The 114,617-nt window shown below is 47.0% G+C and overlaps 5 protein-coding genes and 1 pseudogene across 6 annotated transcripts; 3 read left to right on the top strand and 3 right to left on the bottom strand.

Annotated features, from left to right (window-relative positions):
• The first annotated feature begins 15,319 nt into the window (after window positions 1–15,319).
• RSPO1 (R-spondin 1) lies at window positions 15,320–32,455 on the top strand. 2 transcript variants are annotated; one of them, XM_032159059.2, is made up of 5 exons: window positions 15,320–15,413; window positions 28,190–28,381; window positions 30,522–30,671; window positions 30,965–31,153; window positions 31,935–32,455. In XM_032159059.2, exons 1-5 carry the CDS (start codon window positions 15,320–15,322, stop codon window positions 32,099–32,101), a joined length of 792 nt encoding a protein of 263 aa, XP_032014950.1. In that variant the 3' UTR covers window positions 32,102–32,455. The 2 variants fall into 2 exon arrangements, with proteins under 2 accessions (XP_032014950.1, XP_032014951.1); XM_032159060.2 differs by lacking the exon at window positions 30,965–31,153.
• Window positions 32,456–48,841: 16,386 nt separating this feature from the next.
• GNL2 (G protein nucleolar 2) lies at window positions 48,842–78,515 on the top strand. Its single transcript, XM_032160282.2, has 16 exons — window positions 48,842–49,021; window positions 50,925–51,009; window positions 51,964–52,058; window positions 53,911–54,050; window positions 57,275–57,459; window positions 61,436–61,502; window positions 62,433–62,591; window positions 63,033–63,146; window positions 68,809–68,937; window positions 69,665–69,769; window positions 70,541–70,699; window positions 70,899–71,012; window positions 76,037–76,488; window positions 76,983–77,062; window positions 77,569–77,660; window positions 78,328–78,515. The coding sequence occupies exons 1-16, from the start codon at window positions 48,958–48,960 to the stop codon at window positions 78,478–78,480; spliced, it is 2,193 nt and encodes a 730-aa protein (XP_032016173.1). The 5' UTR covers window positions 48,842–48,957; the 3' UTR covers window positions 78,481–78,515.
• Window positions 78,516–80,450: 1,935 nt separating this feature from the next.
• Window positions 80,451–88,734, bottom strand: DNALI1 (dynein axonemal light intermediate chain 1). Its single transcript, XM_032160283.2, has 6 exons — window positions 88,576–88,734; window positions 87,894–88,039; window positions 86,141–86,310; window positions 83,891–84,069; window positions 83,379–83,543; window positions 80,451–80,585 (listed from the first exon to the last, which is right to left on the bottom strand). The coding sequence occupies exons 1-6, from the start codon at window positions 88,720–88,722 to the stop codon at window positions 80,550–80,552; spliced, it is 843 nt and encodes a 280-aa protein (XP_032016174.1). The 5' UTR covers window positions 88,723–88,734; the 3' UTR covers window positions 80,451–80,549.
• On the top strand, window positions 86,607–109,931 carry SNIP1 (Smad nuclear interacting protein 1). Its single transcript, XM_032160279.2, has 5 exons — window positions 86,607–86,743; window positions 91,412–91,636; window positions 93,217–93,319; window positions 105,110–105,708; window positions 107,847–109,931. The coding sequence occupies exons 2-5, from the start codon at window positions 91,413–91,415 to the stop codon at window positions 108,109–108,111; spliced, it is 1,191 nt and encodes a 396-aa protein (XP_032016170.1). The 5' UTR covers window positions 86,607–86,743; window position 91,412; the 3' UTR covers window positions 108,112–109,931.
• Window positions 88,765–89,414, bottom strand: LOC116472961 (small ribosomal subunit protein eS27-like). The gene has a single exon (XM_032160280.2). It carries the CDS (start codon window positions 89,406–89,408, stop codon window positions 89,154–89,156), a length of 255 nt encoding a protein of 84 aa, XP_032016171.1. The 5' UTR covers window positions 89,409–89,414; the 3' UTR covers window positions 88,765–89,153.
• Window positions 100,572–101,310, bottom strand: LOC116473874 (ferritin heavy chain-like; annotated as a pseudogene).
• Window positions 109,932–114,617: the final 4,686 nt, after the last annotated feature.

Raw genomic sequence — 114,617 nt, 5'->3', positions numbered from 1 at the left:
AAGATCACAAAATTAAAAGGAGCAGGGCACAGTGTCTCACAGGCTGTAATCATAGCACTTTGGGAGGCTGAGGAGGGAGGATTGCTTGAGCTCAGGAGTTCGAGATCAGCCTAGGCAATATGAGATCCTGTCTTCACACACACACACACACAAATACAAAAATTAGCCAGATGTGGTGGCATGTGTCGGTAGACCCAGCTCCTTGGGAGGCCAAGGTGGGAGGATCATTTGAGCCCAGAAAATCAAGGCTGCAGTGAGCCATGATGGTGACTCCAAACTCCAGTCTGTGTGACAGAGCGAGACCCAGTCTCAAAACAAACAAAAACAAACAAAAAAACCAAAACAAGATTAAGAGGCAGAGCTGGGATCAAACCCAGGTTTGTCTGACTCCAAAATACCTCAGTTGTCTTGCTCTGCTGTGCCATGTGTTAACATGGAGACCAACAGTGGAGGCAGATGACAGGGAGGCAAAGACCTCTTCCCAAGGCCCTGAGATGGCCAATAGCAGATCCGAGGGCTCAGCGTGGGGCTTCCTGGAAGAGTCAGGTCGTGTCAGAGGCAGGAACTTGACAGAGAGGAGCCAGCTTCTGGAGGAAGAGTAATCCAGCTTTTCCTAGGTTGAATTTGAAGAAATAGCAGGATACACATGTTGGAAATAAGCCGCAGGCAACTTAAAAGTGTTGACTGGTGTGAAGATAAGAACCAAGCTGGAGATGTATTTATTAGGGAGCCAGAGGACTCTGAGCTAGTAGATGAAAAGGTGGTTGGAAAAGACGGAACTCATGTCAGTTGAGAGCTGGAGCGTGTGCTCAGTGCTTTGCGCTACCGCGGGCATGTTTTAGGGTGCCTGCTCAGTCATAGTTCTTTCTTTGAGATCGTGTCCCATCCACAGTCTCTTCTGAGGGCATGTGCCCAGACAGCCACACAGGGCTCATGACCTCGTCATCTTGTCCACAGGTGACGGCACCAGGGGTCGACAAGGTGTTCAATCCAGGGCAACTGGACTCTCTCTCCCTGGAATGGGGTTTAGGACTCTGAGAGATAGTAGCTACGAAGCAGCTACACCATAAGCTCACAGAGATTTGAGGCCATTTGGAGCCATGAGTGACCATGTGGAAGCAGAAGCAGCTAGTCTTCAGAGAGCAAGCCCAGCTGCACAGAGAGAAGTAGTGATAAGGGACCGTGCTGCCCTTGGAAGGAGTGATGCAGGTGATGAGCAGCCTGTCTCTCCCACATTTTACCCTCTCCTTGGATGTTTACCAGATTGTCTGTTATAACCTCCCAATAAACCTCCTTTTCCTTGAGCTGGCTTGAGAGGGTTTCTGTTCCTTGCAACCACATGGCCTTGAACTAAGACATGAGCAACACATCTTAAGCATAAAATTCCTGGTGCAGTGCTTAACTCATCATTGGCAACTAAAAACTGTAGCTATTATTATTTCATTTGCTCCTCAAAGAAACCTGATGAGAAAAAAGGTATTATTATACCCATTGGGAAAGTAAGAAAACTGGGGCTCATCGACATAGCAGCAAATACTGGCTGAGTTCCAGTGCTGGGGATTCAGGAGAGCCAAGGTCCCAGCTTTGAAGATGCCTGCATTCCTATGCAGCAGGCAGACAATAAACAAATTTAGGTTGAGCATCACAAATTCAAAAATCTGAAATCCAAAATGCGGCAAAATTCAAAACTTTTTGAGCACAGACATGGTGTTCAAAGGAAACGCTCAATGGAGCATTTTGGATTTTCAATTTCTGGATTTGGAATTCTGAACCAGCAAAATGCAAATATTCCAAAATCCACACAAATCTGAAATCAGGAACACTTCTAGTCCCAAGCATTCTGGATAAGGGATGCTCAATCTACAGTGAACAAGAAAACGTCAAGCAGAGATAAGGCGCTATGAAGGAAACAATATGAAATGATCTACTAGAGCTACTTTAGACAACAGAAAGCCTCTCTGAGGAGTGACCCTTGACCTGAGACCTAAAGACAAAAAGGAGCAGGCAGGCCACATGCAGATCTGGGAGGGGCACTCAGAGCAGAAGGAAAAGCAAAAGAAAGACTTTTGGGCAGGGTTGGGTTTGGTGCACTCAAGGAACAGCAAGGAGGCCAAGGTGAGCAGAATGGGGTAGCAAGAATAGGTTCCTGAGGGTTTTATAAGCCAGGTGAGATGTCTGGCTTTAATTCTAAGAGCAATGAGGAAACACTGGAAGGATTTAAGAGTGCTGTGGTAGACAGCCCTCCAAAGATGTCTCCATTCTAATCCCCCAAACCTGTGAATATGTTACCTCACATGGCAAAGAGATTTGCAGATGTTATTAAGGCTTGAGATGGGGGGAATATCTTGGCTTATCTGGGTGGGCACTGTAGAAGCACAAGGGTCCTTATAAAAGGGGCACAAGAGGGTCAGAGTCAGAGGAGATGTGATGATAGAAGTGGAGGTCAAAGGAATGCAGGTAAGGGGCTGTGAACCAGGGAATGCAAGTGGCTTCTAGAAGGTGGAAAATGCAAGGAAACATCTTACCAAGGTATCTGGAAGGAATGCAGCCCTAACAACCTATTTTAGGCTTCTGGCCTCTAGAACTGTAAAATAATAAGCCGGTGTTATTCGGAGCCACTAAGTTATAATTTGTTACAGCAGCAAAAGGAAACCAGTACAAGTGCTATGATCTGATCTATATTTCTAAAAATTCACCCTGGCTGCTGTGGATGATTGTGGGGGCAAAAGGGAAGCTGGGAGATAAGCAATGAGTCTGAGGCATCACCCAGGCAGGCGACAGTGGTGCTTGGACCAGGTGATGGAGTCTGACACATGGATCCACTCTGGAGATGGAAGTGAAACAATTTGCTGATGATCAGGCATGGCGAATAAAGGAAAGATAGCAATCTAGAAGAATTACTTCTTGGGGTTTTAATCTGATTATCTGGATGGCTGGAGGTGCTGTTTATGGAGATGGGAAAGACTGAGGGAGAAGCAGGTTTACAGATGTCGGGGGAGTTGGATAAGATCATCCAGCCAGCACGTGGCAGACCTGGAACTAGAACTTGGGTGTCCTGACTCTCAGACCCAACATATTTGGATCTGTGAGAAAGATTTCACTAAGGAAAGAGTTTGGGATTTTTTAAGTTAAGATTTATTTAGCACCTACTCTATTAGTCAGGGTTCTCCAGAGAAACAGAGCCAATGAGAAAGAGAGACTGAATGTTAAGGAATTGGCTCGCATGAGCGTAAAGGCTGGCCAGTCCAAAATCTGCAAGGATAGGCTGGCAGGTTGGAGACCCAAGGAAGAGCTGGTGTTGCAGTTCAAGTCCAAAGGCAGAATTTCTTCTTGCTCAAAGGAGTTCAGTCTTTTCCTCTTATGGCCTTCATCTGATTGGCTAAGGCCCACCCACATTATGGAAGGTAATCTGCTTTACTCAAAGTCTACTGATTTCAGTATTAATCCCATTGAAAAAATACTTGCAGAGAAACAAAAAGCATAATGTTTTTCCCATGGCCTAGCCAACTTGACACTTACTTTTCTTACTATTGGGCATTGTGCTTTTTCGCTATATTAGTTCATGGTTGACAAGAAAGGCAGATGGCCGGGAATCACCCTGGGTTTGTCCACAGTTAAGGGCTAGGAGGGGAGGTGGACAGATATATAGGGAAACAGGAACCAGGACAGTGGAGAGAAGCATTCCAAGAAGGTGGAGGTGTCAAGAATTGCAGAGGGATAGAGAAGGAGGAAGACAAAGGAACCACAGAATGCGGTGATAAGGAGGTTTTTGGTGACCTTAGCTGTGGATCATGCAGGGAGAGTGAGAACTGTGGAAAGGAAGGAGGCTCTTTCACATGGAAGGATTGGGAACTGGAGTCTAGTACATGAGAGTGCAAGTAAATGGCTACAAAATGCAAAATAGGGCTAGGCATGGCAGCTCATGCCTGTAATCCCAGTGCCAAGGTGGGATTGGTCTTGAGGCCAGGAGTACAAGACCAGCCTAAGCAACATAGTGAGACACCATCTTTACAAAAAAAAAAAATGTAAAAAATTAGCTGGGCATTGTGACACGCACCTGTAGTCCCAGCTACTTGGGAGGCTGAGGTGGAAGAATAAGCTATGATTGTGCCACTGCACTCCAGCCTCAGTAACAGAGTGAGACCCTGTCTCTAAAACCAAAATAAAACCAACAAACAAATACAACATACACGACAACGGAAAAGAAGTTGTGATATGAAATAATGGGGGAACTACTCAGATGAAGCGGTCAGGGAAGGCCCTTCTAACAAAATAATTTTTAAGTGGAGATTGGAAGGAAGAAAAGAGGCTGGGCACAGTGGCTCACACCTGTAATCCCTGCACTTTGGGAGGCCAAGGTGAGAGGATTGCTTGAGCCCAGGGGTTCGAGATCAGCCTGGGCAATATAGTGAGACCCCACCTCTATTAAAAAATTATTTTTAATCGGAAAAAAAGGAAGAAAAGAAATGGCCCATATGAAGAGCTATGGGAAGGGCAAGATGGCAGAGAACCTGTGCAAAGGCCCTGAGATGAGAAGGAGTCTGGAATTACCAAAGAACTGAAAGAAGCCCGGTAGGGCTGAAGCCGAGAGACAGGCGATGTATAAAGCTGGAGGGATGTAGCCTTATAAGGGATGGTGTTTGAACTTGGTTCTAAGTGTGATGGAAAATCACTGGAAGGTTTAAGCAGGGGAGTAAATGATGGGATCTGCTTTATAATTGTTAATTTATTCTGGCTACTGTGTGAAGCCCGTGTTGGTGGGGGATACAGTGGGAGTGGGGCAACCTGGAAGGGACACTAACAATTGTCCAGGTAAGCAGCAAAATTGGCTTAAAGCAGGAAAGGTTCTAGGGGCAGATCCAACAGAATTTGCCAGTAGGGTGGATGTGGGAGGTGAGAGAGAGAAGAATGCAAAACAACTCCCAATGTCTTGCTTTATCGGCTTCATCGCTGTTTCCAAGGAGAAAAACTGGGGAGAAAGAGGTTCTGTGCAGGGCTCAAGAGTTTAGTTTTAGTGGCAGGGAGTTGAAGGGGTCACTCTTGGCCATCTTAGCTGCTTGATGATGGGGGCTGGGAGGGAGTGAGAGGCTGGGAGAGGCTGGAAGGGGAAGTCTACACGGTCATCTGTGGGCTTGCTGAAGCCCCAGTGGAGGCTGGCTGTGGATTTACAGTGGCACTGTCCCAGGTAGCTGGGGGACTGTTCAGAGGAGCTCAGCAGGAACTGGCAGGGGATTTGTGGGGCAGTTGAGATGTTGAGGCAAGGCCGGTGCAGAAATAGTTATCGGGCAGGTGAAACGCCAAGAATCTGAATTAGAAGGAAGGGCATGAGAGATTGGGAGCAGAAGGTTAGAGTAGGGGGTCTGAGGGTCTTGAAGCCTATGATTTCAGGGATGGAGTAGTTTGGGTGAGGTCAAGAGGGGGTGGCCATGTGAATGGGAGGCCAAAGTGGAGTGGACAAGAGTATCGACCTGGTCCAGGAGGTCCCAGAGGTGTTGGGAGTAGCACTGACATGGAGAATGAGGTCCCCAGTGATGATTGAGTCTGCCACAGAGAAGAGGACCTCGAGACAGATGCCAGGGTCCTGTGTGAGCAAAGAAAGCACAGCAGGGCATGGGGGAAATAACCCAGGTGAGGAGAGCAGGGAGGTTGAACAGGAGGAACAGTTACAAAAGGGAGGGCAGGGGGGTGGTGTGGAATGAGGCAGATGCCACACCCTCGTGCGGGAGCATGAGTGGTTTTGCCAGACTTTGCTGGGCAAAGGGGATGGCGTGCGTGGTGTGTGTTAAAGGAGCCTGAACTCACTCACAACAAGGTGGAGAATCTGAGAAGTGTGTTTCTGTTGGTATGGGGCTTCCAGCGGACACAGCAGGCCCCCTGGGAGGAAGGTGGAGAGAAAGGAACAAGGAGGAGCTGGGCAGTGTTCTTGGGAATGATCTACTTTATTACTGCTCACTGGGGCTCCTCACTCCCTTCAGTCTCGCCTCTTCAAATTCAGCCTTCACCAGAGCTGCAAGACACTCCTAAAGCACGACTCTGGTCCTGCCTTTCTGCCTCATCAACACTCAGGGGCTGCCCTTGCCCTCAAGGTAAAGTTCCTGCTCTTTGGACTGGTACCATAAGGTCCTTTTGGAAGGACCCCATCTGCTGCCCTCTTCCCCACCTCACCTCTCTCATCCGAAATCCCCACGAAGCAGAACTACTTATAGCACTAAGGGCACCATGGTGCAGCAGGCCTCCGGGCCTTTGCACCTGCCATTCCCTCTGCCTGGAATGCCTTTTGATCACATGTGCCTAGAAAATGCCAATAAATCTTTCAAGCATTTCTTCCCTGGAGAAGCCTTCTCAGATTCCCTCAAGGAGTTGCGGTCACCCCTTATTTTGTCCCACCACTCTACCTCATTTACCCTTTCACCAGGCTCTTGAGTCTGCCTTCCTCACTAAAACAGGAGTTCCTTAGGAAAACAGACAGTGTGATACTCATTTCTCTATCCTCCATTTCCAGCCCTGTGCCTGGGATACAATAGTGCTCAGTTGATATCTAATAAAGGCACTGACCAAATTATAGCTAATAAGAAGAGCCAGCATGTCATAAGTACTTACTATAATTCCTAACATTGTGCTAAGCTCTTTAAATGCGTTATCTTATGTCATCCCTATAAGAACTGTGGTGGGTTAATACTGTTACTATACGTATTTAACAGATGAGGAAACTGGGGGTTAGGGAGGTGAAGTGACTTGCCCAAGGACACTAAGCTAGTCAGTGGTAGAGATGGGCTTCAAACTCGGCCGATTCTAGTGTCCATGCACTTAGCTGTTATGCTGTATTGCCTCCATGAAAGAAAGGATGACAAGATCTAGCCAGGGCAGTGGCTTGCGCCTGTAATCCTAACACTTTGGGAGGCTGAGGCGGGCAGATCATTTGAGGTCAGGAGTTCGAGACTAGCCTGACCAACATGGTGAAACCCAGTCTCTACTAAAAATACAAAAAAAAATTAGCTGGGCATGGTGGCGTGCCTGTAATCTCAGCTACTTGGGAGGCCGAGGCAGGAGAATCGCTTGAACCTGGGAGGCTGAGGTTGCAGTGAGCCGAGATCGCATCACTGCACTCCAGCCTGGGTGACCGAGCAAGACTTCTTCTAAAAAAAAGAAAGAAGGAAAGAAAGAATGAATAAATGAAAGACTTCAGAGAACAGCAGGGTTATGAAGACCAGAGTTTTCAGGGGAGCCTGTAAATTGACAATAACAAAGTCAGCTTTTTCTAGAGTAACAGTAATGATCACAGATGCCAGTGGTTTCCAATCCAAAAGCCCTTCTTCCGGCCGGGCGCGGTGGCTCAAGCCTGTAATCCCAGCACTTTGGGAGGCCGAGGCGGGCGGATCACCAGGTCAGGAGATCGAGACCATCCTTGCTAACACGGTGAAACCCCGTCTCTACTAAAAATACAAAAACTTAGCCGGGCGTGTTGGCGGGCGCCTGTAGTCCCAGCTACTGGGGAGGCTGAGGCAGGAGAATGGCGTGAACCTGGGAGGCGGAGCTTGCAGTGAGCCGAGATCGCGCCACTGCACTCCAGCCTGGGGGACAGAGCGAGACTCCGTCTCAAAAAAAAAAAAAACAAAAAAAACAAAAAAACAAAAGCCCTTCTTCCGTGCTGACAGAGTTCTGCTTTTGTCTGTGAACATCCTCCCAGTTCCTTAGGAACTCACTGCAGTGGAAGAGACCATCATTGGCCAATGATGAGTGGTGTACAGGTCTACACAAGGTTTGGAGGCTGACTTTCAAGGTGGTCAGGCGAAACTTCGTACAGGCCCTTTGAAGGATGACACAAGAAGGATTAGAGAAAAAGACATTTCTTTTTTTGAGACAGAGTCTCGCTCTGTCGCCCAGGCTAGAGTGCAGTGGCGCGATCTTGGCTCACTGCAAGCTCTGCCTCCTGGGTTCATGCCATTCTCTTGCCTCAGCCTCCCAAGTAGCTGGGACTACAGGCGCCCACCACCACACCCAGCTAATTTTTTGTAATTTTAGTAGAGACGGGGTTTCACCGTGTTAGCCAGGTTGGTTTCGATCTCCTGACCTTGTGATCCGCCTGCCTCGGCCTCCCAAAGTGCTGGGATTACAAGCATGAGCCACCGCGCCTGGCCGAGAAAAAGACATTTCTAAGCAGAATGAACAGCATATGCAAATTTAGAGCAACACAGCTTTCCCAGGGAAACAACTCATTTGGCATAACCCTGAACTGGGCTGGCCACTTGCAGGTTGTGTGTCTCTGAGCAATTGACTTGGTGTCTCTGAGGCTCAGAATTTACATTTATGAGAAAACTAGGGAGAAAAAAGAAAAAAAGAAAGGAACTACAATGGTTGTGAAATTAGGTAACAGAATATATATGCAAAACACAGTGCTTGGCATACATTAGGTGCACAAGAAACATTCTTTCTTATTCACCCATTATTGTCACATGGTTCTAATTCGTTATCTTCTGTGACCCAGGTGGCTTTCTTCCCTTTCTCACTCATTCCTGAGCCTAGTAGCAAGGCCCCCCAACTTCCACAGACTTTTCCTCAGGCAGGAAACCCGAGCCCACTGCCTGGCCTAGGACAGCTTCTACGGCTGTGTGGTTTGTGTTATTTCTTCTCTTTTCTCTCTCTCTCCCTCTTTTTTTTTCCTAAATGCAACAAAATAAAACCAAACAAAAAGCCCAATGCCTGGCGTGGCTTGTCAGAGAGTTATGCAAGTGTGTAAAAAAATAAAATAAAATAAACATTGAGTTTTCGGCATTTGGGGCTGTTTGATTAGACACGGAGCAGAGCCAAGGGCCGGTTAGACGCAGGGAAGGCTCAGGGCAGACGGGAGAGAGGAGGGACTTGAGCGGGGGTTGGAGGTTGGAGGGGGCCCCTGGACCAACTTGGAAATGACTGTTTGCCTCCTGCAAACTTGGCAATGCTCTGGCTGAATGAACCCAGACACTGGGCATTTTGGACCCAACTGCTCCACTTTCTCTGGCTACCCACCATCCCTGTTCCCTGGCCATCGGGACACTCTAGGGGTCATTACATCCATTCTCCTGTCATTGTAAACGACCCTGTGCCCTTAACTCAATAGTCAGGGCTCCCCGCTTCTCTCCTAAGAGGGAGATTCCACAGCCTGTCTTGATTACTCACCCCCCCTACACACACACACAATCAGTACATCTTTTCTGCTCTAGCTTAACTCCCACTAACTACAGTTTTAGCCCATTTTCCTTTCCCAATCTGAAGTGAAGCTGGAGAACAGCTGTTTGCCACTCTAAGAAGTGAGTCTCCTTGCCTGGGAAGGGTCTTCAGGCTTGACTTCAACATCATCTGGGTCACTGTAGGTGTCTGTAGCGCTGTTCAAGACTCATTCCACAAACATTTATGGGGTTCCCACCATTAACCAGGAGTTTGTAGCCTTCGTTTCATTGAACCCTCAGAACAGATGAAACCTTGCGATTCAGAGAGGTTCAGTAACCTAGGCATGACCACACAGCTGGTAAGTGATAGAGCCAGACGTGAATCTAAGTGTTATTCTATGATCTCCCTCACTCTCACCTACCAGCTGCCTCTGCAGGTGTCCTCACCTCGGTGCCCAGGATCTGATAGCCTTGGTATTTCTTCCGAACTGGGAAGATGCACAGAAGATTTGACCCTGAAGGGGGAGAGGGTGTGGTCAGGACCACCAGGCTCTGTTGAGCCTGTTCCTTGTCACTTTCCAGGTTCCTGATGGGGAAACTGAGGTTTTCATGAGGGTCTCCGGCCCTGTTCTGACCCCAAGATGAGCGGAGTTGTTGCGGGTTCTCTGGCTGCGTGGAATGCCCGGGGCGCGGGGCGGGGCAGGGGACAAAAGCAGAAGGTCTGCCCCAGGGTCCCGGGGACTTGTCCCTCCGCCAGCCCCGCGCTCGGAGCGCAGGGCGCCAGTTTCGGGCAAGGACGTGTGGACTCCCGGGCCGGCGCTCCAGTCCATTTTTTCTTGCGGATCCCTGGAAGGGGGGCCGGCTCGCGGGTGGGACTGCGAAGGGGGGGATTCCCTCCCTCGTGCTCGCAGAGGACTGGCCCCTCTCCGGGCTGGGAGCTCCGGCCTAGCGGAGGCGCGACGGAGAGCACCAGCGCAGGGCAGAGAGCCCGGAGCGACCGGCCAGAGTAGGGCATTCGCTCGGGTGCTGCAGAGAACGAGGGCAGCTCCGAGCCGCCCCGGAGGACCGATGCGCCGGGTGGGGCGCTGGCCCCGAGGGCGTGAGCCGTCCGCAGATTGAGCAACTTGGGAACGGGCGGGCGGAGCGCAGGCGAGCCGGGCGCCCAGGACAGTCCCGCAGCAGGCGGGTGAGCGGGCCGCGCCCTCGCCCCTCCCGGGCCTGCCCCCGTCGCGACTGGCAGCACGAAGGTGAGTCCCCTCGTAGCTGCCCCGTCCTCCTCCCCAGCGCCCCCTTCCCCGGGAGCTGGGGCGCAGCGGGCCCTCCCGTCGGGGCTGGTTCGAGCTGGGTACGGGGGGAGACAGAGAAAGGAAGGGGAGTCTGATCGCTCTCCGGTCGGCGATCGGGAGAGGGCACCTCCTGCACCCCTTCCTGCAAGTCTGCCGCCCCCGTCGGCCCTCAATCCAGCAGGCAGCCTCCTCCCCTCGAACTCCCCTCCATCCCGCAGCCCCGGATGATCGTCCTCACTCGCAGTCCTGAATTCCCCAATTCCACCAGCCCTGTTTATACCCCGCCTCCAATCCAGGAGTTCTTGATCCTGGGGCTCATTGGCTCGGATTCCCCCAAGTCCCACGGTCTCTGGTGACCCCCACCCCAGTCCACAGCCTGGGCCTGGGTTCGACGTGGCAGGCGGCATGCGCTGTGGCCCCCGGTGCGCAGCGAAGTGGCGCAGCTCCCTGGCCCTCGGGGTCTGGCGCTCAGGAACCGATGGTATCGCTTAGTTGGGGAGAGGTGGGGGCTATGTTCGCCCGGGACTCCCAGGAGGGCCGGGACAGACTTGGGGTGAGGGTGCTTGGGGGCAGGAGCTTTCTTGTGAAACTGGCCTCTCAGACGTGGACAGCTCTCTTGGCTCTTGAGGGTCAGCCAGGGGAACCTCAGGTCCGCGTCTCCCTCGGCACCTGTTGGGGCCTCTGCGGGATGGTGGGGGAGGGAAGAAGAATGTGCGCGCTTGCGGGGGTGATGGAGGAGTGAAGAAGCCATCCTCCGCTGCCCTTGCTTTTGGGGGCGGGGGCACGGCCCCAGCACCTGGCTTGGCTCCGACCGACAGGCTAATCCCGACAGGTCGGACAGGCACATACTTGGTCCTGCCCCCCGCCCGCAATTCTTCTGCCCCCGCCTGCCAGCCTGCTGGGCGGCCAAAACTCTCCAGCCCGTAGCCGGGCCCGGGGAGGGCTAATGCGAAATTATCTGGATAGTTTACATTTTTGGGTCTGTATCGGGCCCCTGATGGAGTACCACTTTATTCTGACGGTGCTGCAGGCAAGAAGGTGAAATTGATTCCAGCCCCCTCTCGGGGCTGAGTTTCTGCCCTCAGCTCCACCTCCAGCTGTGTCCCCGTCCCCAACCTGTGTCCTCTCCTCCGAGGCCCGTGTGGCCTCTCGCTTTGGTCTCCTTTCTCAGCTCTGCCTCTGCCCCCAGCACCGTCCCCACTTTGCAGGTCCACTCCCCAAGCTGGGTTGTGCCCCACACTGGGCAGCTCCCAGGGGGTTGCCCCGCCCTCCCCACACCCAGTCCTGGGTAGCAAACCCGAGGGCTGGTCCCTAACTGGGTCTGTAACCCCTGGGACCCTTAACCACTCAGGGCCAGGTCTCTCCCCCTGTAAAATGGAAATAATTCTACCTTCCTCCTTCCATTGTGAGGAGTAAACGAAGACCTGGCACATGGCAGGTGGAGGGAGGCATCTAACAAGTGTGAATCCCTCACCCCCACAGTGGCAGAGAGAAATGCCCTTTCTTACCCCCACCAATAACCTGAGGCACTGCCAGCAGTCCCCATTCTATCTGTGTAGAGCGAGCCTCAAAAACATAAACTGCCAGTGCCATTATAGCCCATGACTCAAAGGAAATCAGACAGAGGACTCTAAGAGAAATGAGGCAGCCTGCTTAAAAGGGAGTCGTCAGCTCCTATCTCCTCTCTCAGCCCTAGTCCATGCTGTTGGCGTCTGCAAGAGTGCGGGCCTGTGTGTGAGCATATGGGGTCAGGGACTAGATGCAGGAATGTGGAGCCACTGGGGCAGGGACCTGTGGCCCTCTGGGGCTTGGTGCTGCAGGGTTCTTAGTCCAAGACCTGTCCAGCATTTCAAATCAGATTTCATGTAAGATCCTGGATTTTCCACTCCGCTTTTAGAAAATCAGAAGATCTTTCAACAATCAGTCAGAGCTGAACGGCATATGCTCCCTTTAGATGGGGCATTTACCCTCCAGTTTACCCCCTCCACATCCAGCTTCAATCATATATATCATTTGTACCCCCGGTATAGAGGAACTCTTAGACCCTTTACAGGGTTGATTCTATATGTACCTTTTCAAAAAGTGCTTGCAACTCTTCCCATCCCAGAGCTGAGGGAGGCCAGTGTCACTTGCTTCAGTGAAATTTACATCTGGATCCTCCTTACGATTTTCCAGCTGAGATTGTGGTTTCCTGGTGATTCAGGTGTGAGTGGGCCAGAAGATCACCGCTGGCAAGGACTGGGTGAGTGTGGCAGGGGTCAAGCTGAAAACTAGGACCTGGGAAGATTGAGAAGGAATTTAGAGGGAGAGGAGAGGGAGGAAAAAGAGGGGAGCTAACATTTGCTGAGCACTCACCATCAACTGCCAGGCACCATGGCAGGTAGGCACAAGGAATGCAGAGATGCATACAGGAACTTTTGTGCCTCCAAAAACCCCAGGGATATTGATCACGCAGTGAGTCCAAAGTCTTTCAGATCCAGGGTTAACACCAAGTTTGTCTAATGCAGTGTTTGTCAACTATAAGGACTCATGGAACAGATCTACCAGGGATTCTCAGACCTTAGTTTGAGAAATGCTGCAATTAAAGGCAAATCCTATCACTTTGGGTGATCGCTTTGGTGTCGAGGCAATCAACCATAAAGATAAATGCAAATATGGAAATTGCATAACAGTACTCAGTATTAAGGTTAGTATCCAGATGATACAGAACATGTTCATATTGCCTTTTGAATGATCATTAGAATGTAGACACAAAGTGAAGCTTTGGTCATAACAAATGCAGCAAATATTGAGTCATCACTATGTGCCCAGCACCATTCTAAGCAGTTTTATGTATTAACTCATTTAAGTTATAAACAATAATAACCTTCTTGCAGATAAGAAAACAGGCTCAGACCAGCTAAGCAAGGTAACACAGCTAATAAGTAGCAGAACCAATATTCAAAGCCAGGCAGTCTGACTCTGAGGTTTATGCCCGTGACTATCATGCTGTACAGCCAGCCTCTGAGACTACATACTTGGGCCAGAAGACCCCAGTTTGATAAACTCAACTGGACATCTATCATTTGTGGGTGATAGAAGTGTGTAGTGGGGGTGGGGAGGATAGAAAGACTTTGGTAAATCAGGCAGGGAGTAGTGGAGGGGCGTGCAGGGGTTGGCAGCTGACGGGCATTTGGGGGTGGCTGGGGGCATCTCCGCTGGCTCCAGCCACAGCACCAGGTGGGATCCATCAGCCTCATGTAAACACTTCTCACAGGCAGCTTAACCACTTGAGTGTGTCTGGCCTTCAAAGCCAGTGGGAGAGGCCAAGGAGGGAGGTACTGAACTCCCTTAGGGGATAATGATTTATCTCCCGTGCAGGTGGGCTCTGCTGGGGCCTCCCTGAGAGGTGAGGGGGTGGACTGGCACTGAAGAGCCTAGAAGGGAAAGGATTAGGACAGGGGGTGGGAGGGGCACCTCCACTCCAGCACCTCAGATTTCTCATTCCTGAGCCTGAACTCTCTGACTCTCAGCTAGCCTGTGACAGTCATGCTTGTCCCCATTTTATAGATGTGAAACTGAGGTTCAGTGAGGCTACATGACTTGTTCAAAGGCATCTAGCCACTGGAGGGGAAAGGTGATGGCTCCCTGGCATCTACAGGGCCTCTGTGCTATTGACCTGCACGCTCTGTTGTGGTGCGGGTGTGTGTGGTGGAGTGTGGGGTGTGCGTGGTGGAGTGTGGGGTGTGTGTGGGCAGGCCGCTGCTGTGAAAGAACCTTGCGAGCATCAGAGCATGTGTGTGTGTGATCCCGTGACGGGGAAGCAGGGTTTTCACTCTCACTCCCAGGTTGGGCTCAGATGTCCAACTTCCCAGACACATCTGATCAGGGGAGGGACCGGCTCCCCTGCCCCCATCACCCCAGCCGGCCAGCGGGTCCAGAGACCTGGCTCTCGCTGGGCCGGGGGATTATCCCCATTCTCTGTGTCTCTGGCCAGGGCAGGCATTGCTGCCTCTTTTATCCTCTCACAAAGGCCAGGCCCGCCGGGCCTGCTGTGTCAGAGTTTCTGTGGCCGGGGGAAGCCTTACTTCCTTTTCTCCCGCCAAGCCCAGAGGGCCACGCAGAGTCTGCCAGCTTGCCGGGGGCCACTGCTCTAGCTCCAGGACAGGTGAAAGGCACATGGGTGACTCAGCCCCGGGAAGAAAAGGCTGAAGGGGTCACTCATGCAAGGACAGAGAGAGACAGCTCCTTTTCAAGAGACAGGATACTACTGCAGCATGAGGTCTGTAGGGTAGACTTAAGGAAGGACTTCCAGTTAGAGCTGGACAACAGGAAGCCGAGTGGGACCAGCTGGCTCCCATTATTGAGAAATCATCAGTGATCCACAAGTTTGGTTTGAATGTCCGCCATGTTCTGGCTACACAGGTTGCCCGCTCCCATCCCAGGTCAGGGAGTTCTGTGAGACAGGAAAAGGAGCATATTTCTTGTAGAAAGGTGCTAGGTAGGTAACTTGTAACATCCAAACATTTTAAGCTCCCAGTCTTCCGGATAGGGCAGGAGGCATAGGTGGGAGAGTTCCTGGTACTACAGAATTAACCCTTCTTTCTCCTCCCCTGACAGGTTGGTTTTTGGAGTAGTCCCTGCTGACGTGACAAAAAGATCTCTCATGTGATATTCCGAGGTACCTTTGAGGAAGTCTCTCTTTGAGGACCTCCCTTTGAGCTGATGGAGAACTGGGCTCCCCACACCCTCTCTGTCCCCAGCTGAGATTATGGTGGATTTGGGCTACGGCCCAGGCCTGGGCCTCCTGCTGCTGACCCAGCCCCAGAGGTGTTAGCAAGAGCCGTGTGCTATCCACCCTCCCCGAGACCACCCCTCCGACTAGGGGCCTGGAGCTGGCGCGTGACTATGCGGCTTGGGCTGTGTGTGGTGGCCCTGGTTCTGAGCTGGACGCACCTCACCATCAGCAGCCGGGGGATCAAGGGGAAAAGGCAGAGGCGGAGTGAGTAATGGAGCATGGTGGGCCACAGCTGGCCTTGGGAATGGGAGGGGGCCACCCGGGAACTAAGGGTCTTCAGGAGTTTTATTCCATGATGACCCTTGCAGATTTCCACTCTGTCTATTACAGCTTTGTAGATTACTCAGTAGATGATCCTGTTTGTGGATTATTCAGTTGGTGGATTAATTTGCTGAGATTACCCACTCTGTAGATGACTCACTTTGTCTGTTTTCCCCTTTGTAGACTCTGCTTTCTAGATTAACCCCTCTCTTGTGAGGATCCAGTTTGTGGATTACGCCTTTGTGGATTATGTGCTTTGACATAACACCAGCTTTGTGTGGTATCCATGGAGATGCTTCCCCAAACCCCCTGCCCTGGGGCTCCTTTTTTGGCTAAAGTGCAGCCATCAACCCTTTTGGGTTAGGAGCTCTGCACAGCTTAGCACTGGGTAACAGGGCTTCCCCTGCCCAGATCATAGGGCAGGAACAGTGGAGTAGGGAGGGTCAGGAGACTGTCCACTGCTGTGGCTTTTAAACCATGCCCAGTGGGATTCAGGGAGCTACAGTGGCATCAAAGGGGAGACAAGCAGGCAGGGGTCTGGCCCGACCACCCTTCACACCAGAGCAGTCTCACTTTTCCCTGCTTTTGGTAATGAGCGTCCACATAAGATGTCATTGGAAGAGAGGGTTCTCATAGCTTAAAAAGAAAACCAAAATCCTATCATTGTACAGATGCTAAGAAAGGGGAAGAAACAGGTCTAAGGTGATACAGTTGATGTTGGAACCCAGGTCTCCTAATGCCTGTGGGCCCAGTCTTCTTGAGAGCCGAATTTGATGGAGGTCAAGGGTAATCTGTCCCTAGCCCCTTGATAGGCACTCCTCAACCTCTGCTTAAAGTCTCCAGTGATGGGGCCCCAGTGCTGTAGGGGTGGCCACTGTGTGTGAGGGGCCTACACGAGGGAGAGGGTGGGGGACTCCAGAGTCCCAAGTCCTCATCTGTCTTTTGACATCTGGCATGAGAAGATGCCACGCCCACAGGCAGGAGGTCTTCCTGAAGTCTAGCCCAGCTCCCTCTTGCTTCATGTTTCCCTGCAGACGGAGGCCCCCCAGTGAAGGCTGAAAAGCAGTGGGGTTTTGCTGGGGCTCCACGGGAACAGCCAAGGCCAGGACTCAGCCCAGGGAGAGAAGCTCAGAGAATTGGTGAAGCTGAAAATCCCTGGCTTAACAAACAATTAGAGACGGTTAGGTTTAATCAGCAGCAAGGCCTTGATTTTCCTCCCTTCTCATCTGTTGTGGCCAGTATTTTGGACTCCATGGGCCAGATGCGGTTTAGCGGTTTATAATCAGTCTCCTCTATTTCCGAAATGAGAGAGAGAGAGAGACAGAGAGAGAGAGAGAGAGAGAATGGGAGGAACCATTCACATTCACGCAATGTGCACATGTGCTTAACGCTGACCCTCACCCATGCAGAGCCTCATGCACGGCTAAACCAGAGGTCACGGGACCTGAGTTCAAGTCTGTTGTATTAAAAAGGAAAGGAAGTACTAGACTTGGCATCAGAAAGGGCCTGGTCCTAGTGATGGTGAATCTCCTGCAGCAATTTTGACATGCTCGCTCGCTTTTCATATGGCCACATCTAACAGCCGTGGCAGCACATGAGCCAGTTTTTATTACCAAGTGATGTAACAGACATCCTTGATGGTAAGAGGCAAGGGTGGGGAGAGGTGTGGAGACAGGCTCAGGGGTGCAGGGAGGGATGAAAGTTGTGCTGTTTGTCAATACTTGTTACGTAATAGCCATAGTCATCGCAATCAGGAATCTGAAATGTAATGTATAGGAGGATAGTAAGGCTTACATGAGATAATAGGTATATCTATCTATCTATATATATATATAGTTTTGTTTTGAGATGGAGTCTCGCTCTGTCACCCAGGCTGGGGTGCCGTGGCACGATCTTGGCTCACTGCAACCTCCGCCTCCCGGGTTCAAGCCATTCTCCTGCCTCAGCCTCCTAAGTAGCTGGGATTACAGGCATGTGTCACCATGCCTGGCTAATTTTTGTATTTTTAGTAGAGACAAAGTTTTGTCATATTGGCCAGGCTGGTCTCGAACTCTTGACCTCAGGCGATCCACCCACCTCAATAGGTATATATTTTTAACACCTTTGTAAAACATCAAGTTCTGTGTAGACTCTGGGTGCAAATCATTGTTATATAAACAATGTGCAGACCATTTTGCCTTAGGGATTCTGGGGGAGTAGGGAAGGGAAGAAGGAAGACCGAGACACCTGTGTGTGCCTGGCCTCTCGACAAGACAAGCGTGGAAGGGCAAGGGGTGGACCTCGGGGCAGGGATAGGTGTGCTGTGTATGAGCCTCAGGATTGTTGACTGTGGCTGACAGTCCTCGGCTGCAGGGTAGGAGGGCCACCAGAAGCCACTCAATCTAAATCTCATTCTGAGCCATTATACACCAGTTTTGAAGCCATGTCTGATTTCGGAGTCTGAGTGATGGTCTGCCTGCACGGAGTGAGAAAAGTTGAGCAAAGAACTTCTCTTTAGCTGTGAGTGGTGAAGTCCCCTTGAAGTTCCCCTCCTCCATTCATTGAGGACCCTGCCCCTCCCTGAACTCCTGTTCACTAAGCCCCTTGTCTTCTTGCTAGCCCTCACCCCTGATCTGGGGTCCCTGCACCTTCCTGAGCCCTCATTCCCACTCATCCCTCGCAACGAGTAACGCTCCTTCCTGAGCCCCTTCTCCTGTCTGATTCTTGGGCGCCCTCTCTCAGTCCTGCCTCCCAGGAAGCCTTCGTTCCTTCATTGAGCCCTGACTTCTCCAGAAGCCAGCAGCCCCCTTTGTGCCTCTTCTCACTGCCCCATCCTCCATCCGGAGCCTCTACCCCTGCTGTACTGACAGCCTTACAGTCCCTCATCCCTCACTGAATCCCCGTTCCTTCCTTGGGTCATTCTGCAAATGTTCATTGAGATCCTGCAAGCCGGCCCTGATGGCAGAGATGAATCTCAAGGAGCCCGCAAGCGAGTGGGGGAAGACAGAATGTCAATCCAGTTCGGGAATGCTGCACAGGAGAAAACCCGAAGGCATGGAGAGCCCGGGGCGTTGGGAAGAGGCATAGAGTGTTCCTTTAAGAAGTGGGGTGCAGCTAGGAGTAGCTGGGGAAATGAATTATCAAGGGGGTTCTGGGGAGCCCTAGGATTTCCACTGGAGAAGCTGTGCTCATATCTTTTCTGTTGGAAAGAAGTGTTCTGCCGCTAAACAAGCCATCCAGAACCTACTGGGATACAGCAAGGAAGCTGTCTGGGGCTGAGGGGAGGGTCTGGGGAGAAGACGCTGCAGGGTAGAGGTCGGGTTATTAAGCTCTTCTCACCTGCCAGGCTGAGGAGTTTGGACTTGGCCTGACTCCAGCTACAGTGGGTGAGGAGCCACTGAGGCTTTCATCAAGGACCCCAGAGCCCAGCTGCATAGAGGGTGGAGGAGGTGGCTTGAGGCGGGAAGCAAACAGCCCAGGTAAGAAAAAGTGAGGATCTAAACTAAGCTCATAGTTGAGCTAAAGAATCCTGGGTCTGGCTGGGCATGATGGCTCATGCCTGTAATCCCAGCACTTTGGGAGGCTGAGGCGGGCCGATCACCTGAGGTCAGGAGTTCAAGACCAGCCTGCCCAACATGGCGAACGCTTATCACTACTAAAAATACAAAAATTAGCCAGGAATGGTGATGTGCATCTGTAGTCCTGGCTACTCGGGAGGCTGAGGCAGGAGAATCGCTTGAACCTGGGAGGCGGAGGTTGCAGCGAACTGAGATTGTGCCACTACACTCCAGCCTGGGTGACAGAGAGAGACTCTGTTTCCAAAAAAAAAAAAAAAAAGAATCCTGGGCCTACCAGCGGGACATGCCCAGGGCTTGCTGAACGTGCAGGTCCCAGGAAGCCACAGGGATAGATCCACCTCCTGGGACAGTGTGTGGCCGGAGAGGGGCCCTGGCCTACTCACTTCCTCAGTCTCCTGGCTGAGGCCCCACTACCTATCCTCCTACCCTCGCCAACTGAACTCAGGTCTCTCTTACCAAACCCATTTCCTCCAAGACTAGATTCCACCCCAAAACCAAGATGATCACTCTCTGGGTCATGGTGAGTTCTCTCCACCCCCCACTGTCCCTAACCCATCCCACCTGAGTCCCTCATCCATGTTCCATCCTGGTCCCTCCACTGTAGTGAATCTTCATTAAGATCCATCCATACACCACCCCTCATCTCAAGCCTCTGTCTCATTTGCCATTTCCTCAACCTTATACCCTTGTGCAGCCTTATCCTTTACTGAGCTCCCATTCAGAAATGACGGGCTCTGCCTGCCAAAGCTCTTTCTAGTGAGAGAAAAAGACATGTTAACAGAGAATAACAATATAAGGTGACGTTCACCATGACAGATTCAAGTACTAGGGGTGTGGGAACACAGAGAAATACTCCATTGAGACTTTGCAAGGAGGTGAGATCAGGAAGACTTCCTGGGGGAGGTGACTTTAGTTCTGAGGCTTGAGGGAGTTGGTCAGGCTCAAGAGGAGGTGGAGAGTGTTCTGGGCAGAAGGACCAACTTGAACAAAAGCACACAGGTGTGAGATAGTGCGACGTGTCCAGAGAAACAAAAATGGTTTGATATTGCTTAGGAGTGATGCTGAGGGGTAAGGTGGATGGGATGGGCCCACAAAAGCTTTTAAGATCAGGCAAGGAGCTGGGTCTTAATTCTGTAGGTGATAGGGAGTTATTGATAGATAATAGGATGGGGTGTAAAACCATCAGATCTTTAGTTTAAGAAAGATTCCTGGGGATGAAGAAATTGGGAACTGGAAGAAGTGAAGCCCCTAGGGAGGAGGGGCAGTGATCCAGAACCATTCTTCAAGGGGTGTGGGGCTGAGCTGCCCTGGAGCAGTGCCTCATCATAGCCGCAGCAACTTAAAAGGGCTTTGCGTCGGATGAAGACTAGGAGAGGGGGAATTGAGGGCACCGCCTTGCTCTGCTAGCTCAGCGAAGTGGGCTGGAGAGCAGGCTGCTTGGGAGCTGAGGGAGGTGGGGTTGGGGGGGATGGTGGTTGGTGGGGAGGGCAGAGCTAGGGGTGCTGAAGAAGCCAGGAAGGAGGATCCCTCCCCCGCAAGCAACCCTCGCCCTCGCTGAGTCCACCCAGCCTCCTCAGCCAGGCTTACAGCCCTGCAAGGCCGCTTGCCCCGCACACCCCCCAAAACAGGCAGCAGCAGGAGGGAAATTCCTTGCTTTTGTTCCTTCTTTTATTTTAGAGAGACGGTCTTGATCTCACTATGTTGCCCAGGCTGGTCTCAAACTCCTGGGCTCAAGGTATCCTCCTGCCTCAGCCTCCTGAGTAGTTGGGACTACAGCATGTACCACTGTGCCCAGCTAGAGGGGAGCTTTCTAAACTGCCAACCCGACAATGCCCTTCCATTGGTCACTTTCTTCACCAAGAGAATATTTAAAGCTCAGACAGATGTGGTGGCTCACACCTGTAATTCCAGCACTTTGGGAGGCCGAGACAGGCAGATCATGAGGTCAGGAGTTTGAGACCAGCCTGGCCAACATGGCGAAACCCCGTCTCTACTAAAGATACAAAAAATCAGCTGGGTGTGGTGGTGCATGCCTGTAATCCCAGCTACTCGGGAGGCTGAGGCAGGAGAATCGCTTGAACCCAGGAGGTGGAGGTTGCAGTGAGCCAAGATAGCGCCATTGCACTCCAGCCTGGCCAACAGGGTGAGACTCCATTTCAAAAAAAAAGAGAGAGAGAGAGAGAGAGAGAATATATAAAGCTCTATGTTCTTTTTTTTTCCTTTTGAGGTGGGGTCTTGCTATGTTGCCCAGGCTGGTCTGCAATTCCTAGGCTCAAGTGATCCTGCCTCAGCCTCCCAAGAAGCTGGAATTATGGGCACGTGCTATATAAAGCCCTGTTTTCCATGCCATGGTCGATCCAGGATATTCAGTGCCTCGGAGGCTTTGCACTGGCTGTTCCTCCTGTGTGGAACGCTCTCCTCCCCTAGGCTTCTGGGTCAGGGAGTGCTCTCTGCCTCTCTACATCCAGATGTGTAACCAGCCCTCCCTCCCTCGTCCCGGGTGGGCCTTTGTGGCTATACCTCCATGTTCCGGCTCCTAATAGCCCTAAGCACCTGTGAGGTGTGCAGTAAACATCTGTGAAATAAATGAGCCTTGGTTTTCCTGCTCTGAATCATTATGCATTTCCCCCAAATATGAACCGTCTTCCTTGGACCCTTCCTTCAAGGGCACATTCTCATTGTCGAGCCCCCTCTCCCGTCCCCCCATCCTGTGCTTCCTGTCTCCCTTGATAAACATCCCTTTCCTTATTGAACTGACCCCGCCTGTCACTGAGCCCCCATTCCTCTTCTGAGCCCCCAAACCCTCATGGAGCTCAGCTCCCTGACCCCCTGGTCCCTCCTCCTAACCCAGGCCAGCCTCAGCATCTGAGTCCTGTGTCTTGATGCTCCCATTTCCTTGTGTCCTTGGGTCTCTACTCCATCAATGCCCCCTGCCTCTGAGTCTTGTAATCACATTCCCCACCCCCAGCCGTGCTCTCCCCTTCTCTGTCTGTGATCTCTGATTTTCTGTCACCCTCCAGGCTTTATCTCCACTCCTTCCCTTCCACTCATTCCGAAGCCCACTGTGGTTTGGCTGTCATCTCCACCTCTCCACCAAAACTGCCCTTCTCAAGATCACCTAATCAATGATCACTGAGAGTCCAGTCTTATAGATTTGCTTCAGAGCTCACTGGCCTTGCTTCCTCCCAGCCTTGATCCCTGGAGATCTCTCCCTTTTCAACCTGATTCCTGGCACCTCTGTCTCTCAGTCTCCTCCCAGCTCTCCAAGGATCCTTCTCCACTTCTTTCCCGAGCCCCCCTTCCTCTTGCCTAGCTGTTGAATGCAGGTGTTGCCTGAGGCACCATCCAGGCTCTTCTGTTCCCACAGATCTAACTATCAGCTTCTTTTTTTTTTTTTTTTTTGAGTCAGGGTCTTGCCCTGTCATCCAGGCTGGAGTGCAGTGGCTCAATCATAGCTCACTGCAGCCTCGAAATCCTGGACTCAGTCAATCCTCCAGCTTCAGCTGGATTACAGGCCTGAGCCCCCAGGCCAGCCAACAACCAACTTCTTGAAAGAGGGGGCGTTATTTCCTCTCTCTACTTCCTGACCTTCCTTTCACTGCTGACCCACTGCCTCCTGCTGCCCACCCCACCACCCCACTGAAACTGCACTTACCAGGTCACCACCACCCAGTTGGGCTCACATGACATCTCAGAAGCAACTGTCGTGTTGATGCCTCCCTCTTCTGAGTGTACTCTTCTCTCGGCTCCCATGATGCTGTATACTTCTCAGTGTCCGCTGCCTGTCTGCTGGCTCCTCCTCTGCCTCTGAGTGGACTAAAGACTTTTCCATCCTTCTCTTCAACGTCCAGTTCCTCTTCTCACTCTCCAGACCCACTCTTCTTGCCATCTCATGGACTGGCATGCCTTTGATGACTGTTGGATATTAAGAACTCCACCTCTTCTTAGCCAAGCATGGTGGCATGTGACTGCAGTCATAGCTACTCAGGAGGCTGAAGCAGGAGGATCACTTGAGCCCAGGAGTTTGAGGCTTCAATGAGCTACGTTTGTGACACGGCAATCCAGCCTGGGCAACACAGTGAGATCTCATCTCTTAAAAAAAAAAAAAAAAAAGGAAAGAAAAAAAGAACTCAGCGTCTCAATCTCCAGCCAAAATAGTTCTCTTGAGTTCCAGACCCACGTGTTCAATTGCCTAATAGGCATCATTCCCTGGATGTTCCACAGGAACCGCAAACTCAACATGTCTAATACTGAGCTACTCATTACTTTCCCACCCAAACCCCCTCCTCCTCCTGTGGTCCCTCTCCTGGGGAAGGGCTGTTACACAAGCCCAGCATCTGGAGGTCACCTTGCCCCTGCCCCTCACCCCCTCTTGTTGAATGCATCGCCCTGTCTTGTTGATCCTGCCGCCTGACCATCTCACGTGTGTCTACTCCCTCCCCTCTCCTTGGCTCAGCCCAGCTCTCCTGGACTGGAGTTCTAGCCTGGGAGTCTTCCTGTCTCCACTCTTGACCTCGGAAAATCCATTCTCCACTCTACGGAGTGATCTTTCTAAAATAGAATCCTGACTGTGTCTTCTGTTGTAAGACTCCCACTGATTCCTTCTGACCTTCAGGATAGGGTGTGAACTCCTTCATCCAGGCTTAAGACCCTTCCTCATCCAGCCCCTGCTTCCCTCTCCAGCTTCCCGCCTCATCACTCGCTCCAAGCTCCTGCCATGCTGACCTGATTCCAGATTCCCTTCCCCGGATGTGCCACACTTTCTCTGCAGTGCCATTGATGGCGCTGAAGAAAAATGCACACAGGGACTTGTTGCTAGTGGAATGGAAGGTGGGCAGCAGATCTGAAAGGGCGTCTTTCGCAAACCTGTTCTTAACACAGGTGATAATGAAGGAATAAATGGGTATGGCAGCATTGCTTGAGAGGGCTGCAAATGGGATGCCGGGATCACTGCCTTTACTGAAACTAAGGCAGAAACCTAGAGGGCGCATTCATGTCAACAATGAATTAAATCAAAACAGTGAGTCATAGACAATTTAATATCTTTGAAGTGGAAGTGGTGCCTAAAATCTATAATGACTCGTGAATTTGTAACACAGCTGAATAAAGACCCAGAATAGAAAAATAATCCGAAGGACTCCCTCATAACTTCAATGCCGCATTTGGAGTATTTTTGCTTATACAATGATTATACCAACAAGAACGATCGTGATTTTTATTTTTATCTTATATTATTATTATTATTATTTTGAGGCAGAGTCTCGCTCATCACCTAGACTGGAGTGCAGAGGCGATCTTGGTTCACTGCAGCCTCTGCCTCCCGGGTTCAAGCTATTCTTATGCCTCAGCCTCCTGAGTAGCTGGTATTACAGGTGCATGCCACCACGGCCAGCTAATTTTTGTATTTTTAGTAGAGATGGGGTTTCACCGTATTGGCCAGGCTGGTCTCGAACTCCTGGCCTCAGCTTCCCAGAGTTCTGGGATTACAAGTGTGAGCCACCTTGGCCAGTCTATTATTATTTTTTGTAATAGAGACAGGGTCTCCCTATGTTGCCCAGGCTGGTCTTGAACTCCTGGGCTGCAGCGATCTGCCCACCTCAGCCTCCCGAAGTGCTGGGATTACAGGCATGAGCCACCACACTCAGCCCATGAATTCCATTTTCCAAAAATATATAGTCTAACCACACTTTTAGTTTCCATGCCACCTCATATTGTCCTACCCTGGGCTCCCTATCCTTTGTCTGCTCTGCCTGAAACACATACTGGCTGAGAAATTTTCTTCAAGTAATTTACCTTTCCATTCCCTCATCTATAAAAATGTGCATAATAGGCCAAGAGGGGTGGCTCACGCCTGTAATCTCAGCACTTTGGGAGGCCCAGGCAGGTGGATCACCTGAGGTCGAGAGTTCGAGACCAGCCTGACCAACATGGTGAAACCCCATCTCTACTGAAAATACAAAAAATTAGCCGGGCGTGGTGGCAGGTGCCTGTAATCCCAGCTACTCAGGAGGCTAAGGCAGGAGAATCGCTTGAACCTGGGAGGCGGAGATTGCAGTGAGCCGAGATTGCGCCACTGCACTCCAGCCTGGGTGACTGAGTGGAACTGTCTCAAAAGAAAAAAAAGGATAATATATTTTTAAACAATAAGAATAGTACCTACCTCATGGATTGTTGTAAGGATTAAATGAGTTAATACTTGTCAAGCACTGAGAACATTGCCTGCCACAGAGTAAGTGCTCAACATTCAGTAACACACCGCCGCCATTGTGGTTATTACTGTGTTGTTGCGATGGTTTGGTGTTTGTTATCATCTTCCTTCGGTTGCTCTCCTTCCTAACTCCTCCATGTTCTCCTGTTCTGAAACCAGGAATGATTCCTGCAGCATAGACTCACTCCAGCAGTTGTCCAGAGTGGACATCCTCATCTCCCCTTTTCAGGGAAGCACACGACATCCAGGATTTTGCCCAGCTTCCCAGACTGGGAATCTGGCTCCGGGTCCTTCTGACTCTGAAGCCTGAGCTCTGGGTCCACTACCCTGCACTCCCTCCCACCATCTCTATTCTGATTTTCCCAGCTCTCTGCCTTCTGCCTGTATCTGCAGCTCCTCTCTGCCTGGCTCTTTTTGTTTGTTTGTTTTGTTTTGTTTTTTGAGATAGTCTTGCTCTGTCACCCAGGCTGGAGTGCAGTGGCACGATCTCAGCTCACGGCAGCCTCTGCCTCCCAGGTTCAAGTGATTCTCCTTCCTCAGCCTCCTGAGTAGCTGGGATTACAGGTGCCCACCACCACATCCAGCTAATGTTGTGTATCTTTAGTAGAGATGGGGTTTTGCCATGTCGGCCAGGCTGGTCTTGAACTCCTGACCTCAGGTGATCCACCCAACTCAGCCTCCCAAAGTGCTGGGATTCTAGGCGTGAGCTACTGCACCCGGCCGCTGCCTGGCTCTTGTTGCCCTTCTTGATCAAGTTCAAGTTCCTTAGCATGATACAAAGACAGGATACCTTACCTTTCACCATTCCACTTCCATTCCCATCTCCACCCCATGTAACTACTTACCTTCCTCTCCTTCCCTCTCAACTCGCTTCTCTTTCCATGGGCGTCTTTTCCTGTCTGGCCCCACAGCTCACCCACGCCCCAGGCCAAACATCTGGGAATCACCCCAGGCTCCTCCCCACGCCTCTTTCCTCTCTGCCTGTTAGCCACGATGGCCTACTGGTTGCATTTCCTAAGCATCTCTCAAATCTGTCTTTTTTCCCTCTATCCCTGTGGAACATAATTTTAAGACTTTCTCACCTGGATGACCTAGTCAGCTTCCTCCCAAACAGTTCTTCCATCTCTGGTCTCCATCCTGGCTAACAGAGAAAATTTCCCAACATGTAAATTGGGCCAGGTCTCATCCCTGCTTAATATGTTCTAATGGCTCTCTGATGTCTAAACAGTCTGAGAAGGTCCCGAAACAAGTGTTCTGTAGCCAAAATGCTTGGGAAAGGCAGTTCACTCTGTTCCCCCTCAGAGAGTCACTGTGCACAGGACAGTAATAAAGCTTCCATTAGGCCTGCAGTAAAGAAATCCGTTTAGATTTGTTTGACCCACTGTTTCCTGGTCTTACATGACACAGTAGCCTTTCTCCACATTCTCCTATTCACACTTGGGGAAAGCAAGTTGTAAGGAATACTTTTGGGAAATGCCATCTGGCAGGATCAAGTTCAAGTTCCTTAGCATGATATAAAGATAGAAAACCCTATCTTTCACCACTCCCCTCCCATTCCCATCTCCACCCCAAGTTATCTGCTATTTCGCCTTTCCCTAGTTTTACACCTCTGTGGTCCTGCTCGGAGTGCCCTTAATTCTACTTCCTAAAGGACAAATCTGTACAAATTATCTAAGACTTGGCCCCAGTGACACCTCCTTTGTGGCTTGTTTCCCTCCTTCTTTTGGGTCCACTATTGCTTGGCCTTGTGGCTGTCAGCATTCACCTATTTGTGGGTCTGTCTGCTCCACTGAAAGATCAGTTCCTCTACAGAGTGGCTTATATGCCTCTGTCCCCAGGGCTCACACTGCACAAGGTCCATGGAAGAGCCTCCATGAGGATTAAACAAGTAAGTGAGATCAAAGATCTTGAGACACAATGCTGGGATGGAAAACCATGAAGACTCAAAAGATGGTTCTCTTTTTTTTTTTTTTGAGATGGAGTCTTGCTCTGTCATCCAGGCTGGAGTGCAATGCCACAATCTCAGCTCACTGCAACCTTCACCCCCGGTTCAAACAATTCTCCTGCCTCAGCCTCTCAAGTAGCTGGGATTACAGGCCTGCACCACCATGCCTGGCTAATTTTTGTAATTTTAGTAGAGACGGGGTTTCACCATGTTGGCCAGGCTGGTCTCGAACTCCTGAGCTCAGGTGATCCACCCGCCTTGGCCTCCGAAAGTGCTGGGATTACAGGCATGAGTCACTGCACCTGGCTTCAAAGGATGGTTCCGAGCCAGGGTTTCTCAACCTCAGTGCCATTAACATTTTGGACCAAATGATTCTTTACTGTGCCCGATGCATTGTAGGATGATTAGCAGCATCCCTGGTCTCTACCCACTTGACTCCAGTAACAACCCCTTTCCCCAGGTGTGATAATCAAAAAGGTTTCTAGGCATTGTCAAATGTCCCCTGGGGAGCAAAATCATCCCCGGTTGAGACCCCTGTTCTAGGCATAGATTATTCCAGTTGTCTTTGTGTTTCTGAGTAGGTGGTCCTTTTCTGTTTCACTGTTTATCCCTCTTGTCCTTAAAACTTTCTCAGAAATTTAAGAAACCCTCCTTCTATACCTAAGGCTGACTGTTTTGTGCTCTGGGGAGAGTGGATAAATTCCAGGAAGGCTGCAGCTTGGGTTGCTTCTCTGGGGATGGTGGAGCCAGCCTAGAGAGTGAACTCATGTCATGCCTGGAGCTAGGGAGGCACATGGGTCAGCATCTGTGCTAGCTCTCTGGAGAAAAGCTACTGGGAAGGTGTATAAAGCAGCCTTGCAGAGAGCTGCCAGCCTGGCCTGTGCTTTCTGAGAAGCATATTCCTTCTGTGGAAGGAAACGCCGATCTATTTACTTCCCATCCTTGTCAGAATCTGGATAGGTGAGGTTCTCTCCGCAGCCGCCTTCTCATGCCTGCTCCACCTTTGCAGTCAGTGCCGAGGGGAGCCAGGCCTGTGCCAAAGGCTGTGAGCTCTGCTCTGAAGTCAACGGCTGCCTCAAGTGCTCACCCAAGCTGTTCATCCTGCTGGAGAGGAACGACATCCGCCAGGTGGGCGTCTGCTTGCCGTCCTGCCCACCTGGATACTTCGACGCCCGCAACCCCGACATGAACAAGTGCATCAGTGAGTGTGGGCAGGGCTGTTGGGGGCAGGGGGCACTAGAAGCTCTGGACTGGGGGAGAGTGCTTTGAACCATTGGTGGCGGGCAAGAGGAGCAGAGGGGGCTCTGAGGAGAGGAGATGAGGCTCCGATTCAAGTATCCCGCCGCACACTTCCACCTTGGTGTGTAAATATCAGAACCCCGTCTCCTCCCTTTGCACCTGCCCCTACCTGTATTCCCAGAGGTCACCCTCCATGTCCCAACCTGTCACCCAAGCCACAGCCCTGTGTGCCAACCTCTCCCACCCCATCCATCCAATCACCAGAGCCTGCATGTCATGTCCTGTCTGTCCTCACTGCCACTGTCCTCCCTAGGTTCCCAGCACCTTGCTCCCGGATCATTGCAATAGGCTGTTCATCTGTCCTCCAGCCTTCATCTGGTTCCCTGAAACCCACCTTCTGCACTGCAGCCAGAAAGACGCTTCTGAGACACACACCCTACCCCATCACACTTCTGAGACACACAACCTATCTCATCACACTCCTGAGACACACAACCTATCCCTATCCCATCACATTTCTGAGACATACAACCTATCCCATCAGACTTCTGCTTAAAAACCACTGTTAGCTCCACATGGGCTGCAGGGGAATCCAAGCCCAGGCAGCCTGCTCTTCTACTCTCTTCTCTTCCTGGTCTTCTGGCTCCTCATTTCCACACCAGCTACAGCTCCACGTGCTCCAAGGCACATGCTGCCGTATCTCCATCCCTTCTCTGTAGATGCAGCTGTGATGTGCTGGGGGACACGTGTGAACACACTTGGGGGACAATGCCAGTGCCCCCACCCCCTGTTCAGTGCCTTGCCATTTAGAATGCATTGGCAGGTCTCATTTCAGTTGAGCCTCACAACAACACTGGGAGGGAGACAGGACACAATCAATGGTGCCATTTTCAGGGCTGACAACATTGAAGCCCGGAGGGTAAATGACTGGTCCAAGACTAGACTGGTTCTGAGCCCAACTCTGCTACTTCTTCATTGTGTGACCTTGAGCACATCTCAACCCCTCAATGCCTCATCTTTAAGAGTTTTTACCCCCTAGGGTTGTTGTGAGACATGCATTTAAAGCCCTTAGTGTCTGGCACTCAATGAATGGTAGCTGCTATTGTTCTTATTTTTGTTCTTATTTGACTGGCAACCAAACCCAGGAATCAGAGCACCAGGGAGGGAAGGAAGGAGGGAAGGAGAGAGGTGAGGCTGAGATAAGCCTGGAGGATGGCGGGAGTTTGTGAGGACAGAGGTGGGACCCTGGGAGCTACCCTCTTGGTCCTCATGGTCCTCATGGTCCTTATAGTCGGGAGCTCCTGGCTACGCCAGCTCCTAAAAAACTGGCAGCATGGGCTTCAGGTGGCAGAGCCTGGGAGGAAGTCAGCCCCGCCTGCACTCTGGGAAGGAGAGATTGTGAAAGACCCCGCCTGCTTCCAGCCAAGCCCTGGAAGACCCACCCTGCCCCCATTCCCCCAGAGGAGAGAACTGGCAGCAGGGAATCAGGGAGGGACCCAAGAGTCCTACCAAGGTGGTTCCTGGAACTCAGCCTTGCAGAGGCAGAGGAATTTGCCCTAGGATGGCTCCCCCTCCTCCGTGCTGATTCTTTCTGCCAGGCAGGAGGAGAACCACAGTTTGGGACATCGTAGATGCCCAGCAATGAGGGAAGAAGAGATCACGCAGCCACTCTCTGGGGGGCCATTCTGTCCCTCAGTTCAACTCTGTTTAGGGTGGCCCTCTGGATGCTGTGAGATGCTGAAACACTCCTGTCCCACCCCCACCAAGCCCAGAGGGCCCCACCCTCCTCCTCTGAAACTGCTCTCTTGAGCCTCACCTTGGGCTCCAGGGACTGAGACTGGGCTCACGTTCGAGTTGGCTGACGGTGGCAAGAGTCCCAGCCAGCCTTCAGGAGCAACCGCTTCAGCTTCTTCTTCCCTGGCCTGCCACTGCCCTTCCTTTCCCTTTCCTCCTGAGATTCCTCTGCAGTAACTGCAGCTCTAGGCCAGGGTCCTGCCCTCCATGTAGGTGGGTGTGGATGGAAGGGAGGGTATTGGGGCTGGGGGTGAGGGGAACATTCCCTCCAGTCTGGGCCAGAAGCCCCCAATCTGTCCTCTCCTCAGAATGCAAGATCGAGCACTGTGAGGCCTGCTTCAGCCATAACTTCTGCACCAAGTGTAAGGAGGGCTTGTACCTGCACAAGGGCCGCTGCTATCCAGCCTGTCCCGAGGGCTCCTCAGCTGCCAATGGCACCATGGAGTGCAGTAGTCCTGGTAAGCCGTGGCAGGCACTGTGGGCAGAGGGTCCAGGACCCCAGGAGGAGGGGCCGGGTAACGGTCTGGCCAGAGAGCGGATGGGCTGGGGCACTGTGCAGGGAGAGCTTACCCTACCACTCCTTTCTGGGTCTCCAAGGACTTTTCTGCCCTCTGGACTAAAGATACCTGCAGCCTCAGGTCCAGGCAGAGGGCAGGTGGGAGATGCTCCCCTTTGCTATTCTGGACCAGGGAAGGAGACATGATCCCCTCCTCCTTGTCCTTCTCTCTCTCTTCCCTTCTCTTCCTGCCAGCGCAATGTGAAATGAGCGAGTGGTCTCCGTGGGGGCCCTGCTCCAAGAAGAAGAAGCTCTGTGGTTTCCGGAGGGGCTCCGAGGAGCGGACACGCAGGGTGCTCCATGCCCCTGGGGGGGACCATGCTGCCTGCTCTGACACCAAGGAGACCCGGAGGTGCACAGTGAGGAGGGTGCCGTGTCCTGACGGTGAGCTGCAGCCTCTGCCTCCTTGGGGTCAGGGCTCAGGCACCAGCCATGGCAGGTCCAACCACTTCTGCTTCCTGCCCACGGCTCAGGAAGAAGCTTCAGGGCAAGTCCAGATGGGGCAGCTGCAACTCAAGACCTCATGCTGTCCAATCCAGATGCCATGTCCTGGCAGAGAACAGGGCCTCAGAATTCTGCATGGTGGAAGCTGGAAGCTTCTGTGGTCAACATCCTTCCAGTTTCCCCATTTCTTCTGAGCTAGTGGATGTTCACACTAGAAGGCCCCTCGGAGGCCTGATGGGTGGGTGAAAAGGGGCACTAAGACCCAGAGAGGTGTAGTGAATCCACCAAAGTCATACAGCCTGCAGTTGGCAAGGGGGTGGCTGCTGCTCTTGCCTGGCCCCAGAGGTGGCTGGTGGCGGGTAGGGGATGGGGGCAGTCCTGCCTGTTCTGAGGGTTGCACTGAATACCTGGGAAGTGCTCTTGGTCCATTGGGATCCAAGGTCTGAGGAGCCTATTAGGAAAAGGATGATGTCTTTGTGCCTTGAGGGTTGGGGAGTGAAAGGGCTCTTGGGCTGCCTTCCAGTACTCATGCCTCAGGGTCCTCTCAAGTGGCTGCTGTCAGAGCAGGTCACGATGACCCAACTACCTAGAGGCAGCATCTCCAGCCTCCTCCCTGCCTCCCCTTCCGGCTTCCTCACACTCCCCTCCTAGGGCCTGTGGCCATGCCCAGGGCCTCCCTGCACATCCTTTGTTGATTCTTCCTGCTGTTTGGTTGTTTCAGGGCAGAAGAGGAGGAAGGGAGGCCAGGGCCGGCGGGAGAATGCCAACAGGAACCTGGCCAGGAAGGACAGCAAGGAGGCAGGTGCTGGCTCTCGAAGACGCAAGGGGCAGCAACAGCAGCAGCAGCAAGGGACGGTGGGGCCGCTCACATCTGCAGGGCCCGCCTAGGGACACTGTCCAGCCTCCAGGCCCATGCAGAAAGAGTTCAGTGCTGCTCTGTGTGATTGAAGCTTTCTTGAACTGGAACGTCGGGGGCAAAGCATACACACACACTCCAATCCATCCATGCATACATAGACACAAGACACACACACTCAAACCCCTGTCCACATATACAACCATACATAACTTGCACACGTGTGTGTGCATGTACGCACACAGACACAGACACCACACACACACACACACACACACACACCTGAGGCCGCCAGAAGACACTTCCCTCCCTCGGGCCCAGCCAGTACACACTTGGTTTCCGGAGCTCCCAGTGGACATGTCAGAGACAACACTTCCCAGCATCTGAGACCGAACTGCAGAGGGGAGCCTTCTGGAGAAGCTGCTGGGATTGGACCAGCCACTGTGGCAGATGGGAGCCAAGCTTGAGGACTGCTGGTGACTCCCAGCTGTGTGACTTTATCGTTGGAGAGTATTGTTACCCTTCCATGATACATATCAGGGCTAACCTGACTTTGAAAACTGCTTAAAGGTTTATTACAAATTAAAACAAAAAAATCAACGACAGCAGTAGACACAGGCACCACATTCGTTTGCAGGGTGTGAGGGTTTGGCAAGGTATGCGTGGGAGCAAGAAGGGACAGGGAATTTCAAGAGACCCCAGACAGCCTGCTCAGTAGAGGGTCATGCAGAGAAGGAAGAAAACTTGGGGGCTGCTCTGAGGGTGGTAAACAGGCTGTCTATATCCTTGTTACTCACAGCGTGGCCCGGCAGCAGTGTTGTCACAGGGCAGCTTGTTAGGAATGAGAATCTCAGGTCTCATTCCAGACCTGGTGAGCCAGAGTCTGAATTTTAAGATTCCTGATGATTGGCATGTTATCCAAATGTGAGAAGTGCTGCTGTAATTCCCCTTAAAGGATGGGAGGAAGGGCCCCGGCCATCTTGCAGCAGGAGGGATTCTGGTCAGCTATAAAGGAGGACATTCCATCTGGGAGAGGCAGAATCTATATACTGAAGGGCTAGTGGCACTGCCGGGGAAAAGGAGTGCATAGGCTTCCAGTGATGGTTGGGGACAATCCCGCCCAAAGGCAGGGCAGTGGATGGAATAACTCCTTGTGGCATTCGGAAGTGTGTGCCAGGCTCTGGACTAGGTGCTAGGTTTCCAGGGAGGAGCCAAACACGGGCCTTGCTCTTGTGGAGCTTAGAGGTTGGTGGGGAAGAAGATAGGCATGCACCGGGGAATCGTACAAACACATATGTAAGTACAAAAGGATGGTGCCAAGGGCAGGCGACCACTGGCATCTATGCATAGCTATGAAAGTGAATAAAACAGAATAAAAATAAAATACTTTCTCTCAGGGAGGTGTCTCAGAGGATGTGATATTTGAGCCTAACTCTGAAGGATGGGTAGAAGAATTTAAGACAGACTGCTGCTGTTCAGTAGAAATACGTGAGCCACATATTTAATTTAACGTTTTTGGGCCGGGCGCGATGGCTCATGCCTGTAACCCTAGCACTTTGGGAGGCTGAGGTGGGCAGATCACGCGGTCAGGAGTTCAAGACCAGCCTGACCAACATGGTGAAACCCTGTCTCTACTAAAAATTCAAAAATTAGCCAGGTGTGGTGGTGTGCACCTGTAATCCCAGCTACTCAGAGGCTGAGGCAGGAGAGTCACTTGAACCCGGGAGGTGGAGGTTGCAATGAGCCGAGATCATGCCACTGCACTCCAGCCTGGGCAAAAGAGCGAGACTGTCTCAAAAAAAAAAAAAAAAAAAAAGCCAGGCAGGGTGGCTCACGCCTGTAATCCCAACACTTTGGGAGGCAAAGACAGGAGGATCACTTGAGCCCAGGAGTTTGAGACCAGCCTGGTGTGCAAAAAAAAAAATTAAGTAATAAAAAAAGGAAATGTTTTTCCAGTAGCCACAGTATAAAAAGGAAAAAGAGGTTAAATTAATTTTAATTACAACTGTTATTTAACTATATATATGCAAAGTATTATCTTTTTTTTTTTCCTCATAGAGACGAGGTCTCACTATGTTGCCCAGTCTGGTCTTGAACTCCTGGGCTGAAGCAATCCTCTTGCCTCGGCTTCCCAAAGTGCTGGGATTATAGGCATGAGCCACTGCACCTGGCCCCAAAGTATTATCTTTTTAACATGTGATCAAGGTAAAAAAAAATATTAGTAAGATCTTTTACATTTTTAAAACTAAGCGTTCAATGTTCCATGTATATTTTTACACTCACAGCATATCTTAATTTGGATGCTAAATTTTCACCAGAAATACCTGATCTGTAATTACATTGCATAAAAACTAAAGTTGAAAAAGAAGATACACATACCCAAGTTGTTTTAAGAATACTTAACAGTTTTTCTGTAACTGAATGATGTATGTTTTTAAATTTTAAATTTAGCCAATTAAAATTAAATAACATTAGCAATTCAGTTCTTCAGTTGCACTAGCCATATTTCAAGCGCCCAATAACCACATGTGGCCAGTGGCTACCATGGTGGACAGCACAGTTCTACAGACACACATAAGCAATTGTCCTGTGACAGAAAATACTTTGGCCAAGGAACTGAAAGAAAGCCAGTATAGCTGGAAGGTCTTGAGGGCAAATGAGTTCAGATGATTCTAGAAAGATTGCCTGGAGTCGGCCCTTTATTCTCAGAGCCAAAGGAGGCTGCTGAAGGGTTTTAAGCAGCAGGCCAAAACAAGCAGATTTACATTGTGCAAAGACCACTTCGTCTGTAGCTTGAAAGACAGATTAATGAGAGGCTGCTTAGGAGGCTGTTGCTGTCACCTAGGTGAGAGATGTTAGAGATTTGAACTAGGGTGGTGGCAGTGGAAGTGGAGAGAAGTGAGCAAAATCAAAAGGTATTTGGGGCGTAAAGTTGACAGAGTTTGGTGATGCATTGGATGTGGAAGAGGGGAGAGACGGGGAGGAGTTATCAAGGACGAAATCTCTGTTTCTGACTCAAACACCCAGACAGATGACAGTGCTGTGTTCTGAGATGGGAAACCTGTGAGGAAGACCAGTTTGGGAGAAGAAGGAAGAACATAAATCTGATTTCGACCACGTTGAGTTTGTAGTACCTCTGAGACATCCTGGTAAAGATGGTGAGCAGACATTGCTTAGACATAAACACAAGTTTAGTTGTACAGGCGGAGTTCGGGATGGAATGTAAACTGGTGTACAGAAGGCAATCGAGGCTGTGGGTTTGGAAGAGCTCAACTGAAAAGACAGCACTGGTTGAAGAGAGGATTCTGGGCCCAGGTCTAATATAAAGGCCCCCTAAGTATAAAGATCAGATCACAAAGGGTGAATTAAAGAAGGAGCAGGCAAGAGGAAACCCAGGGGAATATCAGGTCCCAGAAGCTAGCAAGAAGGAGGGAGAGATCAAGCAAAAGAGGCCTGGAAAGTGACCATTGGACTCAGCAACGTGTGCCAACAGAAGCTTAGCAGCAGTGTTTGGGGAGGGTGACGGAAGCAGACAATTCCTTAGCTGTGAAAATGGGGAAGAGAAATAGGACAGGAGCTAGAAAGAAATATGAGTCAAGAGAGACCTTTTTTCTTTAGATGGGAAAGACTTGATGGTGTTTAAAACCTTCCGGGAGGGGTGCACTTAAGAGAAAGCAGTTGAGTACACAGGCAAGAGAAGGGGAAATCAGTAGTAGAAGATTCCATGGGGAGGGATGGCTCTGCAGGAGCAAGGACAGAGAGATGCAGGTATGGGAAGGCTGGGAGGTGAGGAAGGTGGGGGATTTCATGTCTGTGCACCTGCAGGTCTTGTCCCGTCTACACCTGTGATCTTCACTGCCAGTCACAGACTGCCCATAGCCAGCCCCAGCCCCTCTTCCCTCACTCTTTGCCTTGTCTCCTCTCCTTGACCCTGGCTGTGTCTTTGCAAGTCTCTCTGTGCCATCCATCTTCCATCTCTGTGTTCCCTCTGCCTTTGCCCCTCTCTGCATCTCTAACTCTGTCTTCTCAGTCCCTCTTTTTGTCACCCTGACCTTCTCTGTTCCCACTTCAGCCTCTGACTCTGTTTTTGTGCACCATTGATTCTCTTTGTCCTTCTGTTTCTCACTTCAGGGCATCAATCCTCAGTCCCAGTATGTCTTGGCTGTCTTTGGCTCTGATTTGTCCCTGACCCTTATGCTCTTGCTCCTCAAAGTGTGGCCATGGACCAGCGACCTTGGCCTCATCTGGAAGCTGCTAAAAATACAGAATCTCAGGCCTTACCCAGACCTAAAGAATCTGAATCTGCCTTGTAAGACGATGCCTTAGGAAATTTGTGCAGATATTTAACAATTTGAGAAGCACTGTCATAAGCTTTCCTCTACACCAGCATCAAAGCAGAAATCCAGAATCTAAGCAACATCAAAGAATGAGCTGGATCCTCCTGTATCTCCTGCCATCAACTCTGTGATGCTCTGAGCCATCCCGCTTCTCTACATCACATCTTTGAGCCACCTAAAGCTGCTCTTGAGGCCCTAGGCAGCTAAGATAAGGAACATAGCATGGGTTTCAGGAAGTCCTGAATCCACTGATGTACACCCCACACTTGAGCTTCTACATCTGCAGAATTACTGGCAAGATCATCTGATACTGATACACTGGGTGCTTTCAGATGCGATCCCCGTACATTCTTAAAAAACAATCAGCCCCACCTGGACCTACTCCTATCTGTCTCACTCTGTCCTGTCTTTAGCTGGAGAGGGGTGTGTGTTTCAAAACCTGCTCGCAACCCTAGAAGCAGCCCACCTGAGGCAGAGACGGTAAGGGCTGAGAGCAGCCCAGAGTTGGTCCAGACATCACACCTTGTGCTTTTTAGGACAAGTGAGTACTGGAGAGAGGGAATCTATGTCAAGATGTGGAGCTGCCTAACCCTATTCCCAGGTTTAGGCAACAACAGCACATGATTGTATGTGGTTGTTACGTGCCCACATTGTTATTTGGAAAATGTTAGCTTTTTCCTCTACAGGCCCACAGATTCGCCCAGACTAACACATTTCTGGCCACCGTATGCAGTTCCAGCTCTGGTATGTTTCAGATCAAATCTCCAGAGTGTAGATTTGTTTTCCATTTCAATATTTTGGGTGATGGGGTTGTGTTTTCTGGATTTGTTTACTTAAGTGGGGATTTTTTTCTTTCTGGTTTGTTTGGTTTGGTGTAGGAGGACTGAGAGGGAATTTAGGAAAAGGGTCAGCTTCTTGGGCTCTATTACAAGTCCCTGATGCAGGGCCAGCAACCCAGGTGCTGGCTTTTTGCGTCTCACTTCTCCAGCTGTGGTCCAGACCAGATTTAAATAGGCAACAGGTGGAAACCCAAGTGAACAGTGATAAGGTAGGAGGAAAACAATCAGAGAGAACAGGTTTCATTTTTAAGGACTAAATGGATTCATTGCAAAAGGGCTGGAATACTGTCTAGTACTGCCAGTAAAAGTGAGCCAGAACAAAAGCCTAGTTATAGGAGAGTAGAGAAGATCTGAAGATTAGGTGCCTCAGGGGTTGCTGAGATGTGAGCATACCAGGGTTGGGTGCACCTGCTTTGGTGTGGCGCACCTTCTGGCTCTCCCAAGAGAAAGCCAACACACGGGGAACAATAAACCGGTTTTGGCTGGAGGCTTGGTTGAAGCTCCTTTAGCATCAAGAATGTGAGGCTGGGCATGGTGGCTTATGCCTCTAATCTCAGCACTTTGGGAGGCTGAGGCAGGAGAACAGCTTGAGGCCAGGGGTCAAGACCAGTCTGGGCAACATACTGAGACCTTGTCTCTACAAAAAGGGAGAGAGAGAGTGACCTGCACTAAATAGACCCTTGGGTGAGCTGGCATGGATGGGGACAGTGGGAGAGTTAGTAAATTTGGGCCCCTTCCTTTCTCCGTCACCGCTAGCCTACCAGGTTCTTGGTGACGAGAGACCCAGGCCAGTGGCTAGAGAAGGTGGCTTGGGTTCTGCCCTAGAGCCTTCCAGAACTTAAGTAGGAAATTGCGAAACAGGGCTACATTTTGAAAGAGAAAGTATGTGAAAAATGGTTCCTCCCTCGCTCGTTCGCTCTCCCGGAGCTTGGTGCAGGGAGGTGGGTGAGATGGATTCCTGGCTGGACTCAGTCTGGTGTGGGAAAGAGGCAGAACCGAGTCCTCAGGGGGCCCCTCAGGCCAGGTCTCTGCAGCTGTCAGTCTTCGGTTATTGATCCTTGTTATTGGGTTGCACTTTTTCCATCTGTTGAGCATCAGCCTGGTCCATGGAGAAGGCCAGCTCCTTCCTCTGGCTGAGTTTTGTCTCCTAAAAGGCCAGCTTCTGAGGGCTCCCTCTGCAACCCAATATGTACCATGGACTGTTGATTAAATACTTGGAATGTCTTCAGGGTGAGCCAGGCCTGTCCATAAAATGGGAGGCATTTTGGCAGTTCCAAGGCCCCTGGCACCCAGTCTTGGCCCTGGCCTGGCTGTCTTCTTCAAGGAGCTGCGGTGGGCCTCCCGCCAGATTGCTTCCCTGGGAAACATCGAAGTGAGTTAAAGTCAACAATGAGTTCATCTCCAAAAGGAATAAACTGGCAGCCTTCAGGGCAGGGGAACAGAAGCGAGGGGTGGGGAAGGGACAGGGACTGGGGGGCAGAGGAGGGGGATAGGTGATGCTGCAACAGCCAGGTCAGATCCAAGCCTGTCAAACGAGCTGGCAGCGCAAGGAACAAAGAGAGGTGCTTTCCTGGGCCAGTCCTGGAAGGCTCGCTTGGCAAAGGTGTGATGATGAGGGTGTCACAATCCCAGGGACCATGGAAAGTATTCTCCTAAGGATCTGGAGCTGGAGCAGGACACTGAGATGGAAAGAGGCTGTTGTGGTTGGGTGGGTGGGGCAGTGAGCTGTGGCCCCGCTGACCCAAGCCTGCCCCGTGGGGATGTGAGGATGGCCATTCAGGCAGTTGAACTCCACTGTCTCATCTTGGAGGACTTGAAGAGGGAGGACTCGGTGCTGAGGCCAAGTGACTAGCAGGCTCACGATGACAGAACTCAACATTTTAATCTGGTCACCGTTCCCATCAGATTTGTCTCTGAGGGCTTTACATGTGGATAATGGTTCCCAATTTGAGCCAGTGTCTCGTTGCTACACTCTTCGCTGCCTGGGGCATGAGGAAACCACACCCTAAAGGGTACTGGACTGCCCTTGGCGCACCTTGGGCCTCAGGAGCCAATGGCGTGGCAAGCCCAAAGTCAGCACTGCCCTGGGATGGGCCTGAAGCTGGAGCCACCTCTTTGTGGGCCCCAGAGTAGAATCCCAGCCTGCCCAGCTACCTCCAGGGCTGGGCTCAGCGTGGAGGAGGGCAGCAGCACCTCCCTACTTTGGACAGAAAAGTCTGATAAAAAGCTGCCTGTTCCAGGTTGAGATACACATAACCAATCTGGCTCAGACTTTGGATATGCCCCAGGGGCTTGCAGACTCTGGCAACAATTGCCTCGAATATATACTTGGCCTTTCTCCCAAGGGCAGGACCATTGCTGATAGACTGTGCTTGATTTCTCTCATGCCCGCACATTCATTCGCACAAGGTATTTTATTGTACGAGGTATTTGCCTACCACGCATAGTTACAATTCTTTTCCCACCACCAAACCAACAAAACGTCCACAGACATTGCATCTCAATTTTTCACAAACACATTTTCATCGCATTCCCATGGTTTACCCTTCTGTTTCCCCCTTTTCTTTCCTCCCACTTTTTTCAAACCTGTTTCACCCTTCTGATCCTCCTGATCCCTCTCCATGCTGGCTGACTGGCTTCTCTGCTCTCCCAGACGGCCTGTGGCACCCCATCCATCGCTCTCCTTTGTCTTCCTTTTTTTGCTTTCCTTTGGCTGTAAAGCCACAGGTTCTTCACAGCCCTGGCTTGCCTAGTCCATATTTCTCTTGTATATTTGACCAATTGCATTTGTCTTTTGGTATCACAAGCTAGATGTTTGTTGAGTGAATGAATGAACTGGTCCCTCTTGGATGGGTATGTTCTTATATTATCCCTGGAGATGATAATTATTGATGGTGCTTACTCGTTTTTCCTTCTAGGAGGCAAAATGAAGCCAGCATCAAAGTTCAGTGGGGCACCAGGCCAAAAGCAATGCAATCTCGATCTTTCTGTCATTTGGCCACAACTGTTGATGACAACCCAGATTTCCAGGCCCATCTCCTGTCACTCCCATCCCCTGCCCCATCTACTCCTCTACTCAGAATTACTCACTGTGCCCAATACAAATACACTTTCAAGTTCCCATGCCTTCGTCTATGCTGTTCCCTCCCCCTAAAATGTGTTTCTCCCTGCTTTCATCTGTAGACCTTCTACTCATATTTCATACCTAGATGGAATTACCCTTCCTCTGTGAAGGAGGCCCTCCCCAGTAGCTGCTCCTCCTATATGTTTCTATGGACTATTTCACCTTTATGACATCCACGTCTGTGTCCCATAGCCTAAGGTCAGCTCCTGAGAGCAGAGACTGTGGGATGTATTATTGCATTCCTGTTCTTTCCCAAGTCTCTTGAGGCTGTGGGTATAGTTGGAAATACTCTCATAGCGCTTACACTGTGTGCATACACATAACGCTTACAGTACTACACATTGACACAGTGCTTACACTATTCTAAGCCTTTTACTTGCATTGCTTCATTTAACCCTCAACAGAGCCCTGTGAGGTGGATACCATTATTAGGCCCATTTTACAGATGAGGAAACTGAGACACAAAGAGGTAAAAGGATGTGACCAAGGACACACAGCTAATAAATAGCGAGGTCAGAATTGGACCCCAGGTAGTCTGGCTCAGCTACCACTTAGCTATTTGAAAACTTGCATTTTCCATGTGCTTTTCCATACCTTAGTACCGTGATATGCAGCCTGGTGAGTGTCTCATTTATTGGCAGGAGGGGATTCTGAGGGTTGGATCATATGTGCTCACAAATAATGCTATAGGGCCTGCAAGGACATCCATCCACCCCTGCCTTGCCTCTCGAGCCCCTCATCAGCATGCATTGCTCACAAAGCTACTCAAGACCACCTGCCAGTGTGTGCCCCCATGCCCCACTGCAGGGGCTGCCTCCAATGCACCTGAAGCTGCCCACCCTGGGCAGCTAAAGACAACGGTGCATCAGAACCATGCCGGGCAAGTGGACCGTCTCCTCTACTTTCTGTTGTGCTTTGCTTCAAGGTCACCAAAGTTGCTTTCACAAAGACTGTGGGCAAAAGAGCCCTTTGGATTTCTGCCTGAAGCTCCCTTCTCCTTTGGCCTCAGGAAAAAAAAAATAGTCCTGGGGGCTCAGCTAGGGGACTGACAGGTCAGTGCTGCTACCCTGAGACGTGCTTTTGTCCTCTAGCACCGGCTGTCTCCGTGAATTTTAAACCTCTGCAGAGAGCCCCCTGCTGGTCTATGAAAGCATCAGCTACATCAGGTGAGGAGTGGACCCTTCATTTGAATCCCCAGGGCAGAAAAAATGAAATATACCTCTATAGTGGGATGGACAATGTTCACTCTCAGAGAGCAACGGCAAATAGATAGTCACTGAATGGCCAATTCCCTGTCTCTTCGATGATCAGAACACACACCAGTGCCCTAGCACAGGGGGTTGTAGGCAAGTGTTTTCTGTAAAGGGCCAGGTAGTAAATATTTTAGGCTTCACAGGCCATATGTGGTCTGTCGTGGCTACTCATCTCTGCCTTTGAAGTGCAGCGGCAGCCATAGACCATATGTAAACAAATGGTGTGGCTGTGAACCAATAAAACTTTATTTATGAACCCAGAAGTTTGAATTTCATGTAATTTTCACATGTTACAAAATATTATTCTTATTTTGAATTTGGTCAGTCATTTAAAAACATAAAGACCATTCTTAGCTTGTGGGCCACATAAAAACAGCAACTGGTGGGATTTGGCCTGTGGGCTGTAATTTGCCTACCCCTGCACTCAGAGATAAGCTACTTGGTTTGGTTCATGCCTTTCCTTGATACAGGAGAGTGGGGAGGACACAGCAAAACCTGAGTCCCCAGGTTCTGGGCACGGTGACTGGGCATCTTGGGGATTTCCCTAGCTCTAGCTAGAAGCAAAACTGACAACTTTAAAGTCTCTCAGATAGACTTTTAAAGCATCTAGAAGGGGCTGGGTGCAGTGGTTCACGCCTGTAATCCCAGCACTTTGGGAAGCCGAGGTAAGTGGATCATTTGAGGTCAGGAGTTTGAGACCAGCCTGGCCAACATGGCGAAATCCTGTCACTACTGCAAATACAAAAATCAGCTGGGCATGGTGACAGGCACCTGTAATCCCAGCTACTCAGGAGGCTGAGGCAGGAGAATCGCTTGAACCTGGGAGGCAGAGGTTGCAGTGAGCCGAGATCGCACTACTGTGCTCCAGCCTGGATGACAGAGTGAGACTCCATCTCAAAACAAACAAACAAACAAACGAACAACAACAACAAAAAACCATCTGGCAGGGCGCGGTGGCTAACGCCTGTAATCCCAGCACTTTGGGAGGCCGAGGTGGGCAGATCACGAGATCAGGAGATCGAGACCATCCTGGCTAACACGGTGAAACCCCGTCTCTACTAAAAATACAAAAAATTAGCCGGGCGTGGTGGCGGGCGCCTGTAGTCCCAGCTACTCGGAGAGGCTAAGGCAGGAGAATGGCGTGAACCCGGGAGGCGGAGGTTGCAGTGAGCCGAGATTGTGCCATTGCACTCCAGCCTGGGCGACAGAGCCAGACTCCGTCTCAAAACAAAACAAAACAAAACAAAATCTAAAAGATTCCTCCAACCTGGGTTGCACAGTGAGTAGGAAGGATTGCTTTTCCCAAAGATGACGGAGTGATAGACTTAGCTTTTTCTAACTGGGGCTCTAAAAAAGGAAACATAGCTAAAGGTTTTGACTAGTTCTTCCTCTGCTGCTTGAGAAGATACTCAACCTGACTTTCTTCCATATCTTTGCCTGAATCTCTATTTTAGAAATAAGATTTTGTTCCTAGTCTAGACAGAAGAGCAAGAGGGATGCAGGAGGTCAAGGAAAATCTCAGTGTCTTGCTGGGCAGAGGATGCCCTTAAGGCAGGACTGACCATCTGACAGACAGAGCTCCACTGATCTGTTGGTTTTAGATGGGAAGTTAACTTTTCAGATTCTTTAACGTGACATTATTCTACTGGAAACAAACCAAGGGACCTGGATACAATTTTTTAAAAGTGTTAAAGAAAAAAGAGGGAGGTAGGCAGGAGACAAGGGAGTAAAGAATTACGCAAAGATTTGGTCTAACGGCTTCAAAATCAAAAGGATCCCTGGACAGATAGATATCGAGTGTAATAGAAAACACACTGATCCTGGGGAGATGACTTAATATAGGCCCTCCAGCCTCCTCAGAGCTTAAACAATTACCTACAATTTGGAATTACACTTTAAATTCCCACATCATTGTGTGTTCTGGATCCACTTCTCAGGACACGGCCCGCAGTCTTGAGTTATCTAAACCAAGCTGAAAATTAGAGGCCATTAATAGTATTTCATAAAAGTGCTTCTCAGATTTTCTTGAGCAGAATATGCCGAAGACCACAAGGGATTTGGTGATAGGAAAGAGCGAAATGCTTCTAGTTATTTTTCCAAAGCTTAATCTGGGGATCTTTTTGAAGAGCTCCTACCCAGCAGTGAGATGCATGCCAAGACTAATACAGACTGTTTTTCCCACTTAGAAGTGGTGACCATAACGAAAAGTTTCTTGGGGTTCCCAGAGGTGAGTCTCCTAGCCATTTTTACAGCTAGCAAGCCCAACAGTTTGCTATATCCTTGTCCAAGAATTTCCCAGACATCCTAGACTGAAAACTGAGGGTGACTTGGCCTATGAAGCTCTAAGTTAATACACTTTTCTTTTCTTTTCCTTTTTTTTTTTTTTTTTTTTTTCAGGGTCTCACTGTGTTGCCCAGGCTGGAGTGCACTGGTGTAAATCTTGGCTCACTGCAACCTCTGCCTCTCTGGCTCAAGCAATTCTTGTGCCTCACCCTCCCTAGTGGCTGGGTTTACAGGCGTGCGCCACCACGCCCGGTTAATTTTTGTATTTTTAGTAGAGATGGGGTTTCACCATGCTGGCCAGGCCAATCTCGAACTCCTGACCTCAGATGATCTGCCTGCCTTGGCCTCCCAAAGTGCTGAGATTACAGGCATGAGCCACCATGCCCAGCCGAACTTTACTTTTCTTATACTTGAATTTGCTCGTAAAGCTGTTGAGGTTGTATAACCAAGGACTCACTTTTTTTGTTTTCTGTCAATGAAACAAAACAACAAAACCCTGAAGATGTATATTCTGAGCCTTTCTCTGTTCTTCCAGAGTCCCAGAACCTAGCATTTGGGGACTAGGACTGTTTCATACTGGGCAGCAGCCATTCCAGGGGCCCAACTCTTGGCCTCAGCAGGCAGAGGTCAATGCATCATGGGCTTGCCAGAGGAGAGACACAAGAGGCCTACAAAGAGCAGCTTCTGCTAGCAGTTCAACTGGGAAGTACAACTCAACAAGCTGGCACTAATTAAGAGCTAATGGCCTTACAAAGGGGCGTTGCCAAAGGATAACGACCCTCCAGCTGCAGCATAAATATCAAGGCATTTGGGGCAGAGCCAAGATATATATTTTCAGAGTGCATTAGACACTGCAGCAGCCTTCCTCACCCTGGCTCTGCTAAGAAGAACAAGATGATTTAAGATAGGTAGGAAAGAAGCTGGATCTTCCAGGGCTGCCTTCTGGTCAGCAGGTCAGAAAGCCTCTGAGTGACTCTTGGAAAAGACTTCACTTTTGTATATACAAGAATCACCTGAGGAGCTTGCTAAACTGTAGATTCTCTTGGCCCCACCCCCAAGATGGTCTGATTTTGGAAGCTCTGGGATACAACCCAGGAATCTGCATTTTTATTTCATTTCATTTCATTTCATTTCATTTTTGAGACAGGATCTCACTCTGTCGCTCAGGCTGGAGTGCAGTGGCACGACCTCACTGCAGCCTCCACTTCCCAGGCTCAAGCGATTCTCCAGCTTCAGCCTCCCAAGTACCTGGGACTACAGGTTTGAGCCACCACACCTGGCTAATTTTTGTATGTTTTGTAGAAACAAGGTTTTGCCATGTCACCCAGGCTGATCTTGAACTCCTGAGCTCAAGCGATCCACCTGCCTCTGCTTCCCAAAGTGCTGGGATTCCAGGCATGAGCCACCACGCCCAGCATTTTTAAACAGATCCCCCAAGTGATTCTGATGCTTGTGGTTCTCAGACCACACTTTGAAAAATGCTGCTTTAGAAGCTGCTGCTATTTGCCCATTAGACCCCAGTGACAAACTTTTTACAGAATGAAGATAAAAGTGAGGTCAGGGCTGGGCGCATTATAGCCATCATGCCTATAATCCCAGCACTTTGGGAGACTGAGGCAAGTGGATCACTTGAGGTCATGAGTTCAAGACCAGCCTGGCCAACATGGTGAAACCCCGTCTCTACTAAAAATACAACAATTAGCCGGGTGTCCTGGCGGGCGCCTGCAATCCCAGCTACTCGGGAGGCTGAGGCAGGAGAATTGCTTGAACCGACGAGGCATAAGTTGCAGTGAGCTGAGATCGCACCATTGCACTCCAGCCTGGGTGACAGAGCAAGACTCTGTCTGAAAAAAATAAAAAAATAAGGTCAGGATTGTCTGCTTCCTGTGAAGACACCAGTCCAGAACATGGCATTTCCAGCCAGTCTCCATTAAGGTCTTCTCATTCACACAAACCTGAGGTTACTAGGAGTAACATTTGAGGGGATGAGTAGCTAATCTTGGATTTTGAGAAAAACAGAAAGCATCCCTGGCCGGTGCAGTGGCTCACGCCTGTAATCCCAGCACTTTGGGAGACCGAGGAGGGAAGACCTCGAGGTCAGGAAATCGAGACCAGCCTGGCCAACATGGTGAAACCCCGTCTCTACTAAAAATACAAAACTTAGCTGGGCATGGTGGCGTGTGCCTGTAATCCCAGTTACTCGGGAGGCTGAGGCATGAGAATAGCTTGAACCTGGGAGGCCGAGTTTACAGTGAGCTGAGATCATGCCACTGCACTCCAGCCTGGTGACAGAGCAAGACTCTATCACAAAAAAAAAAAAAAAGAAGAAGAAAAATAGAAAGCATCCCATTTGCATGATGTCTACCATGTCTGCGATGCTTTCATATACTGTAACTCATATGATGTTATTGCAGTCTTTCAGGGTCGTTAAGTTATTGCTTCTGTTTTAAAGCTGAGAAACTGTAGACCTAGAGGTGTATCTTGCCTCTGCTAGTCGGCATGACATCAGAAAAGAGAGTGAAAAATAGTCACTGCATTACAATGCAGCAAGCAGGGCAGGCAAATCAAACCAGTAACTTAAGCTTGACCTACCTTGATCAGCATTTTATCTGCTGGTAGAATTGAAGTTGGTTGTCGAGATCGGCAAATGTTGTTGTAAAAGGATTGATGGGTCAGATTATAAAAATAGATGGAAAGTTTGTAAGATAAATGCAAGCAGAGTATGAGAACAGGAGAGAAACAACCCACCATATCATCTGGGAAAATGAAACTTCTTGGCAAGACTTCACAACAGCCTGATTCAAAATTTCATAATGAAATTATGTCTCTGATCAAAGCCTGAATGAGCTCATAGGCTGATTTTTGCCATCCGTGTTTATTCTGGTTTGCACCAACTTGAGGCATCAGAAACACATTAACTGAATCTTCTCTCTGGGAGGAGACTATGGTATCCTTGTTTTGGGGATCAGAGGGACAGTGTGGGGTGGAAGGGGGCATCTTCACTGATCATTAAGTTTTTTCCAAATAGCTCTCAGAGCTTCCCTAACACAGGTCACAGTCAGGGCCTTCCCAGCAGAGTTGCATTTAATCTCATGATACTTGCCCTTGGGGCAATAAAAGCGAAACTTGAGGGAGAGAAGGTATTTCCAGCTCCAGCCTATGACATGGCCTGCTTTTGCTCTAAAGAGAATGTTTTGGGGTTTGTTTCAAACTCAGAGAAATAAAGACTCAATCATCCCCTGCTCAATTAGAATACCTCACTTTATAACAAATTGTTTGTTTTTATGAAATGAGCTACACTGCATGAATCCACCCTTCCTCTTGCCTAACCATCTCTTCTTTGGCCTATCCAGAGGGTACAAAGATGGCCATTTCCTGACAATTTGAGGTACCAAAAAAGAGAGAGGGACCAGGCGAGGTGGCTCACACTTGTAATACCAGCACTTTGGGAGGCTGAGGCGGGTAGATCACCTGAGGTCAGGAGTTTGAGACCAGCCTGGCCAATGTGGTGAAACCATGTCTCTACTAAAAATACAAAAATTAGCTGGGCATAATACTGTGCGCCTGTAATCCCAGCTACTTGGGAGGCTGAGGCAGGAGAATTGCTTGAACCCGGGAGGCCGAGGTTGCAGTGAGCCGAGACCGTGCCACTGCACTCCAGCCTGGGCAACAAGAGCAAGACTCCGTCTCAAAAAACAAACAAAAAAATAAATTGTAAAAAGAGAGAGGGCTTCTTGGTTCAAACACTGGCATCTAGAGACTTTATTTTGGCTAGTAGAAACAGAAATCACTGGGTCTTAATGCCTTCCTTCACCCTCAAGGCAAGAGACATTCCCATCTACTCATTCTTTCATTTAATGAATATTTTTTGAGTCCTTTGTTTCGGGTGCTGTTCAAGTCTTAAAGACACAGCAGTGAACAAATTTACAAGGTCCCTGCTTTTAAGAATCTTACATTCTAGTTTGGGGGAAGCAGCCAATAAACTTGTAAAAAAAAATTCAACTAGTGATAAATGCCCTGAAATAAATAAAACAGAATACTGTAACAGAATAACTGTGAAAGGGTGAAAGGTGGCTGATTTAGACAAATTAGACAGGAATGAGTTCTCACAGTAGGAAGCATCACCAGATAAAATACAGAACGTACAATTACATTTGAATTTCAGGCAAACGATGAATACTTTTTTAGTCTAAGTATTTTCCAGGCACTATTGGAGGCGTACTAAAGAAAAGTATTCATTTTTTGTCTCTGAAATTCTAATTTAATTTGGTGTCCTGTATTTCTATTTGCTAATTCTTGCAGGCCTACCAATAGGTGATATTTGAGCTGAGGATTGAATGACCAGCTATGCAAAGATTCTGGGAAAGAGTGATTCAGGCACAGAGAATATCCAATGTAAATGTCAGAATGACCAGAGGGAGGGAGGTACACATGAGATTAGATAAATAGGCAGGGGCCAGATCACAGAATCCTGTAGGGATGGCAAAAAGTTTGAATCAATCTCTGTCTCTGTGTTTCTCCCTTCTCCCTTCCCCTACCTCATTCTAAGAGTGATGATAAGCCACTGGAGTTGTAAGGAAGAGGATGACACCTTCTAATGGATATTTGGCTGCTGTGTGGTCGGCAATTTTTGGAAGGACTTAGAAGACAAATTCAAAAGACAAACTTAATCTTGTGCCACTGGCCTGGGAAGAAGCTTCTTTATTTGGAGGTGAACCCAACTGGGAGCTCTGGGCCGTGCGTTCAGGGTAACTAGGCGGTTGCTATGAAGGGGCAGCTTGGCGGTTGCTAGGGCTGGAGCGGGCTGGGGCTCCACGCAGGGCGACGCCTAGGCGGCTGGGGCGGGGGCGGAGACACGAGCGTGATGGCGCGCCGCGCGTTCACAGGAAGTCGCTCTGGGGCAGGGAGGGTCGCGAGCGGAAGTGACGTAGGTTGTGCACACGTGGTGCGGCGTGGTTCACGCGGGTCACTTCGGCTAGGCTTGGGAACTTAATAAGTTTGTTTCCCCACGTAAGCCGGGCGTCGCACTCCGGTCCCGGTCTCGTCGCCAAGATGGTGAAGCCCAAGTACAAAGGACGGAGCACCATCAACCCGTCCAAGGCCAGCACAAACCCGGGTACGGGCGGCAGGGCTGATCGAGGGTGGAGCTTGGAGGAAGTATAGGGAAGGGCTCCGAGGAGCACTGGAGGGGAAGGAGGGTTACTCGGGTGGCATTGCTTAGAATGACTACGAGCAGGGTGGCTGTTGGGGATGAAAAGGGAAAAAGGAAAGCAATATTTGTGGTGGTTTCTTCTCAGGGGGGAACTGAGGAGGGCTCAGTGCACGCCTGGGAGGCCAAAGTGTAGTCAACTGGTCTGAATTCAAGGAAAGTGAACGAACACTCAGGCCGACAGCCTTGGGTCCTCTCCAGTTGAGAGATGCAGAGAAAGTCAGATTAAAAATGGTGTAGTTTGACCCATCGGGCACTTTACACGTGATCATAATTGCCTGCCACCTTAGCTTTGACCTTTAAAATGAGAAAGGGATTGTAGTTTTGGCCCTTGGAATTATTCTGTCCGGTAAAGTGCTTAGAGAACCCTACAAAGAAGTCAGTATGATCATTGCAGTAAGGCTGTTTAGGAGATGGGTGTAAGTTTTGGCGAGGTTCCACCTGTAGGATTAACAAGACATCCTATGGGAGAGTTCCTTCCATTCAGATTTAATTAATAAAACTTTGTTTTAAAATATGGTTTAGAATTTTTGACAATTTTAATGCATGTTGAATGTTTATTCCGATTGATAATAAATTATTCGCTTTGCACAGACTGGAATCTCAGAATGTTAGACCCCAAAAGGCCCTTAGAGATTATGATTTTACAGGTGAAGAGACTGAATCAAAATACAGGAAGTGGCTTGTCATAATTGGAACAGTTAGTGAGTAGTAGTAGAGCCGCCAGTTTATACTGTTAGAGACTGTTAGGAGAGCCAATGGGCTGTGATTTCAGTCTGTCTTCTACTGCATCACTTCAGGACCAGACAGGTGATTTAAAGGGCTCCTGGCCAGGCGTGGTGGCTCACACCTGTAATCCCAGCACTTTGGGAGGCCGAGGCGGGCTGGCCACCTGAGGTCAGGAGTTCAAGACTAGCCTGACCAACATGGTGAAACCCCCTCTCTACAAAAATACAAAAATTAGCCGGGCATGATGGCGGATGCCCGTAATCCCAGCTACTCCGGAGGCTGAGGCGGAAGAATTGCATGAACCGGGGAGGTGGAGGTTGTAGTGGGCTGAGATCGCGACACTGCACTCCAGCCTGGATGACAGAGCAAGACTCCGTCTCAAAAAAAGTATAATAATAATAAATAAATAAACAAATAAAAGGCTCCCAAAATGAGAAGCTAGGCTAGTATTACCCTGTTCATTTGTCCTTCTCTTTCTCTTTGAGATGTAAGGCAAGAATCGCTGTGTTGATTAAACAAAAATCAAACATTAAGAAAGTAAGAACACATATATCAAAATTATAGTCTCCATGGTGCCTTGCACGGAGCAGGCACTCAATATTTGTTAAACTGAGACACAGAGGTAGGTGTCTTCGTGGTTAAGACCATAGATGGTGATCAGATGCTCGTGTCCAAATTCTGGCTCTGCCATTTAGTAACAGTTTGACCTTGGGCAAGGTGTCTGACCACTGTACCTCAGTTTCTCCGCAGCATGGGGATAATATATCTATAGGATTATCGTATGGATTAAATGAGATGATGCCTATAATTTGGATAACACGGTGCCATCATAAGTGCTCAAAAATATTAGCTATTCTTCTCAAATACAATCCTATCGAAGATCAAAGATTGGGTCAGCTTTGTCATACCATGTAGCTTCAAGTAATAATTATTGGAGCAACATATGGAGAAAGTAGAGATTTTTGTGGTTGGTGGCTTCTTACCTAATTTGGGTGAACTACTTGTTGCATTTTAAGCAATGACTTGTTGGTTATACTGGTTGGTTATCAAATAGTGTGCTGTGTACTTCTGCCTTTTGTAGATCGAGTGCAGGGAGCAGGAGGCCAAAACATGAGGGACCGGGCCACCATCCGGCGCCTGAATATGTATAGGCAAAAGGAGCGCAGGTGAGCACTGGGTGCTGTCATCCTTTCTCTTTTCCTTCATGCCCTTGACCGCTAGCTGAGACTGATGAGGCCTTTGCTGTTCTCACCCCCACTTCCTCCAAATAGGAGTTATATATTCTCAAATATAATTGTATATGAGTGTCTTTAGGATAAAGTGTTAATTTTGGGGTAAGGGCATGGGTAGCTGGTGGTGAAATAGTGACGGTTTCACAATACTCAAAAGTAGAGGTCTTGTTTCTCACAGCCCTGACCTCCACAAATGGCGCATTAAATCTCAGAGTTAAATATGGCCAGATATAACAAAACCTACAGGACTGTAGTTAGGAAAGCCACCAGAAAATGTGTTTTTTAATGCCAAAATGTGGATCACGACATTGTGGCACTTGGACACTCATCAAAACTCCGAGTTCTGCTGAGGTAGCCTCTACCACAGGGATTTGCTGAGTGTGGCATTCCGCTAGCTGGTCTTAATTTGTTTGGTAATTAGATTCTCCATCTCCGTCTGTCCTAAAAGATGTGACTAAAATACAAATATCAAAGAACTTAATATGCATTAGTCATCTACTTTGCAGTTTGTTTTAGAATTTGGAATTCCAGCGTAAATCACCCTCTACTAGAAAAATTCATTTAAACCAGCCTTTGAATAATTACCCAAAAAATTCAAGTATGTGGTTTTTTTTTTTTAAGTAAACAGTAAACAGATTTTTTAAAACGTCACCATTAGTTGTTATTCATCTAGCAGAAATCATTACGTGCTCTGTTGCAAGAGGTTAAATGGCTTTTGGGCAATCTGTTTCAAATGTAGAAGTACTTTGTATTTACTGGATTTGGTATTTCATGATCATTTAAAACCAAAGTAAGAAGTCCTTTTGATGGAAAATATATTCTGTAAATCAAACTTTGTTGTTGCCATTCTTCTGTTGTCAACCAATATCTGTTCTTTCCTCAATTTAGGAACAGTCGTGGTAAAATAATTAAACCCCTGCAATATCAATCAACGGTGGCTTCTGGCACAGTGGCAAGAGTAGAGCCAAATATTAAATGGTTTGGTGAGTATTATCCCCTGTTACTTTGCTCCACAAAATGTATGCTGAGTGGAAACGGCTAGGATGTTTAAATGTCTAAACAGCAGGAGTTTTTGGTGAGTGAAACTGTCAAGGATTATCTGAGAAAAGGATAAGAAAAATTACTGGGAAAAGTAGTGGTGGTCGATGTAATAAATAACTTCTTTTTGAAGAGCGCTCACCATTAGTAATTGTAATTGAACCCTCTTAAGCAGATAAGACCATCCTTAATGACTAGCATTCACACACCTTAGAATGCTCATCTTGATCTCTTCTGCTTTCCTGGAGAGACACTGTTTGAGAGGTGGCCTTGTATGTGTTTGTGCATGTATCCTGCAGGGTAAGCGCATTAGCCCGAAGTTCTTCTGAAACACTTGTTAATGGGGTTTTTATCTGAACTTGGGTGACAATGAAAGGGTCTCACTGTTGAACCTTCCAACAGTGAATAGAGTATCTTCAGTCTCAGGGTGATCACAGCTTCTTCCTTGGGAAACTCCCTGTCCCATTTCAGTCTGGGCTTTTAACTTTGCCCTTAGCCACTGGTAAATGTATGGGCACTTTAGATGATCAGACCCCAGTGTTTGCTTGGTGTTTGACCTCTGTCCTTGGGGGCAGATGGCAGCTACCTTTGAGTCTCTTATACTTTCGGTGGGATACTTCCTAAGAACTGCAACACAGAAAGGTGTCAAAGAAAACTGCAGAGAGGCATTTAGCATGGCTGCTGGGTACTGTGACTCCAGATTAGACTGCCTGGGTTTGAATTCTAGTTCTGTCATTTATGTGCCAGTGGGCAAGTTATTAAGTCTGTCTGTTCATCAGTTTTGTCATCCCTAACATGAGAATAAGACGAAACCTATCTCATAAAACTGTCATGGTAATCAAATGAGTAAATACAGGCAGGGCACAGTGGCTCACGCCTGTAATCCCAACACTTTGGGAGGCCAAGGCTGGTGGATCACTTGAGGTCAGGCATTCGAGACCAGCCTGGCCAACACGGTGAAACCCCCATCTCTACTAAATATACAAAAATTAGCCAGGCGTTGTGGTGGGCTACTTGCGAGGCTGGGGCAGGAGAATCCCTTGAGCCCGGGAGGCAGAGGTTGCAGTGAGCTGAGATTGTGCCACTGCACTCCAGCCTGGGTGACAGAATGAGACTCCATCTCAAAAAAAAAAAAAAAAAAAGGTAAATACATAAAGTGCTTAGAATAGTGCCTAGCAAATAGTAAGTATAATATACGCATTACTTGCTACCATCATTACCACCTTGCAGTTTTGCATTTATGCTGCAGCATGCTGTTTAATTGAATGCTTTTCAGGGTCTCCCTCACAAGATGTTTTCCAGGTGGTGGTGCAGGGCTCTATCTTGTTCCCTTGCATGGACTCATTGGTTAATAGTCCCTTTGAATCCTCATAACCCTAAAAGTGGTAACTATGACTCAAGTTTCAGTGTTTCAAGATTCTCTGTCTATACTGACTGATCAGCTGTGATTGGCTCCAAGTTTCTCTGCCAGATCTAGCAGGTAGTAGGACATTTGACAGATCTCAGTTCCATTCCACGCTATTTATTTCTCAGTTTCATTTAGTCAGGAAACTGGGCTTGGAAAACTATTGAAATCCTTTGTGGGTCTGGGTTTGTGGAATAGTTCATAGTGCGCAAGTGCAGGAGAGGCAGTTTTTTGGTTTTTTCCTCTTTTAAGTTTGAAAACAGCTCCAAGGGATGGATGGATCAGGTGCTTGGGTAAGTGAGGGTAATTTAAAATCTTGCCTTTCACCGTGTCAGTGGAAGGTGGATGCACAAATATTTATTAAGTGGCAACATTCTTTATTTGTAAAACAGGAAACACACGTGTGATTAAGCAGTCATCATTACAAAAATTTCAAGAGGAAATGGATACAGTTATGAAGGATCCATACAAAGTTGTCATGAAGCAAAGCAAGTTACCAATGTCTCTTCTCCATGATCGAATCCGGCCTCATGTAAGATGTAGGATATCCCTGGTGATGGAATTTCTTGGGCAAACTCCATGCAGATCCCTCTCTAACATATTTGTCTTTTGTTTTTCCTTAGAAAATAGTGACTTTAATGTAGCAATGATGAACTTTCTAAGACCTCTCTTTTCACCTTTTCATGTTTAGTATGAGGTGCAGTAGTGTAGTGGATCAAAGCACAGGTTTTGGAGTTGAGACCTGAATTTTAATCCTTGCTCTGTCCCTTCCTGTGCCTTTAGTTGGGTTTCTCCATGAACTTTAACTTCTTTGCCTTGAATGAATAGATAGGCTGGACACAGTGGCTCACGCCTGTAATCCCAGCACTTGGGAGGCCCAGGCGGGTGGATCACCTGAGGTCAGGAGTTTGAGACCAGCCTGACCAACAAGAAGAAACCCTGTCTCTACTAAAAATACAAAATTAGCCAGGTGTGGTGGTGCATACCTGTAATCTCAGCTACTCAGGAGAGGCTGAGGCAGGAGAATCGCTTGAACCCAGGAGGCAGAGATTGCGGTGAGCCAAGATCGTGCCATTGCACTCCACCCTGGGCAACAGGAGCGAAACTCCATCTAAAAAAAAAGAAAGTGTAGGTAACCCACCTCCTTGGGTTATTGGCTATAGATGAAGCATCTGTAAAGCACTTGACCCATAGTGAGCACATAGCACACCTTCTAATAAGAGCTAAATTGATAACAGCTATTAGTAATATTTATTATTTATTTTGGTAGGCAAACTTGTTTTAAGTGGTAATTTCATCAAACTTTGGGACAGTGTAGAATTACGATTGAGTTGGTAGAACTTTGGTGTTGCGTACGTTCAGCTTTTGTGAGATCCTTGAGATTTTTTCTCAGCTGAAGGAAGGGGTGCTGGTCACATTGGTTGTCAATTGCTAAAATTTGAAGTACAGTAAGGATTCAATCTGGATTGAGTGGAATGAGTTTCACACAGAACAAAGAAAGAATCTGATGTTTGTCTGCTCATTTTTACTTGCATTGAATAATAATTCCCAGAAATGTAGCCAGTACGTAAGCTTCAGTTCCAATATGAGGAGGGGAGAAAAACATTGACATGCATATGTGGGTTAAGTAGTTCAGGCCAGGCGCCGTGGCTCACGCCTGTAATCCCAGCACTTTGGGAAGCCAAGGCGGGCAGATCACGAGATCAGGAGATCGAGACCATCCTGGCTAACACGTGAAACCCCGTCTCTACTAAAAATACAAAAAAAATTAGCCGGGCGTGGTGGCGGGCACCTGTAGTCCCACCTACTCGGGAGGCTGAGGCAGGAGAATGGCGTGAACCCGGGAGGTGGAGCTTGCAGTGAGCCGAGATTGCGCCACTGCACTCCAGCCTGGGCGACAGAGCAAGACTCTGTCTCAAAAAAATAAATAAATAAATAAAAAATAAAAATAAAATAGTTCAAAGAAAAGTGTTTATTTGCAGAACAAAACAAAAACTAAGGCCTGGTTATTGCCTCAGGTTTTGTCAGTTATGTTTTGTTTTATGATGCACTAGAAGAATGGCACCTATTAGTGGAATGACTGTTTTCTTTCAGGGGAACACATGAGTGTAATTCGTGAACCACAGACAAGTTGCTCATTTCCCTTGTTCTCTTTGTCTGTTCTCCCTAAAGCCATCTTTTCAGCAACTGTTGAATCCTGTTTATGAGAAGAACAGAGAGGTTCTATGATGGATTTATTGCTTTGTTGCCTGTTCTTGTTGTCAGTGCTTCTAAAATTCAGTGTTTAAATATCTGGTATGTAGAATGAAGGGTCTGCAGTTGCACCAGTCAGCTTCTTTGTTGATGCAGAAAGCTGCTCAGAGTAATTGATGAGTTTGCTGCTTTGGCCTTGAAAAACCTTACCTATTTTATTTTAGTGTGATATCTATTACTTATAAAATCTAATTCTGAGATTATTTTGCACAGTGGAGTTAGATCAGATATGCATATTCATCTATATATGTTTTAGAACTGTTATTTCTGTAGCAATACAGTAAGAGTACTGTAACTTTGCATATGTGCTTTATTATATACTGTATATTACTGTGTTATACTTACTAATGTGTAGATTTATAGACATAAAGCCTTGTGTACTGTAACTTATAGGTTAAGAGATTTTGAAGGATAATTTTGGTCACAGTTGATTTTACCCAGTGACATTAGAACCTATTTCCCATGTAAAATGAGCTGCTTCTGTTTGGGGATGCTCCTGAGTGGAACGTAGTGACTAAAACTAAACTGAGTTGTGGGTTAGGGCATCTGAGAAAATGATAGTAGTTTAAGGATCTTTAGAAGTTGGAAGAGGGGATCTGTTAAAGTTCAGAAACCATGGGGGCTGCTGCATCATCCTCACAGCTTTCGGTAGTGGTGCTTACGGAGGAGCTTGTACTAGGGGGAAAAGGGTGATTTTTTTTTTTTTTTTATGTTATCTGCCGGCTGTTAACATTCTGTTATGTGATAGATCCTAACTCAAACTTTGACATTTATCTTGCTTCAGAAATTCCTATGCCTGTAACTCCTTTACAGGCACATCAAGTTCTAGTTAGTATCAGGTTCCTTTTATCACATCTAAACTATTATTTTGGACTTTTGCTAGATGTTTTTCATCTGAAGACTTGCCATGTGCATTTAATAAAAACGTTACCTAAATTAGGGAAAATGTTATCTGAAACTAAAATGCGTCTTACAAAACAAGCAATTCCTTTTAGCCGTGAAAGAAATTAACTTCCAAGAAAAAGTTGGCATTTACAGTTGGTTTAAAAAAAACCCACAAATTTGAGTATGATTGTCCTTGACAAAATCTATGAATTTGGCAAATTTTATGCACTTGTTTGAAAGCTATAAAAAATGGTGGAAAAGATTAATTTTCACCACTGTAGCCTTAATTACATTTGACTGAAGTTTATGATAAATGAAATAAAGCAGAGTTTTTGGCAAGTTTTTGTACAACTATTCATATTTACTTTGATTATTTGTATTACTTTTGTATTTCTCCAAGGAAGCTTATAGAACTTTAGAATAAGGGAACCAGTGTTTGTGCCATTTCAACAAGTATTTCTGATTTGAAACCAGACTGAAACCATGTTCTTACAGATTTGGGTATGGGTTGAACCTTGGAAAAATAAAATCAGAAAGTCTTTCCTAGGTGGGTGTTTAGCTTTTTGCTTTTCCTCAGTGCTTTTCTTAGTTTTACCTGTTATTCTCCTTTCTCTTCAGAACTTGAAGGTGCACATTCTTGATACTGAAAGTTTTGAAACTACATTTGGCCCTAAGTCACAAAGGAAGAGACCAAACTTATTTGCAAGTGATATGCAGTCTCTTATCGAAAATGCTGAAATGTCCACTGAGAGCTATGACCAGGGCAAGGATCGTGATTTGGTAACTGAAGACACTGGTGTGAGGTACAGTTTTTTTTGTTTGTTTCTTTGTTTGTTTTTGTTTTTGTTTTTGTTTTTTTGAGATGGAGTCTTGCTTTGTCACCCAGGCTGGAATGCAGTGGTGCGATCTCGGCCCACTGCAACCTCTGCTTCCCAGGTTCAAGCAATTCTCCTGCCTCAGCCTTTCGAGTAGCTGGGACTACGGGTGGGTGCCTCCATGCCTGGCTAATTTTTTGTATTTTAGTAGAGACAAGGTTTCACCATCTTGCCCAGCCTAGTCTTGAACTCGTGAGCTCAGGCAATCCACACTCCTTGGCCTCCCAAAGTGCTAGAATTACAGGTGTGAGCCACTGCGCCCGGCCGAGGTACAGTTTTGAAGTTCGTGCAAGTCTCGTCATTTGCTCTTCTGCAACAAAACCTTTTCTTTCAACTTATTTTGCCTGTGTGAAGCTCAGTGCTTTAACTCATATATGGAGTTATCTTCTTCCCTCAGACTGGAGACACTGGTGAAATTGGGGCTAGACTGAAGATGTCTAAGGTGGTTTGATTGACAAAGGTCTCTCCTCATCCCCAAAATAAATAACATTTTTTCATTTATAATAGTAATTCACCAGTCATAGACAAATTAGGAAATATAGTTACATTGGAAAATGCAACAAAAAGAACATAACTCATTGTCCCATTGCAGATATTAAGCATTGTTAATGCCTCTGTGAATATCAGGGCTTCCTTAACTGGAGGTCTCTGAGTTCATGGATGGCCTGTAAGGTTTCTTTGACTCTTTGAAGAAAATTTGGAAAATTTGTGAGCATACATAAAGGCAGTAGGGTTTTGTGTTTTTTGTTTTTGTTTTGGGGAGGAGGAGGAGGAGAGGAAGTATCTATAACTTTAATCATATTCTCGTAGGGATCCATACTCAAAAGGAGAATCAGTCACTGGCTGGCTGCAGTGGCTCACCTGTAATACTAGTTTTTTGGGAGGCTGAGGCAGGAAGATCGCTTGAGCACAGGAGTTTGAGACCAGCCTGGGCAACGTAGCAAGACCTTGTCTCTACAAGAAATAAAAAATTGGCTGGGCATAGTGATGTGCACCTGTAGTCCCAGCTACTCAGAAGGCTGAGGTGGGAGAATCACTGGAGCCCAGGAGTTTGAGGCTGCAGTAAGCTGTGATTATCAGGAATATATTTCTATCTCAGTACATAATCAACAATAATACTTATTGTCAGAGTAGTATTTTGTTTGTTATGGCCAGTCTCATTGTTGGACATTTATACTGTGTGTAGTGTTTCCTTATGGTGAACAACGCAAGGATGAAGCATCAATGTGACCGCATCTTTTTCATCCTTAATTATTCCCCAAAGATAAATTCTTACGGAGCAAAGCATGATATCAAAAGGTATGCATGCTTTTGGTAGGCAGCTGCCACATTGCTCTTGAGAAAGGGTTTAATTTCATTTCCCTTGGGCAGTGCTAGAAGGCTCTCATTCTCCGTCCATCTCATGTCTCTTAAATGAAGTGGAGGTTTTGCTGTCTTAGTGAAGAGGCATTGTCCTTTGACTGCATCAGTGTTATTACCTCATTGCTATTGTCAGCCCATCTTCAAGCACTGGGCCACCTAGAGATAAAATGTCAAGCCATTTGAGGCCAAGCAAAAAGAGGCAGTGAGTTCATTTATTTATTCTTAGAATTATTTGAACTTTCGTTGGCTTTGTATTCTAATGATTTGAATTTTTCCTCCCGCAACGGGCATAGTAGGTAATGCAGTAAAGACAAAACTAGTTTTGTTTACCTTGGGTAAATGTCCTTGAGACTAGTAAATAAACAGATTCTAAACCTTATCAGAAAAATACTGCTTTATATGGGAGCTATGGACTATAGGTTGTGATTCAGGTCCTGCCAATTCCATTTTATAATTCTCTGTGACATATTGCCTAATTCAGTCATGCTTTTTTTTTAGTTTAATGTTTTATTGTGGTAAAATATATGTAACAAAAAATGTGGCCAGACGCAGTGACTCACGCCTGTAATGCTAGCACTTCGGGAGGCTGAGGCGGGCGCATCACCTGAGGTCAGTAGTTCGAGACCAGCCTGACCAACAATGGTGAAACCCAGTCCCTACTAAAAATACAAAAATTAGCTGGACATGGAGGCGCACACCTGTAGTACCAGCTACTTGGGAGGCTGAGGCTGGAGAATCGCTTGAACCCGGGAGGTGGAGGTTGCAGTGAGCCGAGATTGCACCACTGCATTCCAGCCTGGGCAACAGAGCGAGACTCCGTCTCAAAAAAAAAAAAAAAAAAAAAAAAAGTACTTTTCTAACCATTTGATGTGATCTCGGCTCACTGCAATCTCTGCCTCTTGGGTTCAAGCGATTCTCCAGCCTCAGCCTCCTGAGTAGCTGGGATTACAGGTGCTCGCCACCAAGTCCGGCTAATTTTTTTGTATTTTTAGTAGAGACAGGGTTTCACCATGTTGGTCAGGCTGGTCTCAAACTCCTGGCCTTGTGATCCACTGCCTCAGCCTCCCAAAGTGCTGAGATTACAAGTGTGAGCCACTGCGCCCAGCTCTTCGAACCATTTTCAAGTGTACAGTTTAGTGGCACTAAGTTCATTTACATTGTTGTGCAATCATCGCAGCTATCCATCTCCAGAACTTTTTCATCATCCCAAACTGAAACCCTGTACCCATTTAACACTAACGGTCCGTTTCCCCTCTCCCCCCAGCCCCTGATAACAACATTCTACTTTCTGTCTCTCATGAATTTGACTGGTTTAGGTTCCTAATATAAGTGGAATTATACAGTGTTTGTCCTTTTGTGTCTAGCTTATTTCACTTAGCATAATGTCTTTAAGGTTCATTCGTGGCCGGGCACGGTGGCTCATGCTTGTAATCCCAGCACTTTGGGAGGCCAAGGCGGGCGAATCACGAGGTCAGGAGATCGAGACCATGGTGAAACCCCGTCTCTACTAAAAATACAAAAAAATTAGCCGGGCGTGGTGGCGGGCGCCTGTAGTCCCGCTACTCGGGGAGGCTGAGGCAGGAGAATGGCGTGAACCCGGGAGGCGGAGCTTACGGTGAGCCGAGATTGCGCCACTGCACTCCAGCCTGGGCGACAGAGCGAGACTCTGTCTCAAAAAAAAAAAGGTTCATTTGTGTTGTAGCATGTGTCCGAATTTTCTTCTTTTTTTTTTTTTTAATTAATTATTTTTTGAGACAGGGTCTTGCTCTGTCACCCAGGCTGGAGCAGTAGCCTGCTCACGGCTCACTACAGCCTCAACCTCCTGGGCTCAAGTTCTCCCATCCCAGCCTCCCCAGTAGCTGGGACTACAGGCATGCACCTCTGTGCCCAGCTAATTTTTGTATTTTTTGTGGAGATGGGGTTTTGCCATGTTGCCCAGGCTGGTCTCGAACTCCTGGGCTCAAGCAGTCTGTCCTGCTTGGCCTCCCAAAGTGCTGGAATTACAGGTGTGAGCCACTGAGCCAGCTGGAATTTCCTTCTTTTTTAAAGTTGAATGCCATCTTGTGTATGTATGTGCCACATTGTGTTTATCCATTTATTTGTTGACAGACATTTGGGCACACTTTTTATTTATTTATTTATTTTTGAGACGGAGTCTCGCTCTGTCGCCCAGGCTGGAGTGCAGTGGCGCAATCTCAGCTCACTGCAAGCTCCACCTCCCGGGTTCACGCCATTCTCCTGCCTCAGCCTCTCCGAGTAGCTGGGACTACAGGCGCCCGCCACCACGCCCGGCTAATTTTTTGTATTTTTAGTAGAGACGGGGTTTCACCGTGGTCTCGATCTCCTGACCTCGTGATCCGCCCGCCTCGGCCTCCCAAAGTGCTGGGACTACAAGCGTGAGCCACCGCGCCCGGCCTGGGCACACTTTTTAAATTCAGTTTGTTTCTGGTCCATCTCCAACTGGGTTTGATATTGTACCCTAAAGCATCCTTTTAGTCTTGATGGTGCTTCAGTTGTTCATTTGGGGTGCTTTCTTATTCAGAAATGAAGCTCAAGAGGAGATCTATAAAAAGGGACAGTCCAAAAGAATATGGGGTGAGCTCTACAAGGTAAGACTCCTAAATTCTCTCCCATTGAGTGGTTCCTTGGGCTTTCATGATTTTGTAGAAGAAAACTAATTTTGATATATTGAAGCTCTGTTGCCCAGAGTACAGGCACCACTGCCTGTTCCATCCTCTTCCTCCTACAAAGAAACTCGAAAGACGTACTACCATTGATCTAGGTAACTGCATTTTTTAAAGTACTTGTATCAGAATAACAGCTATCTTTTATTATACACTCATGTATTTATTACCTGTCAGTATTTTTCAAGATTTCCTGCCAAATTTATCATTCCTAGTTAAAGTCACGTGCAACTTTTTAAGTTATTTAGTCCACCCCTCCCCTTTTATCGATGAGGACTCCTGTCTAGAAAGGTTTAATGCTGTACCTAGCTCGACTAGCTTGTTAGTGAAGGAGGCTTTGTATATCTTGATTTCTGATCCAGTGATCTTTAACTGGCAGAGGTTTATGTCCATGCACTAATAATAACCTTCAGAAGAAAAATTTTCAAGTATAATCACGTAATTAAATAGTAACATGATAGGAAACTAGTACCGTGAAGGCAAGCTAAACTTTGTAGTTTTTTGTGAAATACACAAAACCTATAGTATTACAAACTTACAGATAATATTACAAACTTAAAGAAGTCTAAGAAGTAAATGATTTACTTCAATAATCCATAGTAGTTAGGAAATAAGTTGAGTTTCATCTAAGCTAGTTTTCCTGTTTTAAATACAGCAGGTTTCAAAAGCCACAAGATGAAAAACCTTTTGAATTCTGATCACTGGGCCTTGAGATTAGCTACAACCAACTCTGCCCAGAGACTGTTTTGAAGTTGTCTCTAAATATTATTATTTTATTTTTCCTAGACTCCGTTAAATGTCATCCCTCTTTTATTTGTACTGTAGCAAACCATTTTTGCCTCTGTGAATTTTCAGGTGATAGATTCATCAGATGTTGTAGTTCAAGTTCTTGATGCTAGAGATCCAATGGGTACTCGTTCCCCTCACATTGAAACTTACCTGAAGAAGGAAAAACCTTGGAAACACCTCATTTTTGTACTTAACAAATGTGACCTTGTTCCAACCTGGGCAACAGTAAGTACAACTACTAAACCAGAATAGACTATTAAGACATCTGTTAATAAGTCAGTTGTAGGGCTTTTAGGCTAAAGTGTTGTCCTGTTGAGATGGTAGTAATGGGAGTGCTCTCGTTGGAAACACGAAAGTGTGCTCATTGATGGTGGGCGGAGGCACCAGGAGACGGCTGCTGAGGCCACTGCCTGCTTCACATTATGCTCCATTAATTGCATTTGGTAACAATGGAGACATTTTTTGGAATATTGTTTTGTATTTATAAGACAGAAGAGCAAAGCATTAACCATTATACTTGGAAAAAACATTTCAAAGAATTATAGCTAACATTTTCCTTAGACAACAGTATATTTGAAACAATTCTGTAATTCAAGCTCTGATTCTTCCACATAATGTAAATAAATGAACTGCAGTTTACCAAAATGTTTTCATCTCTCCCTCTAGAAACGGTGGGTTGCTGCCCTCTCCCAGGATTATCCAACACTTGCTTTCCATGCCAGCCTTACTAACCCATTTGGCAAGGGAGCATTCATTCAGCTTCTGCGGCAGTTTGGAAAGGTATTGAGCCCTGATCTGTTTCTCCTGGAGTTGTGTAGCTGTGGGTTGGTGTAAGAACCTCTTGCCATGGCATAGCAGAAAGTTACCAACTTCTTAGCTGGACTGTAGTCCTAGCTACTCAGGACGCCGAGGCAGGAGGATTGCTGGAGCCCAGGAGATCAAGGCTACAGTGAGCTGTGATGGCACCACTGCACTCCAGCCTGGGTGACAGAGCAAAACCCTGCCTCTAAAAAAAAAGAAGATGTGGCCGGACATGGTGGCTCACACCTGTAATCCCAGCACTTTGGGAGGCCAAGGCAGGCAGATCACAAGGTCAGGAGTTTGAGACCAGCCTGGCCAATATGGTGAAACCCCGTCTCTGCTAAAAATACAAAAATTGGCCAGGCACGGTGGCACGCACCTGTAATCCCAGCTACTCGGGAGGCTGAGGCAGGAGAATCGCTTGAACCTGGGAGGCGGAGCTTGCAGTGAGCCGAGATTGCGCCACCGCACCCCAGCCTGGGCAACAGAGCGAGACTCCATCTCAAAAAAAAAAAAAGAAGAAGAAGATGTAAAAACTCCAGAGATGTAAAAACTCACAGAGCATCAGGATTATAAGAGATTGTGTAGTGTTTTCTTGCTCAGCCTTTGCCCCTATTCCTGACCAGTGTTGCTTCCATTTCTGCCACAGCCCTGGCACCTGACGTTCCACGCTCTGCTAGCCTTTGCAGGCCTGCTGTGCCTCCTCTGCCCATGGAGCCCGTGCAGCTTCTATCTCCTCTGGTTGGAGAGGGCCCTGCCAAAATTCAAGCTTCAGATCCCTGGTCAGACGTCAGCTCCTGAGGGAAGCCCTGGAACCAGCCTACCCTATCAAATGTTCTTAAAGCTTCATGCTCTGTACCTGTCATTTTGAATTTGTATATTTAGTTAATTCTACCTGGCTTCTAACAAAAGACACATGTCTGCTGTCCCACCCTTCCCCACTTTACAGAAGCAAATGCTTCCAATAGCCATTAGTTCTGTTATTTTCCTCCATATTTTTACTACATGCTTATGATTTTATTTTCTTGATCTGTGCCCACCCCTCACCCCCAGTTTAAGATGCTTATTAATTTCTTACTATGGAAAATGAGGATTTGCTATCTTATAGCCATCCTCTCTCCATATATACTTCCCCCTGTATTGTTAGATGCCAATGTTGGGTTACAGTATTATTCATTCAGTGTTGGTTGGTTGGTGGTGGTGTTTTAATTTGGAAAGGAGAGCTTTATTTCTCATAAAGGGTTGCAGCCTGCAGGGTGGCCACTCTAACAGGCTGGGAAGAGTAGCCTTGGCCATTCAGTCTTTACATTGTCATGACTGTAAAATATTAGTCACAGCTGATCCACATGGTGTGCTGAGTATAATTCCTTTCTGATCGAAGCTTTTATTTTCGCTAGTGTTACTTTGCTATGTTCTATTTGTATCTGTCACTATCATACTACCAAATTCTCTGATACAGTGGGAACTGTCAGAGCTTCCAGGCAACACAGGTAGTTCCCTTCAGTGGCCAGCACTTCGTCCTCCGCAGGGCTGGCCACTCTCCAGGCTGCTGCAGCGTCGTCTTTCTGGGATTTCCTTTCACTGTCATCCAGAGAATTCCCATGGCTGTTTTCCTGTATGGGACCTCTTATTTATAGGACCTCTTTTCGTCTTTTCTGGTTTACTCCTTTCTTTCGATGGGACATATTTTCCAAAAGTTTCCTGAGAAGGAATACTTGGAAAGAACATTTTTTTGAGATATGCCTTGCATTCTGAAAACATCTTTATTAACATCTTTATTCTACCCTTTATACTGTTTTTCCTCAGAATACTGAAGTTACCACTGCACTGTCTTCTGACTTCTGAGGAATCTGAGGCCATTCTGACCTCTCATACTTTGTGTGGCTGTGATTTCTTATTTTGAGACAGGGTCTTGCTTCATCACCCAGGCTGGAGTGCGGTGGCACAACCATAGCTCACTGTAACCTCAAACTCCTAGGCCCAAGCAATCCTCCGGCCTCGTTTTGGCCTCCTGAAGTGCTGGGATTACAGGTGTGTGCCACCACGCCCAGCGGATCTTTTCTTATTTTAAAATTTAAAATTTCTCTTGTTCTAAAATTTCACAGTGATGTGTCTTGAAAAGTGGGCCTTTTATTGCTCAGTGAGCTTGGCATTTGATGAGACTTCAGTCTGATATTGTCTTACATTATTTCTTTGAAATTTTCTTTCCTCCCTAAGTTGTCTGTATTCTTGTTCAGAAATTTGCTTTTACCTCCTGGTTTAATTCTTGATTTATATTTTCTTTTCTTTTTTTTTTTTTTTTTTTGAGACAGAGTCTCACTCCGTCACCAGGCTAGAGTGCAGTGGTGTGATCTCGGCTCACTGCAACCTCCGCCTCCCGGGTTTAAGCGATTCTTCTGCCTCAGCCTCCCGAGTAGCTGGGAATACAGGCACACGCCATGACGCCCAGCTAATTTTTGCATTTTTAGTAGAGACAGGCTTTCACCATGTTAGCCAGGATGGTCTTGATCTCTTGACCTCGTGATCCGCCCGCTTCAGCCCCTCAAAGTGTTGAGATTACAGGCGTGAGCCACCGCACCTGGCCTATATTTTTTTTCTTTTGGCACATATATGACATTTTCCTCTATTTTCTGGGTACTATTTTTTTTTTTGAGACAGAGTTTTGCTCTTGTTGCCCAGGCTAGAGTGCAATGGCGCGATCTCGGCTCACTGCAACCTCCTCCTCCCAGGTTCAAGCAGTTCTCCTGCCTCAACCTCCTGAGTAGCTGGGATTACAGGCATGTGCCACCACACTTGGCTAATTTTGTATCTTTAGTAGAGACGGGGCTTCTCTGTGTTGGTCAAGCTGGTCTCAAACTCCCAACCTCAGGTGATCCACCTGCCTCGGCCTCCCATAGTGCTGGGATTACAGACGTGAGCCACCGCTCCCGGCCACTTGCCTTGTTTTGATCATCCAGCAGCCCAGTCACAAAATTTATTTTGCCAATTGCTTTTAATTTTTAATTTCTGAGAGCTCTTGTTGAATTTTGATTTGCTCTGCCTCCTTTTACATCTTATTTCACAGTCACAGTATCTTCTCCCTCTCTAAGAACATTAATGACGTGTTGAAATTTTCCTATCTACATTGATTCTGTTACCTCCAAATTTTTGTGTGTGTGGTTTTTTTTTTTGGTCTTTTCTGCTAGAGTCACGCTTAAAATTTTTTCTTTTACTTTAAATATTTTTTTGAGACAGGGTCTTGTTCTGTCTTAACCCAGGCTGAAGTGCAGTGGTGCGATCATGGCTCACTGCAGCCTCGACCCCTAAGTAGAGTCAACTTAAATGTTTATTCTTGGTTCTCTATTTATATTTAAGAGTAAGGCATTAGGCCAGGTAGAGTGGCTCATGCCTGTAATCCCACCACTTTGGGAGGATGAGGCAGGCAGATCGCTTGAGCTCAGGAGTTCTAGACCAGCCTGGGCAATATGGCAAAACTCTATCTCTACAAAAAATATAAAAAAATTAGCAAGGCATAGTGGTGCACACTTATGGTTCCAGCTACCCAGGAGGCTGAGGCAGGAGGATTGCTTGAGCCCAGGAGACAGGCTGCAGAGAGCTGTGATTGTGTCACTATACTTCAGCCTGGGTGACAAGGGAAGACCCTGTTTCAAAAAAAAAAAAAAGGCATTAAAAAGCTGATAGGTTCTTTTTTTTTCTCCATAGAGTGGCCTTGTTGACTGATAGACTTCATTGTAGGGTGATTAAATAGGGACTCTAATTTAATTTAATTTTTTTTTTTTTTTTGAGACGGAGTCTTGCTCTATTGCCCAGGTTGGAGTGGAGTGGCCTGATTTCGGCTCACTGCAACCTCCGCCTCCTGGGTTCAAGCAATTCTCCTGCTTCAGCCTCCCAAGTAGCTGGGACTACAGGCAAGCACCACCAGACCTGGTTAATTTTTGTATTTTGAGTAGAGTCAGGGTTTCACCATGTTGGCCAGGCTGGTCTCAAACTCCTGACCTCAAGTGATCTGCCCACCTCAGCCTCCCAAAGTTCTGGGATTATAGGCATGAGCCACTGTGCCTGACTGGGACCCACATTTTTTGTTGGGAGGACATCCTGTAGATACCAGTGTCTGTAGGTCTTTTTTCTTGGGCTTGTGAGTTTCCCCAGAAGAGAATCTTTCAATCTCTGGCTCTAGGGGTGTAGAATCCTGGCTGCTAGAGTTCTGGGAATTCAGTGGGAATAGTAGACTGAGCATCTCACTATTTAATACGTAGATTTTCAATTAATCATTCTGGGAATACTGTTGTTATCTCTAAATCCAGGATCCCTTTCAAGTCTGAAGATTACAGATACTTTCAAACGTGACATTTCAAAAAATCCAAAAGCCAATTTCATAGGCCCTGGATTTCTTTGAGAGTAGAGAAGTTGTGTGCCCACCCTGAATGAGGGAGGGCATGGAGAAGTGTGGCTGCTTTGACAGACTATCTGCCGGTCCTTGTTTTCAGCCCTATCTTAAGAGGGACCCACCACCAATTCCCAGTGATTCCTAATGAATCTCTGTGATTCATTGTCATTATTATTGCTGGATCTTTAGTTTTTCTATCTTTACAACCACTTAGCTTTTATATTTTGTAATGGGCCAAGTTTGATACTACTTTTAAGCATCTAGTATTTTGTTTAACATCACTTTAGTTTTTGTTGTCTCGTCTCCATCTTATTCTCTGGTTCAGTATGTTTGGTTCTATTGGTTTAAAAGTGTTAATCATTCTAGTGGAGTTGGTGAGGGAACGGGGTTAGCATGTATGTTCAGTCCACCATCTTTAATCCGAAGCCTCCATTCGTTTGTAGGCCCTCTTGATAGCAAGCTCTGCCTTCTTGAGACTTTCACCCAGTGGTCGTAACTTTCAAGGTTGCTTTTTTTTCTTTTGTTATTTTTGGCAGTGGAAATGCAGATGTATCATGCAAAGAAAAGGAGGGGTGAGTTGTGGGATTGTCCAGTTGATGAATCTGTTCATATTCTTTTTCCCGAAGATATTTTATCAGTAGATGGCATTTATCTAAATCAGTGACTAACAAGCTGTTTTTCTTTTGTTTCTTTTTTTTTTTTTGAGACTGGAGTCTCTGTCACCCAGGCTATAGTGCAGTGTGTGATCTTGGCTCCCTGCAACTTCGGCCTCCCAGGTTCAAGCAATTCTCCTGCCTCAGCCTCCCAAGTAGCTGGGATTACAGGCATGCGCCACCATGCCTGGCTAATTTTTGTATTTTTAGTAGAGGCAGGGTTTCATCATGTTGGCCAGGCTGGTCTCGAACCCCTGACGTCAGGTGATCCACCCTCCTTGGCCTTCCAAAGTGCTGGGATTACAGGCATGAGCCACCGTGCCGAGCCTTCTTTTGTTTCTTGACCTACATACTTTTAACCTTAACACATACAAGGATAATTTCACTTGCATAACTGAGGAAATGACTCACCTCTGATTTATTAATAAGCATATGTATCCAACTCACTCAGATTATGTAGGTGGTGTGTATCTAGGCTTCAGATCAAGTTGTATCAACAGTTTTGCACTGTATTCTTGATATTAACAAAGTAATACAACCTACTTGTCCAAAGGGATATATATGACTGCATGTATGTTCTGTGTATTCTCTCTTTGAACAGTTGCACACTGACAAGAAACAGATCAGTGTTGGGTTCATTGGCTATCCAAATGTTGGCAAGAGCTCTGTGATAAATACATTGCGTTCTAAGAAAGTTTGCAACGTGGCTCCCATTGCAGGTGAAACAAAGGTACATTGGGCACAGGGTGACCTTCTGCATATTTTCTTTTCATAGAGGGTGATTGTTTAGGACTTGTTGATTTCTCTCTGCTTCTCTTGAATGCAGACCACCATTAGGAGTTTAGCTCACCATATAATAGTTTGGAACGTATCAGAGTTGTTTCTGCCCACTTTGATAAGACTGAGAATACTTTATATGCCACCGTGTGGCTTTGGCGTGTGTTAGTTAATGTGTTTCATATTTAGATCTGTTTTAAATTGTCACTCCAGCCTTTTATTTTGATAAACAAAACTAACCCAAGAATATTTGATGCCTGGGTTAAGAAGCCTCAACCTTAAGGTAGGTTCTGAAAGTTGGGGGTCATATCCTAGAACACATAGTGGGGAACAGCATGGTTTTGCTTAAAGGCAGTGAGGTCAAGCAGTACTAAGCTCTCAAGAGTACTTCTAAAACTCAGGAAAGGTTCACCGGGTATAATTACATAATACTAGATGGAAATTCTGTCTCTGTGTTGTTTTTAGACTCTTAGCTGATGGAAACTATAGTTTACACTTAGCGGAAGTATCTTGTGCATGGCACAGATGAGAGAGTTAGTAGCTTAATTACTTATCGTGTTGCTTTCGTTTGACTCACCCCTTCCTCCTTTCCAGCTTCATACATGAGCATCAGGGGTTTGTGAAATTTAAGACTCTTAGTGTTTGATATAGGACATCTCTGACTTTTTTTCTGACTTCAGGTCTGGCAGTATATTACTTTGATGCGTCGGATATTCCTGATTGACTGTCCAGGTGTGGTTTACCCCTCTGAGGACTCCGAGACAGACATTGTGCTAAAAGGAGTTGTGAGTATTTGGCCCCGATAGGCTGTTTGTGTTTGCGGGGGAGTGTTCTGTAGGGAACCCTGGATACCTTTCCTTTTTATTCATTAAGAAGGCAGTTTGGGGTCAGCCTGTCTGACCAAACTTTAGGAACATGATGTTGAACAGGGCAGCCTCTCAGCATAAGCTGTTTGAGGAATCAGTGGAACCATGGGCATATCTGGTCAATATCATCCCACAAAAGAGTTTGTAGTTTACACACAGGATCCAAAGGGAAGCAGGGCCTGTTTATGCTTAGCGATAATTCGTCTTCGTGGGTTTATGGGTTGAGTCATTTGGAACCCAGTCATTTCCTCACTTGTTTCTGAATACGACTGAAAAACTGTAAATGGTTCCACTTAACCTTGACCATGCTTCTGGCTATACATCCTGTGCACATTCCTCCTCTCCTTTCTTAAACTATTCCATTATTTTTGTGTCCTGGGATGGGCAGGCTTTTAACCATTTCTGCAGGTGAGTAACATGAGGCATTCCAAGTTTAAACTGTGGCAGCCACACAGTAAGTTTGTGGTGAGTGGGGATTAAAGCTGAGTTCTGGGCTCCGTGGCTATGGTCAGCTTTCAGCAGTGCTCCTTGCAGCCGACCATGTCTAGCCACCTCAGAGACAGGCTCCTGTCAGTCTCCACTAGCTTGTGATGTTGAAGTCTATTTTCAAATAGTGCTGCAAAGGACACTGGGAACTTCACTGCTTCCACAACAAAGTTTGTAAGTGGGAGATTTCCTATTAACATTTAGGTTCAAGTGGAAAAAATTAAGAGTCCTGAAGACCACATTGGTGCTGTACTTGAACGAGCAAAGCCAGAATATATCAGCAAAACATACAAGATTGATTCTTGGGAGAATGCTGAGGACTTTCTTGAGAAGCTCGCTTTACGGACTGGGAAGTTACTAAAGGTGAGCCGGCGTTTGTGAGAATTTAGACTGATACTTGTCACAGGCATGTATGTATATGATATGGGCCTTTTTTTGGTATGCATGTATGAGCAGTGTGAAACTTGTCACTTAAGTGATGATGAACCCCTGAAATACCCCCAAAGTGGTAGGTGGTTTTGGTCCTTTGAATTTAATTGGGAATCTCTTCGTGACCTTTCAGGGTGGAGAGCCCGACTTGCAGACTGTGGGTAAGATGGTCCTCAATGACTGGCAGAGGGGCCGGATTCCTTTCTTTGTCAAGCCACCCAATGCAGAGCCACTTGTGGCCCCCCAGGTAAGAGCAGGGTGGGCCCACCTCTGGGTAGCATGGGTCCTGACCTAGATTTGGTGTCACTTGTGATTGCCTCTCTTCATAGAGCATGTTTTCATTCAGCTGCAGTGTCTCTCATTTTATTATTTTTTAAAATATATAAAAATGTTTTGGGGGCCAGGCACGGGTGGCTCACGCCTGTAATCCCAGCGCTTTGGGAGGCCGAGGTAGGTGGATCACAAGGTCGGGAGTTCAAGACCAGCCTGACCAATATGGAGAAACCCCATCTCTACTAAAAATACAAAAATTAACCTAGCATGATGGTGCGCACCTGTAGTCCCAGCTACTTGGGAGGCTGAGGCAGGAGAATTGCTTGAACCCAGGAGACAGAAGTTGCAGTGAGCCGAGATCGTGCCACTGCACTCTAGCCTGGGCAACAGAGGGAGACTCCATCTCAAAAAGATAAAAAAACTTTTTTTTGAAGGTGAAGCACTGTTGGGAGCCACTGCTGACCCATGGCGATCACTCCACCCTCTCTCATTCTAGAGTGCCAGTACCATGGCCTTGCTAGGGGGTGCATTTGGAGACTAATGTAGATGTATGAGAGAAGACCAAGCTTAGATACTAGCCTTTAGGGCCTTGGAAAAAGAGGGCTCATTAAATATAAGTGATCTTCTGGTACCTGTATCTTTTCTTATGCTTAAGAAACAGAATCATTGCTAAGATAACATTTGTTTAACAAACATTTATTAGCATCGACTATGTGCCAGGCACAGGGAATATAGGAATGAAAAACAGCCCTGGCCCTCAAAAAACCTGTGATCCGGTGGGAAAGGAGAGTCGTACTACTGATAGTCGGAGAAAGAAGACTGAAGGCTGGGGCCAGAAGCTCTCCTACTATCCCCATGTCCCTCACCCTGGCAGTGGACCGCCACAAGGCTCAACATTAACATTTTGCCTTTCTGGTTCTAGGACCTTTTTCAGAACCCAGCCAAGTCTCTTGAAATGGTGGCTTCAAATTTTGCATCTGTGCTTGCTAGTGTCGTTGGGTCCGTACAGTTCTGGTTTCCTCTCACCTGACCCCATTCCAAGTTGCAGTTGCAGCTAGGTATTTTCAGTTGAATGTATTCTGCAGCATTTGAAAGTTAGCCTGAAACTGATGTTAATTGACTTCTCCCTTCTCCCTGCCCAAACCATCAAACGACCAAACAAAAATTTCTCTCCCTCTTCATGTGTATTGCGTCATTCATTCATTAATTCACTGATACATTCACTCAGCAATCCCATGTTGAGTGTCTCCTATTGGCCACAGACTCTTCTGGGTACTGGTGGTGCTGTGGTGAGAAACTGACAAGCTGCTGCTCTCCTGCATGGATATTCCAGCAGGGGAGTGTGTGGTTTCTTCTGACACCAAATACATATTTTTTTTCCATATCAGTTCTGCAGTTCTCAGATACCAGCTGAGTGTCCCAACAATCTAATTCAGTTGTGACACTAACTCCCGGAGTTAGCACAGACCCCACAAGTTAAGGACTAGGTCCCCTGCTTCAGATGGCAGCTGCAGGCTATCCACACTTATGCCTGGTTACCTACAAATTCAGGGGTTCTGGGGTTTGATAATTTGCCAGAAGGACTCCCAGATCCCAGGAAAGTGCTGTGTTTACAATTAATGGTTTATGATAAAGGACGAAACTCAGTCACAGCCAATGGAAGAGGTGCACAGGGTAAGGCATGGGGAAGAGGCACAGAGCTTCCGTGCCCTCCCCACACATTGATGTGTTCAGCAACCCAGAGCTTTCCAAACCCCATCATGTAGGGGTTTTTATGGAGGTTTCATTACATAGAAATGACTGATTAAATCTGTGGCAGTTGGTGATAGCTCAATTTCCGGTCTCCCTTCTCTCCTCTGAGTGGCTGAAAGCACCAACCATGTGGTCAAGTGCTTTGTCTTTCTGGTGACCAGCGCATCCACCATCCTGAAGCTATCTAGGGGTCTATCGTGAGTCACCACATTAGCATAAACTCAGGTGTGGTGGAAAGGGACTTGTAACCAAGAACAAAAGATACCCATCGCTTGGGAAATTCCAAGGGTTTTAGGAGCTCTGTGCCAGGAAGTGTGATATTTATATCACAGGGAGACAGTAAGCAGATAAATATATAATGTCAGGAAGTCTTGCATGCTGTGAGGAAAACTAAACCAGGCTAAGGGGTTTGGGGGAGACGAGGAGTACTTTGTGTGGGGTGGTCGGGGAAGGCCTCTGAGGCAGTGGCACTTCAGCAGATCCCTTAATATGAGACAGGAGCCATGCTAGTATCTAGGGAGAATGTTCCAGGCAAGGGGAACAGCACATCCAGAGCAGCTGGGACAGGAGTGTGCTCTTTGTGTCCTGATGCTGAAAGGAGGTCACTGTGGCTGGAATGTCGTGGGCCGGGGGAGGGTGTCATGGTGGGAAGCCATTGGAGGGTTTTGAGTTAGCAGCTGGATTCTAGGGTCATTCTGGATGTCCGTATCACTGCTCTCTTGGGACCCTGTGTGGAAACACTGGCATTGTCTTCAGCCCTTCCTCCGTATGTAGTCAGTAAGTGTAGATAAGTAGTTCAGATAATTCTTAAGAACTATTGTAACCGTAATAGACTTGTTGCCCAATGCACACAGCAAGTCAATATGCTGAGACACCACCAGGTTGCAGCAGAGAAAGAGGTTTAATCGTAGGGTCACCAAAGGAGGAGATGGGAGGAATCCTGAAATCATCTCCACGAGGAGTTTGGGTTAGGGTTTTAAGGGTTTTGGAGTGGGCTGGAGTGAGGGTCATTGGTTGGATGAAGAGTGCAGGGTGAAGTCACGGGACAGGGAGATGAAGAAGCTGTGTTCTCATGCAGATCCCGTTTCTCTGGGGATCTTCAAACTGGTTGCTGGAATTAGGGATCTGAAAAAACATTTTAAGCAATCCTTAAACAAAAACCTTATGATTCTAATGTCAGAGATCTTGCCTATAGGAACAATGGGGGTGCACATCAATTCTTACATAGTCTTATGACCCAAATGTCAGAAATCCTATCTATAGGGACAGTGGGGATGCAAATGGTCAGTACCTAGTGTTCAGGGACTTTTAGCAACAAGGATATGGGCCAAAGTGCCCCCTAATTAGTGCTTAATTATAATTGTATTTCTGTCCAGAACTTGGCAAGGACTTGTCAACCCCTTGGAGGCAGTTTCACTATCATGTGCCTTACTCTGTGATTCTGTTTTTCTTTTTTGGTTGAGGGCAGAAACCCCTTCAGAAACTGAAAGCCAAAAATTGCCCTTCCTAGAAAAATGTATGTATAAATTTTGTGTGTGGTTTCCTGAATTTTATAGTTTCATACTTATTTAGTGATTTGTCTGGCCACTCTTGACTTTAGAACATCACTTTGAAGTTCTCTGAGTTTTTGTTGCAAGGATAAAATGATATTATACATGTGAGACACCAGTAGAAAGCTCGGCATATACTTATCTTTGCAGTTACCTAAAACAGGCCAGTCATTTCAGGGTCCCCAGACTTAGTGCTCTAATGAAGTCTCTTCACTCACAGAATTCCCCCTCCTTACCTTATACTCTTGCTTCAAGATGCCTCCTATATTAGTCTGTTTTGTGATGCTGTAACAGAATACTACAGACTGGGTAATTATAATGAACAGAAATTGTTTCGGCTCATGGTTCTGGAGGCTGGGAAGTCCAGTATCAAGGCACCAGCATCTGACAAGTGTCATCCCATCGTGGAAAGTGGGAGGACAAGAGCAAGCAAGAGAGGGTCAAACTTGCTTTTATAACAAACTTACTCTTTTTTTTTTTTTTTTTCGAGGTGGAGTCTTGCTTTGTTGCCAGGCTGGAGTGCAGTGGCACAATCTTGGCTCACTGCAACCTCTGCCTCCTGGGTTCAAGCGATTCTCCTGCCTCAGCCTCCTGAGTTGCTGGGACTACAGGCGTATGCCACCATGCCCAGCTAATTTTTGTATTTTTAGTAGAGATGGGGTTTCACCATGTTGGCCAAGCTGGTCTTGAACTCCTGACCTTGTGATCCGCCCACCTTGGCCTCCCAGGGTGCTGGGATTACAGGCGTGAGCCACCACATCCCACCAACAGACTCACTCTTAAAATAGCGAACCGATCCCCGAGATCACATTAGTCCATTCATGGGGATGGAGCCCTCATGATCTAATTACTTCTTATTAGGCCTCACCTCCCAACACTTGCTGCATTGGGGATTAAGTCTCTGTATCAGTCCATTTTCATTCTGCTATGAAGAAATACATGAGTTTATAAAGAAAAAGAGGTTTAATGGACTCACAGTTCCACATGGCTGGGGAGGCTTCACAATCATGGCGGAAGGTGAAGGAGGAACAAAGGCATGTCTTACATGGCATCAGGCAAGAGTGTGTGTGCAGGGAAACTGCCCTTTGTAAAACCATCAGCTCTTGTGACACTTAATTCATCACAGGAGCGGCATGGGAAAGACCTGCCCCATAATTCAATTACCTCCCACCTGGTCCTTCCCACAACCCATGGGGATTATGAGAGCTACAAATCAAGATGAGATTTGGACACAGCCAAACCATACCAGTTTCCAACATATGAATTTTGGGGGACACATTTAAATCAGAGGACCTCCTCAAATGTCTCTCTCAGTACTGTTCTAATCTGTAACATCCAACCTGGCCTTCATTTTTATGTAGTTGTGTGTGCTGATTTTGCATGTGCTTATATCAACAGCCCCCTACGGAAGGTCTAGGGAGCCTTGCTTGTCTATGATAAATCATTGGTTGGTTTTAATGGTTTAAATAGTCTTAGTTGGTTCATCCTATGGAACTACGCATGTATTCCTTTGATCCTAGTACTGGTCTCTGGGCTTAATGTACATTGGTTTAAAAATGGATTAATGAAATGACTCAAATTTGAGTGTTTTCAATAGTCCTGGGAAGGGGACTGTTTAAAAGCAAGGTATGAGTTCAGAAATTCCATTTTTCATTTTCTGATTCTATTTATCTCCCCCATTTCCACCTCTTAATAGCTTCCACCCTCCTCATCTTTGGAAGTTGTCCCAGAAGCAGCCCAGAACAATCCAGGGGAGGAAGTCACAGAAACTGCAGGTGAAGGGTCAGAATCCGTCATTAAGGAAGAAACAGAAGAGAACAGTCACTGTGATGCTAACACAGAGATGCAGCAGATTCTCACACGAGTTCGGCAGAACTTTGGTAAAATCAACGTGGTGCCTCAGTTTTCTGGGGATGACCTGGTTCCTGTGGAGGTGTCAGATCTTGAGGAAGAGCTTGAGAGCTTTTCTGATGAAGAGGAGGAGGAACAGGAGCAACAAAGAGGTGATGCGGAAGAGTCTTCCTCGGAGCCTGAGGAGGCACATGTGGGAAACGACACCAAAGCCGTTATTAAAGTACTGGATGAGAAGATTGCCAAATATCAGAAGTTTCTAGACAAAGCCAAAGCCAAAAAGTTTTCAGCAGTCAGGTAATATTTTCATCTTCTCATAAATTGCAGATTGTTCATTCCTTTCCCAAAAATTTGCCATGAGTACCGGAGCCATATTTTTACATGGGGTTATTGCCATTTGTTTGTTTGGTTGGGTTTTTTGTTTGCTTGTTTTTTGAGACGGGGTCTCGCTATGTTGCCTAGACTGGCCTCACTCTCCTGGGTTCAAGCAGTGCTCTCATCTCAGCCTCTTAAGTATCTGTGACTACAGGTGTGCACCACCACACTTGGCTGTTATTGCCATTTTTAAAAAGTGAGCTGTAAATTTTGTAAAATTCAGCTGCCTGCAGTATGAGAAGCTTTAGAAATACCCAGGGAGGTACAAACATGTTGGATATTGACTTCTTCCACTGGTGATAACTACATGGGTGGGAGTGGGGTTTCTTCAGTCTGTGAGTTTGTCGCAGGTCTCCAGGTCAGCATGTGATTCAGGCGAGTGAGAGGAAGAATATTACTTTGCTTTTCTGTTTCAGAATATCCAAGGGACTGAGTGAAAAGATATTTGCAAAACCTGAAGAACAAAGAAAAACACTGGAAGATGTAGATGACAGAGGTGAAGATAAATTATTTCAATCATTTAGATGTAATTTGCATATTTAGAGTTTTGAGAAACCTAAGTTCAGTCTCCAAATTATCTCAGTCATCCACATAAATGTCATATCTGGCAGATTACTTTAAATTTACATACTGTTATGCAAATTGAATTATCTGCTTTTCATTCTGCACATTTTTTAGGATTAAACTGGCAATTCAGGAAACTTCCTAGAAAGGGTTCATTATTAACCTTAGAATCCAAGGGTGGGTCCACAGACAAAGAGGGGGGGCGTGTTTCCTGCATTTATCCATTCCTCCATTTGACCATCAGCTTTCACATTGAGAGCATGGCTCAGGGCATCCTTACCTGGCGGCCTCCCCTTGGCCTGCTTTACTCATCACTCTGCCCACCCGCTCTGTCCACACTGGGTGTCCTCTTCCTGATACATCAAGCTTGTTCCCACCGTTGGGTTTATAGACAAATTTTCAATAGAAGATTCCTGTTTGTGTATTGTTTGTATCCAGCACCTTCCAAAAAGGGAAAGAAGCGGAAAGCACAAAGGGAAGAGGAACAGGAACATTCAAATAAAGCTCCCAGGGCGCTTACATCAAAAGAAGTAAGTGTCAAGGTCTTAAGTATGGCCCAAGTAGAGTAACTAGAACTCCAGTTGTCAAGACCCACTGAAACAAATGGTCCCGAGCTGAATCCCAAGAACCCCAGTCCTCGTTGACCTAGTTGAGGTCAGATAAATAGGGTCGGGGCTGGCCCACTGGATGAAGGTCCTTGAGACCATGTCATATGTTTTAGGAGTTTCTAATCAACATCTCCACACCGGTGGACTGTCCTCTAGAGGAGTCAGTTTCTGGTCCCAAGGGAAATGACCCGATGAGCAGATCTGCTTTGGGCAGATCACTGACCTCTGTGAAGGGCAGCTTTGGAGCTGAGCTGTTCAGAGCTAGAGTGGGCCCTCTGGGGAGGGGAGTGGTTAGCAGCACTCAGCCTTGCTGCAGGGGACTTGTCAGGAGTGATGCAGAACAGATTCTTGCATTGGATAAGGGTTGGATCACATGTGGATTTGTAACTTGGAGTGTCATAAGTCACAATGGAAGAGTAACCTTAGGTCTGCGGGGGAGCCCCCCCCCCCCCCCATTAGCACTGCTTCCAGTAGCTGTGGAAGCAGCACGGGAAATAGAACACAGAGATGAGAAGTAGAGACTCCTGTTCTGTGAATGACTTTCAGGGTTTTGTTTTTTTCTTCATCTTTTCTTGCCATTTTTTTACAGCGGAGGCGAGCAGTACGGCAGCAACGGCCGAAAAAAGTTGGTGTGCGCTACTATGAGACACACAACGTGAAAAATAGGAACAGGAACAAAAAGAAGACCACTGACTCAGAGGGACAGAAACACAAACACAAAAAATTCAGACAAAAGCAGTAATGTTTAAAAGGTTTTTATTAAATTATACAAAAACATGCAGTTAGAAATTGTGTTTTCTTCCTGCCCCGCTGGCATTTCTAAGGCCATAATGCATTTGTTCTGAGGTTTGGCAGTTGAAGGCCTTCACCAGTGCTAGGGAAATAAAGCGTCCTCAACCTTAAGGATTTCAGTGATAAGAGTCTGAAAGTCTAGCACCTCAGGTAGACTGTGGATGAACTAAGAAGTTCTGTCTGACAGAAATAGGGGATGAGGTCTATAAAATGGAAAGGGTGGTATTTTTATTGGGTAATGAATGATTTGGAATAGAAGCATACAGAACTGCAAATTTCTTTTTTTTTTTTTTTTTTTGAGACGGAGTCTCGCTCTGTCACCCAGGCGGGAGTGCAGTGGCGCGATCTCGGCTCACTGCAAACTCCACCTCCCGGGTTCACGCCATTCTCCTGCCTCAGCCTCTCCGAGTAGCTGGGACTACAGGCGCCTGCCACCACGCCCGGCTAATTTTTTTGTATTTTTAGTAGAGACGGGGTTTCACCGTGGTCTCGATCTCCTGACCTCGTGATCCGCCCGCCTCGGCCTCCCAAAGTGCTGGGATTACAAGCGTGAGCCACCGCACCCGGCCCAGAACTGCAAATTTCAAGGACGTTAGTGTACATGGCCTGGGCTTTGAAATACAAGGAGAAGGTTGGGCGTGGAAGAAATAGAAAACTACAGTAATTTCTGCCTCATTGAGTCTGAAGTGGACCCGCTTATGGCATATACCTTCCTGTCTTAGAGGCCTGGAATTAGCAGATCTCGTGGAAAGAGTTCTTTCCCATGGAAGTGACAACACAGGCAGGTCATTTGAGTGGAGCCTTAAAATTCCTCAGGATACTGGATCAGGGTAAAAGCTGCCCCTTAGATTCCAGATGAGAATGTGTATGGTGTGTTCAGCATAGGGAACACAGCTTTTCTGGGGGAACGTCAGTGCTTCCATTGTGAGCCTTGAAGCTCACTGAACCCGACAGATGGCAGGCGGAAGCTCTGCTAAGGAGAGTCCCTTCTCACGCCTCTTTCTGGGGAACCTGAGCATGTTAGTGCCTTTTAGGTAATATTACTTGTGCAGCCTGACTGAAGGATGGAAGTCCTCCAGCTTACCACCCCAGCCCACCCTGGCTTGCCCCAAACTAAAGATTTATGTCACTCATTCAATCTTCTGGGTCTACAAAACCAGGAGAGTGGAAGAGGAATACTAAAATGCAGTTGTCTAGCAGCCGTACTCCAATCATTAGTCATTAGACCTGCATGTGAGATTTGGTTACATCTTCAGTTGTTAATTAGCATCACTACTTAGGGGAGGGCAGAGTCAGGGCTTGATTTTCTGCAGGATAAGGGGAACAGATCTGTGCTGCGGGAAGAGCTGAATTGCAGACAACTCACAAAGGCCACTGTGACTAGTCTTCCTTTCTGGCAAACATTTACTTTCTCCAAAGCCATGGGTTTGACTCTGCCATTGTTTCCTAACGTAGGCAGTCTGAAACCGAGGAGGAAGGGGTCCAGTTGACTGGCAAGTGGGGATAATACATTAGAAAACCAAAGCTCCAAAGTGAGTTAGAAATGCATTAGAGTAGGGAAAAGAAGACATTAAGTAAGGAAGGCCAGAGACCCAAGAAGCCCAAGTTAAGGTAGAAGATGAATTGTGAACTAAAGGTTTGAGGGGCAGAGAAGCAGATTCATTTGGCCAGAAATAAGTATTGGTATAGAGTGATGATGAGAAAGCAGTGGCTTTCTTAGAATTTGAGCTGGCAGTTCCCAAGGCTGGCTAGTAAGCCACATACTGAGACTAACAGGGCCACACCATCTTCCATTGCCCAGCCAGGAGCCTGGCTGGCAGACCTTAGGTGTTTGAGGACATTGGAGTAACAGTGTGACTTCTGACAAATACCTAGGTGGTGTTTAGGGGAGGGTATGGCTTGTTCACTCAGGAAACCAGCTTTTTATTACAAAGGGCTTATGATGATTTTATTGGCTGCCAGAGGAACACAGTAAATAACTCCCAAGTGTCTTGCTGGAAATTAATCATGTGGAAATTATCACTTCCTTGGTGCAATAATGCCTTCCAGTTGGGCCTGAAAAACAAAAACAAACTCCATTAATACTTGAAACTTGCAGCCTGATACAAATAGCTGAGAGGTGATCAAAGTCTCTGGGAAGAAGAATCCAAATGCTGTCACTCCAAGGGTTCTTTTTCCCCTTGATCCCTAAATCCATATTTTCTAGATTAGCTAGTTTCTGGCTTGGCATACACTCTTAGTATATGGGGAGAAGCCAGAGCTGTCCTGGTTTCCACACAATAATGGCTCCGGGTATGATATAAAGCATTGAAAAGGATATTGAATGCATTGTTGTAAGGGCTTTTCATGGCTCAGATTTCAGGCCAGAATATGTCTGCTAAGTTAAACATTTGGCTCTCTGGCCGGGCGCAGTGGCTCATGCCTGTAATCCCAGCACTTTGGGAGGCTGAGGCGGGCGGATCGCAAGGTCAGGAGATCGAGACCATCCTGGATAACAAGGTGAAACCCCAACTCTACTAAAAATACAAAAATTAGTTGGGCGTAGTGGCAGGCGTCTGTAGTCCCAGCTACTCCAGAGGCTGAGGCAGGAGAATAGCATGAACCTGGGAGGCGGGGCTTGCAGTGAGCCAAGATCGTGCCACTGCACTCCAGCCTGGGTGGCAGAGGGAGACTCCGTCTCAAAAAAAAAAAAAAAAAAAAATCTGGCTCTCTGGTTTAGGATCCTGGGAGTTCTGCTGGGACCAGAGGTTTGGGAAACAGCAAATTTTCAGCCACTGAGACAACTTGGCACCCAATTAGAGAAATGCTGCCAGTGAATACAGAGCTGTCCCTCTTTTTTGGGGGGTGGGGGTGGGGAACGGAGTTTTGCTTTTGTCACCCAGGCTGGAGTGTGATGGTGTGATATCAGTTCACTGCAACCTCTGCCTCCCGGGTTCAAGTGATTCTCCTGCCTCAGCCTCCTGAGAGCTTGGATTACAGGTGCGCGTCACCACGCCCAGCTACTTTTTGTATTTTTAGTAGAAATGGGTTTCACCGTGTTGGCCAGGCTGGTCTGAAACTCCTGACCTCAGGTGATCCACCTGCCTCGGCCTCCCAAAGTGCTGGGATTACAGGTGTGAGCTACTGCACCCAGCGGAGAGCTGTGCCTCTATGTAAAGCTTAAGACACTTGGGAGTTATTTACTATGTTCCTCTAGTAGCCAATAAAATAATACTGGACAGATCTTTAGGTAGGTCTATCCTGGGGACAGCAAAGCTGCTTTATTTGCAATGCAGTTTTGAGCCGATAAAAATAGCTCACTTCCTGTATTACAAGCCTGTAATTCCAGCACTTTGGGAGGTCAAGGTGGGCAGATCATGTGAGGTCAGGAGTTCATGACCAGCCTGGCCAACATGGTGAAACCCCATCTCTATTCAAAATACAGAAATTTGCCGGGTGTGCTGGCACATGCCTGTAATCCCAGCTACTCAGGAGGCTGAGGCAGGAGAATCGCTTCAACCTGGGAGGTAGCGGTTGCAATGAGTCGAGATGGTGCCATTGCACTCCAGCCTGGGCAACAAGAGCAAAACTCCGTCTCAAAAGAAAAAAAATTTTAAAATGCCAACTTCTAAAGAATCTTTCACCCTGGAGATTACAAGATTGCTTTTAAATGTTAGAAACATGCTAAGGTGTTTGGTTTGCTCTTGTTGCTAATCCAGGAAGAACTGAGGAACTCAGGCTTATGAAAAAGGAATATGGCAGTTAAGGAAAGCAGCCTCAGAGGCTGCTAAGGAAACAGATTCATCTCTGGCTGTGAAAGTTCCTTGCTTTTCTTTGTGCAACAAGAAAAGTTCCAGTGGTGGTTAACAGAAAGCCTTCTTTATCGCAAATGGCCAGTCCTGCTGGTGTGTAGACCTAAACAAGCCTGCAATGTCAAGACTGTAAGGTTTCTATCTGAGCCTAGGGAGGAGAGGGAGATCCATCCAGGGTCCTTTGGCCAGGCCCATGGGAGAAAGCCACTGAATGTCAGTAGGCCATCTTTCCAGAACAGTGATGCTCAAACTTCTGCGAACATTAGAATCACCTGAGACCTTGTTAAAGCACATTGCTGGACCCCAACCCCAAATTTTCTGATTTGGTAGATCTGGGGTGGGCGCAATAATTTGTCTTGCTTTGCCAGGTGAGGACGATGCTGGTCTGGGGCCTACCTTTTGAGAACCTTTGGACCAAACAGCTGGGAGTTGCAGTGCCTGTAGCATGGCCTCCTGCCCAGCTTTGTCCACCAGCCCCCTCCCTCCTATCACCTCAGCTGGATAAAAGACCACTGCTGGCATCGGACTTCGAGGAAGAGCACCTGTGCCTGTGTTCCCCGACCACGTTCCTGGGGAAGGTTTCTGATTTGAAATGGTTCTTCCTTTCAAAGGGCCCTTGCTGCCCACTGGTTCTGACTTCTTCCCTGGTTATGCCCTGAAACAGTGCCTCAGAGGAGACAGCCATGGGATAGCACGACCACGCAAGCCACCTGGAGCCCAGCCCCCTCCAGGAAGGCTCCAACATACCAGCTTCCAGGGGAATGGAGTTCCACTTTCTGCCATATCCACCTCTTCCTTGAGGATGGGCAACTTTTTTCCAGGGAGAAGAATCCTCCACTGGCGAGCCAGGCTGAGGCGCCTCAGAGATTTGGAGTTGAGAGTAGAGACCCCCTCTGGAGTCCTCCCCTTCTCCCACCACCAAAGTCAGCTTCCTTTATCCTTTGGCAGTGCATGTGGACAAACATTTAAAAGCCATGGAAAAGGAACCGAATGCCTGGCCTGTGGGGCTAGGTCTCGGGGCAGGGGAAACCTCCACCCCAGCCTGCGCGTTGATTACCTTCAGCTGCTGATTTGTTCGCTTTAGGAACTGAATCTCCTCATTGTGCTTCTTCTCCTCCACCTGCCGCCTCTCGCTCTCCCGCTTCTCAGTGGCTTCACATTTTGCCTTCTGCTCGTTCACTTGCCTCTCCAGGTCTCTCTTTTCCGTCTCCAATTCTGCAATCTGAGGAGAGAATGCCCAGTCATCCTGGGATGTCGCCAGGTGAATGGAATGGTGTGAGCCTGGGTGGAAGGGACATGGGACATGACATTGCCAGGGTATATACTGCCACCCAGTGGGAGGTCAGTGCCTGGCATGGAGCGTTCACAGCGGAGACAACTCTGCCAAGACCACCAGGCTGGTCATCATACTCAACCAGGGGTCCCTCACTGAGGTGATGCAGGTCCAGGTGTCGTGACTGTCAGGAGAGCACCTTAGGAGGTCAGAATGTAGTGCTGGAATGACAAGCACGTGGCCCTGAGGTTTACAGAAGACAAAGGGGGCCAAGGGTCACGGTAAACCCCACTCACTTTCCTCTCCATGTCTGACTTCCCCTGCTCAGCCTGCAGTGCCTTCCTCATGCCAAACGCCACGCTGCTCTCGTACAGGGTCTGGTAGGCAGCGATGGTCATGCGGATCTCGTCCCGGACTCGCAGCAGCAGCAGCCCCCTCTCCGCACAGTTGATGGTGACCTCCCGGATCAACTCATCTTCCAATGCACACACACCATGAGATCAGACAGGGCATGGGGAGGGGACTTGCAGTATGTCTACTGCAAACACCCTTCCTCTTGGGAAGGACATTAGGGTGTTCTCGCTTGGAGACAAAGTACAAGGCCTCAGAGAAGGGCCTTGGGGAAGGTGCCTTCAGTGGCCCAAAGAGCCTTGCCATGCAGTCGCTCCTCTGAACTTGGCACTTGTGAGTAGCACAGAGTCAGCAAGACTGGGTCGGCCAGAGCAAAGGAGACAAGAGGCTCTGGTTTGTTTACAGCACTGGGTCCCCTCCCTTCTGGCCTTAGGTAAAAATGGTTACTACTCGAAAAAACCTGACTTTTTCTGTTTAAAGATGGCAGCTGTTTTAAAGCAGCTGGGACATCCTGTGTGCCCCCTTGGCTGCACTGGTTTGAGGGAAACGGCAGGGTCTAGAGCTTGCCCATTTATCTCCCCATAAATGCTGACCTGGAGGGCAAACCATAATAACACACGGATAGGGAAGCCTGCTAGACCCTGCAGCTGCCTGAGGGTTTGGAGGTGGTTTGCGGATCGGCGTCCATAACAGCCAATGAAACTGGGCTGGGGGACAGCCATTTGACACCAGCACTCAAGGAGGTGCATCTTAAATCTCTCGTGTCTGTCGGTTAACAACAAATCACAATATTTTTCTGGACCAAGGGCCAAATATTGATGGATGGATGGATGTAAATACTGAACATTAATCTTTCTGACTAAAAAATTAGCAGATGCTTATTATAGAAAATCTTTGAAAAAAATAGATGGAAGTTCTCGTTTTACTCCAAACATCTGCTAAGGGGTGAGGAAGTCAAGTTGCCAAGAATACAGTGGCTGGCAGCTGGAGGACTTGTAGAAGAGGTGGGGCTGGTGTAGGGAAAAGAAAGAGAGATCAGACTGTTACTGTGTCTACGTAGAAAAGAAAGACACAAGAAACTCCATTTTGACCTGTACCCTGAACAATTGCTTTGCCCTAAGATGCTGTTAATCTGTAACTTTGCCCCAACCTTGGGCTCACAGAAACATGTGATGTATGGAATCAAGGTTTAAGGGATCTAGGGTTGTGCAAGATGTGCCTTGTTAACAAAATATTTACAGGCAGTATGCTTGGTAAAAGTCATCGCCCTTCTCCATTCTCGATAAACCAGGGGCACAATGCACTGCGGAAAGCCGCAGGGATCTCTGCCCTGGAAAGCCGGGTATTGTCCAAGGTTTCTCCCCACGTGATAGCCTGAAATATGGCCTCGTGGGATGGGAAAGACCTGACCGTCCCTCAGCCCGACAACCATGAAGGGTCTGTGCTGAGGAGGATTAGTAAAAGAGAAAGGTCCCTTGCCGTTGAGATAAGAGAAAGGCCTCTGTCTCCTGCCTGCCCCTGGGAACTGAATGTCTCAGTATAAAACCCGATTGTACATTTGTTCTATTCTGAGATAGGAGAAAAAACGCCCTGTGGCGGGAGGTGAAACATGTTGGCAGGAATGCTGCTCTGTTACTCTTCACTCTACTGAGATGTTTGGGTGGAGAGAAGCATAAATCTGGCCCACGTGCACATCCAGGCATAGTACCTCCCCTTGAACTTATTCGTGACACAGATTCCTTTGCTCACGTTTTCTTGCTGACCTTCTCCCCACTATCACCCTGCTCTCCTGCTGCGTTCCTTTTGCTGATAGTGAAAATAGTAATCAATAAATACTGAGGAAACTCAGAGACCGGTGCCGGTGCCGGTGCGGGTCCTCCGTATGCTGAGCGCCGGTCCCCTGGGCCCACTTTTCTTTCTCTATACTTTGTCTGTGTCTTATTTCTTTTCTTAGTCTCTCGTCCTGCCTGAGGAGAAATACCCACAGGTGTGGAGGGACTGGCCCCCTTCAGCTGGTAAAGGGAAGGGGAAGGGGGCAGTTAGCTGTTGCCGGGTGGGTCAGGCAGGGGGAGAAGAGGGGATTCCAGCAGGAGATGGGCTCCAGCTCCAAGGTGCTCAGGCTTGGATCTGTGCTGAAGGTGAAGGGAAGGGAGCAGTAGGGTGTGTAGTGCCCACCCCTCACCTGGCTCACTCACCAAAACACTGTGAGTAGAGTTCCCTGCGGACAGGGCAGATGCCTGTTTCCCTGGCCTGCCGCTGCTGCAGCTTTAAGTCTAACTGCTCCTGGAGGTGCACCACGTCCATCCTGGTGCTAGGGGTGCTGGACACCTGCTGGATCCATAGCTGCGTGTCTTCCACCCACTCCCTGTGGCAGACACAGCGAGGCTGAGCAAAACCCATTGACTTGAGGGTCCCTAGCACATGAGCAGAGAGGGCCCTTTAAGCCCTCTGCCTGAGTGAGTAGTGGTGGGGGCAGCTTTGCCACCAACCCACCAGAATCCTCCATCCCTTGGGGTGTGAGGCTCCAAAGCCATACCCACTATGCTGCCTCCACAGGGATCTTGGGAAAGGGTAGGTGGTAGACAATTTCCTCCACGGCAATGGGCCTCTGTGAAATCATTCCCCACTGTTCCAGATCTTACCCTCCTAACATGTTGAAGACAGATTTATGGTTGTTGCTTGATGTGAACAGTAGGAACTACCCACCAACTTATCGGGTGGGAAACACAGGACATCATGAACCTTGTGCGAGCCAGAAAGAGACAGATGTGTGTATCGGGGTGGAGAGGTTCATGAAGGTGTGTGCCTGTGTAGGCCCCCATTTTGCTTCTCCTCATAGCCTTACAAACTGTGCTGTCAACTTATTACATAAAAATAGATGAAAAGGCATGTCCATTATCGATGTGGCTGCAGAAGAAAAAAGCAAGAAAAGGAGATCATGTTGGGCAGGGGTGCTCTGCTATAGCGAATTCTCAAGGAAGGCCTGGAAGAAATGAAAGGAACCAGGAAAATATCAAGGGAAGAACATCTTTGGCAGTGAAAACATCAGCTGTCAGGGCCCTGTGGTAGGAGAGTGAATGAGGCATTTCAGAAATAGCAAGTGAGGCCCCTGTGGATTCAGCACAGTGAACAAGAAACAGAATAATAGGAGATAAGGTCAGGGATACATCATAGGCCAGATCATGCCACATCTTCCAGGCCATTGTAAGGACTTTTGATTTTAGTCTGAGATGGGAAGCCACGAAAGAGTTTCTGGCAGAGACTGGCATGATCTGACTTATGACTTAGGGGCTGTATGGAGGATAGATTCTAGGAGCAGAGTGGAAGCAGTGTTTTCAGATAGGAGGCCACTGCAGCAGTGCGAGTGGCCACCAGTGACTAGGAGCAAGATGGTGGAAGCAGAGGTGGTGAAAAGTGGTTGATTTGGGAAAGAATTTGAAGGTGGAGCCAAAAGAATGTGACGAAGGATAGGACACATGCTGTGAGAGTGATCAAAAGGAATGAAAGGTGGTTTGAGTCCCTAGTAAAAAGGAGAATGAGGAGGGGATGAGCAGATTGGGGAAGGAAGAAATTGCGATTTAGTTTGAATATATTGAGTTTGAGACATCTATTAGATATCTTCATGAAGATAATGAGGAAGTAGAAGACTACATGGTCCTGGAGTTTAGTGGAGAAGACAGGGCTGGAAATACACATCTGGGAGCCATCAGCACATAGGTGGTATCTAAAGCCATGAGATTGGGTGACAGCATGCAGGAAATGAGGGTAGAGTGAGAAGAGGTCTCCCACCACCCTGCCAGGATCCAGCCATATGTAAGTTCTAGGAGCTCTGTGATACTGGGAGGAAATCCCAGCCAGGAACAGAGGCACAGTGCCTCCTCCCACACTCCCAAAATCCACGATGCAAAAGCTTAGGCTTTCTCCCAGCCACTGCTCCTACTTTCTTACCTTGGGGGTAGTATGGCATTCAAGATTTCTTCTGCCTGCTTTGTAGGATCTGGGACACAGGGATTTGACGGGAGCTTGGTCTTGGGTAGCTGTGGGGCTGAACCTGAAGGTCCAGGCTGCTGGGGGCTGACTTTCAGTAGCCGAGCCTGAGATGAAGGCACAGATGAGGGCAGGAAATGGTTCGGGAGCTCAGCTCCACACATCCCCAACCTGTAGATTGCTCCAGGTCTTCTGCACAGCCCTCCCCTCTTCCTAGCCTACTTTGGGTCGGTCTTCTCAGAAGAAATTATGTCACAGAGCTGAAGGAGGCCATGAAATCTGACCCCAACTCAATGCTTGAACAGGTGTTTCTGGCACACGTGATCAGGCATGTGCTTTCACACCTCTGGTGATGGGGAAATCACTACCTCATCTATTCTTGGACCCACGTACCATGAAGAAGAGTGAGCCCCATCCATCTCCCTGTGACCTCCTTCCCCATCCTAAATCTGCCCTCTGGGGTCACACCCAACATCTGGGCTTCCTATACAATCCTCTCACCCTCCTTCTCCGACTTCCCAATTCCCTTTACTCCCAGTCGCTGCAATTCCTGTCCCTTGAGATTCCTGACCCTCAGTGCGGGAATGTGTCTTTCCCTATCGGAGTTTCGAGGCTCCTTTGTCCCCCGAGCCCCCGTCCTTACCTTGGGGCTCCGTTTCTCCGTGTTCCGGCTCACCAGCACCGGGGTGTCGTACTTGAGCAAAGAGTCTGCGGGGGGAATCATGGCGGCGGCGAGAGTAGCAGCCCAGCTGCGGCCCTGTCCAGTGTGGGCCTTGTTTGCCGTCACCATGGAAACCGCCCCTCACTGCCGCCCCCGCGCTTCTTGGCCTGGGCGGAGCTTCGAAGTGGGGCGGGGCCAACAGGCGGCGAGTTTCATTCTGTGCCTCCTGGGCAGAAACCTCTTGTACCTGGCTTCTTAGGCCTTCTGCTCGTCGGTTCGCCCCTGCACTCTTGGAAGCGAGGAAAACAACGATTCGAGTCCCTATGCTCCGTCTAGCTCGCGATTTGAATGAAGTGGGCAGATCACCTTTGCCGTGCTCCAATTTTGTCACCTGAAAAACAGGAGTCATCTCCTGACTCCTCATGAAGGGTTAAGGGACAATTCCCAAATGAAGTCATCTGGAGTTCCTACGTTTTTTTTGAAGGTTTTGTTGTTGTTGTAGTTGTTCCCAAAATGTGTTTATTGAGATTGTTTCCCACTCATCTTGATTCAGAGTGCTTTTAGTGCTGTTTCCTCCTGAAGGAACATCCTTCTATAAGCCTTACTTTTCCTCCTGTAGGCTGGCAGAGAACAGTGGAGCAGCCAACACACAAAACTGCCGTTTGTGCATGGCTAAAGACTGTGGTGATTTTATAGCATCCTGGGCATTTCACATCCATGAAGTAGGAATTGGGGCTCTGCACCAGGCATTTCTTCTTGTGTTGCCTCTTCTCCTCTTCTAGGGAGGGATGAAGGAGATCCTTTGCGAGAGGCATGTTCTCGTGGGTAAGTCGTCACTGCCAGAAAGGGCTTGTTTTGTTTTTTTAAATTGAGACGGAGTCTCGCTCTGTTGCCCAGGCTGAAGTGCAGTGGCGTGATCCCGGCTCACTGCAACATCCGCCTCCCGGGTTTTCCTGCTTCAGCCTTCCTAGTAGCTGGGACTACAGGCGCGTGCCCCCATGCCCGGCTAAGTTTTCTATTTTTAGTAGAGACGGGGTTTCACCAGGTTGGCCAGGCTAGTCTTGAACTCCTGACCTTGTGGTCCGCCTGCCTCGGTCTCCCAAAATGCTGGGATTACAGGCGTGAGCCACCGCGCCCAGCCTGAAGTATTTTTGTAATTAAATGGAGAAATGACAATGTAGGAACCGATGGGAAACTTCCCCTTTGCCCCCTGAAGATTTGCTCAAAAATCAGTTCACAAAAGGCAGACTAATTGGAGAAAAGGCATACAAATGTATTTAAAATGTATACACGGGGAGAATCACAGTGTGATTACCCACCCCGAAAAGGGTTCAGAAGCTTATCTACCTTCCTGGTAAAACAGGTTTATGAGGGTGGGAGAAGAAGGAATTCTGTTCAGGGATTACTAGGCAGAATGAATGAATAAGGGAACAGATAAATTTGTAAACAGTTTTTTGTTGTTTTTTTGTTTTGGTTTGGTTTTTTTGAAGACAGGGTCTCACTCTGTAGCCCTGGCTGGAGTGCAGTGGTGCCATCACGGCTCACTGCAGCCTCCAACTCCTGGGCTCAAGCGATCCTCCTGTCTCTGCTGGGAACACAGGCATGAGCCACCAGCCTGTGCCAAATTTAATTTTTTTTAAGAGACAGAGTCTTGCTATGTTGGGCAGGTTGGTCTCGAACTCCTGGCTTCAAGCGATTTTCCTGCCTTGGCCTCCCAAAGCGCTGGAATTACAGGCTGCAGCCACCGTGCTCGGTTGTAAATAGCTACTTCTGCAGTATAGGGTCTCTGGTCAGGTGTGATTACATTTTTGGGAGGAGAAGAAAGAAACAATTATTCCTTTTGGTAGTCTGGATCTTAGGCAGATAAAGGCCTGTGCTTTGGGAGAGATGGTGGGCACTGGAAAGGAACATTGAGGCTTCTTCAGTTCAGCATGTCAGTGCACCATATTTTGGAGTTTCGGTTTCTGAGCCCCAACAGCATTGCAGAAAGTTCAGGAAATAGAAGAGGAAAAGCTAATGATTTGCCCATGGGTTATCATCTCTGATTGCATTTCCATTTCTTCCTCCCTTCTGTTTCCAAATGTAAATATAATTATAGTTTGCGCACACTTTTGTATCCTGCTTTATCGTTAGCAAGTCAGGGTTTTTAAAGTTTGTAAATGGTTTACTAATGGCCACATAACACCCATTAATTTGACTAACTTCCCTACTGCTGGGTATTTACATTGTTTCCACGTTTTGTAATTACTAATAATGTGGCAACGAACAGCCTTGAGAGGTTTGCTTTTTCCCAGTTTTTTTGTTGTTGTTTGTTTGTTTGTTTTTGAGACATCTCACCGCTCTGTCGCCCAGGCTGGAGTGCAGTGGTGTGATCCCTGCTCACTGCAACCTGCACCTCCCGGTTCACGTGATTCACTTGCCTCAGCCTCCCGAGTAGTTGGCATTACAGGTGTGCGCCACCAAGCCCAGCTAATTTTTGTATTTTTAGTAGAGACAGGGTTGTGCCATGTTGGCCAGGCTGTTCTCTAACTCCTGACCTTAGATGATCCGCCAGCCTCGGCCTCCCAAAGTTCTGGGATTACAGGCGCCAGCCACCACGCCCAGCCAGCATTTTGTTTTTGAAACTTGAAACTCCCGCCATCCAAGCCGGTCACTGTGGCCACGCCCACTAGGGAGTAGTCACGTGTTTAATCTCTGCCGCGAGGATTTCTGGGAGCCTGGGCACCCCGGAAGCGGAAGTCCAGGAGTCAAACTCGTCATTTCCTTCAGCTAGAGGAGCTCAAACAATCTGTTTTCTTTCGCTCAAACAAAATCACAGAATGAAGGCGGTGAAGAGCGAACGGGAGCGAGGGAGCCGGCGAAGACACCGGGACGGGGACGTGGTGCTGCCGGCGGGGGTGGTGGTGAAGCAGGAGCGTCTCAGCCCAGAAGTCGCACCTCCCGCCCACCGCCGTCCGGACCACTCCGGCGGTAGCCCGTCTCCGCCGGACAGCGAGCCGGCCCGCCAGGGCCACCGCGGGAACCGAGCTCGAGGAGTTAGCCGGTAAGTGGGGGAGCAGCCCAGGATGGACGTTGGGTTGGGCTCATTCAGAAAGACGGGCAGAGCTAGCGTCCGAAACAGGTTTTGAATGCTGGGCGCAGCAGCCTGGACTTAATCCTGAGGGGCTGTTGAGAGTGATCCAGTCGTGCTTGTGTTATGCTTGCTCTGTCACTTGCATTATAGCTCGGTGTTCAGTGCCTAATGACTAACCGGCAGGATCCCAGTCCTTCATTCTTGTGTCCCTAGCACTTCAGAGAGTGTGGCCCAACAGATAGCACGGATAATCTGTTAAATTGGATTGAGATTTTCCCCATCCCGCCCACAAATGGAGTGTGGGCGTTGTCTTTCCAGTTACCTGCCAGAAAGGTTTTCACATCGAGGTCTAGGCGAGCTACCTAACATAAACTGGAAAAAAAAAAAAAAAAAAAAAAAAAAGGTTGCTTCTTGCTAGACTCATTTATTTATGCATTCATTCACCATAGTTTTACTGAGTGCCTATTAAGTGTTAAAGACTGCCCTAGGTATTGGGGCTGCAAGGGTGATTCAGTCAGATGATCTTCGCCGGTGCCATATTGGCCATGCTCTAACCCTGAGACATGATAAAAAAAATAAAATAGTTTCAGTTAGAAACCAGTATTATTGATAGATTAAAACAGTAATGTGATAGTGAGAGATTGGAGAGAAGAGGGAGGAGGCCTCTCTAAAGAGGTGCCATTTGAGCCCAGACCTGACTGATAAGAATGATCCAACCTTTTAAAGATCCAGGCAGAGGAAACAACATCTGCAAAGAACTTGAAGTAGAATGAATTATGCTTGAAATGGGAAAAAGCCAGTGTCGGTGGATTATAGTGGTCAAGAAGGTGGGTGGTAGGAATGAGATGGCACAGGGAGGAAGTAGAACCACAGGATGGATTGTTACTGATGGTAGGGGTGTTGGTAGTGAGGGATAAAGAGTCAAGGGTGACTTCCGGATGGTGGTGCCAATTAGCGAGATGGCAAGGAGTAGGAGAGGAAAGGTTTTTGAAGGGTTGGGAATTAAGAGTTACGTTACCGGCCGGGCGCGGTGGCTCACGCCTGTAAAATCTCAGCACTTTGGGAGGCCGAGGAGGGCGGATCACAAGGTCAGGAGATCAAGACCATCCTGGCTAACACGGTGAAACCCCGTCTCTACTAAAAATAGAAAAAATTAGCCGGGCGTGCTGGTGGGCATCTGTAGTCTCAGCTACACAGGAGGCTGAGGCAGGAGAATGGCGTGAGCCCGAGAGTCGGAGCTTGCAGTGAGCCGAGATCACACCACTGTACTCCAGCCTGGGCGACAGAGCGAGACTCCGTCTCAAAAAAAAAAAAAAAAAAGAGTTAATGTTACCTAAGTGAGAAGGTTCAGTAGACAGTTGTCTATGTGAGTATGGAATGCAAGGGCGATGTTAGGGCTAGGAAAGTGAACCTCGTGACTCCTTTAATGTGACCGGCAGAGACCTTCACAAATGCGGTGTTTGTGTTAGTAGGTAAGCCTGATACTGGAAGCTAATTTTTATGGGGGAAGGGAAATTGTGATAAAATCCTGTGTACCATGCTCTGTATAGGTCCCCACCCAAAAAGAAAAACAAGTCCTCAGGGAGAAGAAGCAAGTCTCCTCGGAGTAAGAGAAACCGAAGTCCTCACCACTCAACAGTCAAAGTGAAGCAGGTAAGTGGATTGGGGTGTTTTGATGTTGGGTCCAAATTGGGAGCCTTTTCCTATCACGGCTAAAGAGGACTGTGTGTGTGTGTGTTGTGTGTGTGTGCACGTGTGCACGCACACTCGCCTACATCTCTACCTGTACCTTCAGTGGGCTTTTCTGAAAACTGGGTGTATTTCTTTTTTCTGCTTGTTTGCTTAAATTGAACTTTTTATTTTGAGATCATTATTGGTTTACATGCAGTTGTCAGAAATAATTCAGGGAGATATACTCTCCCTGGTTTCTCGCAGTGGTAACATCTATTTATAACAGAACTGGTACAATATCATCAGAATATTGACATCGATACAGTCAAGATAACATTTCCTTCACCACAAGGAATACCTCGTGTTGTCCTTTTGTAGCCAAACCCACTTATCTCCCACTTTTATCCTTCCTTAACTTCTGTCAGCTTCTAATCTGTTCTTCATTTCTGTAATTTTGTCGTTTCGAGAATGTTATGTAAATAGAATCGTACAGTATGTAACCTTTAGGATTGTCTTTTCTTACTCAGCAGAATCCTTTGGAGATTGATTCAGGTTGCATCTCTCAGTAGTTGGTTCCATTTCATTGCTGAGTGGTATCCAAATGGCATGGATTTAGCCACTTACTCGTTAAAGAACATCCGGGTTGTTTCCATTTTTTTGGCTATTACACATAAAGCAGCTATATAGACATTTGTGTACAGGTTTTTATGTGAACATAAGAGTTCATTTCTCTGGGATAAATGCTCAGGAGTACAATTGCTGGATTGTACAGTAGTTGCAGGTTTAATTCTTTTAAGAAATTGCCAGACTGTTTTCCAGAGTGGCCGTATTGGTTTACTAGGGCCACCATAATGAAATACCATAGAGTAGGTGGCTTAAATAACAGAAATTCATTTTCTTGTAGTTCTGGGGCTAAAAGTCAAAAATTAGGGTGTTAGCAGGTTTGGAATCTCCTGAAAAAAATCCTCTGTCCTTGGATTGCAGATGGCTACCTCTTTGCTATATCCTCAAATGATCTTTCTTCTATCCTGGTATCTTTTCTCAGCCATATTGGATTAGGGCCCTACCCTCATTTTAACTTAATCAGCTCTTTAAAGATCTCATCTCCAAAAAGTTATTAATACATTCTGAGGTACTTGGGTTTGGTACTTCAACATGCTAATTTTGGAGGGTACAATTTAGTCCGTAATAGTGGCTGTACCATTTTATATTCCCACCAGCAATGTATGAATGATCCGGTTTCCCTGTATCTTTATCAGCATTTCAAGTTATCACTTTATTTTAGCCATTCTGATAGGTGCGTAGTGGTATTTCATTGTGATTTTAATTTGCGTTTTCCTTTTTTTTTTTTTTTTTTTTTTTTTTGAGACAGAGTCTGGCGCTGTCGCCCAGGCTGGAGTGCAGTGGCACGATCTCGGCTCACTGCAACCTCCACCTTCTGAGTTCAAATGATTCTCCTGCCTCAGCTTCCCGTAATTTGCATTTTCCTAATGGCTTATGTTATTGGACATCTTTTCTTTGTGTGTGTGTGTGTATGAGTGTGTGAGTGTGTGTCACCCGGACTGGAGTGCAACGGCGTGATCTTGGCTCACTGCAATCTCCCCTTCCCAGGTTCAAGTGATTCTCCTGCCTCAGCCTCCCGAGTAGCTGGGATTACAGATGCCCACCACCACACCCAGCTAATTTTTTGTATTTTTAGTACAGATGGGGTTTCACTATGTTGGCCAGGCTGGTCTCGAACTTCTGACCTCGTGATCTGCCTGCCTCAGCCTCCTGAAGTGCTGGGATTACAAGCGTGAGCCAACTGCACCCAGCCTTGGACGTCTTTTCATGTGCTTATTTGCAATCTGTATGTATCTTCTCAGGTGCAATGTCTCATGTCTTTTGCCTGTTTTCTTTTTTCTTTTTTTTCTTTCTTATTTTTTGAGATGGAGTTTCACTCTTGTTGCCCTGGCTGGAGTGTAATGGCGCGATCTCAGCTCATTGCAACCTCAGTCTCCCAGGTTCAAGGGATTCTTCTGCCTCAGCCTCCCAAGTAGCTGAGATTACAGGCTCGTGCCACCATGCCCAGCTAATTTTTGTATTTTTAGTAGAGATGGAGTTTCATCATGTTGACCAGGCTGGTCTTGAACTCCTGACCTCAGGTGATCCACCCGCCTCAGCCTCCCAAAGTGCTGGGATTACAGCAAAGTGAGCCACTGTGCCCGGCTGTCTTTTGCCTGTTTTCTAATACTGTTATTTGCTTTTTTACTGTTTAGTTTTTAAGAATTCTTTTTATATATACTAGTCCTTTTGGGATATATGGTTTACAAATATTTTTTCCCAGTCTGTAGCTGTCTTCATTTTCTTAACAGGGTTTATCTCAGAGCAAAAGTTTTTAATTTCAATGAAGTCCAGCCTATCTGTTTTTCCTTTTATGGACTGTGCTTTTGATGTCATGGCTAAGAGCTTTTTGCCTAGCCCTAGATCTCCGAAATTTTCTCCTAAATTTTTTTTCTTAAAAGTCCATGATCTGCTTTCAGTTTCTTTTCAGGGTTTTTTTTTTTTTTTTTTTTGCTTGTGAATGTCCACTTGTATCAACACCATTTGTTGAAAAGACCATCTTTCCTCCACTGAATTACTTTTGCTCTTTTGTCAAAAATCAGTTGGGCATATTTGTGTGGGTCTATTTCTGGGATCTCGGTTCTGTTCCATTTGTCAGTGTCTGTCATTTTGCCAATACCACACAGTCTTGATTACTATAGCTATATAATAAGTCTTGAAATTGTATGGACTGATTTCTCCCATTGTATTCTTCTTTATAAAAATTGCTTTAGCGATTCAACTTCTTTTGTCATCCATGTAAGTTTTAGAACAATCTTGTCTGTATTTTTAAAAAGTCTGGGTCGGTGACAGTGACTCATGCCTGTAATCCCAACACTTTGGGAGGCTGAGGTGGGCAGATCACTTGAGCTCAGGAGCTCCAGACCAGCCTGGCCAACATGGTGAAACCTTGTCTCTACTAAAAATACAAAAATGAGTTGGGTGTAGTGGCATTGCCTGTGGTCCCAGCTACTGAGGAGGCTGAGGTTGGAGATTACTTGAGCCTAGGAGGTTGAGGCTGCAGTGAACAGTGATCACACCACTGCACTCCAGCCTGGGCGACAGAGTGAGATCCAAAAGAAAAGTCTTGGTAGGATTTTGATAGGATTTGTGTTAAACTGGTGTTTGGGGGCAATAATTGACTTTTTACTATGTTAAATCTTCTAATCCATGAACATTGTGTATCTCCCCTTTTATTTAGGTCATCTTTGATATCTTTTATCAGTGGTTGTAGTTTTCAGCATATAAATCCTATATATATTTCTTTGTGGAATGATTATAAAGGGTATTTTAAATGGGTGTCCACATGTTCATTGTTACTATATAGAAATATAATTCATTTTTGTGTGTTTATCTGAATCCTATATCCTTGCTGAACTAATGTATTCTAGCTTTTTTTTTTTTTTGATTACTTGGGATTTTCTACATAGACAATCGTATCTACAAATAGGGACAGTTTTACGTCTTCCTTTACAATCTGTATGCATTTTATTTCCTTTTGTTGTTGGCATTAGTCCGTTTGCATGCTGTTGATAAAGACATACCCAAGACCCGGCAATTTACAAAAGAAAGAGGTTTAATGGACTTACAGTTGCATGTGGCTGGAGAGGCCTCACAATCATGGTGGGAAGCAAGGAGGAGCAAATCACACAGGGATGGCATCAGGCAAAGAGAGATAAAAGAGTAATGAGAGCAGACACTCTAGACACTCTTGCCTTATTTTCAATTTTGAGGGATGAGAATTCAGTCGTGTTTTTTTTTTTTTTTTTTTTGAGACGGAGTCTCGGTTCTGTTGCCCAGGCTGGAGTGGTGCAATCTCTGCTCACTGCAGCCTCTGCCTCTTGGGTTCAAGGGATTCTCCTGCCTCAGCCTCCCAAGTAACTGGGATTAGAGTATGGGCTGATCACAGTGGCTCATGCCTGTAATCCCAGCACTTTGGGACGCTGAGGTGGGTGGATCACCTGAGCTCAGGAGACCAGCCTGGCCAACATGGTGAAACCTTGTCTCTACTAAAAATACAAAAATTAGCTGGGTGTGATGGTGGGTGCCTGTAATCCCAGCTACTTGGGAGGCTGAGGCAGGAGAATCACTTGAACCTGGGAGGCGAGGATTACAGTGAGCCAAGATTGCACCACTGCACTCCAGCCTGGGTGACAGAGCAAGACTCTGTTTTTTAAAAAAGCAAATTTTAAAAGACAAATAAAAAACAGTATAACAACTATTTATATAGCATTTACATTGTATTAGGTATTATAAATAACCTAGTGATGATTTAAAATACACAGGAGGATATTCACAGATTTTTATATAAGGAACTTGAGCATCCTGAGATATCTTTTTTTTTTTTTTTTTTTGATATGGAGTCTTGCTGTGTTGCCCAGGCTGGAGTGCAGTGGTGCGATCTCGGCTCACTGCAAGCTCCACCTCCCGGGGTTCATGCCATTCTCAGCCTCCTGAGTAGCTGGGACTACAGGCGCCTGCCACCATGCCCAGCTAATTTTTTTGGTTTTTTTTTTTAGTAGAGACAGGGTTTCACTATGTTAGCCAGGATGGTCTCCATCTCCTGACCTCATAATCCACCCGCCTCGGCCTCCCAAAGTGCTAGGATTACAGGCATGAGTCACTGCACCTAGCCCTGAGATAATCTTTTTTTATCCACTGGGGATCCTGGAACCAATCTCCTGAGGATACCAAATGATTATTCTTTTCTCAACCTCTGAACCACCATTTTGTGTTTTGTTGTTTGTTTGTTTGTTTGGTGAAGTGTTGCTCTGTTGCCCAGGCTGGAGTGCAGTAGTGTGATCTTGGCTCACTGCAATCTCTGCCTCCTGGGTTCAAGTGATTCTCGTGCCTCAACCTCCCCAGTAGCTAGGATTACAGGCACGTGCCACCATGCTTGGCTAATTTTTGTATTTTTAGTAGAGACAGGGTTTCACTGTGTTGGCCAGGCTGGTCTCAAACTCCGACCTCAAGTGATCCACCCGCCTCAGCCTCCCAAAGTGCTGGGATTACAGATATGAACCACCGTGCCCAACTGAACCACCAATTTTGAAACAAATGTAGTGATTACATGCTCATTGTAATAATACAGAGGTATGTAAAATATAAAATGAGAGTATGGTTTACTTCTCTCATCCCCAAAATTGCACCACCTCCTCAACCAAAAAACCTCTACCTCACTTGCCAGAGGTAATCGCTACGATATAGACTCTGTCCATCATCACATGGCCTTCTCCCATGAATCTCTCTGTCTCTTCTCTTCCAAGGTCACCAGTCACATGGGATTACTCCAGTATGACCTTAATTTATTACATCTGCAGTGACCCTCTTTCTAAATAAGGGGGAGATAAACATTTGAGAGTCATCTGCATATAGGTATGTGTAATGTATTAGGATTAGATGAAATTACTAAGGAAATGACTGTAGATAGAAGAACAACCAACAAAGGACTGAATCCAGGGGTGATCCAGTGTGAAGAAATTGCAGTGACATCAGCAAAGAAGACTGGAAAGAAAGAGAAGCAAGAGAATCTGGTAACTTGAAGCCATTAGAAGGAAGTGTGTTGAGGATAGAGTGATTAACTCTGTTAGATGCTGCTGATAGTTAAGTGAAATGAAAACTGAGAATTGGCCACTGGATTTAGCAACGTTGAGGTCATTGGTGATCTTGACCAGCAATTTTAGTGGAGTAATAATGGTGAGACCTGATTGGAGGGGTTCAAGGGAAGACAGAGGAGAGGAATTGGGAACTGAATTTTTAAAAACAGTACTTTTTCTTTCTTTCTTTCTCTCTCTCTTTTTTTTTTGAGACAGTCTCACTCCGTCACCCAGGCTGGAATGCAGTGGTGCAATCTTGGCTCACTGCAACCTCCACCTCTGGGGTTCAAGTGATTCTGTTGCCTCAGCCTCCCGAGTAGCTGGGACTATAGGCACTTGCCACCACATCCAGCTAATTTTTGTATTTTTAGTAGAGATGGGATTTCACCATGTTGGCCAGGCTCGTCTTGAACCCCTGACCTCAAGTGATCCACCCACCTCGGCCTCCCAAAGTGCTAGAATTACAGACATAAGCCACCACACCCGGCCGTTATGGCTCATTATAATGACTCTTAATAAGGGATAAAGGACATGATGAGATTAGTCCTGGTGAACTCAAGGCCAATAGCGGTGGCAAGCTTGTAAATGTTTTGGAGTAGGAAGGGTGGTTGTCTGAGGCTCTCTCTTGATGCATGTCTGTGCTAGGCTAGGAAGTCTAGAAAAACTGAGTCCCACTCTGAGCAAGCAGGCCCTCACTTGAGCCCTGTGTATGGCAGGGAGCAGGGGAGGAGGTCTTAGTCCCAGTGCTTCCACTTTTAGGGTATTGCGAATAATGCTGCAATGAACATGGGTGCTCAAGTATCTATTTGAGACCCTGCTTTCATTTGTTTGGGATATCCAGAAATGGGATTACTGGATCATATGGTGATTCTATTTTTTAATTTTTGGTGGAACCACTGTACTGTTTTCCGCACTAACTATACCATTTTACATTCCCACCAGCAGTGTACAAGGGTTCTGATTTTTCCACATCTTTGCCAATACTTGTTATTTTCAGTTTTTTTGATAGTAGCCATCCTAATGGGTGTGAAGTCACCTAAATTTTTATTTTTTAATTTTATTTTTATTATTATTTTTAGAGAGGGCGGGGGGGGTCTCACCATGTTACCCAGGCTGGTCTTGAACTCCTGGACTCAAATGATCCATCCGCCTCGGCCTTCCAAAGTGTTAGGATTACAGGTGGGAGCCACCGCGTCCTGCCTGCATAATCATTTTTATTATTATTATGTATTTTTTAAATTAGGGGCCATGCTAATTTTTGTATCATTCTAATTTTCTGCCTAATCATTTTGAAAGTCCCTTACTGCTCTCTGTTTTAAAAATTTTAACCTTAATTATCTGTAAACAGTTTTGTACCTTACCTAGTCCATAACAAGAAGTTTTTTTTTTTTTTTTTTTTTTTTTTTTGGCGGGGGCAGGGGAGTACCAAATTTCTTTATTTGAAGGAATGGTACAAATCAACTTAAGTGGATGTTTTGGTACAACTTACAGAAAAGGTAAAGGAGACCCCCAACATGCATGCGCTGCCTTGGCGACCAGGGAAGTCACCCCATGGCTTAGCTTTCATTATCACTGTCTCCCGGGGTGTGCTTGTAAGAGAGATATTCTGCCAAGCCAGATTCGGGTGCCCTCATCTTGCACAAGTTGGTCACGTGGTCACCCAATTCTTTGATGGATTTCACCTGCTCATTCAGGTAATGTGTTTCAATGAAGTCACACAAATGGGGGTCATTTTGTTGGTGGCCAGTTTGTGCAGTTCCAGTAGTGAGTGATTCCCAGGTTTTTCCAAATGTAATGCACGCTCCATCGCATTCAGCCCGCTCTCCCAGTCATCATGGTCTGTTTTCTTGACATCCCAAAGGAAGATTCAGCCACCTCATTGGTTCTGCAGCTTCATCAGTTTCTTGGCATGTTGCCTTTCCTCATGAGATTGGTGAAGAAAGTATTTGGCAAAGTTCTTCAAAGCCACATCATCGCGGTCAAAGTAGTAAGACATGGACAGGTAGATGTAGGAGGCGCAGAGCTCCATGTTGATCTGGCGGTTGATGGCGGTTGATGGTGGTAGTTCTGGCACACCTGCGAGGGGGACGCACGGTTGTCATGGTGATGGTGGCGGTGGCTGCACGGCGCTGGAGTGGTGGCAGGGGCCTTGTGACAGTCAGAGGGCCCATTGAAGAGGTAACAGAGGGCTAGCTAGCTATGGGCGGCCAGCCGGGGTGGGGTACGAGTGCCCAGTTCTGTCCAAGCACTGTTGAACCAGGAAACTCCGGGGACTTTCCGCAAAGAACGTCTCATTTTTTTCTTTTTGAAACAAAAAAACACAACAACAACATTTTTGTACATGAATGAAGTCCTTGGGGATCTATATCTATAAGACTTGTTTCTTTCTTTTCTTTCTTTCTTTCTTTTTTTTTTTTTTTGAGACGGAGTCTCATTCTGTCACCCAGGCTGGAGTGCAGTGGCGTGATCTTGGCTCACTGCAACGTCCGTCCTCCAAGTTCAAGTGATTCTCCTGCCTCAGCCTCCCAAGTAGCTGGGATTACAGGTGCCTGCCACCGCGCCCGGCTAATTTTTTGTATTTTTAGTAGAGACGGGGTTTCACCATCTTGGCCAGGCTGGTCTTGAACTCCTGACCTCGTGATCCACCCTCTTCGGCCTCCCAAAGTGCTGGGATTACAGGCATGAGCCACTTCGCCCAGCCTCTTGTTTCTTTCTTTTTTTTTTTTTTTTTGAGACGGAGTCTCTCTTTGTCATTCAGGCTACAATGCAGTGGCGCCATCTCTGTTCACTGCAACCTCCACTTCCTGGGTTCAAGCGATTCTCCTGCCTCAGCCTCCCGAGTAGCTGGGATTACAGGCATGCGCTACCACACCTGGCTAATTTTTGTGTTTTTAGTAGAGACGGTTTCACCATGTTGACCAGGCTGGTCTTGAACTCCTGACTGACCTCAAGTGACTCGCCCCCCTTGCCCTCCCAAAGTGCTGGGATTACAGGCGTGAGCCACCATGCCCAGCCCATAAGACTTGTTTCTGCTGCCTCTTAGGCTCAGTGGCTTGTTTCCGTTTCCTTGTGTGTGCCTAGTGTTCTTTAGTATTTGAGCTCATGCTTAGGGCTCAAATCTTTTTTTTTTTACCCCCCTTTGGAGATTTTTTTCTCATTGGAGATTTTGCCTTGCTTATTGAGAGCCCAACAATGCATTAAAAATTTAATAAGTATCTAGTTAAATTATAGTGGGACCATCTCTCCAAGTAGCTCATCTGCCAAGTCTATATACAGAAATATCTGGTCTTATTGTGAAACTTGCCCCTTCTCTTTTTTTCCCTCCCATTTAACAATATATTAGATGTCTTTCTATGTCATTATCTCATTCTTTTTCATGGCTGTGAAGTATTCCTTTGTATGAATAGATAATAATTTAACCATTCTACCATTGCAGAACATTAGGTTGTTTCCAGTTTTTTTTTTTAATTACGAAATTACAGTAAACACATTCATATGTATGTCTTTGTGCGTTTCTGCTAGTATTTCTGTAGGATTGATTTCTATAAGTGGCATTAGTGGTTGATGAGATTTTGATTAAATACTGTCAAATTGACCTAAATAGGCTATGCTAGTTTATACCTGTACCAGCAGTGGCTGAAAATACCCATTTTCCTGTACCTTCTTTTTTGACTCTAGGTATTATTGATCTTTTTAATTTTACTAATCAGAGAAAATTCATATTTCTTTTAGAATTTGATGCTTTGGTTATTAGGGTAAGCATATCTTCATGTATTTATTGGACATGTATTTCTTTTTTTTTTCTCGAGACAGGGTCTCTGTTGCCCAGGCTGGACTGCAGTGGTATGATCATAGCTCACTTCAGCCTCTACCTCCTGGGCTCAAGTGATCATCCCACCTCAAATTCCAAAATAGCTGAGATTACAGGTGCACGCTGTCATGCCTAGCTAATTTTTGTATTTTTTGTAGTAATGGGGTTTTGCGATGTTGCCCTGAGCTTAAGCAGTTCTCCTGCCTTGGCTTCCCAAAGTGTTGGGATTACAGGCGTGACCCACTGTGCCCGGCCCTTGGACATTTATTTCTTCTGAAAATTGTTCATTTTTCTTTTCTTTTTTTGTTTTTAGACAGAATCTTGCTCTGTCATCCAGGCTGGAGTGCAGTGGTGGAATCTCGGCTCACTGCAATCTCTGCCTCCCAGGCTCAAGCGATCCTCCCACCTCAGCCTTCCGAGTAGCTGGGACTACAGGCATGCACCACTATGCCCAGCTAATTTTTGTATCTTTAGTAGAGACAGGGTTTCGCCATGTTGCCCAGGCTGGTCTCAAATTCCTGGGCTCAAGTGATCCATCGCCTTGGCCTCCCAAAGTGCTGGGATTACAAGTGTGAGCCACTGGCACCTGGCCATTTATGTTTCTCTATTGAGTTGTTTCTTATTGATATATTAATATGCAGTAGTCTCCCCTTATCTGTAGTTTCACTTTCTGCATCTGAAAATATTAAATGGAAAACTCCAGAAAAAAACAACTCATAAAATTTAAATTGGTCACTATCCTGAGTCACTTGGTGTAAACTTCTGCTGTCCTACCAGGAACATGAATCCTTCCTTTGTCTGGTGTATCTGTGCTGTATGTGCTACCTGCCTGTCCATCACTTAGTAGCCATCCTGATTTTCAGAAAACTGTTGCAGTTTGCAGTGCTTGGATTCAAGTAACCTTTATTTTATTTAGTAGTGGCCCCAAAGTGCAATAGTAGTGATTTTGGCAATTAGGAATGCTAAAGAAAAGCTGTAAAGTGCTTTCATTAAACAAAAAGTTGAAAGTTCTCAAATTAAAAAAAAAACTTTTCAAATCATATATTGAAGTTGCTAAGATCGATAGTAAGAATGAATCTTCTATTGTGAAATTGTGGGGAAGGAAAAAGAAATTCATACTAGTTTTGCTGTTGTACCTCATACTGTAAAAGTTATAGCCACAGTTCACAAGTGCTTAGTTAAGATGGAAAAGGCATTACATTTATGGGTGGAAGACGTGAACAGAAATGTGTTGCATTTGATGGCAGTCAGGTTCGGTGCTATCCCTGGTTTCAGCCATCCACCATACTTAAAATGTATCCCCCTGGGACTACTGTATGGTTTGTGTTGCAAACATTTTCTACCAGGCTGATTTTTTTTTTTTTTTTTTGAGAAAGAGTTTCACTCTTGTTGCTCCGGCTGCAGTGTAATGGCGCGATCTTGGTTCACTGCAACCTCTGCCTCCCAGGTTCAAGCGATTCTCCTGCCTCCACCTCCTGAGTAGCTGGGATTACAGGCATGTGCCACCACACCTGGCTAATTTTTGTATTTTTAGTAGAGACGGGGTTTCACCATGTTGGTCAGGCTGGTCTGGAACTCCTGACCTCAGGTGATCCACCTGCCTCGGCCTCCCAAAGTGCTAGGATTATAGGCTTGAGCCACCATGCCTGGCCTAGGCTGATATTCAATGCTGTCTTTTTCAAGAAATCATGGTATGTTTCTCCATTTCTTCAGATCTTTAAAAAACATCTATTTTAATGAATTTTTACAGATTTCTTCTTATATGTCTTTCATGTTTCTTAAGTTTATTCCTAGGTATTGAATTTTTTTTTTTAACTGTGGAAGTAGGATTTAAAAACTTACTATTATATTTTCATTTTTGGCATGAGAGAAAGCTAGTTTCTTTCTTTACATATCTTGTACCTGACTACTTAACTCTTAGTTCTATTTTCTGTATATTCTTCCCTGTAAGTTGCCCATAGTTAGCTTTGTTCTGAAAAGGAGGGGATTATTTTTCCTTCTCCTTTCTGGACTTAAAAAATAGTCTTTTGTTTTTAGGGCTCTGGACCTGGACTTGTGCTATTAGGGCTATAGTTGAATAGCAGCATGGGATATCACCTTTGTGGCCTTGCAAGGGAACATAACCACCAGACATAATCTTATTTCTGTGGGAAATGTTGTTCTAAATGCCAAAGTCCAAATTACAAAAGACTTTTTGAATGCACTTCGTTCAAAAAGAACAAGATTTGGGCTGCCTTTAGATTGTGCATCGCGTTTAAATTGCGGAATCTGTTTGAATTTCAGGAGCGTGAGGATCATCCCCGGAGAGGACGGGAGGATCGGCAGCACAGGGAACCATCGGAACAGGAACACAGGAGAGCTAGGAACAGTGACCGGGACAGACACCGGGGCCATTCCCACCAAAGGAGAACGTCTAATGAGAGGCCTGGGAGTGGGCAGGGTCAGGGACGGGATCGAGACACTGAGAACCTGCAGGCTCAGGAAGAAGAGCGGGAGTTTTATAATGCCAGGCGACGGGAGCATCGCCAGAGGAATGATGTTGGTGGTGGTGGCAGTGAGTCTCAGGAGTTGGTTCCTCGGCCTGGTGGCAACAACAAAGAAAAAGAGGTGCCCGCTAAAGAAAAACCAAGCTTTGAACTTTCTGGGGCACTTCTTGAGGACACCAACACTTTCCGGGGTGTAGTCATTAAATATAGTGAGCCCCCAGAAGCACGTATCCCCAAAAAACGGTGGCGTCTCTACCCATTTAAAAATGATGAGGTGCTTCCAGTCATGTACATACATCGACAGAGTGCGTACCTACTGGGTCGACACCGCCGCATTGCAGACATTCCAATCGATCACCCATCTTGTTCAAAGCAGCATGCAGTCTTTCAATATCGGTAAGTAACATGGAGGAAGAAACTAATGTGAGCAGAAACAATTGCTCCTTTAGTTAGGATTACTAAGATTTTTGTTCATGTTTATGCAGGAGAATCCCATACCCCTCATATCTTATCTAAAGAGTATTGTTAATCTAACCGCCCTTTAAATAATTGCTTACATATTTATAAGAACATTAAGCTTTTAATCTATTTTTTATTTTTTTTGTGATAAGGTCTCACTCTGTCACCCAGTCTAGAGTGCAGTGGAGCAAACACAGCTCACTCAGCGGCAACCTCCTAGGCTCAAATGATTGTCTCCCACCTCGGCCTCCTGAGTAACTAGGACCACGGGCGTGTGCCTCTGTGCCCAGCTAATTTTGAAACTGGATCTTGATAGCTTGCATGGGACATCTGTGATGATTCTCACAACAATCTTGTGAGAAGGATAGGACAGATTTTTTGTTTTTTTGAGATGGAGTCTCGTTCTGTGCCCAGGCTGGAGTGCAGTCACGTGATCTCAACTCACTGCAACCTCTGCATCCTGAGTTCAAGCGATTCCCCTGCCTCAGCCTCCCGAGCAGCTGAGAGTACAGGCGCACACCAGCACACCCAGCTAATTTTTGTATTTTTAGTAGAGACGGGGTTTCATTGTATTGGCCAGGCTGGTCTCGAACTCCTGACCTCATGATCTGCCTGACTTGGCCTTCCAAAGTGCTGAGATTACAGGTGTGAGCCACTGTGGCTGGCCCATTTTTTTTGTTTGTTTTTTAACATGGTCTCCTGACTTTGAATGGACAAGTATTTATATCCCCATTTGACAGATGAGAAGGCTGAAGCCCAGCAAAACCAAGTGACTTGCCTAACAAATGATCACTATAGTACAGTGGTCCCCAACCTTTTTGACACCAAGGACCGGTTTCATGGAAGACAGTTTTTCCATGGAACCGGGGGAATTCGGGATGATTCAAGTGCATTACATTTATTGTGCACTTTATTTTCTAATACTATCACATTGTAATATATAATGTAATAATTATACAACTCACCATAATCTAGAATCAGTGGAAGCCCTGAGCTTGTTTTCCTGCAACTCGATGGTCCCATCTGAGGGTGATGGGAGACAGTGACAGATCAGGCATTAGATTCTCGTAAGGTGCGCACAACCTAGATCCCGCCTGTGCACAGTTCACAATAGGGTTCACGCTCCTATGAGACTAATGCCACCGCTGATCTGACAGGAGGCGGAGCTCAGGCAGTAATAATACGAGTGATGGGGAGCAGCTGAAAATACAGATGAAGTTTGGCTTGCTTGCCTGCCTGCCCGCTGCTCACCTCTTGCTGTGCGGCCCAGTTCCTAACAGGCCACGGACTGGTACCAGTCCATGGCCCAGGAGCCGGGGACCCCTGCCATAGTAGAACTCTGGCTCAAATATAGCGCCCTTGACTCTGAAGTCCAAGTCCATTGTTTTTTCCCATTTGGACAGGAACTAAAATATATTGAAATATAGGTTAAAGAAACATTATATTGATTATAAACAACAGAAAAAAAAATGTATTTTCTTAACCACAGCAAGAGACATTGGATTCTGCATTTCCACCTTTTGATCTACCATGGATTCTCCCCACCCTCTAGCAACTCATTCTCACCTTTTTTTTTTTTTGAGGCGGAGTCTCGCTCTGTCGCCCAGGCTGGAGTGCAGTGGCGTGATCTCGGCTCACTGCAACCTCCGCCCCCTGGGTTCACGCCATTCTCCTGCCTCAACCTCCCAAGTAGCTGGGTCCACAGGCACCCACCATCACACCTGGCTAATTTTTTTGTATTTTTAGTAGAGATGGGGTTTCACCACATTAGCCAGGATGGTCTCAATCTCCTGTCCTTGTGATCTGCCCTCCTTGGCCTCCCAAAGTGCTGGGATTACAGGCGTGAGCCACCGTGCCCGGCCCATTCTCACCTTTTCTACTAAGTATATTTAAATTTCCAATTTTCCTTCCCAGGGCCATGCTTTCCCCTTGATTTCTTTGATTCCCTAGAATTTTAACTTGAATTGTGCTCCAGGTTATTTACATCATATAGGCTATCTTAGCAAAGAGCTTTACAGAAGCTGGATGATCTGAGGCAGAAGTTTGCTCACAGGTTTCTCCCTTTTCTCTGCTAGGCTTGTGGAATACACCCGTGCTGATGGCACAGTTGGCCGAAGAGTGAAGCCCTACATCATTGACCTTGGCTCAGGCAATGGAACCTTCTTAAACAACAAACGTATTGAGCCACAGAGATACTATGAACTAAAAGAAAAGGATGTACTCAAATTTGGATTCAGTAGCAGAGAATACGTCTTGCTCCATGAGTCGTCAGACACTTCTGAAATAGACAGGAAAGACGACGAGGATGAGGAGGAGGAGGAAGAAGTGTCTGACAGCTAGCAAACTAAGAACCCAAACTATTGAGACATGTTTTCCTTCTTGGAAAGCTTTGATTGACTCAGAGAGCACTATGGTGGTGGGTCCGGCACTATGGTGCTCTCTGTAATGCCTCTTATTGCCTTAAGTCTTTCCTCTGTTGCTGACCAGATTGTGTTACCATTTGAATACACTGACTAATGTTTGTTAAACTTTTTCTGTGGCACCTTGGCCACATGCCTGCAGCCATTTGTTTTCAGAACAGTCTCACTAATTACAATACACCGTGTTTTAGTAGAAGTGTAGTGGTTTTAGTTGGTGCTTTCAGAACTGCTGCCTAGGAAACTATAAACCCTTGGTTAAGGGGAAATCATGGCTTGTTCTCTTTGTACAGTTACTTTATTTATATAGATGTTAAGCTTTGTGGACCAGGTGTTTTTCTTTTGGGGCAAACCCCTGAGCAGAGAATTTTACTAGGCTTTGGTTATCACCAAAACAACCTCCAGTATATACCAAAGCTTTGACCTGGTTGAGCTCTTGAGCTTAGAAGTTGATTTTGCACTTATTTTTTGGGGGGTGGGAATGTACTGCAGTCAGTAAACATTATTGACTGTTAAACAGATGCTTTATGGCACCTGCTCAAGCCCGTGACTGTACAGAAGGATCCTGGTTGCTACCAGTGGGTGCTGATTCAGCATCACAAGTGACTGAAATTGGCCGTGGATCTGTTCTTTGTGAAAGAATTCCTGATTTCTCCATGGAGCATGTACACAACAATTTTGATCATATTAACTGTACTTCAGTTTTGCATTTTTATTCAAATGTTACCTCTTTTTTTCTTTGAGAAATAAACTGTCACTGATGTGACAGCGTTCTTACTTTATTCTAATAACATGTATTCTAAAGCAGGTTGTGTTGTTTACATGTTTCTACACATTTCATCCTTTAAAAAATTGTGGAGAGAGGTTGTATTTACCTTCCCAAGGTTGGAAAGCAGGGGAATTTCCCAGTGTCCTAGTTTTCCACCAGAGGAATATGTGTAAGTAGCAAAGTATTTGCTGCTTACATATAGTGTATATGTATGTATATATGTAAATTGTGTGTTAAAGAGCTGATACTGATTTTCATATGACAATGTCAGGCAAAGGCCTCCCTGCATTTGAAGAGCAGGTTTTCATTTGTATGTATTTTTGGGATAAAAAATAAAATTTGTAAATATAGCCCCATTTCAAAGAGTAATGCTTTCCTAGTGTAGAGGACCTTGTGTTCATAGGTCTATTTGCTGCTAATGGAGCCTTCTGTCAGTACTTTTGAGATAGAAGTAGGTAGCTGTTTTAGAGTGTTGTGGGGCAGGTTATATTGTTGGCCTCCAAGTCAGTGGAATAGCAGATGGTGACATGGAGGTAGGTTGTGGGGAAAGGTGGTGAAGCAGCTCAAGCAGTGTTACTAATTGTTCCTCTTGAGTTGAGACTTAGGATACTATTAAATTTGATTGTTTTCCATTGTTTTTATACCGATGTGTGCTCAGGGCTAAAGGTTGGCTAGTGGGAGGGGCAGCTGACTAATGTTCATTCAGAAGAAGTTAAAAGATCCTTTGAAAAGTGAACACTTAATAAAGTCATTAGATGAAACGTAAGTTGGGCCGGGCATGGGCACAGTGGCTCATGCCTGTAATCCCAACACTTTCGGAGGCTGAGGTGGGCAGATCATCTGAGGTCAGGAGTTCAAGACCAACCTGGCCAACATGGTGAAACCCCATCTCTACTAAAAATACAAAAATTAGCTGGGCGTGGTGGCGCATGCCTGTAATCCCAGCTACTCAGGAGGCTGAGGCAGGAGAATCGCTTGAACCCGGGAGGTGGAGGTTGCAGCGAGCTGAGATCGTGCCGCTGCACTCCAGCCTGGGCGACAGCGAGACTCTGTCTCAGAAAAAAAAAAAAAAAGGTAAGTTGAAGAATGTTCTACATTGGCCACTGTAACTGCTATTTTCTTCATTTTTGGTATGTGCCATAGATCATATACATGTGCTTGTCTGAAAAGTAGGTTTGTTTGGATGAACTTTTCTCTTGATCCAGACTCATGGTTTTCTCTTGAGGTTTTAAGCACTGCTTTGTGGTAGCCTTGAGTTTTGCTACAAACTTCATCCTGGTGGGGACTGTGATAGATGAACACTTTGCCTACATTTTTCAGTAAGAAGTCCTAATTGTTTAGTCAGTTTTTGTTTTAGTAGAGGAATAACGTCCTGGATTAAGAAATTCTTTATGCCACATATCTGAGAAGGTGGTTTTTTTGTTTGTTTGTTTGTTTGTTTGTTTTGAGATAGCGCCTCACTCTGTCGCCCAGGCTGGAGTGCAGTGGCACGATCTCGGCTCACTGCAACCTCTGCCTCCCAGTTTCAATCGATTCTCCTGCCTCAGCCTCCCTAGTAGCTGGGACTACAGGCACCTGTCACCAAGCCTGGCTATATATATAATTTTTATTATTGTTATTTTTTTTAGTAGAGATGGGGTTTCGCCATATTGGCCAGGCTGGTCTTGAACTCCTGACTTTGTGATCCGCCCCTCTCAGGCTCCCAGAGTGCTGGGATTACAGGTGTGAGCCACCAGACCTGGCCTGAGAAGATGTTTTTTTTCGGTCTTGTTTTCTCTTACCCCTTTCTTTGAAGAAAGGGTGTCAAAAGACATTACCTGCCTCTAAAGCCAGATACCACCAGCAGACTTCTTAAAGCGGACATAATCCTAAAGCTTTCATTCTGTCTAGAAGTTCATGTTCATCTGAACGATTTGGAACTTCTTCATTCTCTATCTTTTCTTCATGGTGGCTGGGCTTGTCTGCAAATCATTGTGTCAAAATCAAACTATTTTCAAAACAGCCCTTTGCTTCTGAGCCCCTCCCCTAAGTCCTCTGTGGGGGTCCACAGTTCTGCAGAGGTATGGGACAGAATCTTCAGATTTTACCCCTTGAGTCTCTTCCGAGTCATATCCTGGTTCCCTCATGCTAACATTGACAAAGGATGACTCATTAAGTGCAACTGGTGATGTAACTTTCAAATACTTTCATTGTGTATGTCAGGTTGATTATCATTTGATACAGTGCACAGATGGTGGTGGTGGTGGTTTTTTTTTACATCCTTCCCATTGTGTTAGTTGTGGATCTGAGGAACAGAATGATGTCATGTTAATAGGAATCTAAATGTGACACAACGTGCCAGCAATACCTGCTTGTGAAATAATGTTCTGAGCCCACAGTGTTCCTGGGTATGTGAGTTTATATCAAGTGAAAAGGCTGCTTAATTGACATTAAAGTTTTGGAATGTAAAGCTTCATTTGGTCTCTTGGGTAAAATTTCCAGTGTATTTATCAAATGGGAAACAATTCTAAGAACAGTTGTTCACATTTACTCTAAAGTGAATCAATCCAGTCGGCAATAGTTGCATAAGTTTATGCAGTTGGTTTACAGCTAAGTTAGAAAGGGAGCAATAGCCGGGTGTGGTGGTATGTGCCTATAGTCCCAGCTACTTGGGAGGCTGAGGCAGGAGGATCACTTGAGCCCAGGAGTTCAAGACCAGCCTGGGTGATGTAGTGACACCTCATCTTTAAAAAAAAAAAAGAAAAACAGAGAAGTAATTTGGAGATGGGCCGCAACTTGTGGAAGAGATGAGAGTTGAGGTAGAAAAGGTTAGAAAATAGGTTGATTTGGAGTCGGTAGTAAAGGGGGACATCATGCCAGACTGAGCAGTCCAGGGACTAGCAGCACTGCAGTGGACTGTGGATAAGACCCTATAAATTAAGTTGTTTACCTCAAGTCCCATGGCTCATCCCCTCAGTCCTGGCTCAGTGATCTTCCTGCTGGACTGCTCCTGCCTGCACAGCTTAGCAGAGATTTCAGGAAGGAAAAGAACTGATTCATTAGGCTGCCCAATTCATAACTAAGGGGGTTCAAGGAAATCACAGGAGGTGGGACTTCTGCAGTAGAGGGTGGCTTAGGCAAACCCTCACCTCACCAAGTCTCAGCTAGAGCTACTTGGAAATCATCATCTTGGTTCATAAAAATAGAAAAATATTCAGTAATGGGATGCCAAAGAACATGTAAACTGAGACTTCAATAATAAAACTGGCCAATATTGAGCACTTTCTATGTACCAGGCACAGTCCTAAGCATTTTACATGTGTCCTACTTCATTCATGGACTCATTGAATCCTCACAACCCAACAAGGCAGGCTTCAACGGTTGTTCCATTTTGCAGATGAGAAAACTGAGGCACAGGGACATTATGGTCACAGTCACACTGGAATTTAGACCCAGTCACTCTGATTCCAGATGCCACATTCTTTTTTTTTTTTTTTTGCTCTGTCACCCGGGCTGGAGTGCAGTGGTGCAATCCCCACTCACTGCAACCTCCGCCTCCTGGGTTCAAGTGATTCTCGTGCCTCAGCCTCCCAAGTGGCTGGGATTACAGGTGCACACCAACACGCCCAGCTAATTTTTGTATTTTTAGTACAGACAGGCTTTCACCATGTTGGCTAGGCTGGTCTCGAACTCCTGACCTTGTGATCCTCCTGCCTCGGCCTCCCAAAGTGCTGGGATTACAGGCGTGAGCCACCACACCCAGCCGATTTATTATGTTTTTGAGACGGGGTCTCTCTCACCCAGGCTGGAGTGCAGTGGCACAACACCACTCACTGCAGCCTCGATCTCCTGAATTCAAGTCATCTGTGCACCTCAGCCTCCCAAGTAGCTGGGACTACAGGCACACACCACTACGCCTGGCTAACTTTAAATTTTTGTAGAGACGGGGTCTCCCTGTGTTGACAGGGCTGGTCTCAAACTCCTAGGCTTAAGTGATCTACTGCCTCAGCCTCCCAAAGCGCTGGGATTACAAGTGGGTCACCATACCCCTCCTTTTTTTGTGTGTTTTTAGACAGGGTCTTGCTCTGTCACCCAGGCTGGAGTGCAGTGGTGTGATCTCGGCTCATTGCAGCCTTGACCTCTTGGGCTCAAACAATCCTCCCACCTCAGCTGCAACTGTCAGCCTGGCTTTTTTTTTTTTCTATAGAGACAAGGTCTCTCACTGTGTTGCCCAGGCTGGTCTTGAACTTCTAAGCTCAAGTGATCCTCCTGCCTCAGCCTCCCAAAGTGCTGGGATTATAGGCATGAACCACTGTGCCCAACCTTAAACAATTTTTTTTAGAGATTGGGTCTCACTGTGTTGCCCATGCTAGAGTATAGTGGCGCTATTATAGTTCACTGCAGCCTCAAACTCCTGGGCTCAAGTGATCCTCCTGCCTCAGCTTCCTGCGTAGCTGTGACTACAAGCACACTACCATTCCTGGCTAATTTTTTTTTTTTTTTTAGATGGAGTCTCGCTCTGTCGCTCAGGCTGGAGTGCAGTGGCGCAATCTCAGCTCACTGCAAGCTCTGCCTCCTGGGTTCACGCCATTCTCCTGCCTCAGCCTCCCTGAGTAGCTGGGACTACAGGCACCTGCCACCACACGACACCCGGCTACTTTTTTGAATTTTTAGTAGAGACGGGGTTCCACCGTGTTAGCCAGGATGGTTTCAGTCTCCTGACCTCGTTATCCGCCCACCTCAGCCTCCCAAAGTGCTGAGATTACAGGCGTGAGCCACCGCACCTGGCCTAATTTTTTAAATTGTTCGTAGAGACAAGGTTCTGCTATGTTGCCCAGGCTGGTCTCAAACTCCTAGTCTTCCCACCTCAGCCTCCCAAAAGGCTGGAATTACAGGCGTGAGTCACCACACATGTCATAGATTTTCTTTTGAAGACAATCTTTGGCTAGGTGCAGTGGCTCATGCCTGTGATCCCAGCCCTTAGGGAGGCCAAGGCAGGCAAATCACTTGAGCCCGGGAGCTTAAGACCAGCCTGGGCAACATGGCAAAACCCCGTCTCTGCTAAAAATACAAAAAATTAGCTGGGCATGGTGGCGTGCACCTGTAGTCCCACTACTTAGGAGGCTAAGGTAGGAGGAGTGCCCTGAGACCAGGAAGTCCTGGCTGCAGTGAGCAGTGATAGCACAACCGTAGTCCAGCCTAGGCGACAGAGTGAGACTCTTGTCTCAAAAAAAAAAAAAATCCCAAAACAAAAACATTTTCTCTCTACATGGATTACATAAAAATCTCAGATTTAAGATGCTCTTGAGCCTAGGAAGCCAAACCGAGGCAAACTTTAGGCTTTACTTACAGTTTAAAGGTTCTTGGATCTGCCAGATCTTGATCAAAAGGGACAAATGTGAAAGATGTCCTTTTTTGTTGTTTTTTTTTGTTGTCTTTTTTTTTTTTTTTTTGAGACAGTCTCACTCTGTCCCCTAGGCTGGAGTGCAGTTGGCTCGATCTCAGCTCACTGCAGCCTCTGCCTCCCAGGTTCCAGTGATTCTCCTGCTTCAGCCTTCCGAGTAGCCAGGATTACAGGCACACACCATCAAACCTGGCTACTTTTTGTATTTTGTTGTTTTTTTTTTCTGAGATGGAGTCTCACTGTGTCACCCAGTGACACGGTCTTGGCTCACTGCAAG

The sequence above is a fragment of the Hylobates moloch genome, unplaced genomic scaffold (genome assembly GCF_009828535.3).
Source record: "Hylobates moloch isolate HMO894 unplaced genomic scaffold, HMol_V3 SCAFFOLD_8, whole genome shotgun sequence".
Lineage (NCBI taxonomy): Eukaryota > Metazoa > Chordata > Mammalia > Primates > Hylobatidae > Hylobates > Hylobates moloch.
Note: the sequence above shows the minus strand (reverse complement) of the source record. Positions and strands in the feature narration are given on the sequence as shown.

Bases quoted from the DNA above. Each gene is read 5' to 3' on its own strand.
- RSPO1 (XM_032159059.2), top strand. From the start codon at position 15,320: ATGCGGCTTGGGCTGTGTGTGGTGGCCCTGGTTCTGAGCTGGACGCAC. The intron at 15,414-28,189 runs GTGAGTAATGGA...CCACCTTTGCAG, and splicing joins GGGGAAAAGGCAGAGGCGGA to TCAGTGCCGAGGGGAGCCAG. The intron at 28,382-30,521 runs GTGAGTGTGGGC...TCCTCTCCTCAG, and splicing joins CGACATGAACAAGTGCATCA to AATGCAAGATCGAGCACTGT.
- GNL2 (XM_032160282.2), top strand. From the start codon at position 48,958: ATGGTGAAGCCCAAGTACAAAGGACGGAGCACCATCAACCCGTCCAAG. The intron at 57,460-61,435 runs GTACAGTTTTTT...TTTCTTATTCAG, and splicing joins ACTGAAGACACTGGTGTGAG to AAATGAAGCTCAAGAGGAGA. The intron at 76,489-76,982 runs GTAATATTTTCA...TTTCTGTTTCAG, and splicing joins AAAAAGTTTTCAGCAGTCAG to AATATCCAAGGGACTGAGTG.
- DNALI1 (XM_032160283.2), bottom strand. From the start codon at position 88,722: ATGGTGACGGCAAACAAGGCCCACACTGGACAGGGCCGCAGCTGGGCT. The intron at 84,070-86,140 runs GTGAGTGAGCCA...GTGCATTGGAAG, and splicing joins ACTCTACTCACAGTGTTTTG to ATGAGTTGATCCGGGAGGTC. The intron at 83,544-83,890 runs GTGAGTGGGGTT...TTCTCTCCTCAG, and splicing joins AGTCAGACATGGAGAGGAAA to ATTGCAGAATTGGAGACGGA.
- LOC116472961 (XM_032160280.2), bottom strand. From the start codon at position 89,408: ATGCCTCTCGCAAAGGATCTCCTTCATCCCTCCCTAGAAGAGGAGAAG.
- SNIP1 (XM_032160279.2), top strand. From the start codon at position 91,413: ATGAAGGCGGTGAAGAGCGAACGGGAGCGAGGGAGCCGGCGAAGACAC. The intron at 91,637-93,216 runs GTAAGTGGGGGA...TGCTCTGTATAG, and splicing joins CGAGCTCGAGGAGTTAGCCG to GTCCCCACCCAAAAAGAAAA. The intron at 105,709-107,846 runs GTAAGTAACATG...TTTCTCTGCTAG, and splicing joins CATGCAGTCTTTCAATATCG to GCTTGTGGAATACACCCGTG.